The sequence below is a fragment of the Eucyclogobius newberryi genome, unplaced genomic scaffold, assembly GCF_026437365.1.
Source record: "Eucyclogobius newberryi isolate DKJ021-1_F unplaced genomic scaffold, fEucNew1.0.hap1 SCAF_7, whole genome shotgun sequence".
In the NCBI taxonomy this organism is placed as follows: Eukaryota; Metazoa; Chordata; class Actinopteri; order Gobiiformes; family Gobiidae; genus Eucyclogobius; species Eucyclogobius newberryi.
The window spans coordinates 4,167,775-4,307,774 of record NW_027316389.1 but is presented as its reverse complement, the minus strand read 5'-3'; the positions used below and the strand labels follow the sequence as shown (position 1 = coordinate 4,307,774).

The 140,000-nt window shown below is 48.1% G+C and overlaps 1 protein-coding gene across 1 annotated transcript; it reads left to right on the top strand.

The window, feature by feature from the left end:
* Positions 1-22,664: 22,664 nt before the first annotated feature.
* kitlga (kit ligand a) lies at positions 22,665-114,889 on the top strand. Its single transcript, XM_072435550.1, has 9 exons — positions 22,665-22,904; positions 80,125-80,235; positions 81,625-81,681; positions 81,922-82,074; positions 89,448-89,634; positions 110,760-110,813; positions 113,322-113,413; positions 113,810-113,919; positions 114,827-114,889. The coding sequence occupies exons 1-9, from the start codon at positions 22,890-22,892 to the stop codon at positions 114,852-114,854; spliced, it is 807 nt and encodes a 268-aa protein (XP_072291651.1). The 5' UTR covers positions 22,665-22,889; the 3' UTR covers positions 114,855-114,889.
* Positions 114,890-140,000: the final 25,111 nt, after the last annotated feature.

Below are 140,000 nucleotides of genomic sequence, written 5' to 3'. Positions count from 1 at the left end.
GTCATAATCATTATCATCATAATCATTACCATTATCATCATCATCATAGTCATCATCATCGTCATAGTCATCATTAGGCCCGAGCGCCACAAGCTGGCGAGAGGCCTATTAATCTCGTAAGGCCGTGCGAAGCACGGCTGCGAAAGTGCGCACGTAGTGCGCACGAAATCGAGCGCGAAGCGCTCGCCCACTTCCAAACACTCACTAACGCACTCCTCCACTCATGCACGCCCCGTGCATACTAATTAGTTGTAGGAAAATGGAACATTACCGTTGTAAACGGGCGAAGCCCGTGCAAAAGTTCGCACTAAACGAGCACTTTACATTGGGATGACGACCGCGAAGCGGTCGTCATCCCCATATAAAGCACTCATTTGCGCTAAGTAGCTCACGAATACGTTCCCCATCTCTTGCATGTTCCGTGCATATAAGCATGTAATGCAAAAATTGAACATTATTACTGTATAGAGGGCCAAAAACACAAAGTGGGCGGAGCCCACTCAAAATTATCGAAAGTACCCGTCAGTGACCAGGGACCCACACCATGAGGTAGGAAAGCGCGAGCGCTTTCCGAAAATGTATAGTTTATGATATTTGAAAAATGGGAAACATTGTTTTCGCATCGGAATATTATTCTTTCTTTCTTTCTTTCTTCTTCTTCTCGGGACCAACCCCCCTATTTTTCACCCAGTGAACATTGACGAAAAGTCACAAAAATTTGCACACCTCTAAAAATCGTGCCTCTCTACATTCTGGCTATTTCCCTTTTCTAAAATAAAAAAAATTGGCGCGTCAGCGCCACCAAATGTACCAAAAATGCATTGAGAGATGGGAAATGACCCAAAAAAAATCTGATCGTAGAATCATGAAATTTGGCGCAGAGGTAGATGGTGACAAGAGAAGTAAAAAATATTATTACGGCAACGCCGTCCCCCGAACCAAATGTCGGCCATATTGCTTCAAAAATGGCTAAACATGACTTCGGAGTTTTTCCAAACGTCGTACTTTTACGAACTCCTCCCAGGGCGTTGGCCCTAAAAAGCTGAAATTTGGTGAAAATGCTACTGAGGAGTGGGACATCAAAAGTTATCCAAATTACATTGATACCTCTCACGGTCTCTGTGCGGCGAAGCCGCAAACTGTAACTAAAATTTCAGAAATCTCCCATATTTAAAATTTCTGCCGTTTGCGCAGATAAAGTCCGAATTGCATCAAATTAGAATCAGTTGTTAAACTCTTTGCCCTAAACCTACTTGAAGTGAAATAAATTCATTTGGCGCCACAGCGCCCCCTACAGATTTTATATGGAGGTTAAATGTTTAGTTTTGCGAAATTATATGAAATTTGACACACAACTCAATTTTAGCATCCCCATCAAAAAAGTCAATGAGACCCATGTCATAATTGTTATGGCGTTGCCCAACGATGACCGAAACCTTTCATGTTATTCCAATGGGGAAATCGCCAGAACATGTTTACACTTTAGACTTTCACAAACTCCTCCCAGGGCGTCAGCCCTATTAACCTGAAATTTGGTGGGACTCATCTTCAGGGGTGGACCATCAAAAGTTATCCACATTTTCATTCAAAGAGTCACGGTGTCTGTGCGGCAAAGCCGCACATTTTGCCAAGAATTCAAAATAAAATAGCTTTTTGATGGTAAAACAAAGGGGAGAAGATGTGACAGCGTCACAGATTCAGCAGTAGGCGTAATAAAAGGACAATTGGGGCGCGTTAGCGCCCCCTCCTCTTGCGGCGTGGCGGCGGTGTGGCGGCGGCGTGGCGAGGGCCGATCATTGCCGCTTGCGGCTATATTTATCATTATCATCATAGTCATCATCATCATCGTCATAATCATTATCATCATAATCATTACCATTATCATCATCATCATAGTCATCATCATCATCATAGTCATCATCATCATAGTCATCATCATCGTCATCATCATCAACGTCATCATCATCATCGTCATAATCATTATCATCATAATCATTATCATTATCATCATCATCATAGTCATCATCATAATCATAGTCATTATCATCATAGTCATCATCATCGTCATCATCATCAACGTGATCATCATCATCGTCATAATAATTATCATCATAATCATTATCATCATCATCATAGTCATCATCATCATCATAGTCATCATCATCATAGTCATCATCATCGTCATCAACGTCATCATCATCATCGTCATAATCATTATCATCATAATCATTATCATCATCATCATAGTCATCATCATCATCGTCATAATCATTATCATCATAATTATTATCATCATCATCATAGTCATCATCATCATCATAGTCAACATCATCGTCATCATCATCAACGTCATCATCATCATCATCATCATCATCGTCATAATAATTATCATCATAATCATTATCATCATCATCATAGTCATCATCATCATCATAGTCATCATCATCGTCATGCTCATCATCATCATCATCATCACCATCATCGTCATCATTATCATCATCATTATCATCGTCATCATCATCAACGTCACTTTGTCATTATCATCATCATAGTCATCATCATCATCATCGTCATCATCATCAACGTCATCATCATCATCATCGTCATAATCATTATCATCATCGTCGTCATCATCATCGTCATCATCATCATCATCGTCATCATCACCATCATCGTCATCATCATCATAGTCATCATCGTCATCATCACCATCATCGTCATCATCACCATCATCGTCATCATCACCATCATCGTCATCATCATCACCATCATCATCATTCATCATCATCACCATCATCGTCATAATCATTATCATCATAATCATTATCATTATCATCATAGTCATCATAGTCATCATCATAATCATGGTCATTATCATCATAGTCATCATCATCGTCATCATCATCAACGTGATCATCATCATCGTCATAATAATTATCATCATAATCATTATCATCATCATCATAGTCATCATCATCATCATAGTCATCATCAACATAGTCATCATCATCGTCATCATCATCAACGTCATCATCATCATCGTCATAATCATTATCATCATAATCATTATCATTATCATCATCATCATAGTCATCATCATCAGCGTCATAGTCATCATCATTATCATTATCATCATCATCATAGTCATCATCATCATCGTCATAATCATTATCATCATAATTAATATCATCATCATCATAGTCATCATCATCATCATCGTCATCATCACCATCATCATCATTCATCATCATCACCATCATCGTCATAATCATTATCATCATAATCATTATCATTATCATCATCATCATAGTCATCATCATAATCATGGTCATTATCATCATAGTCATCATCATCGTCATCAACGTGATCATCATCATCGTCATAATAATTATCATCATAATCATTATCATTATCATCATCATCATAGTCATCATCATCATCATAGTCATCATCATCGTAGTCATCATCATCGTCATAATCATTATCATCATAATCATTATCATTATCATCATCATCATAGTCATCATCATCATCATCATCATCGTCATAGTCATCATCATCATCGTCATAATCATTATCATCATAATTATTATCATCATCATCATAGTCATCATCATCATCATCATCATCATCAAAGTAATCATCATCGTCATCAACGTCATCATCATCATCATCATCATCGTCATAATCATTATCATCATAATCATTATCATTATCATTATCATCATCATCATAGTCATCATCATCATCATAGTCATCATCATCGTCATGCTCATCATCATCACCATCATCGTCATCATTATCATCATCATCATTATCATCGTCATCATCATCAACGTCGTCATCGTCATTATCATCATCATCATCATAGTCATCATCGTCATCATCATCAACGTCATCATCATCATTATCATCGTCATAATCATTATCATCATCATCGTCATCATCATCGTCATCATCATCGTCATCATCATCATCGTCATCATCACCATCATCGTCATCATCATCATAGTCATCATCGTCATCATATCCATCATCGTCATCATCACCATCATCGTCATCATCATTATCATCATCATCATCATAGTCATCATCGTCATCATCATCATAGTCATCATCATCATCATCATCGTCATCATCATTATCATCATCATCATCATCGTCATCATCATCATAGTCATCATCATCATCCATCATCATTATCATCCATCATCATCATAGTCATCATCATCATCATCGTCATCATCATTATCATCATCATCATTATCATCATCATCATCGTCATTATCATCATCATCATTATCATCATCATCATAGTCATCATCATCATCATAGTCATCATCATCATCATAGTCATAATCATTATCATTATCATCATCATCATAGTCATCATCATAGTCATCATCATCATAGTCATCATCATCGTCATCATCATCAACGTCATCATCATCATCATCGTCATAATCATCATAATCATTATCATCATCATCATAGTCATCATCATCATCATAGTCATCATCATCGTCATGCTCATCATCATCACCATCATCGTCATCATTATCATCATCATTATCATCGTCATCATCATCAACGTCATCATCGTCATCATCGTTATCATCATCATAGTCATCATCATCATCATCGTCATCATCATTATCATCATCATCATCATAGTCATCATCGTCATCATCATCATAGTCATCATCATCATCATCCATCATCATTATCATCCATCATCATCATAGTCATCATCATCATCATCATCATCATTATCATCATCATCATTATCATCATCATCATCATCGTCATTATCATCATCATCATCGTCATTATCATCATCATCATAGTCATCATCATCATCATAGTCATCATCATCATCATAGTCATAATCATTATCATTATCATCATCATCATAGTCATAATCATCATAGTCATCATCATCATCATAGTCATCATCATCATCGTCATCATCATTATCATTATCATCATCATCATAGTCATCATCATCATCGTCATAATCATTATCATCATAATCATTATCATCATCATCATAGTCATCATCATCATCACAGTCATCATCATCATAATCATCATCATCGTCATCATCATCAACGTCATCATCTTCATAATCATTATCATCATAATCATTATCATCATCATCATAGTCATCATCATCATCATAGTCATCATCATCGTCATCATCATCGTCATGCTCATCATCATCATCATCACCATCATCGTCATCATTATCATCATCATCATTATCATCGTCATCATCATCAACATAATCATCGTCATCATCATTATCATCATCATAGTCATCATCATCATCATCATCATCGTCGTCATCATCATCAACGTCATCATCATCATCGTCATAATCATTATCATCATCATCGTCATCATCATCATCATCATCGTCATCATCACCATCATCGTCATCATCATCATAGTCATCATCGTCATCATCACCATCATCGTCATCATCACCATCATCGTCATCACCATCATCGTCATCATCACCGTCATCATCATCATCACCATCATCATCATTCATCATCATCACCATCATCGTCATCATCATCGTCACCATCATCGTCATCATCATTATCATCATCATCATCGTCATCATCATTCATCATCATCACCATCATCGTCATCATCGTCACCATCACTATCATCGTCATCATCATCATCATCATCATCAACCATCATCATTATCATCCATCATCATCATAGTCATCATCATCATCATCGTCATCATCATTATCATCATCATCATTATCATCATTATCATCATCATCATCATAGTCATCATAGTCATCATCGTCATCATCATCATAGTCATCATCATCATCATCATCCATCATCATTATCATCCATCATCATCATAGTCATCATCATCATCATCATCATCATAGTCATCATCGTCATCATCATCATAGTCATCATCATCATCATCATCATCCATCATCATTATCATCCATCATCATCATAGTCATCATCATCAACATCGTCATCATCATTATCATCATCATCATTATCATCATCATCATCATCGTCATTATCATCATCATCATAGTCATCATCATTCATCATCATCATAGTCATCATCATCATCATAGTCATAGTCATCATCATCATCATCCATCATCCATCATCATCATCATCATTACCATCCATCATCTTCATCCATCATCATCATTCATCATCATTCATCATCACCATCATTTCCCCATGTGTGGACAATAAAGGATTATCTTATCTTATCATCATCATCACCGTCATCATCAGCATCATAATCATCATCGTCATCATCATTATCATCGTCATCATCACCGTCATCGCCGTCATCCATCATCATCATTATCATCGTCATCATCATCATCATCTTCATCATCATCGTCATCATCACCGTCATCGCCGTCATCCATCATCATTCATCATCATCATCGTCATCATCATCGTCATCGTCATCATCACCGTCATCGCCGTCATCCATCATCATTCATCATCATCATTATCATCATCATCGTCATAATCATCGTCATCGTCATCATCGCCGTCATCCATCATCATTCATCATCATTCATCATCATCATCGTCATCGTCATCATTACCGTCATCGCCGTCATCCATCATCATTCATTATCATCGTCATCATCATCGTCATCATCAACGTCATCATCATCATCATCATCATCATCGTCATAATCATTATCATAATCATTATCATTATCATCATCATCATAGTCATCATCATCATCATAGTCATCATCATCGTCATGCTCATCATCATCATCATCACCATCATCGTCATCATTATCATCATCATTATCATCGTCATCATCATCAACGTCATCATCGTCATTATCATCATCATAGTCATCATCATCATCATCATCATCGTCATCATCATCAACGTCATCATCATCATCATTGTCATAATCATTATCATCATCATCGTCATCGTCATCATCATCATCGTCATCATCACCATCATCGTCATCATCATCATAGTCATCATCGTCATCATCACCATCATCGTCATCATCACCATCATCGTCATCATCATCGTCACCATCATCGTCATCATCATTATCATCATCATCATAGTCATCATCATCATCATCGTCATCATCATTCATCATCACCATCATCGTCACCATCATTGTCATCATCATCATCATCGTCATCATCATTATCATCATCATCATCATAGTCATCATCGTCATCATCATCATAGTCATCATCATCATCATCATCGTCATCATCATTATCATCATCATCATCATAGTCATCATCGTCATCATCATCATAGTCATCATCATCATCATCCATCATCATTATCATCCATCATCATCATAGTCATCATCATCATCATCATCGTCATCATCATTATCATCATCATCATTATCATCATCTTCATCATCATCATCGTCATTATCATCATCATCATCGTCATTATCATCATCATCATAGTCATCATCATCATCATCGTCATAGTCATAATCATTATCATTATCATCATCATCATCATCATAGTCATCATCATCATAGTCATCATCATCGTCATCATCATCAACAACGTCATCATCGTTATCATCATCATCGTCATAATCATTATCATCATAGTCATCATCATCATCATAGTCATCATCATCGTCATGCTCATCATCATCATCATCACCATCATCGTCATCATTATCATCATCATCATTATCATCGTCATCATCATCAACGTCATCATCGTCATCATCGTTATCATCATCATAGTCATCATCATCATCGTCATCATCATTATCATCATCATCATCATAGTCATCATCATCATCATCCATCATCATTATCATCCATCATCATCATAGTCATCATCATCATCATCATCATTATCATCATCATCGTCATTATCATCATCATCATCGTCATTATCATCATCATCATAGTCATCATCATCATCATAGTCATCATCATCATCATCGTCATAGTCATCATCATTATCATTATCATCATCATCATAGTCATCATCATCATCGTCATAATCATTATCATCATAATCATTATCATTATCATCATCATCATAGTCATCATCATCATCACAGTCATCATCATCATAGTCATCATCATCGTCATCATCATCAACGTCATCATCTTCATAATCATTATCATCATAATCATTATCATCATCATCATAGTCATCATCATCATAGTCATCATCATCATTGTCATCATCATCGTCATGCTCATCATCATCATCATCACCATCATCGTCATCATTATCATCATCATCATTATCATCGTCATCATCATCAACGTCATCATCGTCATTATCATTATCATCATCATAGTCATCATCATCATCGTCATCATCATCAACGTCATCATCATCATCGTCATAATCATTATCATCATCATCATAGTCATCATCGTCATCATCACCATCATCGTCATCATCACCATCATCGTCATCATCACCGTCATCATCATCATCACCATCATCATCATTCATCATCATCACCATCATCGTCATCATCATCGTCACCATCATCGTCATCATCATTATCATCATCATCATCATCATAGTCATCATCATCGTCATCATCATTCATCAACATCACCATCACCGTCATCATCGTCACCATCACTATCATCGTCATCATCATCATCATCATCATCATCGTCATCATCATTATCATCATCATCATAGTCATCATCGTCATCATCATCATAGTCATCATCATCATCATCATCCATCATCATTATCATCCATCATCATCATCGTCATCATCACCGTCATCATCATCATCACCATCATCATCATTCATCATCATCACCATCATCGTCATCATCATCGTCACCATCATCGACATCATCATTATCATCATCATCATCATCATAGTCATCATCATCGTCACCATCACTATCATCGTCATCATCATCATCATCATCATCATCATCATCATCGTCATCATCATTATCATCATCATCATCATAGTCATCATCGTCATCATCATCATAGTCATCATCATCATCATCATCATCCATCATCATTATCATCCATCATCATCATAGTCATCATCATCATCATCGTCATCATCATTATCATCATCATCATTATCATCATCATTATCATAGTCATCATCGTCATCATCATCATAGTCATCATCATCATCATCATCCATCATCATTATCATCCATCATCATCATAGTCATCATCATCATCATCGTCATCATCATCATCATCATAGTCATCATCGTCATCATCATCATAGTCATCATCATCATCATCCATCATCATTATCATCCATCAACATCATAGTCATCATCATCATCATCGTCATCATCATTATCATCATCATCATCATTATCATCATCATCATCATCGTCATTATCATCATCATCATCGTCATTATCATCATCATCATAGTCATCATCATCATCATAGTCATCACCATCATCATCATCACAGTCATAGTCATCATCATTCATCATCATCATAGTCATAGTCATCATCATCATCATCCATCATCCATCATTATCATCATTACCATCCATCATCTTCATCCATCATCATCATTCATCATCATTCATCATCACCATCATTTCCCCATGTGTGGACAATAAAGGATTATCTTATCTTATCATCATCATCACCGTCATCATCATCATCATAATCATCATCGTCATCATCATTATCATCGTCATCATCACCGTCATCGCCGTCATCCATCATCATCATTATCATCGTCATCATCATCATCTTCATCATCATCGTCATCATCACCGTCATCGCCGTCATCCATCATCATTCATCATCATCATCGTCATCATCATCGTCATCGTCATCATCACCGTCATCGCCGTCATCCATCATCATTCATCATCTTCATTATCATCATCATCGTCATCATCATCGTCATCGTCATCATCGCCGTCATCCATCATCATTCATCATCATTCATCATCATCGTCATCGTCATCATTACCGTCATCGCCGTCATCCATCATCATTCATTATCATCGTCATCATCATCGTCATCATCACCGTCATCGTCATTATCATCATCATCATTATCATCATCATCATCATCAAAATAATCGTTTTCTTAATTAAAGGCAAAGACAGTGTCATTATTAAATCAAAACGTCCAAAATAGGACAAGCCATTTCATATTTTCATCAATAATGGTCATATCGTACGGCCTTAATCAATAAGCAGATGGAGGCGGGCCTAACGCTGCAGTGGCCAATCAGAGGAGCGACAGTGCGAGTGGCGGCTCAGACTGAAGTTTACTGCAGGTTAATCATTGTGTTGTGGAAGTGAATGTAACCCAAGGACAAAAGACCCGTGGAAAGACTTAAGACACCAAAAAAGTCTAAAAAATACAATGTAATATTCAGAAGTAATGAGAGAGGCTGATGAAACGCACTGTCTACAGCCTCGTCAGGGTAACGGTTGTAGATGCACTTCAGTGTTGTCATGGTCACACAAACAAAGCCTTCTGACATTTTCGCCTCCTCGATCAAATGTTGACAAGTTTCTCTGCTTTAAAGTCTTGTTGTTGTTTATCTCGTTATATCGATGAAAGACGGTTCCAGAGAGACGATAATCCTGTGGCTCAAGATTTGAATTTAAATGAAAACATGTAAATGTTCATAGGAAATGAGCAAATGGAGAATGTCCCAGCATCCTTTGTCCTTAGACCCATCATCTGGAGCAGAAGAAGAGCCGTTCATCTGGAGCAGAAGAGGAGCCGTTCATCTGGAGCAGAAGAGGAGCCGTTCATCTGGTGCAGAATTGGAGCCTTTCATCTGGTGCAGAAGAGGAGCCATTCATCTGGTGCAGAAGAAGAGCCTTTCATCTGGTACAGAAGAGGAGCCGTTCATCTGGTACAGAAGAGGAGCCTTTCATCTGGTACAGAAGAGGAGCCGTTCATCTGCTCAGCATCAGGTTAATTTCTGTCACAGGTGGAACATGGAGCTGCTCAGAACGTCTCAGATGTTTGTTCTGCTCGTTCATGAGTCTGTGACGGCAATAAAAGCCGATAATGTGGTTATGAACTCATAAAAGAGGATTTGGCATTATTCTCCTCTTTATGACTTCAAAGGTGCTCTTTCCTCCACCTTCACCCCACCTCCACCCCCACCCCCACCTCCACCTTCACCCCCACCTCCACCCCCACCTCAATCCCTCCTTTCCTCCCTCCCTCCTTCCTCCCCTCCTCCCTCCTCCCCCCTCCCTCCCTTTAGTCTCTGTGAGTCAATCAAACCCTCTCATTATCAGCTCATGTTTGGTCAAACTCGCTTTACATTGTCCTTTTACTGTTGACCTTTATTTGACCAGGAAAGTCCCACTGGAATTTACAAGCTTTTCTTCAGCCTATTGTACATGTTTATAGTTTTATGGGGAACCGGATTAAACCTAAGCCGACACGGGGAGAACATGCAAACTCCACACAGAAAGGCCCCATAGACTGTCCGACCAGCTCGCCAGCCACATTCTCAATCACAAAGAAAGTGCATTTTATTCTTCACCGACACATTGAGGTGGACTCAATGAAAGCAGAATAAAATAAAGACATGAAAGTCTTTAACCCTCAAACTTCAGACACGACATGGACAGCTGTGTCCTGCAGAAGTTCTCTGACCACTCTGCCATCATCGGACTCATCACGGACGACGACGATGTGGAGGACAGAGGACAGGAGCAGGACTTTGTAGACAGGAGCAGGACTTTGTGGACAGGAGCAGGACTTTGTGGACAGGAGCAGGACTTTGTGGACAGGAGCAGGACTTTGTGGACAGGAGCAGGACTTTGTGGACTGGTGTCAGCGGAACCACCTCCTCATCAACACGGGGAAGACCAAGGAGATGGTGGTGGACTTCCACAGAGGCCACGCCCCCCTCACCAGTGAACATCCAGGGACGGGACAAGCCACACCCCCCTCACCAGAGAACATCCAGGGACGGGACAAGCCACACCCCCCTCACCAGAGAACATCCAGGGACGGGACAAGCCACGCCCCCCTCACCAGAGAACATCCAGGAACGGGACAGGCCACGCCCCCCTCACCAGAGAACATCCATGGACGGGACAAGCCACGCCCCCCTCACCAGAGAACATCCAGGGACAGGACAGGCCACGCCCCCCTCACCAGAGAACATCCATAGACGGGACAAGCCACGCCCCCCTCACCAGAAAACATCCATGGACGGGACAAGCCACGCCCCCCTCACCAGAGAACATCCATGGACGGGACAAGCCACGCCCCCCTCACCAGAGAACATCCAGGGACGGGACAGGCCACGCCCCCCTCACCAGAGAACATCCAGGGACGGGACAGGCCACGCCCCCCTCACCAGAGAACATCCAGGGACGGGACAAGCCACACCCCCCTCACCAGAGAACATCCAGGAACGGGACAGGCCACGCCCCCCTCACCAGAGAACATCCAGGGACGGGACAGGCCACGCCCCCCTCACCAGAGAACATCCAGGGACGGGACAGGCCACGCCCCCCTCACCAGAGAACATCTAGGGACGGGACAAGCCACGCCCCCCTCACCAGAGAACATCCAGGGTCGGGACAGGCCACGCCCCCCTCACCAGAGAACATCCAGGGACGGGACAGGCCACGCCCCCCTCACCAGAGAACATCCAGGGTCGGGACAGGCCACGCCCCCCTCACCAGAGAACATCCAGGGACGGGACAAGCCACACCCCCCTCACCAGAGAACATCCAGGGACGGGACAGGCCACGCCCCCCTCACCAGAGAACATCCAGGGACGGGACATTGAGAGAGTGACTCATACAAGGACCTGGTGTTCATCAACAGAAGCTGGACACAGCTCCGTCCTGGGCTGTCCTCTGGACTCTGTGCAGGAGGTGGGGGACAGAAGGGTCCTGGCTAAACTCACATCTATGCTGGGCCATGAGTGTCGCCCCCTGCAGGACACTCTGTCCCCTGCAGGACACTCTGTCCACTCTGGAGAGCAGCTTCAGTGACTGATCCACCCTCGCTGTGTGAAGGAAAGGTTTCGCAGGTGTTTCCTTCTGCTGCTGTCAGACTCTATAACAAACACTGTTAGTCCTGAACATGTGTCATTCAGCTTCATAATCATGTGCAATACTGTCATAATCATGTGCAATACTGTCATAATCATGTGCAATACTGCCATGTGCAATACTGTCATACCCATGTGCAATGCTGCCATGTGCAATACTGTCATGTGTAATACTGTGCAATACTGTAAGTAAGTAAGTAAATTTTATTTGTATAGCACCTTTCACAGACAGAGGTCACAAAGTGCTTCACAAAACACAGAATAAAACAATAAAAACACAAAAAACTTACAGTGAACAATACATATACAACAATATACAGTAAAAACAGTCCGTAAAACAACTGCATTTAAAAGGCCTGACTAAATAAAAAGGTTTTAAGCTGACCCTTAAAAGCAGTAACTGAGTCCAGTGACCGTAAGGAGAACGGAAGATCGTTCCAGAGTCTGGAACAGCCTGGAAGGATCGGTCTCCTCTGGTCCGAAAACGGGTGCGAGGAACCAACAACAGTTTCTGGTCCAAGGACCTTAGTGAGCGAGAGGGAGCGTACGGTTTAATCAGATCGCTGATGTACGATGGGACCTGACCATTTAAAGCTCTAAAAGTTAAAACAAGAATTTTGAACTGTATCCGGTAGGAGACCGGCTCCAGTGAAGGGCTTTAAGAATGGGTGAAATGTGGGCCCTTCTATTTGTGCGGGTCAAGATCCTCGCTGCAGAGTTCTGGACCAGCTGCAGACGAGAGAGTTCCTTCTTGTTAAGACAGGAAAACAAGCCATTACAGTAGTCTAAACGTGAAGACACAAATGCATGAATTATAAGTTCCAGGTCATTTTGAGACACCATTTTCCTGAGCTTAGAGATTTTCCTCAACTGAAAGAAACAGTTCCTCGTCAACAGCTTGGAGTGGTGCTCTAAAGACATGTCTTTGTCAAAGACAACGCCCAAGTTTCTAAGACTTGGTTTAGCAGTCTGACCTAAAACACCCAAGTACTGGTTTATCCCTGGAATAGCATCATCAGGGGCAATAATCAGAGTTTCTGTTTTGTCAGCATTTAGCTGCAAGGAGTTTTGACTCAGCCATTGTTTAATTTGCACTAAACAACTGACCAAGGAGTTCAGCTTCTGGATCTCAGAAGGTTTAAAAGAGCAATAGAGCTGAATATTGTCAGCGAACAGGTGGGAGGACACATCACTAAACTCTTTAATGATCATTCCCAGGGGAATTATATAAAGCAGAAATAGGACGGGACCCAAGACGGAGCCCTGAGGAACTCCACAAAACAGATCAGCTGAGTCAGACATTATTTGGTTTGCAGCAACACTAAAGCTCCGACCGGATAAATATGAGGAAAACCAATGAAGAACTGACCCCGATAGTCCAATCAGGTCCCTCAGTCTGTTCAACAGGATATGATGGTCGACAGTGTCAAAGGTCAACCGTGCAGACAGATCCAACAGAACTAAAACAGTGCAATTCCCAGAATCAGCAGACATCACAATGTCACTGGACACTTTCAACAATGCGGTTTCCGTAGAATGATGTTTGCGGAAACCAGATTGAAAAGAGTCGTGAATGTTTGACTGATCAAGGAAATCGGACAGTTGTTCAGAGCCCATCTTCTCAAGGATCTGGGACATGAACGGGAGCTTTGAAATGGGTCTGAAACTTTTGGGGTCTGTTGGGTCCAAGTTAGTTTCTTTCAGTAAAGGCTCAACTATGGCATGTTTAAATGGACCAGGAAACACACCAGTAGAAAGAGAGAGATTTACCATTTTGGTCCCCCAGGGGCCAATAACATCAAACACTTTGAGGAAGAGCCTGCAGGGAAGGACATCTGATGTACAAGAGGAGGGTTTCATCTTGGTCATAATCATGTGCAATACTGTCATAATCATGTGCAATACTGCCATGTGCAATACTGCCATACCCATGTGCAATGCTGCCATGTGCAACACTGTCATGTGTAATACTGTGCAATACTGTCATAATCATGTGCAATTTTGTCATCTGCAATACTGTCATGTGTAATACTGTGCAATACTGTCATAACCATGTGCAATGTTGTCATCTGCAATACTGTCATGTGCAATACTGTCATACTCATGTGCAATACTGTCATACTCATGTGTAATACTGTCATAATCATGTGCAATACTGCCATGTGCAATACTGCCATGTGCAATACTGCCATGTGCAATACTGTCATAATCATGTGCAATGTTGTCATGTGCAATACTGTCATTTGCAATACTGCCCAATACTGTCATAGTCATGTGCAATACTGTCATGTGCAATAATGTCATACTCATGTGCAATACTGTCATAATCATGTGCAATACTGTCAAGTGCAATACTGTCATACTCATGTGCAATACTGTCATACTCATGTGTAATACTGTCATAATCATGTGCAATACTGTCATGTGCAATACTGTCATACTCATGTGCAATACTGTCATAATCATGTGCAATACTGTGACATCATCCTGGTGCAATATTTTCTGTCCATATAACAGCTGTAAATAATAGTGTTATTGCTTATGTTTATAAAAAGTATAAGAGTTTTTTTTTCCTGAGTTTTTTTTAAAGAGTTTTTTTATCATTATACTTCTGTGCCTAATCTGTGTTGCAACCCTGGAATTTCCCCATTGTGGGACAAATAAAGGTTCTCTTATCTCATCTTCTTGGACACTCAGTTGCATCACAGTTAAAACCAGGTACTAGTGGGTCACGAGCTCCACAGTCTGACCACCGACTGTGACCGCTTCATACGACCATATCACATGGTATGGTATATGGTAGTTAAGTAGTAGTAGTAGTAGTGGTAGTATAGTTGCAGTAGTAGTAGTAGTAGTAGTGGTAGTATAGTTGCAGTAGCTGTAGTAGTAGTGGTAGTATAGTTGCAGTAGCTGTAGTAGTAGTGGTAGTATAGTTGCAGTAGCTGTAGTAGTAGTGGTAGTATAGTTGCAGTAGCTGTGGTAGTAGTAGTAGTATAGTTGCAGTAGCTGTAGTAGTAGTGGTAGTATAGTTGCAGTAGCTGTAGTAGTAGAAGTAGAAGTATAGTTGCAGTAGTAGTAGTAGTAGTAGTGGTAGTATAGTTGCAGTAGCTGTAGTAGTAGTAGTAGTAGTAGAAGTATAGTTGCAGTAGTAGTAGTAGTAGTAGTAGTAGTATAGTTGCAGTAGCTGTAGTAGTAGTGGTAGTATAGTTGCAGTAGCTGTAGTAGTAGTAATAGTAGTATAGTTGCAGTAGTAGTAGTAGAAGTAGTAGTAGTAGTATAGTTGCAGTAGTAGTAGTAGTAGTAGTAGTGTAATTGCAGTAGCTGTAGTAGTAGTATAGTTGCAGTAGCTGTAGTAGTAGTAGTAGTAGTAGTAGTAGTATAGTTGCAGTAGTAGTAGTAGTAATAGTAGTATAGTTGCAGTAGTAGTAGTAGTAGTAGTAGTAGTAGTAGTAGTAGTAGTAGTAGTATAGTTGCAGTAGTAGTAGTAGTAGTAGTAGTATAGTTGCAGTAGTAGTAGGTTGCAGTAGCTGTAGTGGTAGTATAGTTGCAGTAGCTGCAGTAGTATTGGTAGTATAGTTGCAGTAGCTGTAGTAGTAGTGGTAGTATAGTTGCAGTAGCTGTAGTAGTAGTGGTAGTATAGTTGCAGTAGCTGTAGTAGTAGTGGTAGTATAGTTGCAGTAGCTGTGGTAGTAGTAGTAGTATAGTTGCAGTAGCTGTAGTAGTAGTGGTAGTATAGTTGCAGTAGCTGTAGTAGTAGTAGTAGAAGTATAGTTGCAGTAGTAGTAGTAGTAGTAGTGGTAGTATAGTTGCAGTAGCTGTAGTAGTAGTAGTAGTAGAAGTATAGTTGCAGTAGTAGTAGTAGTAGTATAGTTGCAGTAGCTGTAGTAGTAGTGGTTGTATAGTTGCAGTAGCTGTAGTAGTAGTAATAGTAGTATAGTTGCAGTAGTAGTAGTAGTAGTAGTAGTAGTATAGTTGCAGTAGTAGTAGTAGTAGTAGTAGTAGTATAGTTGCAGTAGCTGTAGTAGTAGTATAGTTGCAGTAGCTGTAGTAGTAGTAGTAGTAGTAGTATAGTAGTAGTATAGTTGCAGTAACTGTAGTAGTAGTATAGTTGCAGTAGCTGTAGTACTAGTAGTAGTAGTAGTATAGTTGCAGTAGTAGTAGTAATAGTAGTATAGTTGCAGTAGTAGTAGTAGTAGTAGTAGTATAGTTACAGTAGTAGTAGTAGTATTAGTAGCAGCAGCAGCAGCAGTAGTAGTAGTAGTAGTAGCAGTAGTAGAAGTAGTAGTAGTAGTAGTAGTAGTAGCAGTAGTAGTAGTAGTAGTAGTAGTAGTAGTAGTAGTAGTAGTAGTAGTAGCAGCAGCAGCAGCAGGAGCAGCAGTAGTAGTAGTAGTAGTAGTAACGCTGCCAACGCTGCTAACGCTGCTAATGCTGCTAACGCTGCTAATGCTGGAAACGCTACCAACACTGCTAACACTGCTAACACTGCTAGCGCTGCTAATGCTGCTAATGCTGCCAACGCTGATAACGCTGCTAATGCTGGAAACGCTGCCAACGCTGCCAACACTGCTAACGCTGCTAGCGCTGCTAACGCTGCTAACGCTGCCAACGCAGCCAACGCTGCTAACGCTGCCAACGCTGCAAACGCTGTCAGTGGTGCTAACACTGCTAACGCTGCCAGCGCTGCCAACGCTGCCAACGCTGCAAACGCCTACAAAACTCTGGACGCCCAAAGTAAATCTGCTTGGACGTAAACTACTAAGTTATTTTTCCTCAAAATGTCAATATAGTAGTTTAATTATTCCCATTTTTACGATAGAAAACAGGTGCAAGAGCGCCCCCTAGTGTTTACATCACCAGCCGCCGCTGCTCTGCTCCAGCAGTGCGTATTGTTCTCGCTGCGACCACCACCAGCGTGTACGGCCGCAGTGAGAGCTGTGAGTTTGGGGGCCGCACAGGAGAAAAACCCTGCTGCATAAACCTTCAGCGTCTGCAGCGCGTCCACAGGAGCCACTCAGACAAAGCTCACACTTCGGGATTAGATGACTTTCTATTTTCTGCCACGCTTTGAACTCATTGGCCTCGCTTTGGCGTCGCACCAACTAAGGATCATCCCCCAGCGTCTGTCCTTCACCCGGGCACAGGTCTGGCAGCAGGATGGAGGAAGGAGGAGGTTTAAACAAGCGCTCTTTAGCTTCAGGTGTAGAGGGGGAGAGGAGGAGGAGGAGGAGGAGGAGGAAAGGAAGGAGGAGGAGGAGGAGGAGGAGAGAGGTACAGCCAGAGGCGCCCCAGGGCATGAACATGGAAGTGTGGCTGCTAATCTGTGCGCGTCCACCCGGTCGCACTGTCTCCGGTCAAACAAACAGGGTGAACAGAGAGGCGGGAGGTATAAATGGTTAAAATGCTATCGTAAGGCAAGGCAAGTTTATTTGTGGCCCTTCAACCACCACTCACTGGCAGCGGTTACATTTGGTAAATGGAGAACTGTCCCGGAGGTGTGAGGAGGTGTCCAGGAAGTGTCCAGGAGGTGTCCAGGAGGTGTCCACGAAGTGTCCAGGAAGTGTCCAGGAAGTGTCCAGGAAGTGTCCAGAAGGTGTCCAGGAAGTGTCCAGGAGGTGTGAGGAGGTGTCCAAGAGAATGCTGTCAGACGAGGTTTGGGAACGAGGTGTGAGGAGGGAGGAGTGACATCTTACAGCCTACATGCTACAGCCTACATGCTACAGCCTACATGCTACACGCTACATCCTACAGCCTACATGCTACATCCTACATCCTACAGCCTACATGCTACACCCTACATGCTACACCCTACATGCTACACGCTACATCCTACAGCCTACATCCTACATGCTACACGCTACATCCTACAGCCTACATGCTACACCCTACATGCTACACCCTACATGCTACACGCTACATCCTACAGCCTACATGCTACATCCTACATGCTACACGCTACATCCTACAGCCTACATGCTACAGCCTACATGCTACATCCTACATGCTACACGCTACATCCTACAGCCTACATGCTACATCCTACATGCTACACGCTACATCCTACAGCCTACATGCTACACCCTACATGCTACACCCTACATGCTACACGCTACATCCTACAGCCTACATGCTACATCCTACATGCTACACGCTACATCCTACAGCCTACATGCTACACCCTACATGCTACACCCTACATGCTACACGCTACATCCTACAGCCTACATGCTACATCCTACATGCTACACGCTACATCCTACAGCCTACATGCTACAGCCTACATGCTACATCCTACATGCTACACGCTACATCCTACAGCCTACATGCTACATCCTACATGCTACACGCTACATCCTACAGCCTACATGCTACACCCTACATGCTACAGCCTACATCCTACAGCCTACATGCTACACGCTACATCCTACAGCCTACATGCTACATCCTACATGCTACACGCTACATCCTACAGCCTACATGCTACAGCCTACATGCTACAGCCTACATGCTACACGCTACATCCTACAGCCTACATCCTACATCCTACAGCCTACATGCTACAGCCTACATGCTACACCCTACATGCTACAGCCTACATGCTACACGCTACATCTTACAGCCTACATTCTACAGGCTACCTCCTACAGACTACATGCTACAGCCTACATCCTACATGCTACACCCTACATCCTACAGCCTAAATGCTACACCCTACATGCTACAGCCTACATGCTACATACATGTTGATGATAAATGAAAGCGTTTGCACTAACTCTGTGGTGCAGTTTAAAGCGTTTTAAACCTTTATTTCTCATTTTCTCAAACTCTTTGGCTCGTTTCTGGTGTTGACGTTCAGTATTTGTCTAGTATAAAAGTGTCATAGACTCACATGGCTGTTTTACATCTTTGAATTGATAAAGTGTTTAATACTTAGATCATGGCAGTGTAAAGTTCTGCTTTGACAAAGCCATTTCTCAGGTGGAAACAGACGAGACTGATCATGAGGGGAAAGTGCTCAAACGACTCATTGGCAGATCACAAAATGGTTGATACATCTGAAAAATACATGACGTGAAGCAGGAAGCTCCGCAGCACTTTGTGGACTCTGCTGGCGCCAATCGATTGGTTTGTAATAAAACTATTGATTGATTCAAACAGCATCAAACCCTCGTTCTTCTGAGGCTGTCACATGTTACACCCACGATGCACTAGACTGTGTCAGCACAACAAAGCAAATCAACCCACATTAACCCGACATGGATTATGATGTGAAGCCTTTAAGGCATTAATGTGTAGCTCATATTAACGTTAATAAGAGCTACACATTTATTCACCTTAAAAAGTATGACAAGGACTTAGTCATGAACAGAAAGTGTATTAAGCATGATTCAGGATTCAATATTTAATCAAGGGATTATCTAAAACTGACCGAAAACAACTTCATACAAAAACATAAGCCATTTCAAAGAGGAGCGTTTAAGCCTGGTCTTAAATGAAGAGACTGTGTCGGCCTCTTTAACATGGACAGGAGCTAAACGCGCGACCTCCTGCTGTGCTAAAGGGCACTTCATTCACCCTATTTAGAACTCAAATTGCAAACATTTGTTGAAAATCTGCAATTGTTACTACTTTTATCATAGACGGCAGAGGGGAGGAGGACGAGGGGAGGAGGACGAGGGGAGGAGGACGAGAGGAGGAGGACAAGGGGAGGAGGACGAGAGGAGGAGGACGAGGGGAGGAGGACGAGGGGAGGAGGACGAGAGGAGGAGGACGAGGGGAGGAGGACGAGGGGAGGAGGACGAGAGGAGGAGGACGAGGGGAGGAGGACGAGAGGATGAGGACGAGAGGAGGAGGACGAGGGGAGGAGGACGAGAGGAGGAGGACGAGGGGAGGAGGACGAGAGGAGGAGGACGAGGGGTGGAGGACGAGGGGAGGAGGACGAGGGGAGGAGGACGAGGGGAGGAGGACGAGGGGTGGAGGACGAGAGGAGGAGGACGAGGGGAGGAGGACGAGGGGAGGAGGACGAGAGGAGGAGGACGAGAGGAGGAGGACGAGAGGAGGAGGACGAGGGGAGGAGGACGAGGGGAGGAGGACGAGAGGAGGAGGACGAGGGGAGGACGAGAGGAGGAGGACGAGAGGAGGAGGACATGGACTCAAGGTTAAAACAGTGTGAATATCGGTCTTTGTGTGGGATCTGCAGGTGTCGGCAAAATCCTGCTCCGCGTCACCAGAGGAAAGATGTGATTGTAGATTGTGTCCACGAGCGCGTCCAGTTCAGGGCTGTGTTCATCGCCGAGGCCTCGACGCCAACGAGAAACTGGGACTAACCTCAGAGTGTCACAAAATATGACCAAAGTAAAAGCTCTCCGTCTCAGTGAAGTCCGAGCGGTGATTTTCCAGACTTCCTCCTCTCGGCGTTTCTCTCCGTTTCAGCTCGACGCCCCTGAAGTCGCTCTGAAACAAACACCTTTACAACGCTACGCCCAACGTGTCTGAGGAGCTGCGTTCTCCTGCTTTTGGAGGCACGGCCGTCAATCTTACCATCTGTACCCTATATATGTGACTAAACCAGGTCTAAACCAGGACTAAAATCAGGACCAAATTTGAACTAAACCAGGACGACACCACCCTCACCGGGCTCATCTGGGACGGGGATGAGTCTGTCTACAGGAGGTGGAGCGGATGGTGCAGTGGTAACAACCTGGAGCTCAACGCCCAGAAGACACTGGAGATGATCGTGGACTTCAGGAGAGTCACAGCCCCTGGGACGAGCAGGTCGGATCACAGCCGACCCTTTTTAGTCACTCCCTTCAGGCAGGAGGCCACTCCCCTCAGGCAGGAGGCCACTCCCCTCCCCTTCAGGCAGGAGGCCACTCCCCTCAGGCAGGAGGCCACTCCCCTCATGCAGGAGGCTAAGGTCCATCCGGACCAGAACCTCCCGTCACTCACTGTCACTTCTTATTGCACAACATAACTTTATATTTTATGATGTACACATCAGGCCGTTTAGTGTTTAGTGTTTAGTGTTTAGTTGTTTGTGTTTGTGAATCACCAGGACAAGTTCCTGTGTCTGTGAATCTTGTTCATGACAAATGGAAATAAACCCTCTTCTGATTCTGACTTAATTAGAACTAAAGCAGGACTAAACTAGGACTAAACCAGGACTAAATTAGAACTAAACCAGGACTAAACCAGGACTAAATTAGAACTAAACCAGGACTAAACTAGGACTAAACCAGGACTATAGTCTGGTTTATTGTAAATTGCTGCTAATAACATTTCAAAAGTGGATGAAGTTGATTCAAACTCTCCAAACCCAAAGTGAACCAAACCTCCGCGCGTCCTGCCGCGCGTCCTGCCGCGCGTCCTGCCGCGCGTCCTGCCGCGCGTCCTGCCGCGCGTCCTGCCGCCTGCCCGCCCGCGCGTCACAGATGGGCGTCGCTCGGAGCTGGCGCCGCTTTTGACGCGCCGTATAAAGGCCCCACGCGCCCTGCCTGCGCGCACTCTTCCCCTCAGCACGACTGCACTGCGGAGGCGTGGATGTAACCGCCGTCTGACCAACAACAACACTGTCCAAAACACAAACCCGACGGGCTGTCCTCCTGCGCCAGCCCCGCCGCACGACCGCCGCCGCCGCCGCTGCCGCACGTCCCCGGGCCGCGTCATCGCCGCTTCCCCGCGGACGTTCTCCCGTCTCGGTCACGTTTGGATACTGACTTTTACGCATTGGATATGTGCACACAGGACGATGACAACCGCTTTTCTCATCGTAGAAGTAAAATAAAATAGGCTTTCCCTTTTCACTGGATTTACTCCTGTCGTTCCATATGAAGAAGCCAAAAGTGAGTAGCTTTTCCTTTGCTTTTCCACGTTTTCTTGAACTTTCACAGAAGTTCACGCACGTCACCGGTCACTTTCTGCACACAGAAACCAACAAACTCAGCTCAGAAAAGGTCGATTCTTTCTAGATCGGAGCGGTGTGAATTCATGGACAGTTCGGACAACCTGCCACAGCGCACTGACCGCTCCTCCCGGGGAAGAAGCGCTCTTATTCCCCGGGAATAAACGCTCTTATTCCCCGGGAATAAACGCTCTTCTTCCCCGGGAATAAACGCTCTTCTTCCCCGGGAATAAGCGCTCTTCTTCCCCGGGAATAAACGCTCTTATTCCCCGGGAATAAACGCTCTTCTTCCCCGGGAATAAACGCTCTTCTTCCCCGGGTTCTTACTTTCGTTGACTTAATCCCACTTTGAACGAGCTTTGCCACCTTTGATTTACGATGCCAGTTTTTGTATCTGTTTTTTTCGGTCACTTTGGTCACTTTGGGACGTCACCAAAAGCGCGCGACCCAATCACACGTTTACATTTGCTCCCAATCAATTAAGGCCACAATTAACGGCTCGTTTGCTCCCATCAGGCGCCTCAAACACAAGGCCGCACAATCTTATTCGACATAAATCATCTTTACGCATTCTATTGAACACAACGAGAAGCAATGAATGTGCCACTCAACAGCTTTAAATGTGCAATAGCTTAAATAAAAGTGCTTCTGACGCGTCGCGCGGATTAGAGCTTTCGTTGTGGCATTAGCCGCGGTATCGCTCCATCTCGGCGGATTGGCCCGCGGGGCAGATCGCGGCCGCGCGGAGAGAGCCCCCGGGGCCCCCGGGGCGGCTCAGGTTGTTCCACCGCCTCGTTCTTCCAACTATCCGACCAAACCACGTGAATGTCATTTTAAACATGTTCAAAGCGGATGGTGGATCAGATCATAATGAGTGAAAGTGAGAGCTGCGACTGGCTGATGGTTTTAGGAGTTCTGACAGTTTCTAAAGACATTATCAAGCAAATAAAAGTGGTCACGTGGTATTTTCATTACGAATGACGTGAATGAAATCGTTTTTTCTTTTTTCTCTTAAATTGATAACGCTCTTTGTGATATAAACCCCTGTGTGTGTTTTAGAGCCTGTTTAGAGCCTGTTTAGAGCCTGTTTAGAGCCTGTTTTAGTCCTGGTTAAGTCCTGGTTCACACCTGGTTTTAGTCCTGGTTCACACCTGGTTCACACCTGGTTTTATTCCTGGTTCAGACCTAAACTTCTTTTTGCCACGTCAAGAAATACAAAATCAATGAAATTCAGTTTGGTTACAGGTTAAAGTGAAGTTCTGTTCCACTTGATTGTCGCCGTGGGGAAACGCATCATCTGCCTCTGGTGTTGTCACAGCGATAACATTTCCAACTCTACCTCGATGTTACACAATAAGATTCCTTTACGTTTCTATGAGGCTCTGATGAAGCTCAAGATTCTCAAACTGTTCAGGAAATTCACATTTTGACGTGATTTTCGACACTTTTTTGACTCACTCTGGGTTAAACCTGTGAGGACCAGAGCAGCGCCTGGACACGTCTCCAGACCTTCCCTTGTGCTGGTCAGGACCTTCACTGGAGCTGTACAGGACCTTCACTGGAGCTGTACAGGACCTTCACTGGAGCTGGTCAGGACCTTCACTGGAGCTGGACAGGACCTTCACTGGAGCTGGGCAGGACCTTCACTGGAGCTGTACAGGACCTTCCCTTGTGCTGGTCAGGACCTTCACTGGAGCTGTACAGGACCTTCCCTTGTACTGGTCAGGACCTTCACTGGAGCTGTACAGGACCTTCACTGGAGCTGTACAGGACCTTCACTGGAGCTGGTCAGGACCTTCACTGGAGCTGTACATGACCTTCACTGGAGCTGGACAGGACCTTCACTGGAGCTGGACAGGACCTTCACTGGACCTGGACAGGACCTTCACTGGACCTGGTCAGGACCTTCACTGGAGCTGTACAGGACCTTCACTGGAGCTGTACAGGACCTTCACTGGAGCTGTACAGGACCTTTACTGGAGCTGGTCAGGACCTTCACTGGAGCTGGACAGGACCTTCACTGGAGCTGGACAGGACCTTCACTGGAGCTGGTCAGGACCTTCACTGGAGCTGTACAGGACCTTCACTGGAGCTGTACAGGACCTTCACTGGAGCTGGGCAGGACCTTCACTGGAGCTGTACAGGACCTTCCCTTGTACTGGTCAGGACCTTCACTGGAGCTGTACAGGACCTTCACTGGAGCTGTACAGGACCTTCACTGGAGCTGGGCAGGACCTTCACTGGAGCTGTACAGGACCTTCCCTTGTGCTGGTCAGGACCTTCACTGGAGCTGTACAGGACCTTCACTGGAGCTGGACAGGACCTTCACTGGAGCTGGACAGGACCTTCACTGGAGCTGGGCAGGACCTTCACTGGAGCTGTACAGGACCTTCACTGGAGCTGTACAGGACCTTCCCTTGTGCTGGTCAGGACCTTCACTGGAGCTGTACAGGACCTTCACTGGAGCTGTACAGGACCTTCACTGGAGCTGGTCAGGACCTTCACTGGAGCTGTACAGGACCTTCACTGGAGCTGGACAGGACCTTCACTGGAGCTGGACAGGACCTTCACTGGACCTGGACAGGACCTTCACTGGACCTGGTCAGGACCTTCACTGGAGCTGTACAGGACCTTCACTGGAGCTGGGCAGGACCTTCACTGGAGCTGTACAGGACCTTCACTGGAGCTGGTCAGGACCTTCACTGGAGCTGTACAGGACCTTCCCTTGTGCTGGTCAGGACCTTCACTGGAGCTGTACAGGACCTTCACTGGAGCTGGTCAGGACCTTCACTGGAGCTGTACAGGACCTTCACTGGAGCTGTACAGGACCTTCACTGGAGCTGTACAGGACCTTCACTTGAGCTGGTCAGGACCTTCACTGGAGCTGTACAAGACCTTCCCTTGTGCTGGTAAGGACCTTCACTGGAGCTGTACAGGACCTTCACTGGAGCTGGTCAGGACCTTCACTGGAGCTGGTCAGGACCTTCACTGGAGCTGGTCAGGACCTTCACTGGAGCTGGGCAGGACCTTCACTGGAGCTGGGCAGGACCTTCACTGGAGCTGGGCAGGACCTTCCCTTGTGCTGGTCAGGACCTTCACTGGAGCTGTACAGGACCTTAACTGGAGCTGGTCAGGACCTTCATTGGAGGACCTTCTGTGCATGTTCTGGATTGATGGAGGAACCAGGACTTTCTCTGACTCCTTCAGTCCGACTCATGACTCTAATCTTTGAAAATTGGGTTTGGAATTTTTATTGATCTGGATTAAAACAAGATTCAAACAGAACAAAAATAAGTTTGTAAGAAAACAGGTCTTAAACAAGTCTAAACCAGAACTGAACCAGGACTAGACCAGAACTATACCAGGTCTAAACCAGGACTAAACCAGGACTAATCCAGGACTAAACCAGGACTAAACCAGGACTAAACCAGGACTAAACCAGGACTAAACCGCCTGGATTTCGATTAATCTATTGATTTTGCCTTAAAATTTCAGAAATGTGTGTTTATCCTGGTTTGGATCCAGTTTTAAAGCAGTTAGTCCCGGGTTAATCCCATACTTAGTCCTGGGTTAGTCCCATACTTAGTCCTGGGTTAGTCTCATACTTGGTCCCGGGTCAGTCCCATACTTAGTCCTGGGTTAGTCCCATACTTAGTCCTGGGTTAGTCTCATACTTGGTCCCGGGTCAGTCCCATACTTAGTCCTGGGTTAGTCCCATACTTAGTCCCGGGTCAGTCCCATACTTAATCCTGGGTTATTCCCATACTTAGTCCTGGGTCAGTCCCATACTTAGTCCCGGGTCAGTCCCATACTTAGTCCCGGGTCAGTCCCATACTTAGTCCCGGGTCAGTCCCATACTTAGTCCTGAGTTAGTCCCATACTTAGTCCCGGGTCAGTCCCATACTTAGTCCTGGGTTAGTCCCATACTTAGTCCCGGGTCAGTCCCATACTTAGTCCCGGGTCAGTCCCATACTTAGTCCTTGGTCAGTCCCATACTTGGTCCTGGGTTAGTCCCATACTTAGTCCTGGGTTAGTCCCATATTTAGTCCTGGGTCAGTCCCATACTTAGTCCTGGATTAGTCCCATACTTAGTCCCGGGTCAGTCCCATACTTAGTCCCGGGTCAGTCCCATACTTAGTCCTGGGTTAGTCCCATACTTAGTCCCGGGTCAGTCCCATACTTAGTCCTGGGTTAGTCCCATACTTAGTCCTGGGTTATTCCCATACTTAGTCCTGGGTTAGTCCCATACTTAGTCCTGGGTCAGTCCCATACTTAGTCCTGGGTTAGTCCCATACTTAGTCCCGGGTCAGTCCCATACTTAGTCCTGGGTTAGTCCCATACTTAGTCCTGGGTTAGTCCCATACTTAGTCCTGGGTTAGTCCCATACTTAGTCCCGGGTCAGTCCCATACTTAGTCCCGGGTCAGTCCCATACTTAGTCCTGGGTTAGTCCCATACTTAGTCCTGGGTTAGTCCCATACTTAGTCCTGGGTTAGTCCCTTACTTAGTCCTGGTTTAGTCCCATACTTGGTCCTGGGTTAGTCCCATACTTAGTCCTGGGTTAGTCCCATACTTAGTCCTGGGTTATTCCCATACTTAGTCCTGGGTTAGTCCCATACTTAGTCCTGGGTTAGTCCCATACTTAGTCCTGGGTTAGTCCCATACTTAGTCCTGGGTTAGTCCCATACTTAGTCCTGGGTTATTCCCATACTTGGTCCTGGGTTAGTCCCATACTTAATCCTGGGTTAGTCCCATACTTAGTCCTGGGTTATTCCCATACTTAGTCCTGGGTTAGTCCCATACTTAGTCCTGGGTTAGTCCCATACTTAGTCCTGGGTCAGTCCCATACTTAGTCCTGGGTTAGTCCCATACTTAGTCCTGGGTTAGTCCCATACTTAGTCCCGGGTCAGTCCCATACTTAGTCCTGGGTTAGTCCCATACTTAGTCCTGGGTTAGTCCCATACTTAGTCCTGGGTTAGTCCCATACTTAGTCCTGGGTCAGTCCCATACTTAGTCCCGGGTCAGTCCCATACTTAGTCTTGGGTTAGTCCCATACTTAGTCCTGGGTTAGTCCCATACTTAGTCCTGGGTTATTCCCATACTTAGTCCTGGGTTAGTCCCATACTTAGTCCTGGGTTATTCCCATACTTAGTCCTGGGTTAGTCCCATACTTAGTCCTGGGTTAGTCCCATACTTAGTCCTGGGTCAGTCCCATACTTAGTCCCGGGTCAGTCCCATACTTAGTCCTGGGTTATTCCCATACTTAGTCCTGGGTTAGTCCCATACTTAGTCCTGGGTTAGTCCCATACTTAGTCCTGGGTCAGTCCCATACTTAGTCCCGGGTCAGTCCCATACTTAGTCCTGGGTTAGTCCCATACTTAGTCCTGGGTCAGTCCCATACTTAGTCCTGGGTCAGTCCCATACTTAGTCCCGGGTCAGTCCCATACTTAGTCCTGGGTTAGTCCCATACTTAGTCCTGGGTTAGTCCCATACTTAGTCCCGGGTCAGTCCCATACTTAGTCCTGGGTCAGTCCCATACTTAGTCCTGGGTCAGTCCCATACTTAGTCCTGGGTTAGTCCCATTCTTAGTCCTGGGTTAGTCCCATACTTAGTCCCGGGTCAGTCCCATACTTAGTCCTGGGTTAGTCCCATACTTAGTCCTGGGTTATTCCCATACTTAGTCCTGGGTTAGTCCCATACTTAGTCCTGGGTTAGTCCCATACTTAGTCCTGGGTTAGTCCCATACTTAGTCCTGGGTTAGTCCCATACTTAGTCCCGGGTCAGTCCCATACTTAGTCCTGGGTTAGTCCCATACTTAGTCCTGGGTTAGTCCCATACTTAGTCCCGGGTCAGTCCCATACTTAGTCTGCTTCAACCTCATTAAGTCCTCACGGAGCGCCAGGTTTTGCTCCACCTCAAGCCCTGGTCTAGTCCAGTCCTGGTCCTCCACTGAGCCCCGGTCCAGTCCTGGTCCTGGTCCTCATCTGAGCCCCGGTCCAGTCCTGGTCCTGGTCCTCCTCTGAGCCCCGGTCCAGTCCTGGTCCTGGTCCTGGTCCTCCACTGAGCCCCGGTCCAGTCCTGGTCCTGGTCCTGGTCCTCCTCTGAGCCCCGGTCCAGTCCTGGTCCTGGTCCTCCTCTGAGCCCCGGTCCAGTCCTGGTCCTGGTCCTGGTCCTCCTCTGAGCCCCGGTCCAGTCCTGGTCGTGGTCCTCCTCTGAGCCCCGGTCCAGTCCTGGTCCTGGTCCTGGTCCTCCTCTGAGCCCCGGTCCAGTCCTGGTCCTGGTCCTCCTCTGAGCCCCGGTCCAGTCCTGGTCCTGGTCCTGGTCCTCCTCTGTGCACACAAACATCACATCCTCAAGTGGCACGTCGCGCTGCAGTGACAGAGGCGGCCAGTAGGGGGTGTAGTTCAGCTGAATGCGGCGCCAGAAGAGGCAGAAACAGAGGGACGAGTGAGGGGGCCGAGTGAGGGGGCCGAGTGAGGGGGCCGAGTGAGGGGGCCGAGTGAGGGACCGAGGGAGGGGGCCGAGTGAGGGGGCCGAGTGAGGGACCGAGGGAGGGGCCAGAGTGAGGGGCCGAAGGAGGGGGTGAGGACTGAGTTTGTGTTTGAATGTGGATCAAAACGTCACATTTCGTTGGTGAATTTTCAGAAACATAAATTCAAAAAGTTTTCATTACGACTATTTTTATTTTAAGTTGTATTAATTGTTTGTTTATTTCTGCAAATGAGTGAAATGCACTAGGTGTATTTGTTTTGAAGGTACATCATCAACACATCTTGTCTGGGCTTGTAGTAGCAGTAACAGTTGCAGTGCGAGTACTTTCAAATGGAGTTACAGTAAAAGTACTTTTCAGTTGTGTTTTTGCTCTTATCTTGATCCTGTGCCGTTTGTTACTCCAGGCGCTTGTCCTAAACCCCGGGCCAACTTCACGTTCACCTTGGGCTCAGATTTTAGCACAAAACTTCAGATTTAGAGCGGGATAAGCCGGCGGACCCCGCCCGGCACGGTAATCTGGACGGGCCAGTGCGGCCTGAGGTCCAGCTCCAGGGACTGAAATCACAAGAGGATTAACCTGCTGTGTGTGACTGGAACGGGAAAGAGACAAAGAGATAACGTCTGGTCCTGGTTTGGTCCTGGTTTAGTCCTGGTTTTGCCTTGGTTTGGCCCTGGTTTGGCCCTGGTTTTGCTCTGGTTTGGCCCTGGTTTTGCCCTGGTTTGGACCTGGTTTGGGCCTGGTTTGGCCCTGGTTTGGCCCTGGTTTGGACCTGGTTTGGCCCTGGTTTGGACCTGGTTTGGCCCTGGTTTGGACCTGGTTTGGACCTGGTTTGGCCCTGGTTTGGACCTGGTTTGGACCTGGTTTGGACCTGGTTTGGTTGTAGTTCGAGCCTAGTTTAGTCCCGACACAGACTCAGTAGAGTATCGTGTGGTTGATAGATTTCTCTTGCTATCTTTTTGTCTATGCATTGATTTTGACTTTGTGTTTTTTGTGCAATACAAACAAACAATGTCGGTCTGGTTTGGGCTTGTTCTGGGTTAGTCCGGGTCTAATCCGAGTCTATTCCGGGTCTGGTTTGGGTCTAGTCCCAGTTTCGATGTGGTTTGTTTAAAAAGAACACGTTCCTGAGTTAAAGGGTTCCGCAGTGTGGCATTAAACACATCTGTCTTCAAATAACTCATTTACAGATTATTTAACTGCTCAAAAATAAGCACACTGCAGCTTTAACCTTGAGAATGAAACATATTACTTACAAGTTTTATCACATTATGCCTTTTCCCCAAACCTTTTTATTGACTTTTTCATATGTTACATTTGAATTCTTTATTAATCATCATAATTTAACATTTTGTTGATTGTAAAGGTCAATATTCATCTAAAATGACTCCGTAGCGAGCAGCGGACTTGCATTTAAGTGTATTTACCCTTGAAAAAAAAATTCTGTTGTTGTTTTGTTGTAATAAAACAAATCGAATAGCTGAAAAATTGAATTAAGTCGTATTCATCCAAATGTTTTGTTCTGTTCATATTTCAAGTCTCGTAGCATTTTTGTCAAGTTAGAAAATGCTTGTTTTTTGTGCTTGTTCCAATGGCAATCTTACTTTAAAGTCATCAAAATACACTCAAAACAAGAGAAATGCTACTTATTTCAAGTACGTATTTATCTTATTTCAGATGGATGATTGGATTTGATTCAAATTCTATAAAGATTAAACTGTTCAAAAAACATGTCATCAAATTCAACTGTATTATGTGTAAATAAACGGGGACGACCTGCTCCGAGTTTGACCTGAGTCACTTCCTCCTCGACGCCTCGGCCTGGCGCCTCGGCCTGGCCCCGCCCCTAAAGTCCACAGTCCAGTCGCGTCTCCAGAACCTGGCTGATCATTAATGACCGAAGGGAATTTACATATTTAGTTTTTAGCGTCTTGTTCCTTTTGGCTCACGTCCTCGTTCTGAGTTTGTCAAATCGTTTTGTTTGTTCGGTTTTGAGCAGGAAAAATGCCAGACAAATATTGAATTGTATTGCGCTGATTTGTTGAATTTCTTTCAGGATTTAGTCTTGAATTGAAAGGGGGTAAACTTTCTTTTCAATTTACAGTCGAGGCGGAAGGATATAAACGTGCAATAAAAGGGTATTTTTGCACTTTTATGGTTCATTCTACGGTCCATTTGTGTGAAACTTGAACTTGTTTGCATGGTCTCACTATGTCTGTGTAGAGTTTGCATATTCTTCCTGTGTCTATGTGGATTTAGCATGTTCTACCCATGTATGTGTGGAGTTTGCATGCTCTCACTGTGTTTGTGTGGAGAAATTGTATGTTCTCCCTGTGTCTGGGTGCAGTTTGCATCTTTTCCCTGTGTCTATGTGGAGTTTGCATGTTCTCCCTGCGTCTGGGTGCAGTTTGCATGTTCTCCCTGTGTCTGGGTGCAGTTTGCATGTTCTCCCTGTGTCTGGGTGCAGTTTGCATGTTCTCCCTGTGTCTGGGTGCAGTTTGCATTTTCTCCCTGTGTCTGGGTGCAGTTTGCATCTTCTCCCTGTGTCTGCGTGCAGTTTGCATGTTCTCCCTGTGTCTGGGTGCAGTTTGCATCTTCTCCCTGTGTCTGGGTGCAGTTTGCATCTTCTCCCTGTGTCTGGGTGCAGTTTGCATGTTCTCCCTGTGTCTGGGTGCAGTTTGCATCTTCTCGCTGTGTGTATGTGGAGTTTGCATCTTCTCCCTGTGTCTGGGTGCAGTTTGCATCTTCTCTCTGTGCGTATGTGGAGTTTGTATGTTCTCCCTGTGTCTGGGTGCAGTTTGCATCTTCTCCCTGCGTCTGGGTGCAGTTTGCATGTTCTCCCTGTGTGTATGTAGAGTTTGCATCTTCTCCCTGTGTCTGGGTGCAGTTTGCATCTTCTCCCTGTGTCTAGGTGCGGTTTGCATCTTCTCCCTGTGTCTGGGTGCGGTTTGCATGTTCTCCCTGTGTCTGGGTGCAGTTTGCATCTTCTCCCTGTGTCTGGGTGCGGTTTGCATGTTCTCCCTGTGTCTGGGTGCAGTTTGCATCTTCTCCCTGTGTCTGGGTGCAGTTTGCATCTTCTCCCTGTGTCTGGGTGCAGTTTGCATGTTCTCCCTGTCTTTTTATGGAGCTGTTCCACAGCCATTAAACTTATATTCAATAAGTTTAATTTCTAAAAATATCTTGAAAAAACATGTTTTTTTTCTCTCTTGAATGACATGTTTATGGATGGAAGCAGGAAAGTGACGTACTGTAGCTTTAACCTTTAATAATGCCATTTCAACTGTAAAGATGTGAACATGGAGACAATGAGCGTTATTATGATGTTCAACACAGATTATGTCTGAGAAGAAGCTCGTGTTCCTCAGATTCAGAGAAACGGGAGGCGCCTTCTGCCGCTTTCACACTCCATTCACAGGATCACAGCCTCCAGGACAGTCAGAGGGTTCAGTCCTGGTTTAGTCCTGGTTTAGTCCTGGTTTAGACCTGGTTTTATCCTGGTTTTATCCTGGTTTTATCCTGGTTTTATCCTGGTTTAGACCTGGCTTAGACCTGGTTTTATCCTGGTTTTATCCTGGTTTTATCCTGGTTTTATCCTGGTTTAGACCTGGTTTAGACCTGGTTTTATCCTGGTTTTATCCTGGTTTTATCCTGGTTTAGACCTGGTTTAGACCTGGTTTTATCCTGGTTTAGACCTGGTTTAGACCTGGTTTTATCCTGGTTTTATCCTGGTTTAGACCTGGTTTAGACCTGCTTTAGACCTGGTTTAGACCTGGTTTAGACCTGGTTTTATCCTAGTTTTATCCTGGTTAAGACCTGATTTAGAACTGGTTTATCCTGCTTTAGACCTGTTTTTGTCCTGGTTTAGACCTGGTTTAGACCTGGTTTAGACCTGGTTTTATCCTAGTTTTATCCTGGTTAAGACCTGATTTAGAACTGGTTTATCCTGCTTTAGACCTGTTTTTATCCTGCTTTAGACCTGTTTTTGTCCTGCTTTAGACCTGCTTTAGACCTGGTTTAGTCCTGGTTTAGACCTAGTTTTATCCTGGTTAAGACCTGATTTAGAACTGGTTTATCCTGCTTTAGACCTGGTTTTGTCCTTGTTTAAACCTGGTTCAGACCTGTTTTTTTCCTGGTTTAGACCTGGTTTAGACCTGGTTTTGTCCTGGTTTAGAACTACTCCGTGCCTGGTTTAGACCTGGTTGAGTCTTGCTTTAGTCCTGGTTTAGTTCCGGGTCGGTCCCAGTTCAGTCTTCTCTTGCTAAAAGTGTTTAAAATGTCCTTCACAAACAGATAAAACAGTCAAAACGCAGTCACGGTTTAAACAAACTCACGTTTGATCGAGTTCTGGATCTTCCAGTTTGCTTTGTTTTGATAAAACTGTGTGAACTTCAGGTGCAACGGGCTCAACGAAGCTTCAAAGGCGGAAGGAAGGAACCGTAATGAACCAGGAAGAACCTTTGTATTATCAGAGGAAGTGAAGCTTCATGTCTCAGGGTGAAGCTTCATGACTGAGAGTGAAGCATCAAGACTGAAGGTGAAGCTTCATGTCTCAGGGTGAAGCTTCATGACTGAGAGTGAAGCATCAAGACTGAAGGTGAAGCTTCATGACTGAGGGTGAAGCATCAAGACTGAAGGTGAAGCTTCATGTCTCAGGGTGAAGCTTCATGACTGAGAGTGAAGCATCAAGACTGAAGGTGAAGCTTCATGACTGAGGGTGAAGCATCAAGACTGAAGGTGAAGCTTCATGTCTCAGGGTGAAGCTTCATGACTGAGAGTGAAGCATCAAGACTGAAGGTGAAGCATCATGACTGAGGGTGAAGCATCAAGACTGAAGGTGAAGCTTCATGTCTCAGGGTGAAGCTTCATGACTGAGAGTGAAGCATCAAGACTGAAGGTGAAGCTTCATGACTGAGGGTGAAGCATCAAGACTGAAGGTGAAGCTTCGTGTCTCAGGGTGAAGCTTCATGACTGAGAGTGAAGCATCAAGACTGAAGGTGAAGCTTCATGACTGAGGGTGAAGCATCAAGACTGAAGGTGAAGCTTCATGTCTCAGGGTGAAGCTTCATGACTGAGGGTGAAGCTTCATGACTGAGGGTGAAGCATCAAGACTGAAGGTGAAGCATCATGACTGAGGGTGAAGCATCAAGACTGAGGGTGAAGCTTCATGACTGAGGGTGAAGCATCAAGACTGAAGGTGAAGCTTCATGTCTCAGGGTGAAGCTTCATGACTGAGAGTGAAGCATGAAGACTGAGGGTGAAGCTTCATGACTGAGGGTGAAGCATCAAGACTGAAGGTGAAGCTTCTTGTCTCAGGGTGAAGCTTCATGACTGAGGGTGAAGCATCAAGACTGAAGGTGAAGCTTCATGACTGAGGGTGAAGCATCAAGACTGAAGGTGAAGCTTCATGACTGAGGGTGAAGCATCAAGACTGAAGGTGAAGCTTCATGACTGAGGGTGAAGCATCAAGACTGAAGGTGAAGCTTCATGACTGAGGGTGAAGCATCAAGACTGAAGGTGAAGCATCAAGACTGAGGGTGAAGCTTCATGACTGAGGGTGAAGCTTCATGACTGAGGGTGAAGCATCAAGACTGAGGGTGAAGCTTCATGACTGAGGGTGAAGCATTAAGACTGAGGGTGAAGCTTCATGACTGAGGGTGAAGCATTAAGACTGAGGGTGAAGCTTCATGACTGAGGGTGAAGCATCAAGACTGAGGGTGAAGCTTCATGACTGAGGATGAAGCATCAAGACTGAAGGTGAAGCTTCATGACTGAGGGTGAAGCATCAAGACTGAGGGTGAAGCTTCATGACTGAGGGTGAAGCATCAAGACTGAGGGTGAAGCTTCATGACTGAGGGTGAAGCATCAAGACTGAGGGTGAAGCTTCATGACTGAGGGTGAAGCATCAAGACTGAGTGTGAAGCATCAAGACTGAGGGTGAAACTTCATGACTGAGGGTGAAGCATCAAGACTGAGGGTGAAGCATCAAGACTGAGGGTGAAGCTTCATGACTGAGGGTGAAGCATCAAGAATGAGGGTGAAGCATCAAGACTGAGGGTGAAGCATCAAGACTGAGGGTGAAGCTTCATGACTGAGGGTGAAGCATCAAGACTGAGGGTGAAGCATCAAGACTCAGGGTGAAGCTTCAAGACTCAAGGTGAAGCATCAAGACTGAGGGTGAAGCATCAAGACTCAGGGTGAAGCATCAAGACTGAGGGTGAAGCATCAAGACTCAGGTTGAAGCTTCAAGACTCAGGGTGAAGCTTCATGACTGAGGGTGAAGCATCAAGACTGAGGGTGAAGCATCAAGACTCAGGTTGAAGCTTCAAGACTCAGGGTGAAGCCTCAAGACTGAGGGTGAAGCATCAAGACTCAGGGTGAAGCTTCAAGACTCAGGGTGAAGCATCAAGACTGAGGGTGAAGCATCAAGACTCAGGGTGAAGCTTCAAGACTCAGGGTGAAGCATCAAGACTGAGGGTGAAGCATCAAGACTCAGGGTGAAGCTTCAAGACTCAAGGTGAAGCATCAAGACTGAGGGTGAAGCATCAAGACTCAGGGTGAAGCTTCAAGACTCAGGGTGAAGCATCAAGACTGAGGGTGAAGCATCAAGACTCAGGGTGAAGCATCAAGACTGAGGGTGAAGCATCAAGACTCAGGGTGAAGTCAGTGGGAAGTTCTCTTCTCCAGTGGGAGAAGAGAACGTGGCTCTTGACGCCGTGGCTCTCGACACCGTGGCTCTCGTCGCTGTGGCTCTTGTCGCCTCTTGTCGCCGTGGCTCTTGTCGCCGTGGCTCTTGTCGCCTCTCGTCGCCGTGGCTCTCGTCGCTGTGGCTCTCGTCGCCGTGGCTCTTGTCGCCTCTTGTCGCCGTGGCTCTTGTCGCCGTGGCTCTTGTCGCCGTGGCTCTTGACGCCGTGGCTCTCGTCGCCGTGGCTCTCGTTACCGTGGCTCTCGTCGCCGTGTCTCTCGTCGCCGTGGCTCTCGACGCCGTGGCTCTCGTCGCCGTGGCTCTTGTCGCCGTGGCTCTTGTCGCCGTGGCTCTTGTCGCCTCTTGTCGCCTGGCTCTCGTCGCCGTGGCTCTCGTCGCCGTGGCTCTTGTCGCCGTGGTGACGCCGTGGCTCTTGTCGCCGTGGCTCTTGTCGCCGTGGCTCTTGTCGCCGTGGCTCTTGACGCCATGGCTCTCGTCGCCGTGGCTCTCGTCGCCGTGTCTCTCGTCTCCGTGGCTCTAGACGCCGTGGCTCTCGTCGCCGTGGCTCTTGTCGCCGTGGCTCTTGTCGCCGTGGCTCTTGTCGCCTCTTGTCGCCGTGGCTCTCGTCGCCGTGGCTCTTGTCGCCGTGGCTCTTGTCGCCGTGGCTCTTGTCGCCTCTTGTCGCCGTGGCTCTTGTCGCCGTGGTGAGGCCGTGGCTCTATTCGCCGTGGCTCTCGTCGCCGTGGCTCTCGTCGCCGTGGCTCTTGTCGCCGTGGCTCTCGTCGCCGTGGCTCTCGTCGCCGTGGCTCTCGTCGCCGTGGCTCTCGTCGCCGCGGTGACGCTGTGGCTCTCGTCGCCGTGGCTCTCGTCGCCGTGGTGACGCTGTGGCTCTCGTCGCCTTGGCTCTCATCGCCGTGGCTCTCGTCGGCGTGGTGACGCCGTCGCTCTCGTCGCCGTAGTTCTCGTCGCCGCGGCTCTCGTCGCCGTGGTGACGCCGTGGCTCTCGACGCCGTGGCTCTCATCGCCGTGGCTCTCGTCGCCGTGGTGACGCTGTGGCTCTCATCGCCGTCGCTCTCGTCGCCGTGGCTCTCGTCGCCGTGGCTCTTGTCGCCGTGGTGACGCCGTGGTGACGCCGTGGTGACGCCGTGGCTCTCGTCGCCGTGGCTCTCGTCGCCGTGGCTCTCGTCGCCGTGGCTCTTGTCGCCGTGGTGACGCCGTGGCTCTTGTCGCCGTGGCTCTTGTCGCCGTGGCTCTTGTCGCCGTGGCTCTTGTCGCCTCTTGTCGCCGTGGCTCTTGTCGCCGTGGCTCTTGTCGCCTCTTGTCGCCGTGGCTCTCGTCGCTGTGGCTCTCGTCGCCGTGGCTCTTGTCGCCGTGGTGACGCCCTGGCTCTTGTCGCCGTGGCTCTTGTCGCCGTGGCTCTTGTCGCCGTGGCTCTTGACGCCGTGGCTCTTGTCGCCGTGGCTCTTGTGTCGCCGTGGCTCTTGTCGCCGTGGCTCTTGACGCCGTGGCTCTTGTCGCCGTGGCTCTTGTCGCCTCTTGTCGCCGTGGCTCTCGTCGCCGTGGCTCTCGTCGCCGTGGCTCTTGTCGCCGTGGTGACGCCGTGGCTCTTGTCGCCGTGACTCTTGTCGCCGTGGCTCTTGTCGCCTCTTGTCGCCGTGGCTCTCGTCGCCGTGGCTCTCGTCGCCGTGGCTCTTGTCGCCGTGGTGACGCCGTGGCTCTTGTCGCCGTGGCTCTTGTCGCCGTGGCTCTTGTCGCCTCCTGTCGCCGTGGCTCTCGTCGCCGTGGCTCTCGTCGCCGTGGCTCTTGTCGCCGTGGTGACGCCGTGGCTCTTGTCGCCGTGGCTCTTGTCGCCGTGGCTCTTGTCGCCGTGGCTCTTGACGCCGTGGCTCTCGTCGCCGTGGCTCTCGTCGCCGTGTCTCTCGTCTCCGTGGCTCTAGACGCCGTGGCTCTTGTCGCCGTGGCTCTCGTCGCCGTGGCTCTCGTCGCCGTGGCTCTTGTCGCCGTGGTGACGCCGTGGCTCTTGTCGCCGTGGCTCTTGTCGCCGTGGCTCTTGTCGCCGTGGCTCTTGACGCCGTGGCTCTCGTCGCCGTGGCTCTCGTCGCCGTGTCTCTCGTCTCCGTGGCTCTAGACGCCGTGGCTCTCGTCGCCGTGGCTCTTGTCGCCGTGGCTCTTGTTGCCGTGGCTCTCGTTGCCGTGGCTCTCGTCGCCGTGGTGACGCCGTGGCTCTTGTCGCCGTGGCTCTTGTCGCCGTGGCTCTTGTCGCCGTGGCTCTTGTAGCCTCTTGTCGCCGTGGCTCTTGTCGCCGTGGCTCTTGTCGCCTCTTGTCGCCGTGGCTCTCGTCGCCGTGGCTCTCGTCGCCGTGGCTCTTGTCGCCGTGGTGACGCCGTGGCTCTTGTCGCCGTGGCTCTTGTCGCCGTGGCTCTTGTCGCCGTGGCTCTTGTCGCCTCTTGTCGCCGTGGCTCTTGTCGCCGTGGCTCTTGTCGCCTCTTGTCGCCGTGGCTCTCGTCGCCGTGGCTCTCGTCGCCGTGGCTCTTGTCGCCGTGGTGACGCCGTGGCTCTTGTCGCCGTGGCTCTTGTCGCCGTGGCTCTTGTCGCCGTGGCTCTTGACGCCGTGGCTCTTGTCGCCGTGGCTCTTGTGTCGCCGTGGCTCTTGTCGCCTCTTGTCGCCGTGGCTCTCGTCGCCGTGGCTCTCGTCGCCGTGGCTCTTGTCGCCCTGGTGACGCCGTGGCTCTTGTCGCCGTGGCTCTTGTCGCCGTGGCTCTTGTCGCCTCTTGTCGCCGTGGCTCTTGTCGCCGTGGCTCTTGTCGCCTCTTGTCGCCGTGGCTCTCGTCGCCGTGGCTCTCGTCGCCGTGGCTCTTGTCGCCGTGGTGACGCCGTGGCTCTTGTCGCCGTGGCTCTTGTCGCCGTGGCTCTTGTCGCCGTGGCTCTCGTCGCCGTGGCTCTTGTCGCCTCTTGTCGCCGTGGCTCTTGTCGCCGTGGTGACGCCGTGGCTCTTGTCGCCGTGGCTCTTGTCGCCGTGGCTCTTGTCGCCGTGGCTCTTGTCGCCTCTTGTCGCCGTGGCTCTCGTCGCCGTGGCTCTCGTCGCCGTGGCTCTTGTCGCCGTGGTGACGCCGTGGCTCTTGTCGCCGTGGCTCTTGTCGCCGTGGCTCTTGTCGCCGTGGCTCTTGTCGCCTCTTGTCGCCGTGGCTCTTGTCGCCGTGGCTCTTGTCGCCTCTTGTCGCCGTGGCTCTCGTCGCTGTGGCTCTCGTCGCCCTGGCTCTTGTCGCCGTGGCTCTTGTCGCCGTGGCTCTTGTGTCGCCGTGGCTCTTGTCGCCGTGGCTCTTGACGCCGTGGCTCTTGTCGCCGTGGCTCTTGTGTCGCCGTGGCTCTTGTCGCCTCTTGTCGCCGTGGCTCTCGTCGCCGTGGCTCTCGTCGCCGTGGCTCTTGTCGCCGTGGTGACGCCGTGGCTCTTGTCGCCGTGGCTCTTGTGTCGCCGTGGCTCTTGTCGCCTCTTGTCGCCGTGGCTCTCGTCGCCGTGGCTCTCGTCGCCGTGGCTCTTGTCGCCGTGGTGACGCCGTGGCTCTTGTCGCCGTGACTCTTGTCGCCGTGGCTCTTGTCGCCTCTTGTCGCCGTGGCTCTCGTCGCCGTGGCTCTCGTCGCCGTGGCTCTTGTCGCCGTGGTGACGCCGTGGCTCTTGTCGCCGTGGCTCTTGTCGCCGTGGCTCTTGTCGCCTCTTGTCGCTGTGGCTCTCGTCGCCGTGGCTCTCGTCGCCGTGGCTCTTGTCGCCGTGGTGACGCCGTGGCTCTTGTCGCCGTGGCTCTTGTCGCCGTGGCTCTTGTCGCCGTGGCTCTTGACGCCGTGGCTCTCGTCGCCGTGGCTCTCGTCGCCGTGTCTCTCGTCTCCGTGGCTCTAGACGCCGTGGCTCTCGTCGCCGTGGCTCTTGTCGCCGTGGCTCTTGTCGCCGTGGCTCTCGTTGCCGTGGCTCTCGTCGCCGTGGTGACGCCGTGGCTCTTGTCGCCGTGGCTCTTGTCGCCGTGGCTCTTGTCGCCGTGGCTCTTGTCGCCTCTTGTCGCCGTGGCTCTTGTCGCCGTGGCTCTTGTCGCCTCTTGTCGCCGTGGCTCTCGTCGCCGTGGCTCTCGTCGCCGTGGCTCTTGTCGCCGTGGTGACGCCGTGGCTCTTGTCGCCGTGGCTCTTGTCGCCGTGGCTCTTGTCGCCGTGGCTCTTGTCGCCTCTTGTCGCCGTGGCTCTTGTCGCCGTGGCTCTTGTCGCCTCTTGTCGCCGTGGCTCTCGTCGCCGTGGCTCTCGTCGCCGTGGCTCTTGTCGCCGTGGTGACGCCGTGGCTCTTGTCGCCGTGGCTCTTGTCGCCGTGGCTCTTGTCGCCGTGGCTCTTGACGCCGTGGCTCTTGTCGCCGTGGCTCTTGTGTCGCCGTGGCTCTTGTCGCCTCTTGTCGCCGTGGCTCTCGTCGCCGTGGCTCTCGTCGCCGTGGCTCTCGTCGCCGTGGCTCTTGTCGCCGTGGTGACGCCGTGGCTCTTGTCGCCGTGGCTCTTGTCGCCGTGGCTCTTGTCGCCTCTTGTCGCCGTGGCTCTTGTCGCCGTGGCTCTTGTCGCCTCTTGTCGCCGTGGCTCTCGTCGCCGTGGCTCTCGTCGCCGTGGCTCTTGTCGCCGTGGTGACGCCGTGGCTCTTGTCGCCGTGGCTCTTGTCGCCGTGGCTCTTGTCGCCGTGGCTCTCGTCGCCGTGGCTCTTGTCGCCTCTTGTCGCCGTGGCTCTTGTCGCCGTGGTGACGCCGTGGCTCTTGTCGCCGTGGCTCTTGTCGCCGTGGCTCTTGTCGCCGTGGCTCTTGTCGCCGTGGCTCTTGTCGCCTCTTGTCGCCGTGGCTCTCGTCGCCGTGGCTCTCGTCGCCGTGGCTCTTGTCGCCGTGGTGACGCCGTGGCTCTTGTCGCCGTGGCTCTTGTCGCCGTGGCTCTCGTCGCCGTGGCTCTCGTCGCCGTGGCTCTTGTCGCCGTGGTGACGCCGTGGCTCTCGTCGCCGTGGCTCTCGTCGCCGTGTCTCTCGTCTCCGTGGCTCTAGACGCCGTGGCTCTCGTCGCCGTGGCTCTTGTCGCCGTGGCTCTTGTCGCCGTGGCTCTTGTCGCCGTGGCTCTTGTCGCCTCTTGTCGCCGTGGCTCTCGTCGCCGTGGCTCTTGTCGCCGTGGCTCTTGTCGCCTCTTGTCGCCGTGGCTCTTGTCGCCGTGGTGAGGCCGTGGCTCTATTCGCCGTGGCTCTCGTCGCCGTGGCTCTTGTCGCCGTGGCTCTCGTCGCCGTGGCTCTCGTCGCCGTGACTCTCGTCGCCGCGGTGACGCTGTGGCTCTCGTCGCCGTGGCTCTCGTCGCCGTTGTGACGCTGTGGCTCTCGTCGCCGTCGCTCTCGTCGCCGTAGTTCTCGTCGCCGTGGCTCTCGTCGCCGTGGTGACGCCGTGGCTCTCGACGCCGTGGCTCTCATCGCCGTGGCTCTCGTCGCCGTGGTGACGCTGTGGCTCTCATCGCCGTCGCTCTCGTCGCCGTGGCTCTCGTCGCCGTGGCTCTTGTCGCCGTGGTGACGCCGTGGTGACGCCGTGGTGACGCCGTGGTGACGCCGTGGCTCTCGTCGCCGTGGCTCTCATCGCCGTCGCTCTCGTCGCCGTGGCTCTCGTCGCCGTGGCTCTTGTCGCCGTGGTGACGCCGTGGTGACGCCGTGGTGACGCCGTGGCTCTCGTCGCCGTGGCTCTCGTCGCCGTGGCTCTTGTCGCCGTGGTGACGCCGTGGCTCTTGTCGCCGTGGCTCTTGTCGCCGTGGCTCTTGTCGCCGTGGCTCTTGTCGCCTCTTGTCGCCGTGGCTCTTGTCGCCGTGGCTCTTGTCGCCTCTTGTCGCCGTGGCTCTCGTCGCTGTGGCTCTCGTCGCCGTGGCTCTTGTCGCCGTGGTGACGCCCTGGCTCTTGTCGCCGTGGCTCTTGTCGCCGTGGCTCTTGTCGCCGTGGCTCTTGACGCCGTGGCTCTTGTCGCCGTGGCTCTTGTGTCGCCGTGGCTCTTGTCGCCGTGGCTCTTGACGCCGTGGCTCTTGTCGCCGTGGCTCTTGTGTCGCCGTGGCTCTTGTCGCCTCTTGTCGCCGTGGCTCTCGTCGCCGTGGCTCTCGTCGCCGTGGCTCTTGTCGCCGTGGTGACGCCGTGGCTCTTGTCGCCGTGGTGACGCCGTGGCTCTTGTCGCCGTGGCTCTTGTCGCCGTGGCTCTTGTCGCCTCTTGTCGCCGTGGCTCTTGTCGCCGTGGCTCTTGTCGCCTCTTGTCGCCGTGGCTCTCGTCGCCGTGGCTCTTGTCGCCGTGGTGACGCCGTGGCTCTTGTCGCCGTGGCTCTTGTCGCCGTGGCTCTTGTCGCCTCTTGTCGCCGTGGCTCTCGTCGCCGTGGCTCTCGTCGCCGTGGCTCTTGTCGCCGTGGTGACGCCGTGGCTCTTGTTGCCGTGGCTCTTGTCGCCGTGGCTCTTGTCGCCGTGGCTCTTGACGCCGTGGCTCTCGTCGCCGTGGCTCTCGTCGCCGTGTCTCTCGTCTCCGTGGCTCTAGACGCCGTGGCTCTCGTCGCCGTGGCTCTTGTCGCCGTGGCTCTCGTCGCTGTGGCTCTCGTCGCCGTGGCTCTTGTCGCCGTGGTGACGCCGTGGCTCTATTCGCCGTGGCTCTCGTCGCCGTGGCTCTCGTCGCCGTGGCTCTCGTCGCCGTGGCTCTTGTCGCCGTGGCTCTCGTCGCCGTGGCTCTCGTCGCCGTGGCTCTCGTCGCCGCGTTGACGCTGTGGCTCTCGTCGCCGTGGCTCTCGTCGCCGTGGTGACGCTGTGGCTCTCATCGCTGTGGCTCTCATCGCCGTGGCTCTCGTCGCCGTGGCTCTCGTCGCCGTGGCTCTTGTCGCCGTGGTGACGCCGTGGTGACGCCGTGGTGACGCCGTGGCTCTCGTCGCCGTGGCTCTTGTCGCCGTGGTGACGCCGTGGCTCTTGTCGCCGTGGCTCTTGTCGCCGTGGCTCTTGTCGCCTCTTGTCGCCGTGGCTCTTGTCGCCGTGGCTCTTGTCGCCTCTTGTCGCCGTGGCTCTCGTCGCTGTGGCTCTCGTCGCCGTGGCTCTTGTCGCCGTGGTGACGCCCTGGCTCTTGTCGCCGTGGCTCTTGTCGCCGTGGCTCTTGTCGCCGTGGCTCTTGACGCCGTGGCTCTTGTCGCCGTGGCTCTTGTGTCGCCGTGGCTCTTGTCGCCGTGGCTCTTGACGCCGTGGCTCTTGTCGCCGTGGCTCTTGTGTCGCCGTGGCTCTTGTCGCCTCTTGTCGCCGTGGCTCTCGTCGCCGTGGCTCTCGTCGCCGTGGCTCTTGTCGCCGTGGTGACGCCGTGGCTCTTGTCGCCGTGGCTCTTGTCGCCGTGGCTCTTGTCGCCTCTTGTCGCCGTGGCTCTTGTCGCCGTGGCTCTTGTCGCCTCTTGTCGCCGTGGCTCTCGTCGCCGTGGCTCTTGTCGCCGTGGTGACGCCGTGGCTCTTGTCGCCGTGGCTCTTGTCGCCGTGGCTCTTGTCGCCTCTTGTCGCCGTGGCTCTCGTCGCCGTGGCTCTCGTCGCCGTGGCTCTTGTCGCCGTGGTGACGCCGTGGCTCTTGTTGCCGTGGCTCTTGTCGCCGTGGCTCTTGTCGCCGTGGCTCTTGACGCCGTGGCTCTCGTCGCCGTGGCTCTCGTCGCCGTGTCTCTCGTCTCCGTGGCTCTAGACGCCGTGGCTCTCGTCGCCGTGGCTCTTGTCGCCGTGGCTCTCGTCGCTGTGGCTCTCGTCGCCGTGGCTCTTGTCGCCGTGGTGACGCCGTGGCTCTATTCGCCGTGGCTCTCGTCGCCGTGGCTCTCGTCGCCGTGGCTCTTGTCGCCGTGGCTCTTGTCGCCGTGGCTCTCGTCGCCGTGGCTCTCGTCGCCGTGGCTCTCGTCGCCGCGGTGACGCTGTGGCTCTCGTCGCCGTGGCTCTCGTCGCCGTGGTGACGCTGTGGCTCTCGTCGCCTTGGCTCTCATCGCCGTGGCTCTCGTCGGCGTGGTGACGCTGTGGCTCTCATCGCCGTCGCTCTCGTCGCCGTAGTTCTCGTCGCCGTGGCTCTCGTCGCCGTGGTGACGCCGTGGCTCTCGACGCCGTGGCTCTCGTCGCCGTGGCTCTCGTCGCCGTGGCTCTCGTCGCCGTGGTGATGCCGTGGTGACGCCGTGGTGACGCCGTGGCTCTCGACGCCGTGGCTCTCGTCGCCGTGGCTCTCGTCGCCGTAGCTCTCGACGCCGTGGCTCTCGTCGCCGTGGTTACCAAGTCCCATCAAACGCTCAGTGTCAGAGTCACTCTTCACTTTGGTGTTGGACTCTTGTGATTTCTCTTCAAACTCACGTCGACCTTTGGAACGATGGAAACGGCTCAAACTCGATCTGGACTTTTTCCCGTCGTTTTAATGAAAAACTTCTGTTTATTCTGAAATAAACAACCTCAAGGTTTCACTTCCAAAACTGTAAATAACTCCATTTTTATGTTTAAGTTCAAACCAGGACTAAACCAGTGCTAAACCAGGACTAAATCAGGTCTAAACCAGGACTAAACCAGGTCTAAACTGGGGCTAAACCAGGACTAAACCAGGTCTAAACCAGGACTAAACCAGGACTAAACCAGGACTAAACCAGGACTAAACCGGGACTAAACCAGGTCTAAACCGGGACTAAACCAGGACTAAACTGGGGCTAAATCAGGTCTAAACCAGGACTAAACCAGGACTAAACCAGGACTAAACCTGGACTAAACCAGGGCTAAACCAGGACTAAACCAGGACTAAACCAGGACTAAACCAGGACTAAACCAGGACTAAACCGGGACTAAACCAGGGCTAAACCAGGACTAAACCAGGGCTAAACCAGGACTAAATCAGGGCTGAACCAGATCCAAACCAGGACTAAATCAGGACTGGTTTGGTCTTGATTTAGTCCCTGGTTTAGACCCAGTGCTGATTCAGTTATTTTGGCCCTGATTCATCCCTTTTATGTCTTAAATAATGACCCTTTATTTAAACAGGTAAAAATCCACGAGATCGAGGCATTTTTTACAAGTTTGTCAAAGGAAACTCCCGACAGCAAACGAACCATGAAAACAACCACCCATTATAAGACATTTAAGAACCAACAAAGTGACTGACATACTCTTTGTTTAGCACCTGGTTTAGTCCTGGTTTAGTCCTGGTTTAGTCCTGGTTTAGTCCTGGTTTAGTCCTGGTTTAGTCCTGGTTTAGTCCTGGTTTAGTCCTGTTTTAGTCCTGGTTTAGACTTCAGCCTTGTTTAAAATGGGCTTGGACCAGACTAAGTCTTGCCTGTTTTCAAGTTAATCAAAGCGTTTCAACGATTCTCAGACCGTTTCCCCTGAAACCTCCAGATCAGAACAAATTCCGCTGGAACAATGTCTTTTCCTCTTAAACCGAATATTGAACGTGTCGATTAGAACGTCAGGATTTATTTCAGCCCATTCATCACCGCCGTGGTCGTCCAGGCTCATAAAACGCACGTGGACGATGAAGGTGCTGGAGCGTGACTCTTCCTCCGCTACAGGCTTTTTAAAACTCCAAACAGTATTTAAGCGAGACAGTCGACCAAAGACGTTCTTAATCGACCCAAGACGCGCTCCGTGCCTCGACTAAAGGGGCGAAAAGGTTCTGAAAACGATCAACTATCCACACGATCAAGGGCATGAAGGAAAATACAAGGATTCGTAGAGAAAAGGGGCGGACGATGCTGTTTTCTCGTCCCGATACAGGTGTCACGATGCTGTTTTCTCGTCCCGATACAGGTGTCACAATGCTGTTTTCTCGTCCCGATACAGGTGTCACGGTGCTGTTTTCTCGTCCCGATACAGGTGTCACGATGCTGTTTTCTCGTCCCGATACAGGTGTCACGAGGCTTGTCCCGATACAGGTGTCACGATGCTTGTCCCGATACAGGTGTCACGATCTTTGCATGGTTTGGCTTCAGAAGAACAAAAGCCAATGAAACGTTTCAGTAAATCACTATTTGTTGGTGTCTTTTGTCTCCAGCGAGAGTCCCAAACCTTGCAGTATTTTATGACGTACATTTGACGCAATAATAAAGCTTAAAATATGTGTTGTGTAGGTGATAATGGCCAGGGGACCACAGTTTGGACACCCCTGGTCTACAGTGTACGAGATGAATCAGTTTAAAGTTTATGCTTTACAAAGAGATTCCGGGATGAGTGTTTGTTTTCTTTTGACCTGGTTAATTAATATATCTAGTCAAAAGGAAACGTGTCCAAACGAGTTACAAACAAGGAAATTAGGGAGATAATGTTTAACCGTTTTGGTTGAACCGTTACAGTCACGGGAGTTTACAGAGTCTTTATGTAATCACAGAATGAAGAGTTTTGAAAAGTTCATGTTCCTGGGACTGAAAGATGAAACCCACTTGGGTTAGAATATAGTTCTACTTCCTGTATTACTTCCTGTTTGTGGATCCACAGATGGAAGCCTCAGTCCGTCTGTGGGAGGAGGACCTCTCCACAAACACACAGGGGGCGCTCTTCCTCTCTCACACACAGGGGGCGCTCTTCCTCTCACTCTCACACACACAGGGGGCGCTCTTCCTCTCTCACACACAGGGGGCGCTCTTCCTCTCACTCTCACACACACAGGGGGCGCTCTTCCTCTCACGGACACAGGGGGCGCTCTTCCTCTCACAGACACAGGGGGCGCTCTTCCTCACACACACACAGGGGGCGCTCTTCCTCACACAGACACAGGGGGCGCTCTTTCTCTCACACAGACACAGGGGGCGCTCTTCCTCTCACGGACACAGGGGGCGCTCTTCCACTCACACACACAGGGGGCGCTCTTCCTCACACACACACAGGGGGCGCTCTTCCTCTCACACACACAGGGGGCGCTCTTCCTCTCACACACACAGGGGGCGCTCTTCCTCTCACAGACACAGGGGGCGCTCTTCCTCTCACACACACAGGGGGCGCTCTTCCTCACACACACACAGGGGGCGCTCTTCCTCACACAGACATAGGGGGCGCTCTTTCTCTCACACACACAGGGGGTGCTCTTCCTCTCATGGACACAGGGGGCGCTCTTCCTCACACAGACACAGGGGGCGCTCTTCCTCACACAGACACAGGGGGCGCTCTTCCTCACACAGACACAGGGGGCGCTCTTCCTCACACAGACACAGGGGGCGCTCTTCCTCACACAGACACAGGGGGCGCTCTTCCTCACACAGACACAGGGGGCGCTCTTCCTCACACAGACACAGGGGGCGCTCTTCCTCACACAGACACAGGGGGCGCTCTTCCTCACACAGACACAGGGGGCGCTCTTCCTCACACCCACACAGGGGGCGCTCTTCCTCACACAGACACAGGGGGCGCTCTTCCTCACACAGACACAGGGGGCGCTCTTCCTCACACAGACACAGGGGGCGCTCTTCCTCACACAGACACAGGGGGCGCTCTTCCTCACACAGACACAGGGGGCCACGTGAGCCGCAAACAAACTGTTGTCATGAAGGTTGAGAATCTGATCTAATTATTCACTAATGTCAACAACACGTGTGAGTCTGATCTGTGTATCCACGATATAATGATATAATACAGCGTAAGTGTGTAGTCTATGATTACTGAACACTGTTATTATCCTCGCAGCGCTTTAGTGCGTTCGCCCCTGCAGACTTGCAGCAGCGAGCGGGCGGGTCAGGTTCAGAGCCGATCCTGGCGACTGGGGGAAATGATGTTGTACTTTATTAAACAAAATAGTGTAGGTGAAGGGGTCTTACGTAAGGACACAGACACATTCTCTCTAGTGAGGACTGACCTGGCCCCGTCCTGCACTCAGAAGCACACGAGAGTCCTGAGTGTGACCTGGAGCCTCTGGCTTCACAGGGACGGAGAGAGAAGAGATGAAGGGCCAGGGGCAGGGCCAGGGCCAGGGGCAGGGCCTGGGGCAGGGGCAGGGCCAGGGGGCAGGGCCTGGGGCAGGGCCTGGGGGCAGGGCCAGGGCCAGGGGCAGGGCCTGGGGGCGGCGGGGTGATTTTATTTAACTGAAAGTGAAATACAATGTGTCAGTGACAAAGCTAAAATAGAACATCTAAACTAGAACACAGGGAATCACTTGAAAGTTTACAGAGGTCGCCACACGTGCCGCGCCCTCTTTTAGCCGATCAGTCGACGCCCGCAGCCAGTTGTCACTCGACCTAAGCCCCACTGTTTTGTCTCGGCTGGCCTGGGAACGCCTCGGGATACCCCCGGAGGAGTGGGAGGAAGTGTCTGGGGAGGGGGAAGTCTGGGAGTCCCTGCTTGGACTGCTGCCCCCTGCGACCCCGCCCTGGATCAGGGACAAACAGGACTTCAGATTAGACCTGGCAGTACTGGAGTGGAACACAACATTTTAATGCAGATCCGAGTCAAAGCTCGAGCAGGAAGTCGATGTTTTGCAGCCCGACAGGAAGTTGTGTGTCCAATGAATCGACAAATCTGTGTCACGGATCGAGATAACGAGCTTTTCATGACGCAGCGAGCAGAAGAAAACATTTCAACTTGTGTGACTCTGACCAATGGTTTTGTGTGATTTCTTACACTGTTGGCCCCGCCTCACATCAAATACTGTCTGATTATGCTTCATTTACGACATTTTACTGTTCATTTAATCATTTTTTGAGCTTATTGTGTTTGTAGTTTTTCTTGGTTGCGATTGGTGGACAGGTTCTCAGGGTTTGGGGAATTTACAGCCCGAGATAAACGACGTTCCTGTGCACAGCGTTAAGAGTTATATAAGCAACAAAAACATGTTTATTTGTTAAAGTAATACAATGTTCTGTGAAAAAAGGTCAAATATTATGTTATTTGAGCCTTTGACCAATGGTTATTTGCCCCATTTCGTGAATTCACCCAGAGTTTGACGACCATTTTGTTCATTTCTTGAGGGTTCACAGTTGGAAACATTAAGAATGAGGAATATGTTTTTTCCCATTGAAATAACAGTCTGAACCGACCACACGCGCACACGTAAAGTACTGAACCCAGGCCGTTTTAACTCCTGTAAGATACGTCTGCGGTGCGTTCACTCGCCATTAAACCCCTCTCAGTGTCCTCCCTTTGTCCGCCGAATCAAAGAGCCACTGTCCGTTTGAATTGGCACCGTCCGGCTCAGTTCACGTCCCCTTGTCCTTCGTTAAAGTCCCAATTCAGAGCTTTTCTATTGAGTTACCTCCCCGAGTGTCCGCGACCTTTTCACAGGTGCTCGAAACTCCCGACGACCCACTGTCAAAGCGCTTGTTCCTCTTCTCCGTCCCTCTTTGCGATTGTTTGTTTGTCTTGGCCGTTCCTCTTCTCCGCGCGTCCGTAAAAAAGATGGCGGCGCCGGTCGAGGGTTCGTTGCACCGCCGAGGGTCGGGCTGGCAAACCTTCGAGACACTTTTGCGGCTGTTGTTCCCCGAAAAACAAGCCGCCGTGTGTTTGGTTTCAACCCTGAAAAGTGGGAATTTATGCCCAGCTCTGCCGTCCCCGGTCAGTGCGAGCCCTGTCGTCCCCGGAGACACCGTTTTGTCCAACCCAAACACCATTAGAGAAGCGGGATCAGAGGAGAGCTCGCCTGTGCGACCTTAACAACAAGCAGTGGTCTTATTTCTAAATGAGATGATGTGGGGTTTTTTTGGACAGCGACCGTGTCAAAACATGTGAGACGCTTTTCAAGTTTGAGTGAGTGGAAAGATTAGAAGAGGACGCGTGTGTCCTCTGCATTGGACATGTGTTTCGCTGCGTTTACGCTTGTTTCGTGAATCCTGTTGGCGAGCTCGTCTTCTCCGAGACTCACAAAACACTCAGTTTCAAATGTCTCAGCGTTGGGTGGTCTCCTGTATCGTTTTTTAAGCCCATAGATCTTCACCGGCTCGTTCTGAACAGTGTTGACTCAAAATAACCTTTGTTACAGCTGTTTACTCGCGTTAGAACGTCGGGACGAGGTAGCTTTTGTTTATTTCCCCGTGGTGATTTCCTCCGCTGCCTGTAGATGAAGCTCTAACTCAAAACGCCAGACTGATATGATGTCATGTGTGTTTTTTATGGACCTACAGTGTCTTTAAGTGTCTTTAAGTGTCTTTAATTGTCCCCAAGAGCATGTTTCAAGGATAATAACAACACAGATAATGCATATTCCTCTCAAAGCAGTCGACCAGATCCAGAATACTTGGCTAAGTCCTTCTCCAGATCTAAACGAGATCTTTGTTTTCAATTGTACTGTTTTGTACGCTAAATACGCACTGTATTTAGAGTGGAGAAGACGCAGCACAAACCTCTCATCTGCTTTGTAGTTGAACTGGGCAGTGGAAACATTGTTAGTGGTCAATTTAAATGATACAATTTGAGGAAAATAATCCGATTCAGAGACAAAATATTGGCAGATCTTCAGTCAGGTTTCTCTGGATTTCAAACAACCTGCCGCGAGAGATCAGTCGAACTCTGCTTCTCATTATTTCGATCCATAAAAAGTTCTGCAAAAAGCTGTCCCGTTACTGGGTAATTTACATTTCAATTGTTGTCTGGACTGCACGCTCTAAAACACGTGCAAAAAACACAAAAACAGTGGCATTATTGAATTAAATCATGATTGAATTATCTAGAAGCCGTCCGTCGCCAAAGTTCAACCTTTTTGTGGTTCATAATTTATTTAAAGAGTCTTTTCGCTCTACAAAACCACAATCACACGATCGAAGCCACGTGCGTTCTCAGAGGAGCTGTTTCTGGCCGTCTTCGTCCTCTCTCAACGTGCTTCACCGCAGAACGGAAACATCACGGTGGGATCTGCGTGTCGCGTGGTGCGGAACGCTCCGGGCGCCCTGTGCATCAGCGTTCTGTCTGATAAAGGGAGAAATATGGGTATTTTTCAATATGCCTTGCTCACAAGGAAGCAGATTATAGAGATAGATGTTCTGCTCGGGGTGAAAAGGCTGGTGACAGGCATTAGTGCTGAAATAATAATCGAAGAAGTGTGAAAATGAGGGCGTTTCGTTGACTTGTCAGGAGAACCAGATCCGAGCCAGGATCTGGGCCAGGATCTGGGCCAGGATCTGGGCCAGGATCTGGGCCAGGATCTGGGCCAGGATCAGGGCCAGGATCAGGGTCAGGAGGACTTCGCCCGAGGATTATCGTGCATGTTTTAACTCTGACATAAGCCCCCGATTGTCCAGAGATCGTGCATGGAACCTGAGAGAGCGTATCGGACAATCTTTGGATCCAAGCCGGTCAACGGTTTCGTCCTCTGTTGGTCTGGTTTAGCCGGTCAACGGTTTCGTCCTCTGTTGGTCTGGTTTAGCCCGTCAACGGTTTCGTCCTCTGTTGGTCTGGTTTAGCCCGTCAACGGTTTCGTCCTCTGTTGGTCTGGTTTAGCCCGTCAACGGTTTCGTCCTCTGTTGGTCTGGTTTAGCCCGTCAACGGTTTCGTCCTCTGTTGGTCTGGTTTAGCCCGTCTACGGTTTCGTCCTCTGTTGGTCTGGTTTAGCCCGTCAACGGTTTCGTCCTCTGTTGATCTGGTTTAGCCCGTCAACGGTTTCGTCCTCTGTTGATCTGGTTTAGGGTCTGGTTTAGGCTCCATATCTAATTGTAGAATTCACCTGTTGCGCATAAAGGTACACGTACGTCTTTGCGTTCTTAAAAACAAAGATCCTCGCCAGACCTCGGAGCCGTTCGTTCCGTTGCGTCTGGTCTTGTTGAAGGAAATGTCTGATTCCGTTTTGGCCGCCGCTCGCTCTTCCAAAGCAGGAGCGATGGATTGGATTTGACTAACGCTCTTGACAAACCGCGATCACACTCCAGGCTGCGGCGCCGTCACAAGACTCTGCATCCACGCACTTTGCTGACAACACCTCCGGCTCAAGGCTTTCCCTTGACTTTCCGAACCACAGCGATGCCTCTGAGCGTCGTCACGGTACCAACGTTTTTCTGTTTCAGTGCTGAGGAACGGGCTCGACACTGGAGATCATCAAAAGACATCATATTTTAAAGCAACTGGCTTCATACTGATGGATCTTCTCAAACTTTACCATCAATAAAGTCAAACTGGAATAGTTTGACTTTAGTTTTAGTGTCGATTTTCAATTTTACAACCCTTATACCTGTCGAAAAACATGGCAAATGTAAAAAATGTATGTTCTTTTGCTTTGCCCGAGGCTCATTTCATTGTACAGACTTTATAGTTCTTTCCATGTGGTGGTTCCATGTTCTCCCTGTGTCTGGCTTCGCTTCCTTTGGTTTTGCCGTTCGTCCTCTGTCGGTCTGGTTTAGCCCGGTTTAGTCCTATAGTCTTTGTTTTAGCCCTGACTCTGTTTCGTTCGACTCGATCCCGACGTTTCCTCGCACCACATGTTCAAACGTCGTTGCCGTTGACGATTGACCGGAGACATACAGCATTTCATCACTTCAGTGGCTTTCCCAAGACCGCGGGACCACATCTGTCTCCATAGCAACCCGGCCCCGCCCGTTATCCGCCTTCACATGGCTGAACACACGGACGCCAATCGCCCTCCGTCTAATGTCAGCTCTTTGTAACACGAACTGGCCCGAGACGTTTCAGCGGCACTTACCTCGTGTTAGCGCGGCGTCCAACCCGATCCAGTTTAGCGCCGCGCTAGTTTTTCTTCGCCGAAGGTAGTGAAAGACGTCGGGCGGCGCTCGTCCTGCTCGTGTTTATTTTTGCTTGTTCTTCGCGACGTGGAAACCGAAAACTGACAGTGGTTCAAGTTAAAATTCAGAGCAAAGCGAAAGGTTTGACGTTGTGATTTTCCCATGGCCTGTTTACCGTTTACCTCATTTGTACTTTCTTTTATTTTCTTTCTTTCTTTTTTTTAATGCGAAATGGTTCTCATCGGTCCAAATGAATTCCTTACTCATTCCCAGCATCGTAATTAATCACTGCGATGAATTTATACACGTGTTTTGCAACTTTCAGCGCGGGGTTTTGTCATCGCGCTAAAGCTAACAACAGCTAGCATGCAAACGGCGCACTTCCTGGTTCATAATGAAAACCAGACGGAGCACGGCGGTCTTATTTTGACAGTTAGAGCTGCTTTTACAACATATCTGCACCGTCGGTTCAACGATTTGTCTTTTATTGAACAATGTAGAAATAAATCACTCTTTTGTTGCTAACGCGCTGCGCCGCCGCGACTGCTCTTGTGATTTTGGGCTAAACACATTTTTCTACATCGAAACAACGACACTAGTAAAACACACGTTGCAGCAGTTTAATCCGTCAGACCTAATCATCGTTGGAGACGTTTGTGCAGTGTTTGTTTGGCTGCGTCGCCGTCGGAGACACAAACTGTTGTGTTGACGCGGCGGCTAATGGAGCTAAATGAGAGTGATTAGACGAGGCTCAAACACGCTCCGAGCACCAAGAGTTCAGAGTTCTTTCGTCTTCGTCCTCTCGCTTCCCTCACGGTTCACTCTGGAGAAAAGACCAGGTTCTGGTCTAGTCCGGGTTTAGATCTAGTTAAGTCCAGGTTTAGATCTAGTGCTAGTCATGGTTTAGATCTAGTTAAGTCCAGGTTTAGATCTAGTGCTAGTCATGGTTTAGATCTAGTTAAGTCCAGGTTTAGATCTAGTTAAGACCAGGTTTAGATCTAGTTAAGTCCAGGTTTAGATCTAGTTAAGTCCAGGTTTAGATCTAGTTAAGACCAGGTTTAGATCTAGTTAAGACCAGGTTTAGATCTAGTTAAGACCAGGTTTAGATCTAGTTAAGACTAGGTTTAGATCTAGTTAAGACCAGGTTTAGATCTAGTTAAGACTAGGTTTAGATCTAGTTAAGACCAGGTTTAGATCTAGTTAAGACCAGGTTTAGATCTAGTTAAGTCCAGGTTTTGCCATTGTCTTGTTCATCCCCATTTTCATTCAGTCTCCTCGATTTTTGAAAGACAAAGGATGTTTTGGACTGACTTGGTTTGGTCCTGGTTTAGTTCCTGTTTGGTTAAGTCCCCGTTGGGTTTAGTTCCTGTTGGTTTTAGTCCCTGTTGGGTCCATGTGTGCTTGTGTATGCCTATGCCTATGGTTCTCCTGGTTTGGTCCTGGTTAGGTCCTGGTTTGGTCCTGGTTTGGTCCTGGTTTGGTCCTGGTTTGGTTTGGACCAGGTTTGACCCATGTTTAGGTCCAATACTTGTGGAGGTCTTGGTTTAGTCCTGGTCTTGTTTCCATTTCTGGTCGAGTTCTGGTCAAGTTCAGGTCGAGTTCTGGGCGAGTTCTGGTCGAATTCTGGTCGAGTTCTGGTGGCTTTCTGGTCAAGTTCAGGTCGAGTTCTGGGCGAGTTCTGGTCGAGTTCTGGTCGAGTTCTGGTTCTGGCCTGTTTTTGTTCTACTTTAGACTTGGTTTAAATCTTTCCGACCTGAAACAGAGAACAAATGTCTAAATTAAAGAAACAACATGGTTTAGACCTGGTTTGGACCTGGTTTCCATAATGTTTAGGTCTACAGTTCTAGTCTTGGTTTAGTTCTGTTTTGGATCCACTCTCATTCAAACTCAAATCTCCCCAGACAAGATGTTTTTGGCCTATTTTTAGTCCCGGTTTACTCCTCACTTTAGTTTGAAATGAGTCTCAAACTCAATTGAGGAACTAATTTCCTTGCAAACCTGGTTCCAGTCCATGGTTCTAGTCCATGGTTCCAGTCCATGGCTCTGGTCCATGGTTCCGGTCCATGGTTCCATGGTTCCAGTCCATGGTTCCAGTCCATGGCTCCGGTCCATGGTTCCGTCTCTCCTTGGCGTTGCGCAGCTGGAGTTTGGTGGACAGGAAGCAGACGCTCTTGATCCTCTCACACAGTTTAAAGAGCGTTTGATAAATCACATTACACTTCCAGTTATGAGAGCACTCCAGAGGAGACTTTGTGCTGCAGAATCGCCCCCGTGACCTTCTGAGGGCGGTGAAGACATGTCAAGAGAGACGTTCCGTTCTGTTGACGTGTCCTGGAGCAAGGCACTCGATAAAGACACACCTTTGGTCCCGGTTTCATCTGTGGGACGCACGATTGGCGTCTTTCGGCCGTCGTTGCTCGTCTTTAGAACTCTCGTGTCTGAACCACAGTTGTGTCGGTGACAAAACGGTTTAGTTCTGGTTTAACCGTCTCATTCGGCTCATAAACCTCGTTCAATCCGAGCTCTTATTGATTATCTGGAACGGTGCGATCTGTTAAGGGCCGTTCAACCGCCCGGTTTAGTCCTGGTTCAAATCTATTCTAGACCTGATTATATCTTTGTTTAGTCTGGATTTAGCTCTTGATAAATGCTGCTTGGTCTTAGTTTAGTTCTAGTTTAGTTCTTGTCTTGTTGGTTTCAGTTCTAATAGGCCTCGTTAATTGTTGGACATGCATCAAATTGTTTAGACCTGGTTTAGTCCTGGTTTAGTCCTGGTTTAGACCTGGTTTAGACCTGGTTTAGTCCTAGTTTTGCCTTGGTTTAGTCCTGGTTTAGTCCTAGTTTTGCCTTGGTTTAGTCCTGGTTTAGTCCTGGTTTAGTCCTGGTTTAGTCCTGGTTTAGTCCTGGTTTAGTCCTGGTTTAGTCCTGGTTTAGTCCTGGTTTAGACCTGGTTTAGACCTGGTTTAGACCTACTTTACCCCGGCTCATGGACCTTTGATCCAGAGGAACTGGTTTTGGTCATAAATCTCGTCTGGAGCGACTCAAAATTCAACCAGACGCAAACATTTCAGGTTAAGCAAAAACATCTCCATGACGACCAACATGAGGGTTTGTCCTTGTTACACGGCGCTCTAGTTGATCTAGTCTGGATCTGGTTTGGATCTGGTTTCGACCTGGTCTGGATCTGGTTTGGATCTGATTTGGATCTGATTTGGATCTGATTTGGATCTGGTTTGGATCTGGTTTGGATCTGGTTTGGATCTGGTCTGGATCTGATTTGGATCTGATTTGGATCTGATTTGGATCTGGTTTGGATCTGGTTTGGATCTGGTCTGGATCTGGTCTGGATCTGGTCTGAACATTGGACTTTGTTTTGATGAATACAATGTAAGCTTTGGGTTTCTGTATTTGCATTTTTCTCCATATTTAAACTTTTTTTGAAGTGCTGGAAGTGATTTGCACATGAAGGAGACCGAACCCAGCGTTCTGTTCTTCCTCTCAGAGTTTTACATTTGGGCCGGTTTGGAGAGACTCTTGACTAAAGTGTGCTTGACATTAGAGCCAAACTCCACACCTGCTTGGGAGTCCATTGTTTTTTATTTAAGCTCTGACATTATTATAGCAGCTACTTTTATTTTGTGTTGAAAATTACAGCCTGTAGTTTAAATAAAGAGAGTTTTTGTCTTTGCGCTGTAGTTGTTCCTCAAATGATGAAGCAGAGGTCACGGACGCACATCTGATTCTGTCTTTGGAGGATTTGGATGAAGAATGTGTTATGCATACGCAGCCTCCATTAGAGCGACATAGAGTTTTAATGCCACGCTGTGGAACATTCCAGGCTGTGAAATCTAACAGAAACTGGACTAAATGGGACTCTCCCCTTAGATTTTACGTAAATTCTTACAAATGTAATTTTTCTTTGCTGGTCCTTGTCTTGTTGTATTTTTTTTTAAAACATCATTTTTATTATTTAAATGTTTATTTTATTTATTTATTTTATTTATTTTATTTATTTTATTTATTTTATTTATTTTATTTTATTTATTTTATTTTATTTTATTTATTTTATTTATTTTATTTATTTTATTTATTTTATTTATTTTATTTATTTCATTTATTTTATTTATTTTTGTTTATTTTATTTATTTTGTAGTTTTTAAAAAAAAAGATTTTTTCATTCATTCATTTTTATTTTTTGGGGGAAAAATGAATAAAACAAATACATATATAAAAAAGGAAGCGTTGAGCGAGAGGCAGTGGGAGAAAGAAGCGTTTCACCGCGACACAAATGTTTCAAATGGAGTTAATGGTGCGTAATGAGGACTAACGTCAAATATAAGTAATATAAGTCTAAACTCATTATTTTACTTGTACCTGACTATAATTGACGACCTTTCTGTAAATAATACTGACGAGTCTAAAATACTTGGTGGTGTTGAGCTGAAGCGTCCTTTATCTCCCCCTGTTGTTAGCAACCAGATTTAGTCCTGTTCTTGTCCTTGTTTAGTCCTGTTCTAGTCCAGGTTTAGTCCTGTTCTAGTCCAGGTTTAGTCCTGTTCTAGTCCTTGTTTAGTCCTGTTCTAGTCCTTGTTTAGTCCTGTTCTAGTCCAGGTTTAGTCCTGTTCTAGTCCAGATTTAGTCCTGTTCTAGTCCATGTTTAGTCCTGTTCTAGTCCAGGTTTAGTCCTGTTCTAGTCCTTGTTTAGTCCTGTTCTAGTCCAGGTTTAGTCCTGTTCTTGTCCTTGTTTAGTCCTGTTCTAGTCCAGGTTTAGTCCTGTTCTAGTCCTTGTTTAGTCCTGTTCTAGTCCATGTTTAGTCCTGTTCTAGTCCAGGTTTAGTCCTGTTCTAGTCCTTGTTTAGTCCTGTTCTAGTCCAGGTTTAGTCCTGTTCTAGTCCAGATTTAGTCCTGTTCTTGTCCTTGTTTAGTCCTGTTCTAGTCCAGGTTTAGTCCTGTTCTAGTCCTTGTTTAGTCCTGTTCTAGTCCAGGTTTAGTCCTGTTCTTGTCCTTGTTTAGTCCTGTTCTAGTCCATGTTTAGTCCTGTTCTAGTCCAGGTTTGGTCCAGGTTTAGTCCTGTTCCAATACCATTTTTGATGTGGTGAGTGTGAACAAAACCAGGTCTAAACCAGGGGTCTGTGGAGCTCTGTGTAGGTCTGTGGAGGTCTGTGGAGGTCTGTGGAGGTCTGTGGAGGTCTGTGGAGGTCTGTGGAGGTCTGTGGAGCTCTGTGGAGGTCTGTGGAGGTCTGTGGAGGTCTGTGTAGGTCTGTGGAGGTCTGTGGAGGTCTGTGTAGGTCTGTGTAGGTCTGTGGAGCTCTGTGGAGCTCTGTGTAGGTCTGTGGAGGTCTGTGGAGGTCTGTGGAGGTCTGTGGAGGTCTGTGTAGGTCTGTGTAGGTCTGTGGAGCTCTGTGGAGCTCTGTGTAGGTCTGTGGAGGTCTGTGTAGGTCTGTGGAGGACTGTGGAGCTCTGTGGAGGTCTGTGGAGGTCTGTGGAGGTCTGTGGAGGTCTGTGTAGGTCTGTGGAGGTCTGTGGAGGTCTGTGGAGGTCTGTGTAGGTCTGTGGAGGACTGTGGAGCTCTGTGGAGGTCTGTGTAGGTCTGTGGAGGTCTGTGGAGGTCTGTGGAGGTCTGTGGAGGTCTGTGGAGGTCTGTGTAGGTCTGTGGAGGTCTGTGGAGGTCTGTGGAGGTCTGTGGAGCTCTGTGGAGCTCTGTGGAGGTCTGTGGAGGTCTGTGGAGGTCTGTGTAGGTCTGTGGAGGTCTGTGGAGGTCTGTGTAGGTCTGTGTAGGTCTGTGGAGCTCTGTGGAGCTCTGTGTAGGTCTGTGGAGGTCTGTGGAGGTCTGTGGAGGTCTGTGGAGGTCTGTGTAGGTCTGTGGAGCTCTGTGGAGCTCTGTGTAGGTCTGTGGAGGTCTGTGTAGGTCTGTGGAGGACTGTGGAGCTCTGTGGAGGTCTGTGGAGGTCTGTGGAGGTCTGTGGAGGTCTGTGTAGGTCTGTGGAGGTCTGTGGAGGTCTGTGGAGGTCTGTGTAGGTCTGTGGAGGACTGTGGAGCTCTGTGGAGGTCTGTGTAGGTCTGTGGAGGTCTGTGGAGCTCTGTGGAGGTCTGTGGAGGTCTGTGGAGCTCTGTGTAGGTCTGTGGAGGACTGTGGAGGTCTGTGTAGGTCTGTGGAGGTCTGTGGAGGTCTGTGGAGGTCTGTGCAGGTCTGTGGAGGTCTGTGGAGGTCTGTGGAGGTCTGTGTAGGTCTGTGGAGGTCTGTGGAGGTCTGTGGAGGTCTGTGGAGCTCTGTGGAGGTCTGTGGAGGTCTGTGGAGGTCTGTGGAGGTCTGTGTAGGTCTGTGGAGCTCTGTGGAGCTCTGTGTAGGTCTGTGGAGGTCTGTGTAGGTCTGTGGAGGACTGTGGAGCTCTGTGGAGGTCTGTGTAGGTCTGTGGAGGTCTGTGGAGCTCTGTGGAGGTCTGTGGAGCTCTGTGGAGGTCTGTGGAGGTCTGTGGAGGTCTGTGTAGGTCTGTGGAGGTCTGTGGAGCTCTGTGGAGCTCTGTGGAGGTCTGTGGAGCTCTGTGGAGCTCTGTGGAGCTCTGTGGAGGTCTGTGGAGGTCTGTGGAGGTCTGTGTAGGTCTGTGGAGGTCTGTGGAGCTCTGTGGAGGTCTGTGGAGGTCTGTGTAGGTCTGTGGAGGTCTGTGGAGGACTGTGGAGCTCTGTGGAGGTCTGTGGAGCTCTGTGGAGGTCTGTGGAGGTCTGTGGAGGTCTGTGTAGGTCTGTGGAGGTCTGTGGAGGTCTGTGGAGGTCTGTGTAGGTCTGTGGAGGTCTGTGGAGGTCTGTGGAGCTCTGTGGAGCTCTGTGGAGCTCTGTGGAGGTCTGTGGAGGTCTGTGGAGGTCTGTGTAGGTCTGTGGAGGTCTGTGGAGCTCTGTGGAGGTCTGTGTAGGTCTGTGGAGCTCTGTGGAGGTCTGTGGAGCTCTGTGTAGGTCTGTGGAGCTCTGTGGAGCTCTGTGGAGCTCTGTGTAGGTCTGTGGAGCTCTGTGGAGCTCTGTGGAGGTCTGTGGAGCTCTGTGTAGGTCTGTGGAGGTCTGTGGAGCTCTGTGGAGGTCTGTGGAGCTCTGTGGAGGTCTGTGGAGCTATTTGGAGCTCCACAAGGTCAAATATGATTGGTGCTTTAGTTTGACACTTCCTGTTCCAGTCGACGCTCTCGTGTTTCAAAGGCGCGATGTCCATCTGACACTTGATCCTGATGAAGAACACGCGCTCGTCCTCCGTCTGAAGCGCTTTGAGGGCGTGGCAACGGGCGCGGCTGTCCGGGGAGCAGGCTGTCCGGAGAGCAGGCTGTCCGGAGAGCAGGCTGTCCGGAGAGCAGGCTCGTAAACGTTGTTTGCTTATTCCTCCAGTGTTCGCTTGTTCCTCCAGTGTTCGCTTGTTCCTTCAGCGTTTGTTTGTTCCTCCAGTGTTTGCTTTTTCCTCCAGCGTTTGCTTGTTCCTCCAGTGTTCGCTTGTTCCTCCAGTGTTCGCTTGTTCCTTCAGTGTTCCTTTGTTCCTCCAGTGTTCGCTTGTTCCTTCAGTGTTCCTTTGTTCCTCCAGTGTTTGCTTGTTCTTCCAGCGTTTGCTTGTTCCTCCAGTGTTCGCTTGTTCCTCCAGTGTTCGCTTGTTCCTTCAGTGTTCCTTTGTTCCTCCAGTGTTTGCTTGTCCCTCCAGCGTTTGCTTGTTCCTCCAGCGTTAGCTTGTTCCTCCAGTGTTTGCTTGTCCCTCCAGTGTTTGCTTTTTCCTCCAGTGTTCTCTCAGTGTTCGCTTGTTCCTCCAGTGTTTGCTTGTTCCTCCAGTGTTCTCTCAGTGTTCGCTTGTTCTTCCAGCGTTTGCTTGTTCCTCCAGCGCTTGCTTGTTCCTCCAGCGTTTGCTTGTTCTTCCAGTGTTCGCTTGTTCCTTCAGCGTTTGCTTGTTGCTCCAGCGTTTGCTTGTTCCTCCAGTGTTCTCCCAGTGTTTTCTTGTTCCTCCAACGTTTGCTTGTTCCTCCAGTTTTGGCTTGTTCCTCTGGCGTTTGCTTGTTCCTCCAGTGTTCTCTCAGTGTTTTCTTGTTCCTCCAACGTTTGCTTGTTCCTCCAGCGTTTGCTTGTTCCTCCAGTGTTTGCTTGTTCCTCCAGCGCTTGCTTGTTCCTCCAGCGTTTGCTTGTTCCTCCAGTGTTCGCTTGTTCCTTCAGCGTTTGCTTGTTGCTCCAGCGTTTGCTTGTTCCTCCAGTGTTCTCTCAGTGTTTGCTTGTTCCTCCAACGTTTGCTTGTTCCTCCAGTTTTGGCTTGTTCCTCTGGCGTTCGCTTGTTCCTCCAGTGTTTGCTTGTTCCTCCAGCGTTAGCTTGTTCCTCCAGTGTTTGCTTGTTCCTCCAGTGTTTGCTTATTCCTCCAGCGTTTGCTTGTTCCTCCAGTGTTTGCTTGTTCCTCCAGCGCTTGCTTGTTCCTCCAGCGTTTGCTTGTTCCTCCAGTGTTCGCTTGTTCCTTCAGCGTTTGCTTGTTGCTCCAGCGTTTGCTTGTTCCTCCAATGTTCTCTCAGTGTTTGCTTGTTCCTCCAACGTTTGCTTGTTCCTCCAGTTTTGGCTTGTTCCTCTGGCGTTTGCTTGTTCCTCCAGCGTTTGCTTGTTCCTCCAGTGTTTGCTTGTTCCTCCAGCGTTTGCTTGTTTCTCCAGTGTTTGCTTGTTCCTCCAGTGTTCGCTTGTTCCTCCAGTGTTTGCTTGTTCCTCCAGTGTTTGCTTGTCCCTCCAGCGTTTGCTTGTTCCTCCAGCGTTAGCTTGTTCCTCCAGTGTTTGCTTGTCCCTCCAGCGTTTGCTTGTTCCTCCAGCGTTAGCTTGTTCCTCCAGTGTTTGCTTGTCCCTCCAGTGTTTGCTTTTTCCTCCAGTGTTCTCTCAGTGTTGGCTTGTTCCTCCAGTGTTTGCTTGTTCCTCCAGTGTTCTCTCAGTGTTCGCTTGTTCTTCCAGCGTTTGCTTGTTCCTCCAGTGTTTGCTTGTTCCTCCAGTGTTTGCTTGTTCCTCCAGTGTTTGCTTGTTCCTCCAGTGTTTGCTTGTTCTTCCAGCGTTTGCTTGTTCCTCCAGTGTTCTCTCAGTGTTCGCTTGTTTTTCCAGCGTTTGCTTGTTCCCCCAGTGTTTGCTTGTTCCTCCAGTGTTAGCTTGTTCCTCCAGTGTTTGCTTGTCCCTCCAGTGTTAGCTTGTTCCTCCAGTGTTTGCTTGTCCCTCCAGTGTTTGCTTGTTCCTCCAGTGTTCTCTCAGTATTCGCTTGTTCTTCCAGCGTTTGCTTGTTCCTCCAGTGTTCGCTTGTCCCTCCAGTATTTGCTTGTTCCTCCAGTGTTCTCTCAGTGTTCGCTTGTTCTTCCAGCGTTTGCTTGTTCCTCCATTGTTCGCTTGTTCCTCCAGTGTTTGCTTGTTCTTCCAGCGTTTGCTTGTTCCTCCAGTGTTTGCTTGTTCCTCCAGCGTTTGCTTGTTCCTCCAGTGTTTGCTTGTTCCTCCAGTGTTCGCTTGTTCCTCCAGTGTTTGCTTGTTCCTCCAGTGTTTGCTTGTCCCTCCAGCGTTTGCTTGTTCCTCCAGCGTTAGCTTGTTCCTCCAGTGTTTGCTTGTTCCTCCAGTGTTCTCTCAGCGTTTGCTTGTCCCTCCAGCGTTTGCTTGTTCCTCCAGCGTTAGCTTGTTCCTCCAGTGTTTGCTTGTTCCTCCAGTGTTTGCTTGTCCCTCCAGCGTTTGCTTGTTCCTCCAGCGTTAGCTTGTTCCTCCAGTGTTTGCTTGCTCCTCCAGTGTTCTCTCAGCGTTTGCTTGTCCCTCCAGCGTTTGCTTGTTCCTCCAGCGTTAGCTTGTTCCTCCAGTGTTTGCTTTTTCCTCCAGTGTTCTCTCAGTGTTCGCTTGTTCCTCCAGTGTTTGCTTGTTCCTCCAGTGTTCTCTCAGTATTCGCTTGTTCTTCCAGCGTTTGCTTGTTCCTCCAGTGTTTGCTTGTTCCTCCAGTGTTTGCTTGTTCCTCCAGTGTTTGCTTGTTCCTCCAGTGTTTGCTTGTTCTTCCAGCGTTTGCTTGTTCCTCCAGTGTTCTCTCAGTGTTCGCTTGTTTTTCCAGCGTTTGCTTGTTCCCCCAGTGTTTGCTTGTTCCTCCAGTGTTAGCTTGTTCCTCCAGTGTTTGCTTGTCCCTCCAGTGTTTGCTTGTTCCTCCAGTGTTCTCTCAGTATTCGCTTGTTCTTCCAGCGTTTGCTTGTTCCTCCAGTGTTTGCTTGTTCCCCCAGTGTTTGCTTGTTCCTCCAGTGTTAGCTTGTTCCTCCAGTGTTTGCTTGTCCCTCCAGTGTTTGCTTGTTCCTCCAGTGTTCTCTCAGTATTCGCTTGTTCTTCCAGCGTTTGCTTGTTCCTCCAGTGTTCGCTTGTCCCTCCAGTATTTGCTTGTTCCTCCAGTGTTCTCTCAGTGTTCGCTTGTTCTTCCAGCGTTTGCTTGTTCCTCCATTGTTCGCTTGTTCCTCCAGCGTTTGCTTGTTCCTCCAGTGTTTGCTTGTTCCTCCAGCGTTTGCTTGTTCCTCCAGTGTTCGCTTGTTCCTCCAGCGTTTGCTTGTTCCTCCAGTGTTTGCTTGTTGCTCCAGCGTTTGCTTGTTATTCTCGCGCTCAGTGAGTGACATGTCTGTAAAATGTTTCAGAAAAGGGCAGAAATGTCACTTTGTTTGAACATTTACATCACTTTTTGTTTCTTTTTGCAGCATTTTTTACTATTTGAATTCTAAACTTTGAGATTTTAAATCAGATAAAATCGTCTTGATGGAGAATATTTACGAGTAAATAATTTCAAAAGTGAATAACTAAAGAATCAGACACACTTTTTTCTTTTTTGACATTTTGATTTAAGAATAAAGCAGTTTTTATTATTGTGTTTTCTCATGCGATTCGACTAAACCAGGTCTAAACCAGGTCTAAACCAGGTCTAAACCTGGACTAAACCAGGACTAAACCAGGTCTAAACCAGGTCTAAACCAGGTCTAAACCTGGACTAAACCAGGACTAAACCAGGTCTAAACCAGGTCTAAACCTGGACTAAACCAGGACTAAACCAGGTCTAAACCAGGTCTAAACCAGGTCTAAACCTGGACTAAACCAGGACTAAACCAGGTCTAAACCAGGTCTAAACCTGGACTAAACCAGGACTAAACCAGGTCTAAACCAGGTCTAAACCTGGACTAAACCAGGACTAAACCAGGTCTAAACCAGGTCTAAACCTGGACTAAACCAGGACTAAACCAGGTCTAAACCAGGTCTAAACCAGGACTAAACCAGGTCTAAACCAGGTCTAAACCAGGACTAAACCAGGTCTAAACCAGGACTAAACCAGGTCTAAACCAGGTCTAAACCTGGACTAAACCAGGACTAAACCAGGTCTAAACCAGGTCTAAACCAGGACTAAACCAGGACTAAACCAGGACTAAACCAGGTCTAAACCAGGTCTAAACCAGGACTAAACCAGATCTAAACCAGGTCTAAACCAGGACTAAACCAGGTCCAAACCAGGTCTAAACCAGGACTAAACCAGGACAAAACCAGGACTAAACCGAGGCTAAACCAGGACTAAACCGGGACTAAACCAGGTCTAAACCAGGTCTAAACCAGGACTAAACCAGGTCTAAACCAGGTCTAAACCAGGACTAAACCTGGACTAAACCAGGTCTAAACCAGGACTAAACCAGGTCTAAACCAGGACTAAACCAGGACTAAACCGAGGCTAAACCAGGACTAAACCAGGTCTAAACCAGGTCTAAACCAGGACTAAACCAGGACTAAACCAGGACAAAACCAGGACTAAACCAGGTCTAAACCAGGTCTAAACCAGGACAAAACCAGGTCCAAACCAGGACTAAACCAGGACTAAACCAGGACAAAACCAGGACTAAACTAGACAGTCTTTATGTTATTGTCCTGTAAACATGCTTGATTAAAAAGCATTTAACGGTTAAAACTGGACGGTTGCCGCGAGCATGGGAGGACATACATCACTCTATTGTACGTTATTCTCCTGAACGAGCCGAGGAGAGATTGACGAGCGCTCGTCTGTCAGCGGCTTCAGGAGGAAGCTGGGTCTGTGCCATCGCCTGTCACAGACGCCGCGGAATCTTTTACTTTCTCCGCGACTCACGTTCAGCAGCATCAACGTCACGCAACAGTTCAACAGTTCAACATGTTGTGCCTTTTTAACCACCTTTTGACAGTATAAACGGTCTTTCTGGATGATGGAGCTTGACAGGGATCACGCGCTTCCGAAAGTCAATTTTCCGTCGATTTTCTCCGCATGGATTCCAAAAAAAGATCAATATTAAATCTTTGACAGCTTGTTCGGAGCTAATGAACTGTATTTTGAGTTTTGCGTGTGTTTTTGAGACTGAAGCTGCTGAGCCTTTTTCTTTTTGAACTCTTGATGAAACACACACAGATGAGTGAGAAATGTACATTACGGGGCTTTTGTGTACATTTTATTTACAGCAGAGGTATTTATTTTGTATTACAGTGAGGTTTGAGCTGCTGAATGTCAACACCAAGATAACGCTAAGATAACGCTAAGATAACGCTAAGAAAACGCTACGATAACGCCAAGATAACGCTAAGAAAACGCTAAGATAACGCCAAGATAACGCCAAGATAACGCCAAGATAAAGCTAAGATAACGCAAAGATAACGCTAAGATAATGCCAAGATAATGCCAAGATAACACCAAGATAACGCTAAGATAACGCCAAGATAACGCTAAGATAACGCTAAGAAAACGCTAAGATAACGCCAAGATAACGCTAAGAAAACGCTAAGATAACGCCAAGATAACGCCAAGATAACACCAAGATAACGCTAAGATAACGCAAAGATAACGCTAAGATAATGCCAAGATAACGCCAAGATAACACCAAGATAACGCTAAGATAACGCCAAGATAACGCTAAGATAACGCTAAGAAAACGCTAAGATAACGCCAAGATAACGCTAAGAAAACGCTAAGATAACGCCAAGATAACGCCAAGATAACACCAAGATAACGCTAAGATAACGCAAAGATAACGCTAAGATAATGCCAAGATAACGCCAAGATAACACCAAGATAACGCTAAGATAACGCCAAGATAACGCTAAGATAATGCCAAGATAACGCCAAGATAACGCCAAGATAACGCTAAGATAACGCAAAGATAACGCTAAGATAATGCCAAGATAATGCCAAGATAACGCCAAGATAACGCCAAGATAACGCTAAGATAACGCCAAGATAACGCCAAGATAACGCTAAGATAACGCCAAGATAACGCTAAGATAATGCCAAGATAACGCCAAGATAACACCAAGATAACGCTAAGATAACGCAAAGATAACGCTAAGATAATGCCAAGATAACGCCAAGATAACACCAAGATAACGCTAAGATAACGCCAAGATAACGCTAAGATAATGCCAAGATAACGCTAAGATAATGCCAAGATAACGCCAAGATAACGCCAAGATAACGCTAAGATAACGCAAAGATAACGCTAAGATAATGCCAAGATAATGCCAAGATAACGCTAAGATAACGCTAAGAAAATGCTAAGATAACGCCAAGATAACGCTAAGATAATGCCAAGATAACGCCAAGATAACGCCAAGATAACGCCAAGATAATGCCAAGATAACGCCAAGATAACGCCAAGATAACGCTAAGATAATGCCAAGATAACGCCAAGATAACACCAAGATAACGCTAAGATAATGCCAAGATAACGCCAAGATAACGCAAAGATAACGCTAAGATAATGCCAAGATAACGCCAAGATAACGCAAAGATAACGCTAAGATAATGCCAAGATAACGCCAAGATAACGCCAAGATAACGCTAAGATAACGCAAAGATAACGCTAAGATAACGCTAAGATAATGCCAAGATAACGCCAAGATAACGCCAAGATAACGCTAAGATAATGCCAAGATAATGCTAAGATAATGCTAAGATAACGCAAAGATAACGCCAAACGGAAAGATAATGCAATTATAACGCCAAGATAACGCCAAGATAATGCCAAGATAACGCTAAGATAACGCAAAGATAACGCCAAACGGAAAGATAATGCAATTATAACGCCAAGATAACGCCAAGATAATGCCAAGATAACGCCAAGATAACGCTAAGATAACGCAACGATAACACCAAGATAACGCTAAGATAACGCAAAGATAACACCAAGATAATGCCAAGATAACGCTAAGATAACGCCAAGATAACGCCAAGATAACGCCAAGATAACGTTAAGATAACGCTAAGATAACGCAAAGATAACGCCAAGATAACGCTAAGATAAAGCCAAGATAATACCAAGATAACGCCAAGATAACGCCAAGATAACGCTAAGATAACGCAAAGATAACACCAAGATAACGCTAAGATAACGCAAAGATAACACCAAGATAACGCCAAGATAACGCCAAGATAACGCTAAGATAACGCCAAGATAACACTAAGATAATGCTCGCTGCAGAAAACGTTGCTTGTTCTGTCGATCTTGGACGTTCTCCAGAGCTTTTCCGACCCTCATCGAATGGGAAGTTTGAAATCTTGAATCCCTTCCTTTCCACAAAATGGCCTTGATTTAATAACGTTGTTCGTACAGTGCTTTGAGTCTGTGCCATTTTTCAATCGCTCTGGTTTATGTCATCGTAGGATATTTACTTCCTTTCATCGCCCGACCGATTCGCCGATTGGCTCTGTCCTGTACGAGATCCACTGCGTCTCAGAACAAACTCAGGCGGATAATCGAAAACAAACTCCTCTCACTTCAGATCGACAGAGTTTAGGGCATTCCCAGCCCAAGACTCAAGCTTTTACTGAATGAGAAAGAGCTGAAACTGGATTTCGCTGAAACTGGATTTTGCTGAAACTGGATTTCGCTGACTAAAGAATCATTACGGTCCTTTTTCTGCTTCGATCGCAGTTGATATTTGAAGTATTGATGCGTTGGACAGGTCAGTCAGGTGAGTCGTAATGAATGATGCTCTAAAACATCCATTAAACCAGAAAATAATGAGACTTTTCCTTCAAAGACAGGAGCCAAGTTGGGTAAAATAGGGGTCGCTGGGAGAGAAAGGTTGGGAAACACCCAACCTTAGTATTTTGCAGTATTTTTCTCACAATATTCAGACAATATTTTCACACAGCACAAAGTAAATGTCGGGTCTGAGGTTCAAGAGTCGCACAAAACAATAATGGACCATAAAATCAGACACAAAAGTGCAGAAATGTCACGTTTTACTCTTGTTTGGGAGATTACATTGTCTCCTTTGGGGCTCATTCTGATTTAAATATCATCAATTAGACACACTTTATTCGTCTTTGTCTGACTGTGCGTGTCCCTCATTGGCTCATCCGCCTGTCAATCACGTCCGCTTTTCGCCAGGATTGGTTTGCGTGACCTATGACGTCATTTAACAGACTAAAACGACTATTTCTGAAACGCACAAATGGGAAAAAACACATTTCCGACACAAACATTTCATAGATAGGAAACTTTTGTCATGACGTTGTGAGTCGTTTGTCGTGGCGAGCGTCTTTGACTTGTTGGCAGACGCAAACGTGGACATTTTGCACGAAACCACCAGCTCCGTCTTAAACGGACGGAATACGCCAACATCTGGATTTTGTCACAAGTTGGTGATGTTTCGAGGACTTTCGTCCATTCAAAAGCCGTAATGTTTTGAATTGCTGTGGCAACGGCGCTAGAAAGAACTCTCCAGTAATTACGATGCCCAAACGTTGAATCTCGATAATAATAATAATAATAACTTTTATTTATGTAGCGCTTTTCAGTGACCCAAAGACGCTGAACATAATAAAAAAAGGGGGGGGGGGGTATTTACAGACAGGGGGGACAACACGTACAGAACACATTAATATACAGATAAAATGAACAAGACAGAAGAAGTAGAGAGAAAATGATGGGGATGTAACAGGGGGTAGAAGTGTAGGCAATGGGGTAGAGGAGGCTAGGGGTAGGGGAGGTCATAGGCTTGGGTGAAGAGGTATGTTTTGAGGCGGGATTTGAATGTTGTGAGTGAGGGAGAGTGGCGGACAGGTTGGGGGAGGGAGTTCCAGAGTCGGGGTGCTGTTCGGGAGAATGCTCTGTCGCCAAAAGTTTTGAGTCGGGATGTTGGTGCAGTCAGGGTGAGAGAGGAGGAGGATCGGAGAGCTCGGGTGGGGCGGTGGGGGATGAGGAGGTCAGACAGGTAAGGGGGGGCAAGGTGGTGAAGAGCTTTGAAGGTGAGGAGGAGTATTTTAAAGTTTATGCGCTGCTTGATGGGGAGCCAGTGGAGAGAGCGGAGAACGGGAGTGATGTGATCACGGGACCGGGTGTGGGTGAGGAGGCGGGTGTGGGTGAGGAGGCGGGCAGCGGAGTTTTGGACCATTTGGAGTCTGTGGAGGGAATGGGAGGAGATGCCAGTGAGGAGGGAGTTGCAGTAGTCAAGGCGGGAGGAGATGAAGGCATGGATGAGGGATTCAGCAGCGGGGAGGGTGAGGCAGTGTCGGATTTTGGCGATGCGGCGGAGGTGGAAGTATGAGGTCTTGACAATGTGGCTGACATGGGGAGTGAAGGAGAGGGTGGGGTCCATGATGACACCGAGATTGCGTACCAGGGTAGAGGGGGTGATGGTCGAGGTGTCGATGCTGAGTGAAAAGGGACCAGTTTTATTGAGAGTGGATTTGGTGCCAATGAGGAGGAGCTCTGTTTTGTCACTGTTCAGTTTGAGGAAGTTGGGAGTGAGCCATGATTTTATTGTAGAGATGCAGGTTTGGATGTGGCTGAGGGGAGGGTTTTGGGTGGATTTGGTGGTGAGGTATATCTGGGTGTCGTCAGCGTAGCAGTGAAAGTCCAGGTTGAGTTGGCGGAGGATGTGACCAAGGGGGAAGATGTAGCAGATGAAGAGGAGGGGGCCGAGGACTGAGCCCTGGGGGACCCCCTACGTTACTGGGGAGAGGGTGGATGAGTGACCGGAGAGGGAAATGAACTCTTGCCTGTTGGTGAGGTAGGATGTGAGCCAGTCAAGTGCAGAGCCCTCAACACCCAGTTGGCGCAGCCTTTGTAGGAGGATGGAATGGTTTATAGTGTCAAAGGCTGCGCTGAGGTCTAGTAGTAACAGGATGTTGAGGGCCCCGGAGTCTGCAGAGGTGAGGAGATCGTTGAGTACTTTGACCAGGGCTGTTTCAGTGCTGTGAAGTGGGCGGAAGCCAGATTGGAGGGGTTCATAGAGGTTGTTTGACTGGAGGTGGGTGTGAAGTTGGGCGGCGACGATGCGTTCCAGCGTTTTTGAGAGGAACGGCAGGTTGGAGATGGGGCGGTAGTTGGAGAGGTTGGCGGAGTCTAGGGTGGGTTTTTTGAGGATGGGGGTGATGGAGGCCAGTTTGTAGATGGAAGGAACATGGCCGAGGGATAAAGACTGGTTGAAGAGGGTGGTGAGATGGGGGATGAGAGCAGGGAGGCAGGCCTTGGTTAGAGTCGTTGGGAGGGGGTCGAGAGAGCAGGTGGTGGTTTTGGAAGCGGTGATGAGGTCTATGATATGAGAGGAGTTAACAGAGGAGAAGGTGGTGAGGGGAGGGAAGGGTGGGTGGTCAGGGAGAGGGGGGGGGCAGGGGTGGGGGTGGTGATGGAGTTAATGGAGACGGCAGTCATGGAGCTGTTGATTTTGGAAATTTTGTCATTGAAGGCAAGGAGGAAAGAGTTGCAGAGGTCAGGGGAGGAGGGTGGAGTGATGTCCGGTGGCTGGAGCAGCTTGTTGACGGTGGAGAACAGGGTGCGAGGGCTCCGGTGGGAGCTGTTGATGAGGGTGGAGAGGTGAGAAGATTTGGCGGCTTGGAGAGCGTCACGGTAGGAGGAGATGTTTAATTTGAAAGCTTCGGCGTGGACGGTGAGGCGGGTTCTTTTGAGGAGTCGTTCGATATCCAAAGTTGAATCTCGATGCCCAAAAGTTTAATCTCGATGCCCAAACATTGAATCTCGATGGCCAAACGTTGAATCTCGATGGCCAAACGTTGAATCTCGATGTCCAAACGTTGAATCTCGATGGCCAAACGTTGAATCTCGATGCCCAAACGTTGAATCTCGATGGCCAAACGTTGAATCTCGATGGCCAAACGTTGAATCTCGATGCCCAAACGTTGAATCTCGATGGCCAAACGTTGAATCTCGATGCCCAAACGTTTAATCTCGATGCCCAAACGTTGAATCTCGATGCCCAAACGTTGAATCTCAATGCCCAAACGTTGAATCTCGATGCCCAAACGTTGAATCTCGATGCCCAAACGTTGAATCTCGATGCCCAAACGTTGAACAATGGCGCTTGTGTTCGTTGGCGCACGACAGAGACGACATTGGTCGTCGATTCAAAGCGAAGCAAAGTGGAAACAAAGTGAAACGTCGATTCCTTTTCCAACAAACATTTCTGCTTTTGCTTTTGAGCGTTGTGGCAAAATATTTGGCCCAGACACGTGTCCGCTCGATTTGCGGATATCAGATTAACCCTTCGGAGAAACACCTCGGCGTTCTGTATTTCACCCCCCCCCCCGTGACCGTGAGTAGTTTCTCCGGTCGAACTCAATCCAATTACAGCCCCGTCTCTGCCCGTGTGACCTGACTTCAACTGCCGTGACTTCGACTGCCGCGGCCCGATAACGTCGCCTGCGTTGGACGTGTTTGTGGCTTTTAAGCACGTTTTTAGCGCGTTTACTTTTGCCTCTCGTGGTGATGTAATGTATCTTCTGACATGGGGAATAGCTGTTACCGCGGCGTCTGCTCTGGTGCGTCTGCAGATGATTTATGTACTTAAAACAGCAACTTTTGATGTCACAAATCTAAGAAACTGTTTGTGCCTCACAAGCAGGAGAGGACCTCGTAAACAGGATTAATCAGTCAAGTTTTATTTGTACGGCAGTCGTACGAAACATAACTCAGAGCGATTTGAAACTATAAAAACAAATAAAAGCCAAAGTACAAAAACATCACAAAATAAAGAGTTTAATATCTGATCAAAATATATTAAAAATCTAAAAAAATGTCAAGTACACATCCAATTCCTTCAGACAGGAGGTGTGTCCATGTTTAGTCCTGACTCTGGCACCAGCAGGAGGCCGGTCCATGTTTAGTCCTGACTCTGGCACCAGCAGGAGGCCGGTCCATGTTTAGTCCTGACTCTGGCACCAGCAGGAGGCCGGTCCATGTTTAGTCCTGACTCTGGCACCAGCAGGAGGCCGGTCCATGTTTAGTCCTGACTCTGGCACCAGCAGGAGGCCGGTCCATGTTTAGTCCTGACTCTGGCACCAGCAGGAGGCCGCTCCATGTTTAGTCCTGACTCTGGCACCAGCAGGAGGCCGCTCCATGTTTAGTCCTGACTCTGGCACCAGCAGGAGGCCGGTCCATGTTTAGTCCTGACTCTGGCACCAGCAGGAGGCCAGTCCGTGGCTGTTAAAGTCCATTATTTCTCTCTTGTTTCTCTTGATTGAGACTCTGGACGTGACAAACACTTTCTCTTTCTTTCTCTCTGAACCCAAAACGATGACTTGTGTTTTGTCTGAGTTCCGCTGAAGGAAGTTCTTTGGCCTTCGCACTCGCTCCGTTGGATGTGATTCCAGCCGTGACAGAAGCGTGAACCAAGCCAAAGTCAACTCCTGCGGCGCTTTTGACCAGAACCTCAGAACAGACGTGTCCTTAAACGCTCCTCTGACCAAAACAAGCCATATTCTACCATTCTATCCATGACTTTATTCATCCAAGTGTCTCTAGTTGTCATTCATTTTACTAAACAGACTCTAAAACACGTATGAAATGTCAAAAACCATAAACAGAATCAGATTTTTTTCAGATATAATGGACTTCATTCCTAAACGTCCTCCCTCTAGAAGCCTTCAGCCTCTCACGCGTCCGTTTGACTTGCGGTCAGTACGTTTGTCATTTTAAAGGGTTTGTTCTCAGTAGGTCGAGAACCCGTGTGTACGTCTGCGCCGCCCTAATCCCGTCTAAAACCGTCCCGCGCATTAATCCGAACGTGTCACTGCCTGATCCGCCGCGGCTGAACGCGTTATTTTAGGTGAAAACTCCATCATTACGACTGCGACTGCCGTATTTTCCGAAGTATAAGTCGCACCGGCCAAAAAATGCATAATAATAATAACAAGAGATGAGAGAAGATGGTGAATAGGTGTACGTATGCTAACGCTAACACCTTCAGCTACATGACGTATGCTAACGTATTCTTCTTCGTCTGTGTCACTTCTAAACAACTCCACAAACTCCAGAGGAAGAGGAAATGATTCTTCTTCTGCGTCGCTTAGATCAGGGGTGTCAAACATCTGGCCCGCCAAACATTTTGAATTGATATTTACATTTCTATTTTGTTTTATTTTTTTGTTCATAGAACCGTAGTTACATCCGTAACCGTTGTTAGCGCTAAAACTACACGTCACACAATGCCGCTGGTGGCCGCCCCTCCCTCACTGCACTGTACAGTACCTCACTGCACTGTACAGTATGACCTCACTGCACTGTACAGTATGACCTCACTGCACTGTACAGTACCTCACTGCACTGTGCAGTATGACCTCACTGCACTGTACAGTACCTCACTGCACTGTACAGTACCTCACTGCACTGTACAGTAGGACCTCACTGCACTGTACAGTACCTCACTGCACTGTACAGTACCTCACTGCACTGTACAGTAGGACCTCACTGCACTGTGCAGTATGACCTCACTGCACTGTACAGTACCTCACTGCACTGTGCAGTATGACTTCACTGCACTGTACAGTAGGACCTCACTGCACTGTACAGTACCTCACTGCACTGTGCAGTATGACTTCACTGCACTGTACAGTAGGACCTCACTGCACTGTACAGTACCTCACTGCACTGTACAGTACCTCACTGCACTGTACAGTAGGACCTCACTGCACTGTACAGTACCTCACTGCACTGTGCAGTATGACTTCACTGCACTGTACAGTACCTCACTGCACTGTGCAGTATGACCTCACTGCACTGTACAGTACCTCACTGCACTGTGCAGTATGACCTCACTGCACTGTACAGTATGACCTCACTGCACTGTGCAGTATGACCTCACTGCACTGTACAGTATGACCTCACTGCACTGTACAGTATGACCTCACTGCACTGTACAGTATGACCTCACTGCATTGTACAGTATGACCTCACTGCACTGTACAGTATGACCTCACTGCACTGTACAGTGGTTAGGGTTTGGGTACACAAATACTGCTCTGAAGGATGAAGAGAATGAACAGGTTTTTGTTTTTTGAAATACAAAGACATTAAACAAAGCGCATGACCTAATAATCATGTTAATAAAAACACGAACCCTATGAAAAAACATAAATACATACTTTGTAAAGCACTTTGAATTGTGCTTTGTACGAATTGTGCTTTAACAATAAATGTGATTGATTGATTGATTGATTGATTGATTGATAAATAAGACAGCACGCCGTGTCCTGCATCGGAATCTCTTTTCTCGAAGGCCAAAGTGAAAGCGTCATAAACATTTCTATCAATAAATCATGACGGGAGATTAAAATGACATCTAAAAGTAACGACAGTGTTCATGAGATTCTCACAGTTTGTTTCGGTTCAGTTTTGGGGAGCGTTCCGAGCTGAGGGAGCAGCTTTAAGATCCCATATCATGCTATTTTTCCTGTTTTGTAGTCTATCCTACGGGTATTTGATCATAATAAGTGTTGTGCAACATCCATAACATAATAGTTATAAAATATCACCCATAACTTACACCCGCCCACAACCCCGGAAATGCAAACGGCTTAGTTTGAGATTCGTCACAGACTCAGTATCGATATGCGTATGGAGGTGGAATAGTACTTTTGATCATGTGTTTGTGCTGCTCCTCTGGAGGTGAGAAGGAGCTGGACCTGAAGCTGATGCAGAAGATGCTGCTGCAGCTGTTCAGACCATGAAACATGCAATACTTGACTAGAATGTGTTCTATATATTTCTATTTGGATCAGTTGAAGTTATTAGAGCAGAATGGATTTATGAATAAGTGCTTTGTGGATAAACATGACATTTCATAAATTTTCTTATCCAGAGTAAAATCATTACCCATTTGGGTAATTTTTAAGATCCTTTTTTCAAAAATGTTACGTATTTTTCAAAAAGGTTACGTATCGTACTGAGGGAATTGTATCAGAATATACAAGTATCGAGATATGCGTCGTATCGTGACCCCTGTATCGGGATATGTATCGTGACCCCTGTATTAGGATACGTATCGTATCGTGACCCCTGTATCGGGTTATGTATCGTACTGAGGGAATTGTATCAGAATATACAAGTATCGGGATACGCGTCCTATCGTGACCCCTGTATCGGGATACGTATCATGACCCCTGTATCAGGATACGTATCGTATCGTGACCCCTGTATCGGGTTATGTATCGTACTGAGGGAATTGTATCAGAATATACAAGTATCGGGATATGTATCGTATCGTGACCCCTGTATCGGGATATGTATCGTATCGTGACCCCTGTATCAGGATATGTATTGTGACCCCTGTATCGGGATATGTATCGTATCGTGACCCCTGTATCGGGATACGTATCGTATCGTGACCCCTATATCGGGATATTTATTGTATTGTGACCCCTGTATCGGGATACGTATCGTATCGTGACCCATGTATCGGGATATGTATCGCATCGTGACCCCTGTATTGGGATATGTATCGTATCGTGACCCCTGTATCGGGATACGTATCGTATCGTGACCCCTGTATCGGGATATGTATCGTATCGTGACCCATGTATCGGGATACGTATCGTATCGTGACCCCTGTATCTGGATATGTATCGTATCGTGACCCCTGTATCGGGATACGTATCGTATCGTGACCCCTGTATCTGGATACGCATCGTATCGTGACCCCTGTATCGGGATACGTATCGTATTGTGACCCCTGTATCGGGATACGTATCGTGACCCCTGTATCGGGATACGTATCGTATCGTGGCCCCTGTATCGGGTTATGTATCGTACTGAGGGAATTGTATCAGAATATAAAAGTATCAGGATACGTATCGTATCGTGACCCCTGTATCGGGATATGTATCGTGACCCCTGTATTGGGATACGTATCGTATCGTGACCCCTGTATCGGGATATGTATTGTATTGTGACCCCTGTATCGGGATACGTATCGTATCGTGACCCCTGTATCGGGATATGTATCGCATCGTGACCCCTGTATCGGGATACGTATCGTATCGTGACCCCCGTATCTGGATACGTATCGTATCGTGACCCCTGTATCTGGATACGTATCGTATCATGACCCCTGTATCGGGATACGTATCGTATCGTGGTCCCTGTATCGGGTTATGTATCGTACTGAGGGAATTGTATCAGAATATACAAGTATCAGGATACGTATCGTATCGTGACCCCTGTATCGGGATACGTATCGTACCGTGACCCCTGTATCAGGATACGTATTGTGACCCCTGTATCGGGATATGTATCGTGACCCCTGTATTGGGATACTTATCGTATCGTGACCCCTGTATCGGGATATGTATTGTATTGTGACCCCTGTATCGGGATACGTATCGTATCGTGACCCCTGTATCGGGATATGTATCGCATCGTGACCCCTGTATCGGGATACGTATCGTATCGTGACCCCTGTATCTGGATACGTATCGTATCGTGACCCCTGTATCTGGATACGTATCGTATCGTGACCCCTGTATCTGGATACGTATCGTATCGTGACCCCTGTATCGGGATACGTATCGTATCGTGACCCCTGTATCTGGATACGTATCGTATCGTGACCCCTGTATCTGGATACGTATCGTATCGTGACCCCTGTATCTGGATACGTATCGTATCGTGACACCTGTATCTGGATACGTATCGTGACCCCTGTATCTGGATACGTATCGTATCGTGACCCCTGTATCTGGATACGTATCGTATCGTGACCCCTGTATCTGAATACGTATCGTGACCCCTGTATCTGGATACGTATCGTGACCCCTGTATCTGGATACGTATCGTATCGTGACCCCTGTATCTGAATACGTATCGTGACCCCTGTATCTGGATACGTATCGTATCGTGACCCCTGTATCTGGATACATATCGTATCGTGACCCCTGTATCGGGATACGTATCGTATTGCGAGGGTCTTGGCGACACCCAGCCCCAGACCTCACTGCGGCTCAAACACTTTGAAGCACTTGTACAAAGCATTATCTGTAATTTGAGGTCTCACTCTGAGCGATCTGAGGCACGTCCAAACACTCCAGTTGTTGCTGTTTCAGAATCATAAAGAAGTGAATTTGTGTCAGAAATGTTCCGGCACAAACACTGCTCTGAAGGACGAAAGGAATGAACAGGATTTGTTTTGTTTTTTAAATATAAAAAGACATTAAACAAAGCACATGACCAGACAGCAAAAGCAAAAAAGAATAATCATAATAATCATATTAATAATACCGTATTTTCCGAACTATAAATTGCACCGGGGTACGACTTATACTTATACTTATACTTATACTTCTTTATTATGCATTTTTTGGCTGGTGCGACGCACCGTAGAATACGGGTAATAAAAACAGGAACACAAACAGCACATTGTATGAAAAATCATATGTAAAATTAAAGTGGACCTGCATCGGAATCTTTTTTTTTCGAAGGCCAAAGTGAAGCGTCGTAAACATTTGCGTCAATAAATCCTGGCAGGAGATTAAAACGACAATTAAAAGTAACGACAACGTTCATAAGATTCTCACACTTTATTTCCGTTCAGTTTTGGGAAGCGTTCCGAGCTGAGGGAGCAGCTTAACAGTACGCTCGCTTCACACATAATCTGGTCATAAATGTACAAAAAAGAGTCTGATACATCGTCATGTTCCGTTTTGACAGTGAAACTGGGAAAACACGGCAAAGAGTTTGGTGGAGCTGGGATCAAGTGAGATGGATTCAGTAAATTCTCTCTCCTAACGGCAGTCAAAGCAGTCAAAGGTCGACATTTGAAGACTTCTACACAGAGAATATTGAAGAATAAAGTGTATTGTTGATGAAAATTTGAAATTATTTATCGTGTTTTGACTTTTTGATCAATGAATGCCCCATGTCTTTGTTAGAAAAGAGTCTGTTTAGTCCAGAAAATGATGCAGTCATCAAACTTTGATCGTTATTATAGTCGGGAATAGTCGATAAATCGTCGCGGCCCTAAACATAAGATAATAATAAAAAGAGTTGTGGGAAACGTCTAAATAAAGTCCAGGCGTCAAATGGAATGAACTCCGTGTTCCGTGTTTCCTCTGAAGACTCGGAGTTTTGTCAGTTTTGTATTTTTAGCGCAAACAATTGTGAAGCAGCGTGGCTCCGATTGAGAGAGAACTGGAAAACAATTGAGGCTCTCGAGAAGCACGAGTGATGTTTGGCCGTTCTCACAAGCCTCTTTCATTCAGGATCGGGCGAAAATAAATGAATATTTGAAGAAGACGAGTTGCAGCTGGAGAGTCTCTGACGGCTTGTTCAAGTGTGATGTAAATACCACTGGGATTATTGAAGAGCTGTCGACGCTAAAGGCTAATTTACAAACTGAAATGGCTTGGAATAGAAAACAAATCCCCGATGAAAGGTTATTTAAGTACGCCACGTTCAAGTGTGCGTTTGCAAGTTATTTAAACATTCCATTTGACTTCATTTGGCCCAGTTCAGGCTCTCGTTGTGACTTCAGACGTTGGCGTGGCAACAGATCTAGTTTATCTCCTCTAGTTTAATTGGAGATGATTATTTTTGTAGTGTTTGTACCGTGGAACGAGCCCAGATTAAGAGTCCCAGTGTGGGCCAGTCCCAGTGTGGGCCAGTCCCAGTGTGGGCCAGTCCCAGTGTGGGCCAGTCCCAGTTTGGGCCAGTCCCAGTTTAGGCCAGTCCCAGTGTGGGCCAGTCCCAGTCTGGGCCCGTCCCAGTCTGGGCCAGTCCCTACTTGGCGCACGTTGGGCACGAGGGCGGTGGAGAAGGCGTCGACAGTAGAAATCTGAGCTGCTGTTGTGAAATCCCGTTCATTTCCGCGTGGAGCGTGAGCGCGTGATCCTAAACGGAACTTTACGGGACGGTCGGCGATTGATTTCGGACGCCTTTGCCACAGAAAAGGAATCGAATTTTAATTGAGCGCGTGATTTCAAAGCATCAATGATCAGTTAGTTCTTTTCAGTTCAGACTTTGGAGGAAGAACTGTTTAAAGGTCTGTATTTGAAATGACAATTGAGGTGACGAATGCAACTTTAGTGGACTAAGATCTGGACTCAGACCTGGACTCAGACCTGGACAAAGACCTGGACTCAGACCTGGACTCATACCTGGACTAAGACCTGGACTCAGACCTGGACTCAGACCTGGACAAAGACCTGGACTCAGACCTGGACTCATACCTGGACTAAGACCTGGACCCAGACCTGGACTCAGACCTGGACTAAGACCTGGACTAAGACCTGGACTAAGACCTGGACTAAGACCTGGACTAAGACCTGGACTTGAAAACCAGTGACTTGGGACTTATACTTGGAGTTTTGGGATATGAAACGACACTTTTCTTCAATACAATGTTTGTGTCTCTTCTCGTCAGCACCAAACTGAAACATGTCTCTGTTTGACAATGACTGTTCAAAAGGCCCCGCAGCCCCAGGGTTCATATGCTCTTGTAGTTCATGGGGCGACCACTAGAGGCGCGCCAGCGCCACAGGGTGCCTTATGACGTCCCTGCATTCTACCCCCTGTATTCTGTTCCCCCTGCATCACCGAGCGTCTTATGCTGTCACCGGCTCTGGGCAGGTGATACGACAGCAGCTACATTCCGCCTTTGTTCCTTTGATGCTGGGGCAGGGTATATAAGAAATCCGTATTGTATCTTGTCTTCTTCTTCTGTGTCTCCTTCTGAGCCTAAATAAAGCTACCAAAGCACTTCGTATCGTCTCGTCTTTCCCATCCCATTCCTGGCCTCCAATCGTGCTCTGACAGGCACTCGAGCAGTGACTTCTACAAACCCAGAACTAGCACCTCACGGTCCGCACTGTCCTGAGTCATCCTTCCTACAATGACTTTTGTAAGACTTGAGCCGTTCTCGACACTTGCAAAACGAGGACCTGGTTCCACTTCGAGTAGGGTGGATTCAATTGTAGAACATGTTTTTGAACAGTCAAAATGCAGATGCGTTCTTCTATCTTCTTAGCGTAGCTTTGGTCGCTGCATCCAATTCTCAGACATAACTTAACACCAAAGTTACACAGTTTTGAACCAACGACCCTCGAGTTTGCAGTAGCAGTCGCAGTATCAGTCATACTCACGGTTGCGGTTGTGTTCTCCTCAGAGTTGGATACGCCTCTGTGTCCAGTTACTGCTGTTTATCGTGTTCGGAGGACAAGCGCTCGAGTTCGACGGGAACCCGGTGACGGACGACATCCTGAAGCTCGCCGTTCTGGTCAGTACTGCAAACACGCACGTTATACCGAGGAGCAGTCGCAGTGGTGGTCGCGTTAGAAGGACTAGCAGTAGCTGAAGTAGCACGAGGAGTAGCAGCACCAGAAGTACTAGCATTAGAAGCAGGAGTTGTCGCGTTAGAAGGACTAGCATAGCTGAAGTAGCATGAGGAGTAGTAGCACCAGAAGTAGTAGTGGTCGCATTCGAAGGACTAGCAGTAGCTGAAGTAGCATTAGAAGGACTAGCATTAGCTGAAGTAGCATTAGAAGGACTAGCAGTAGCTAAAGTAGAACAAGGAGTAGTAGCATCAGAAGTAGGAGTTGTCGCATTAGAAGGACTAGCAGTAGTTGAAGTAGCATTAGAAGGACTAGCAGTAGCTGAAGTAGCATGAGGAGTAGTAGCATCAGAAGTAGGAGTCGTCGCATTAGAAGGACTAGCAGTAGCTGAAGTAGCATTAGAAGGACTAACAGTAGCTGAAGTAGCATTAGAAGGACTAGCAGTAGCTGAAGTAGCATGAGGAGTAGTAGCATTAGATGCATTAGTGGCGGTAGAAGTATGAAGCCTGGTGTCCACTGCGCAACTTTTGTCGTCTTATGAAGTCTTTTTGATACCGCGCTACAAGATGTGACGGGTTTAAAGTCGTACGACAGCGCGCCGTCACGTCAAAGTGTTCAAAGTTTGTAAGAAATGTGTGTGCGACGTAGCTTTTCTTCCTGTTACGTTGACTTCAGACTCAAAAATATTACGCTTGATACAAATCGCAGCTCGTCTTTGGTCGGGCGGAGGTTCAAAGTCCACCGTTTCAACCGTTTCTACCGTTTCTACCGTTTCTCTTCTACCGTTTCTACCGTTTCTACCGTTTCTACCGTTTCTACCATTTCAACCGTTTCTACCGTTTCAACTGTTTCAACCGTTTCTCTTCTACCGTTTCAACCGTTTCTACAGTTTCAACCGTTTCTCTTCTACCGTTTCAACCGTTTCTACCGTTTCAACCGTTTCTACCGTTTCAACCGTTTCAACCGTTTCAACCGTTTCTACCGTTTCTACCGTTCCTACCGTTCTACGACCCGCGACTTTGAGCCACGTCCCGAATCTTTTATATCGCGGATGGACAAAATCGCGCAGTGGACACCTTTCAGCCGGCCGCAGGGTCGCGAGTCCCAATCCGGCCCAGACAATGTCCCCCCCCCCGCGTGTCCCTCCTCGCTCTCATCCCCATTTCACGCCACGGTGTGCTGTTACAACAACTGAGACATCGAAGTAGTGGCTCGTCAGCAGTCGAATAACGATATTGCGAACACCTTCTGTCTGTCATTTTCTTGGTTTGATCATTCATGCATGACTACAGACAGTAAACGCTAATTAAGTTGTTTCCTGTTTTTGTTTGCAGAGACAGAATATTCCTAAAGATTACAAAATTCCAGTGTATTATATTCCAAGAGAAGAGGTAAGACTTGAATGAGCTGCAATCGAATCCCAACGGCAACGAGAACGCTTGACTGAAGACTGAAATGATCCAAGACACGTTGACTTTTCGTCGAAGCCGTTCACATTTCAGTCTTCTCTCAAACGCCGTTGCTCGTGGATGAGTTTCACGTGTGAACTTTGACCTCATCGCATGAGCACGAATGGCAACGCGGTTGGATGTACTGATCGTGGGGTCTGGTGGCGTGTGTGTGTGTTGCAGGGCGGCATGTGCTGGGTCAAACTCAACGTCTTCTACCTGGAGGAGAGTTTAAAAGGCCTCTCACACAAGTTTGGCAACATTTCATCCAACCGCAAAGACATTAGCATCATTATCGAAATGCTCCAAGGCTCGCGGATCAAGATGGGCCCGCTGGTAAGGACCACCCACTCCTCGCCGACGTCGCCGGCAATCGGGAAAACATCACAATTGCTTGACAAACTTGACAATTTTCTTAAAAAACACTTGTTATGTCTTCGTTTTTTACCTACTTCTTCCTGCTTTTCATTCAGGAGAAACGATATTTGTTTTTTTACTGTTGTTGGTGCCGTGACGGATTTGGACTCACGCATTCCTAGCATCCTGATTATTCACGGCGACGAGTTTAGATGGATAAAAACGCTTTATGATCAGAGGCAGACAGCGCACAGCGATCTCATTTTGACCATTAGAGCTGTTTGTTTTTTTTACTTAATTGCATAAAAACGTTGTACACTGTCCCGTAAACGTCGATAGCAACCGTCTGAAACCCGTGGGAAAGTGCATGTTCAAACTGTGAACTGGGCCTTCATTTATCAATTCTTTGTTTTTTAAATGTTCTGCAGTATTTCATTTGTTTTAAAGTTAAATAAGTTTAAGCTGCGTTGACACTTTCGCCACGTCACAAGTGAGAGTAAACCAGAGCTAAACCTGAATCTAAACCACACCCGAACTTAAAATGGGCTCAATTAGGACCAAAAAGGCTTAAACGGACTCTTAATGGGTCAAACGAGGTGACGTTTCTTCACTGTTGGGGGTAAAATGTTGAACCCTTTAAATTTTGAGCCTCAACGATGCATTTCAGGCATTTCAGGACTCGTTTTTTCTGCTTTGGGATTAAACTGGGGCTGAACCGAGACTAAACCAGGATTTAAACTGGCCTGGAACGCCTCTGCTGCGCCCTTCATCATTGTGCACGCCCGGTCTAACGTTACACCTGGCCCCGCCCTCCTGAGCCCTGATAGGCAGCTGTCGCCGCCCGCTCCATTGTGTCCGAACGTGTCCGCTAAATTATTCACAAAGCGCGCCGTGGACCATACGAGGAGCGGACACAGACCCCAAACGTAACGGTGAGAATCCCCCGGGCCTCCAGGCGTGTCCAGGGTCCTTTACAACCCTCTCAGGAAACTTAAGGCCTCTTGGGGTCTGGAAGTACAAGTCCCATAAAATGTCCATTTAAACTTGAAAGAAATATGAATTGAAGGTTTGTTAGAGGCTTTAACTAATGAGCGCATCGTTCTAAAGACACAAGCTGTTGTGTCTCGCGTCGCGCTCATCCCATAAGTCCTGTTTTAACGAGTCTCATAAACACACAAGCTGGAGATCTGGAGCTGTTTTAGGTCAATAAATCATCATAAACTCGTTTTGAACATTTCTGCCTCAAATCACCTTCTGTGTATCTACGTTAGCATTTCGGGGCGAGCTAGCTTTTGTTTATTTCCCAAAGGTAATTCCCTCTGCTGCCAGTAGATGGAGCGCTCAAACCAATCCTGATGAGAGAAAGAAAAGTGTGGTCTTCAGGACATAGGTCAGTGTAAGACATGATCTGGATAGGTCACAGAACAAGCCCTGGTTTTGTCCAATTTGATCCTGGTTTAGACCTGATGAGGACTTGGTTCTGACCAGGTCCAGACCAGGTTCAGACCAGGTTCAGACCAGGTCCAGACCAGATTCGGACCAGGTTCAGACCAGGTTCGGACCAGGTTCAGACCAGTTCCAGACCAGATTCGGACCAGACGTGGAGCGAGGAACACTAGAGCGCGTTTTGATGAAACTTGATCCGCTGCCCAAGAACAAAAGGCTCAGATGACACGGAGCTGTCCACGCGCCTGATCCAATCACCAACCATACTTTACTTTTACTACTACTACTACTACTACTACTACTACTACTACTACTGCTACTACTACTACTACTACTACTACTACTACTACTACTACTACTGCTACTACTACTACTACTACTACTACTACTACTGCTACTACTACTACTACTACTACTACTACTACTACTACTACTACTACTACTACTACTACTACTGCTACTACTACTACTACTACTACTACTACTACTACTACTGCTACTACTACTACTACTACTACTGCTACTACTACTACTACTACTGCTACTACTACTACTACTACTGCTACTACTACTACTACTACTACTACTACTACTACTACTACTACTACTACTGCTACTACTACTACTACTACTGCTACTACTACTGCTACTACTACTACCGCTACTACTACCACTACTGCTACTACTACTACTACTACTACTACTACTACTACTACTGCTACTACTACTACTACTACTACTACTACTACTACTACTACTACTACTACTGCTACTACTACTACTACTACTGCTACTACTACTACTACTACTACTACCGCTACTACTACCACTACTGCTACTACTACTGCTACTACTACTACTACTACTACTACTACTACTACTACTACTACTACCACACTACTGCTACTACTACCACTGCTACCACTACTGCTACTGCTGCTACTATTACTACTACTACTACTACTGCTACTACTACTACTACTACTGCTACTACTGCTACTACTACTACTACTACTACTACTACTGCTACTGCTACGACTACTACTACTACTATTACCACTACTACTACCGCTACTACTACCACTACTACTACTACTACTACTACTACTACTACTACCACTACTGCTACTACTACTACTACTACTACTACTACTGCTACTACTACTACTACTAATACTACTACTACTACTACTACTACCACTACCACTACCACTACCACTACCACTACCACTACCACTACCACTACCACTACTACTGCTACTGCTACTACTACTACTACTACTACTACTACTACTGCTACTACTACTACTACTGCTACTTCTATTACCACTACTACTACCGCTACTACTACCACTACTACTAATACTACCACTACTACTAATACTACTACTACTACTACTACTACTACTGCTACTACTGCTACTACTAAAACATGGACCGGCCTCCTGCTGGTGCCAGAGTCAGGACTAAACATGGACCGGCCTCCTGCTGGTGCAAAGTCGTTTAAGGTGAAGTTACAGATTGAACTCTGAATAACATATAGTGTTGTGTAATGAGCTCATGACTGTAACGAGGAGGCGGGGCTAATAACCGTGGATCTATTATATTATCTGTAATAAAGCGGCGAAACATCGTGGACGAATGAGAGCGGTTCACCACGGCGATGCAGCGGAGCCTCGGATGAACTCTCGCCATCCAGAGCTCACATTTTACACCATAAAACAGTTAACGTTGTATATTCAAGTTTAACGAGTTTCAAACGAGACCAAACCCGAGCGAACGGAACCGCGTCCTGAAACAGGACGATTCGCTCAACACCACTTTCCATCTGACGCACGTTGAGTCGGAATGTGGGACGTTTCAAAACTTTATTGATTGAAGAGAAATTACATATGTAGTGTTCATCTAGTGCAGAGAGAGTTCCTCCAGGCAGATGAAGAGCAGTTCATCTAGTGTAGAGTAAGTAAGTAAGTAAGTAAATTTTATTTGTATAGCACCTTTCACAGACAGAGGTCACAAAGTGCTTCACAAAACACAGAATAAAACAATAAAAACACAAACAACTTACAGTGAACAATACATATACAACAATATACAGTAAAAACAGTCCGTAAAACAAGTGCATTTAAAAGGCCTGACTAAATAAAAAGGTTTAAGCTGACCCTTAAAAGCAGTAACTGAGTCCAGTGACCGTAAGGAGAACGGAAGATCGTTCCAGAGTCTGGGGGCAACAGCCTGGAAGGATCTGTCTCCTCTGGTCCGAAAACGGGTGCGAGGAACCAGCAACAGTTTCTGGTCCAAGGACCTTAGTGAGCGAGAGGGAGTGTACGGTTTTATCAGATCGCTGATGTACGATGGGACCTGACCATTTAAAGCTCTAAAAGTTAAAACAAGAATTTTGAACTGTATCCGGTAGGAGACCGGCTCCAGTGAAGGGCTTTAAGAATGGGTGAAATGTGGGCCCTTCTATTTGTGCGGGTCAAGATCCTCGCTGCAGAGTTCTGGACCAGCTGCAGACGAGAGAGTTCCTTCTTGTTAAGACAGGAAAACAAGCCATTACAGTAGTCTAAACGTGAAGACACAAATGCATGAATTATAAGTTCCAGGTCATTTTGAGACACCATTTTCCTGAGCTTAGAGATTTTCCTCAACTGAAAGAAACAGTTCCTCGTCAACAGCTTGGAGTGGTGCTCTAAAGACATGTCTTTGTCAAAGACAACACCCAAGTTTCTAAGACTTGGTTTAGCAGTCTGACCTAAAACACCCAAGTACTGGTTTATCCCTGGAATAGCATCATCAGGGGCAATAATCAGAGTTTCTGTTTTGTCAGCATTTAGCTGCAAGGAGTTTTGACTCAGCCATTGTTTAATTTGCACTAAACAACTGACCAAGGAGTTCAGCTTCTGGATCTCAGAAGGTTTAAAAGAGCAATAGAGCTGAATATTGTCAGCGAACAGGTGGGAGGACACATCACTAAACTCTTTAATGATCATTCCCAGGGGAATTATATAAAGCAGAAATAGGACGGGACCCAAGACGGAGCCCTGAGGAACTCCACACAACAGATCAGCTGAGTCGGACATTATTTGGTTTGCAGCAACACTAAAGCTCCGACCGGATAAATATGAGGAAAACCATTGAAGAACTGACCCCGACAGTCCAATCAGGTCCCTCAGTCTGTTCAACAGGATATGATGGTCGACAGTGTCAAAGGTCAACCGTGCAGACAGATCCAACAGAACTAAAACAGTGCAATTCCCAGAATCAGCAGACATCACAATGTCACTGGACACTTTCAACAATGCGGTTTCCGTAGAATGATGTTTGCGGAAACCAGATTGAAAAGAGTCGTGAATGTTTGACTGATCAAGGAAATCGGACAGTTGTTCAGAGACCACCTTCTCTAGGATCTTGGACATGAACGGGAGCTTTGAAATGGGTCTGAAACTTTTGGGGTCTGTTGGGTCCAAGTTAGTTTCTTTCAGTAAAGGCTCAACTATGGCATGTTTAAATGGACCAGGAAACACACCAGTAGAAAGAGAGAGATTTACCATTTTGGTCCCCCAGGGGCCAATAACATCAAACACTTTGAGGAAGAGCCTGCAGGGAAGGGCATCTGATGTACAAGAGGAGGGTTTCATCTTGGTCACCAGAGCTGAGATGTCTTCTAGAGTGACAGGCTTAAAAGAAGACCAGTTTTGGGAAACAGGCTCCACAGAAACAGGTTTATCAGACAATGGGAGTGGGATTTGGTCTTTGATCATCTTGATCTTATCGATAAAGAACCTGAGGAATTCATTGCTGTCGGCTTTGCAGGAAACAGGAGTCACTGCAGCTGAAGGACAAACAATAGAATTTATAGTGTCAAACAACACTTTGGGGTTTTTCTTGTTGGATGTTATTAGCTGGCGGAAGTAATCAGATCTGGAACTTTCCATCATTTCATTGTAAGATGACACAAGCTCTCTGAGGTGTAACCTATGGACCTGAAGACTAGAGGTTTTCCACAGACGCTCAGTTTTCCGACATAGTCTCTTTAGGTTTAGGATATCTTCATTTATCCAAGGACAAGCTTTTTTCTGTGTTGACAGAGTGGATTTTACAGGTGCCACCTGATCTAAAATGGATAAACATTGGCTGTTAAAGGAATTAATTAAACTGTCCACATCAAGACAATTCATAAACAAATGAGGATCAAACATAGCAGAAAATTGGACGGCTGTATTTGCAGTGATAATGCTCCTCTGAGACCTGATGTTTGAGGCACAGGCTCAGGAGAAAAGTTCAATTCAAATAAAACACAGCTATGATCGCTCATATGGACATCCTCCACACAGAGGTTAGAAACACTCAGGCCAAGCGAAAACACCAGGTCTAAAGTGAAAACACCAGGTCTAAAGTGTGTCCCTTTTGGTGAGTGGGACCTGAAACATGCTGCTCAAAGTTAAATGTTTCGGTCAAGGTTAAAAGATCCTTTGCAAGGCATGATGAGCCATCGACCCAAATGTTAAAATCCCCAAGAATTAAAACATTTTCCAGCTTTATAATAGAAGATAAATAGTCACTAAAGTCCTTTAAAAAGTCAGCAGCAGGACCAGGGGGCCGGTAGACTAAAACACAGTAAAAAGGACTTGAAGAACCAACCTTAATCATCTGTGATTCAAAGGAAGTGAAAGTGTGTGAGTCGATGACTTTACACATGTAACGGTCCTGGGACACGACAGCCAGACCTCCTCCACGTCGACCAGGGCGAGGCATCGCAGAAACGGAGCAGCCAGCTGGGCAGAGTTCATTTAGATGAACTCTGCCCACCTGAGAGAGTTCCTCCAGGCAGATGAAGAGAAGTTCATCTAGAGTAGAGAGAGTTCCTCCAGGCAGATGAAGAGCAGTTCATCTAGTGTAGGGAGAGTTCCTCCAGGCAGATGAAGAGCAGTTCATCTAGTGTAGAGAGAGTTCTTCCAGGCAGATGAGGATAAGTTCATCTAGAGTAGAGAGAGTTCCTCCAGGCAGATGAAGAGAAGTTCATCTAGTGTAGAGAGAGTTCTTCCAGGCAGATGAAGAGAAGTTCATCTAGTGTAGAGAGAGTTCCTCCGGGCAGATGAGGAAAAGTTCATCTAGAGTAGAGAGAGTTCCTCCAGGCAGATGAAGAGCAGTTCATCTAGTGTAGAGAGAGTTCTTCCAGGCAGATGAGGAAAAGTTCATCTAGAGTAGAGAGAGTTCCTCCAGGCAGATGAAGAGAAGTTCATCTAGTGTAGAGAGAGTTCCTCCAGGCAGATGAAGAGCAGTTCATCTAGTGTAGAGAGAGTTCTTCCAGGCAGATGAAGAGAAGTTCATCTAGTGTAGAGAGAGTTCCTCCAGGCAGATGAAGAGCAGTTCATCTAGTGTAGAGAGAGTTCCTCCGGGCAGATGAAGAGCAGTTCATCTAGTGTAGAGAGAGTTCCTCCAGGCAGATGAAGAGCAGTTCATCTAGTGTAGAGAGAGTTCCTCCAGGCAGATGAGGAGAAGTTCATCTAGAGTAGAGAGAGTTCCTCCAGGCAGATGAAGAGAATTTCATCTAGTGTAGAGAGAGTTCCTCCAGGCAGATGAGGATAAGTTCATCTAGAGTAGAGAGAGTTCCCACAGGCAGATGAAGAGAAGTTCATCTAGTGTAGAGAGAGTTCCTCCAGGCAGATGAGAAGAAGTTCATCTAGTGTAGAGAGAGTTCCTCCAGGCTGATGAAGAGCAGTTCATCTAGTGTAGAGAGAGTTCCTCCAGGCAGATGAGGAGCAGATGGGGAGGTTCCTGGTTTACTGGTCAGGGTTGTGGGACGGCGTGGGGCCCCTGAGGCTCGTTCTTGGTGCTGTGTGTGTGAAAAGGCCTCACGGGACACTCTTTCTAACCCTGTGTGTTTCGTCCCGTCTGAACAGGACCCCATAATGTTCGACTTCCAGTGTCACTACCGAGAGGAGCGATGGGCCACGGCGCGATACTTCGACTTCGTCAAAGACTTCCTGACGGCGGCGCAGCTCAAAGAGTTCTTAGACGACTGTGAACCGCCGCCTTGCCCGACGACACAACTACCGACCACGAGCGCCGCGCAGCTAGAGTCGAGAGGCGAGTACAACAAATACTGCCACTACTACTGATACTACTACTGCCACTACTGCTACTACTGCTACTACTACTACTACTGCCACTACTACTACTACTACTACTACTGCTACTACTGCCACTACTGCTACTACTACTACTACTGCTACTACTGCTACTACTGCTACTACTACTACTACTGCCACTACAGCTACTACTACTACTACTGCTACTACTGCTACTACTGCTACTACTACTACTACTGCCACTACTGCTACTACTGCTACTACTGCTACTACTACTACTACTGCCACTACTACTACTACTACTACTGCTACTACTGCCACTACTGCTACTACTGCTACTACTACTACTACTGCTACTACTGCTACTACTGCTACTACTGCTACTACTATTACTACTGCCACTACTGCTACTACTACTACTACTGCTACTACTACTACAACTGCTACTACTACTACTACTACAACTACTGCTACTACTGCTACTACTGCTACTACTACTACTACTGCCACTACTGCTACTACTGCTACTACTACTACTACTGCCACTACTGCTACTACTGCTACTACTGCTACTACTGCCACTACTGCCACTACTACTACTACTACTGCTACTACTACTACAACTGCTACTACTACTACTACTACTACTACTACTGCTACTACTGCTACTACTGCTACTACTACTACTACTGCCACTACTGCTACTACTGCTACTACTGCTACTACTGCCACTACTGCCACTACTACTACATACTATGACAATGCCAGTACGTAGAATACAACCGACAACTTTACAATTTGGTATCAAAGTCTTGGTTCAATGTCTCGAATGTCGTATTTGAGGTGATTTCGTGAATGTCTGAGTGATCATTATTGTCCTGGCAGAATCTTTTTCGTTTTCACCCACCCCCTAGCCCCGCCTCCTGCTCAGTGCTGAGTCCCAGTTCTTCTCCGGGCCTCGGTTCTTTAATTGTTTCGATAAAGCGGTCAATAATATTGCATCGACGCTCGTTTTACAGCTCCACGATGATGCGTCGTGACAGTGAAGGTGGAGAACGAAATCCGTTCGACCGAAACGTTTGGTCAAGATTATAAATAAACCTTCTCGATTAAGGACTCACGGTGTAAAGCTGCAAGCGTTGGCCGCTTCCCTTCGCTCGAGCCGTTAACGGGGCAACAGTTTCCCCGTCTCAAGCCAAGAGCCGACTAATCCTGTCTGATTTCTTCACCGGGTTAAATCCCACTCGAGATCCACATTAAATAAACGGTGTGCGATCGACGCCAGACCTTCAATACTTGACCCTCACCCGGGTTTGCTCCGCGTTCACGACACAAATCCAGTTTTACCAGAGTTCCGAGCACTTTTTGTCACGGTTGGCCACGGCACCTTCGCGCTCTCTGGTGGCGCGATCGTGTATTACAAGTGGACATAACTGACGAGCTCGATCGTAAGTCTTCAAAACGCACTGGGTTCGCGACATAAAACCATTTTTACCAGAGTTCTGTGCACTTTTTGTCACAGTTGGCCCCCGCACCTTCGCGCTCTCTGGTGGCGCAATCGTGGGGGTGCACGGTGGCAAAGGCGGTTAGCGTTCTTGCCTCCCAAGAAGGAGATCATGGGTTCGATTCCCGGACTAGACCAACATCACATGACCTCTCTGGGTGGAGTCTGCATGTTCTCCCCGTCTTACCGTGGGTTCTCTCCGGGTTCTCCGGCTCCTCCCACCGTCCAAAGACATGTAAGTGTTAAAGGTTGAATGAACGATTTTTTTGGCACAAATCTAAGTCTTATTTCCTCGTGGACGGCCGATTAGTCCTGCCACGTATCAATCATAAAACGCACCTACCGCTCACCGGCAGCCGCGTGCGGATCGTCCCACGTTTCCGCGTGTCCAAGCGCATTGATCTATCATAATATAGTTCCCTCAGTGTACGGGGCAAAATGAAGACGGAGAAAGACAGTTCGAGCTGATTCAGAAGAAGACTGAAATCTACGGGAGACGAGAGATGCAATGCGATCTTTCGCGCTAATAAACAAACGCACGTGTGTGTTGTATCAGTCCACACGGGGGAGTGGCATGTGCACGGGGGAGTGGCATGTGCACGGGGGAGTGGCATGTGCACGGGGGAGTGGCACATGCCGTCCATTGCGCCATTAAGTAAAAATTGGCAACTCTAAATTGGCCCAATGGACATGTGTTTAAAATTTGCATATTCTGCTATAACTTCTGGTTCGTCCAATGTAAATGTCCTTAAATAAATAAATACAAAATAAACAAGTGGACGTAACGGACTAGCCCGATCGTAAGTCATAAGTCTTCAAAACGCACCTGGCTTCATGAACACAAAACCTCAATAAACACCACGATTTATAACTCCTCGGGACGTTTTTGTGCTATTGAGCAACACGAAACGTTCTTCTCGACTTTCTGAGGAACACCCCTGGAATCTGACTCTGTTGTTGCCGCCGTTCTTTCTGATGCTTTTCCCACTTGAGGAAAGAAAAGAAAAAAAAGGTTTCATATTTTTACTGGTCCTTGGCAAAACACGGCCGCCTCGTGCACTTTCATCACGCGCTTCAACGTTCTATAAAAGCTGTCACTCCTGATTTGCAGCTCTGGGAGCGCGGCTGGAATTCCTCACCGTTTAGTAATAGAAGAGTTTGGGCATTTTTGCGTCGAGGAGAAAGACATGGCAAGTGTTTGGTCAAAGGGAAAGTCAACAGAGTTAAAGGTCATGGCAGGAGAACGCTGCAGTGTGAGGAGAACGCTGCAGTGTGAGGAGAACGCTGCAGTGTGAGGAGAACGCTGCAGTGTGAGGAGAACGCTGCAGTGTGAGGAGAACGCTGCAGTGTGAGGAGAACGCTGCAGTGCGGGACACTTTTGGAAAACCATCCTCGGGGCCAGTGCTCTTGTTTTAAATGTCGTTTTTCCAGGCGGCGACGTGAACGCTCAAAAGGCAGAAACTCCGGACGGCCTGAGCGACAACAGCAATTAACATGAAAATACAGTCGCAAAACAAATCTAAAATATTCCACCTTCACCACATATTTACACACAAAAAAGACAAAAAAAACAACATCTAAAAAACAAATTAAAGGCGCAATGGACGATTTTTCGGCGATTTGAGTGGCACATGCCACTTCCCCGTGCACATGCCACTCCCCCGTGCACATGCCACTTCCCCGTGCACATGCCACTCCCCCGTGCACATGCCACTCCCCCGTGCACATGCCACTTCCCCGTGCACATGCCACTCCCCCGTGCACATGCCACTCCCCCGTGCACATGCCACTTCCCCGTGCACATGCCACTCCCCCGTGCACATGCCACTCCCCCGTGCACATGCCACTTCCCCGTGCACATGCCACTCCCCCGCTGCACATGCCACTCCCCCGTGCACATGCCACTCCCCCGTGCACATGCCACTCCCCGCTGCACATGCCACTCCCCCGTGCACATGCCACGTTTGTTTATTAGCGCAACGGATCACATCGCATCGCTCGTCTCCCGTAGATTTCCGTCCACTTCTGAGTCAGCTCGAACTGTCTTTCTCCGTCTTCATTTTGCCCCGTACACTGAGGGAACTATATTATGATAGATCAATGCGCTTAGGCACACGGAAACGTGGGCACGAACCGCACGCGGCTGCAGGTGAGCGATAGGTGCGTTTTATGATTGATACGTGGCAGGACTAATCGGCCGTCCATGCCACGAGGAAATAAGACTTAGATTTGTGCCAAAATCATTCATCATTCAACCTTTAAGTAACATTGATACATCACACATAAAAAATAAACAGAAAACACCAGTATTTCAATGTGATTTAGTAGGCCATATATTTCTTTAAAAAATTATTTTATTTATTTATGAAAACATGTATTATTATTATTTGTATTATTATTATTATTTCTTTATTAATATATATATATATATATATATATATATATATATATTTGTATAGATATGTATTATTATTATTTTTGTCATTATTATTTATTTACCTATTTTTTATTTTTTTTTTTAATTTATGTATTTTAAAAAAAATATATATATTTTTTTTTTTTCCCCCCGTCCGCTTAGACTTTGCTCATGAACTCGATGCCTTTGACGCTGCAGAATACCACCACCATAATTGTGATTTACTGTCGTTTATGAAGCCTGAGAATGACGGCTGCATTTGTTGCTATGGATACACTTCATCAGAGAACGTCCTGTAACGGAACACGTCATTGGCCAAAACGATCCATTGACTTGAACGAACCGCTGTTCAACGACTTCAAGAACAAACAGATTTTAGGATTCATACGGTGCCAAACGCAGTCACAAAGACATAAAGCAGAATAAAGCGCTTCAACATGGCGTTTCACGTCTGCAGATGCTCAGCGCAAATTAAGTTGTGCTTTAAAAACATTGTTCACCCGGAAACATCTTGAAAAGGTTTCTGTTTGTGTCTGGTCTTGTTTTGCAGCCGCTGGGACCGTTTTATTTGTCATAAAATCCCTTTAAATTCCTCCCAAAATTACAACACGAGTTTTTGAGGTTTTTTTACAATCTATGACACAAGCGTTTGACTTCAGGCGAACAACCGCAGAAGTCCATGTCATTTGTGAAGGAAATTAGGTTCAATTTGTGTTGTTTACGCACATAAAAGTGTTACACGTGTTTCATCATGTCACGTTTTATTAGATTGAGCGTCAAGTGTCATTTTATTGACATAATCGGTAACGCTCTGGCACAAAAGAGTGGGTTTGATATGTCTTGTCTTTGAGTGAACTGGATCTTACAGAAAATTGCCGCTGGTTAAAGTCAAAACTTAGAATTAAATATCAGCAAAAAAACAGCACTGAAAATGACGTAACTTTTCTGCTTTTCTGTTTTGGTGATTTTTTATCAGGAATATTTACGCAATATTACTTTTTTTTCCTGTTACAAACCTAGAACAACCTAAATATTCACAGATTAAAAGCACGTTTCACGAGTCTCACAGCGGGTTTTTGCCGTTCCCGGGTAAAGCTAACAAACATTAGCATGCTAACGGCGCACTTCCTGCTTCTCGGAGCATAAAACGCTTCATATTTAGACCTGAGCACACACTTTTGCCGCACATCTGTGCCAGGACTAAACCCATTTGACTTTAATACGCAGACATGTTCTGTTTTTAACGCCACCCTCTTTGAAAACGGCGGCGGCGCAGGCGCGTTTTCTCGACTACCTGCAATTTGCCGCCTCCTCCGCGTCCAGAACTGTTTTATTAGCCCCGAAACGTCAGCCCCGCCCGCCCGGAATAAAGTATGTTTGCTCTCCCAATTTAACGCTTATTTTAACCCCGGGCTCGTTCCCCCCGGCGACTGCCAACTCTCCCGCCCTCGCCGATCCCACCCAAGCGCCTGTTTGCTGGGCTCATTACCGAAGCGCTGGGCGTTTGATGCCGCGGGCCACATCTGAATCCAGTTTGGGGTTAATTGGGCCCAGGCCTCGCGCTGCAGATACAATCAGCTGGAGCAGAGCGAGAATGTGGTCGTCTAGGCGCTTTCGAAAATGGACGATTGACGGAGAGATGACGGAGGGATGACGGAGACAGACAGGAGAGAGGGATGGAGGTGGAGAGATGACGGAGAGAGATGGAGGTGGAGAGAGACAGGAGAGAGATGGAGGTGGAGAGAGACAGGAGAGAGAGATGGAGAGAGAGATGGAGGTGGAGAGAGACAGGAGAGAGAGATGGAGGTTGAGAGAGACAGGAGAGAGAGATGGAGAGAGAGATGGAGGTGGAGAGAGACAGAAGAGAGAGATGGAGAGAGAGAGAGACAGGAGAGAGAGATGGAGGTTGAGAGAGACAGGAGAGAGAGATGGAGAGAGAGATGGAGGTGGAGAGAGACAGAAGAGAGAGATGGAGGTGGAGAGAGAGGTGGCGAGCGAGAGAAGAGAGAGAGATGACGTCCTGGACTCTACTGTCTCGGAACATGTTTTATACCTAATTTAAAACCTCCACTGCACAAAAAAAGGACTGAAATAAAAGGATTTTGTTCTGGTTTAGGCCTTTTCACAGCAGAATTCATCTCAACCTCAATGTTCCACCGCACGATCTGGACAAACGGTCTCGTTGTCTCTTTTTAACGTCGTTCCTCCATCACAAACGTACCTGGAGTCGTCGTTAGCTTCGCTCACGCTCGCGTCCCGCTACACGAGCTCGTGACGTCGCATTCAGATAACGAGCTTTTCCGTGACGCGACAAAAACATTCGAACTCGTGCGACTCTGAGCAGTTGTCTTGTGTGAGCTTTTCGTGCACCACTTTTGACGCGTTTTATGCTTCGTTTTCAGACATCCCGTTGTTTATTTAGTCATGTAGCAGCGGGTTTCTCTGGTTTTTGGACGCCGCAGACCGAGAGAAACGACTTTTTCCGTGCTCAGTGGATCGGTTTATCCTCATCTGGCGCACGCTTTCGCCCACAAAAACAGCTGGAGTTGCGTTTAGCGTCACCCAAACTCGTTTCGTTGATCCCGTTTACGAGCTCCTCTTCTTTGCGCTTTTCAAGTCCATAAATCGACTCGTTCGGAGCGTTTCAGGCTCAAATCGCCTTCGTTTACAACCGTGCGCTTACGTTGGCGCGTCGGGGCAAGCTAGCTTTTGCTTATCCCCGCACGGCAATGCCCTCTGCTGCCAGTAGATGGAGCGCTAACGCCAAATCCTGCTGAGGGAACGACTACATGTGGTGCTTTTCCATTCGTACGTTATTTTGAGGTCTAAAAGACGAGACGAGAGGAGTTTGAAGGAGAAACGGGCAGAATGTTTGTCGTTTTGGGCATGTTCAGGTTCAACTCCTGATTTAACCGTTTTCTGTGCTAATTAACCAATAATTCACGGTATTTTTAACGGCTAAACTTCGGCTCGTCGATGTCGTCGTGTAGAGACAGTTTGTGAATCCTTCTCTTTCTTTGTGGATTTATCTTCCGTCCTGGTTTAGTCCTGGTTTAGTCCTGGTTTAGTCCTGGTTTAGACCTGGTTTAGACCTGGTTTAGTCCTGGTTTAGTCCTGGTTTAGTCCTGGTTTAGTCCTGGTTTAGTCCTGGTTTAGACCTGGTATAGACCTGGTTTAGTCCTGGTTTAGTCCTGGTTTAGTCCTGGTTTAGTCCTGGTTTAATCCTGGTTTAGTCCTTGTTTAGTCCAGGTTTAGACCTGGTTTGGTCCTAGTTTAGTGCTAGTTTAGTCCTGGTTTAGACCTGGTTTAGTTCTGGTTTATTCCTAGTTTAGCCCTGATTTAGCCCTGGTTTAGACCAGGTTTAGTCCTAGTTTAATCCTGGTTTAGTCCTGGTTTAGACTTGGTTTAGTCCTTGTTTCGGCTTGGTTTTGTTCTGGTTTCGGCTTGGCTTAGTCCTGGCTAAGCCCTGGTTTAGTCCTGGTTTAGCCCTGGTTTAGTCCTGGTTTAGTCCTGGTTTAGTCCTGGTTTAGTCCTGGTTCAGCCCTGGTTTAGTCCTGGTTTAGTCCTGGTTTAGTCCTGGTTTAGTCCAGGTTTAGACCTGGTTTAGCCCTGGTTTAGTCCTGGTTTAGTCCTGGTTTAGTCCTGGTTTAGTCCTGGTTTGGACCTGGTTTAGTCCTGGTTTAGCCCTGGTTTAGTCCTGGTTTAGTCCTGGTTTAGACCTGGTTTAGTCCTGGTTTAGTCCTGGTTTGGACCTGGTTTAGTCCTGGTTTAGTCCTGGTTTAGTCCTGGTTTAGTCCTGGTTTAGACCTGGTTTAGTCCTGGTTTAGTCCTGGTTTAGTCCTGGTTTGGACCTGGTTTAGTCCTGGTTTAGTCCTGGTTTAGTCCTGGTTTAGTCCTGGTTTAGTCCTGGTTTAGACCTGGTTTAGACCTGGTTTAGTTCTGGTTTTCTTCTGGTTTTGTCCTGGTTTAGCCCTGGTTTAGCCCTGGTTTAGTCCTGGTTTAGTCCAGGTTTAGACCTGGTTTAGCCCTGGTTTAGTCCTGGTTTAGTCCTGGTTTAGTCCTGGTTTAGTCCTGGTTTAGTCCTGGTTTAGACCTGGTTTAGACCTGGTTTAGTCCTGGTTTAGTCCTGGTTTAGTCCTGGTTTAGTCCTGGTTTAGACCTGGTTTGGACCTGGTTTAGTCCTGGTTTAGCCCTGGTTTAGTCCTGGTTTAATCCTGGTTTAGTCCTGGTTTATTCCAGGTTTAGACCTGGTTTAGACCTGGTTTAGTCCTGGTTTAGCCCTGGTTTACTCCTGGTTTAGTCCTGGTTTAGTCCTGGTTTTGTCCTGGTTTAATCCTGGTTTAGTCCTGGTTTAGTCCAGGTTTAGACCTGGTTTGGTCCTAGTTTAGTGCTAGTTTAGTCCTGGTTTAGACCTGGTTTAGTTCTGGTTTATTCCTAGTTTAGCCCTGATTTAGCCCTGGTTTAGACCAGGTTTAGTCCTAGTTTAATCCTGGTTTAGTCCTGGTTTAGACTTGGTTTAGTCCTTGTTTCGGCTTGGTTTTGTTCTGGTTTAGTCCTGGTTTAGTCCTGGTTTAGTCCTGGTTTAGTCCTGGTTTAGACTTGGTTTAGTCCTGGTTTAGACCTGGTTTAGTCCTGGTTTAGTCTTGGTTTAGTCCTGGTTTCGGCTTGGTTTAGTCCTGGCTAAGCCCTGGTTTAGTCCTGGTTTAGCCCTGGTTTAGCCCTGGTTTAGTCCTGGTTTAGTCCTGGTTTAGTCCTGGTTCAGCCCTGGTTTAGTCCTGGTTTAGTCCTGGTTCAGCCCTGGTTTAGTCCTGGTTTAGTCCTGGTTTAGTCCTGGTTTAGTCCAGGTTTAGACCTGGTTTAGCCCTGGTTTAGTCCTGGTTTAGTCCTGGTTTAGTCCTGGTTTAGTCCTGGTTTAGTCCTGGTTTAGTCCTGGTTTGGACCTGGTTTAGTCCTGGTTTAGCCCTGGTTTAGTCCTGGTTTAGTCCTGGTTTAGACCTGGTTTAGTCCTGGTTTAGTCCTGGTTTGGACCTGGTTTAGTCCTGGTTTAGTCCTGGTTTAGTCCTGGTTTAGTCCTGGTTTAGACCTGGTTTAGTCCTGGTTTAGTCCTGGTTTAGTCCTGGTTTGGACCTGGTTTAGTCCTGGTTTAGTCCTGGTTTAGTCCTGGTTTAGTCCTGGTTTAGTCCTGGTTTAGACCTGGTTTAGACCTGGTTTAGTTCTGGTTTTCTTCTGGTTTTGTCCTGGTTTAGCCCTGGTTTAGCCCTGGTTTAGTCCTGGTTTAGTCCAGGTTTAGACCTGGTTTAGCCCTGGTTTAGTCCTGGTTTAGTCCTGGTTTAGTCCTGGTTTAGTCCTGGTTTAGTCCTGGTTTAGACCTGGTTTAGACCTGGTTTAGTCCTGGTTTAGTCCTGGTTTAGTCCTGGTTTAGTCCTGGTTTAGACCTGGTTTGGACCTGGTTTAGTCCTGGTTTAGCCCTGGTTTAGTCCTGGTTTAATCCTGGTTTAGTCCTGGTTTAGTCCAGGTTTAGACCTGGTTTAGACCTGGTTTAGTCCTGGTTTAGCCCTGGTTTACTCCTGGTTTAGTCCTGGTTTAGTCCTGGTTTTGTCCTGGTTTAATCCTGGTTTAGTCCTGGTTTAGTCCAGGTTTAGACCTGGTTTGGTCCTAGTTTAGTGCTAGTTTAGTCCTGGTTTAGACCTGGTTTAGTTCTGGTTTATTCCTAGTTTAGCCCTGATTTAGCCCTGGTTTAGACCAGGTTTAGTCCTAGTTTAATCCTGGTTTAGTCCTGGTTTAGACTTGGTTTAGTCCTTGTTTCGGCTTGGTTTTGTTCTGGTTTAGTCCTGGTTTAGTCCTGGTTTAGTCCTGGTTTAGTCCTGGTTTAGACTTGGTTTAGTCCTGGTTTAGACCTGGTTTAGTCCTGGTTTAGTCTTGGTTTAGTCCTGGTTTCGGCTTGGTTTAGTCCTGGCTAAGCCCTGGTTTAGTCCTGGTTTAGCCCTGGTTTAGCCCTGGTTTAGTCCTGGTTTAGTCCTGGTTTAGTCCTGGTTCAGCCCTGGTTTAGTCCTGGTTTAGTCCTGGTTTAGTCCTGGTTTAGTCCTGGTTTTGTTCTGGTTTAGTCCTGGTTTTGTTCTGGTTTTGTTCTGGTTTTGTTCTGGTTTAGACCTGGTTTAGACCTGGTTTAGTTCTGGTTTTCTTCTGGTTTTGTCCTGGTTTAGCCCTGGTTTAGCCCTGGTTTAGTCCTGGTTTAGTCCAGGTTTAGACCTGGTTTAGCCCTGGTTTAGTCCTGGTTTAGTCCTGGTTTAGTCCTGGTTTAGTCCTGGTTTGGACCTGGTTTAGTCCTGGTTTAGCCCTGGTTTAGTCCTGGTTTAGTCCTGGTTTAGACCTGGTTTAGTCCTGGTTTAGTCCTGGTTTGGACCTGGTTTAGTCCTGGTTTAGTCCTGGTTTAGTCCTGGTTTAGTCCTGGTTTAGACTTGGTTTAGTCCTGGTTTAGTCCTGGTTTAGTCCTGGTTTGGACCTGGTTTAGTCCTGGTTTGGACCTGGTTTAGTCCTGGTTTAGTCCTGGTTTAGTCCTGGTTTAGTCCTGGTTCAGTCCTGGTTTAGACCTGGTTTAGTCCTGGTTTAGTCCTGGTTTAGACCTGGTTTAGACCTGGTTTAGTTCTGGTTTTCTTCTGGTTTTGTCCTGGTTTAGCCCTGGTTTAGCCCTGGTTTAGTCCTGGTTTAGACCTGGTTTAGCCCTGGTTTAGTCCTGGTTTAGCCCTGGTTTAGTCCTGGTTTAGACCTGGTTTAGCCCTGGTTTAGTCCTGGTTTAGACCTGGTTTAGCCCTGGTTTAGTCCTGGTTTAGACCTGGTTTAGTCCTGGTTTAGTCCTGGTTTAGACCTGGTTTAGTCCTGGTTTAGTCCTGGTTTGGACCTGGTTTAGTCCTGGTTTAGTCCTGGTTTAGTCCTGGTTTAGACCTGGTTTAGCCCTGGTTTAGTCCTGGTTTAGCCCTGGTTTAGTCCTGGTTTAGACCTGGTTTAGTCCTGGTTTAGTCTTGGTTTAGTCCTGGTTTCGGCTTGGTTTAGTCCTGGCTAAGCCCTGGTTTAGTCCTGGTTTAGCCCTGGTTTAGCCCTGGTTTAGTCCTGGTTTAGTCCTGGTTTAGTCCTGGTTCAGCCCTGGTTTAGTCCTGGTTTAGTCCTGGTTTAGTCCTGGTTTAGTCCTGGTTTTGTTCTGGTTTAGTCCTGGTTTTGTTCTGGTTTTGTTCTGGTTTTGTTCTGGTTTAGACCTGGTTTAGACCTGGTTTAGTTCTGGTTTTCTTCTGGTTTTGTCCTGGTTTAGCCCTGGTTTAGCCCTGGTTTAGTCCTGGTTTAGTCCAGGTTTAGACCTGGTTTAGCCCTGGTTTAGTCCTGGTTTAGTCCTGGTTTAGTCCTGGTTTAGTCCTGGTTTGGACCTGGTTTAGTCCTGGTTTAGCCCTGGTTTAGTCCTGGTTTAGTCCTGGTTTAGACCTGGTTTAGTCCTGGTTTAGTCCTGGTTTGGACCTGGTTTAGTCCTGGTTTAGTCCTGGTTTAGTCCTGGTTTAGTCCTGGTTTAGACTTGGTTTAGTCCTGGTTTAGTCCTGGTTTAGTCCTGGTTTGGACCTGGTTTAGTCCTGGTTTGGACCTGGTTTAGTCCTGGTTTAGTCCTGGTTTAGTCCTGGTTTAGTCCTGGTTCAGTCCTGGTTTAGACCTGGTTTTGTCCTGGTTTAGCCCTGGTTTAGCCCTGGTTTAGTCCTGGTTTAGACCTGGTTTAGCCCTGGTTTAGTCCTGGTTTAGCCCTGGTTTAGTCCTGGTTTAGACCTGGTTTAGCCCTGGTTTAGTCCTGGTTTAGACCTGGTTTAGCCCTGGTTTAGTCCTGGTTTAGACCTGGTTTAGTCCTGGTTTAGTCCTGGTTTAGACCTGGTTTAGTCCTGGTTTAGTCCTGGTTTGGACCTGGTTTAGTCCTGGTTTAGTCCTGGTTTAGTCCTGGTTTAGACCTGGTTTAGCCCTGGTTTAGTCCTGGTTTAGCCCTGGTTTAGTCCTGGTTTAGACCTGGTTTAGCCCTGGTTTAGTCCTGGTTTAGACCTGGTTTAGTCCTGGTTTAGTCCTGGTTTAGACCTGGTTTAGTCCTGGTTTAGTCCTGGTTTGGACCTGGTTTAGTCCTGGTTTAGTCCTGGTTTGGACCTGGTTTAGTCCTGGTTTAGTCCTGGTTTGGACCTGGTTTAGCCCTGGTTTAGCCCTGGTTTAGACCTGGTTTAGTCCTGGTTTAGTCCTGGTTTGGACCTGGTTTAGTCCTGGTTTAGTCCTGGTTTGGACCTGGTTTAGTCCTGGTTTGGACCTGGTTTAGTCCTGGTTTGGACCTGGTTTAGTCCTGGTTTGGACCTGGTTTAGTCCTGGTTTGGACCTGGTTTAGCCCTGGTTTAGTCCTGGTTTAGTCCTGGTTTGGACCTGGTTTAGTCCTGGTTTAGTCCTGGTTTGGACCTGGTTTAGTCCTGGTTTGGACCTGGTTTAGTCCTGGTTTGGACCTGGTTTAGTCCTGGTTTGGACCTGGTTTAGTCCTGGTTTGGACCTGGTTTAGTCCTTGTTTAGTTCTGGTTTTCTTCTGGTTTTGTCCTGGTTTAGCCCTGGTTTAGCGCTGGTTTAGTCCTGGTTTAGACCTGGTTTAGCCCTGGTTTAGTCCTGGTTTAGCCCTGGTTTAGTCCTGGTTTAGACCTGGTTTAGCCCTGGTTTAGTCCTGGTTTAGACCTGGTTTAGCCCTGGTTTAGTCCTGGTTTAGACCTGGTTTAGTCCTGGTTTAGTCCTGGTTTAGACCTGGTTTAGTCCTGGTTTAGTCCTGGTTTGGACCTGGTTTAGTCCTGGTTTAGTCCTGGTTTAGTCCTGGTTTAGACCTGGTTTAGCCCTGGTTTAGTCCTGGTTTAGCCCTGGTTTAGTCCTGGTTTAGACCTGGTTTAGCCCTGGTTTAGTCCTGGTTTAGACCTGGTTTAGTCCTGGTTTAGTCCTGGTTTAGACCTGGTTTAGTCCTGGTTTAGTCCTGGTTTGGACCTGGTTTAGTCCTGGTTTAGTCCTGGTTTGGACCTGGTTTAGTCCTGGTTTAGTCCTGGTTTGGACCTGGTTTAGCCCTGGTTTAGCCCTGGTTTAGACCTGGTTTAGTCCTGGTTTAGTCCTGGTTTGGACCTGGTTTAGTCCTGGTTTAGTCCTGGTTTGGACCTGGTTTAGTCCTGGTTTGGACCTGGTTTAGTCCTGGTTTGGACCTGGTTTAGTCCTGGTTTGGACCTGGTTTAGTCCTGGTTTGGACCTGGTTTAGCCCTGGTTTAGCCCTGGTTTAGACCTGGTTTAGTCCTGGTTTAGTCCTGGTTTGGACCTGGTTTAGTCCTGGTTTAGTCCTGGTTTGGACCTGGTTTAGTCCTGGTTTGGACCTGGTTTAGTCCTGGTTTGGACCTGGTTTAGTCCTGGTTTGGACCTGGTTTAGCCCTGGTTTAGTCCTGGTTTAGTCCTGGTTTGGACCTGGTTTAGTCCTGGTTTAGTCCTGGTTTGGACCTGGTTTAGTCCTGGTTTGGACCTGGTTTAGTCCTGGTTTGGACCTGGTTTAGTCCTGGTTTGGACCTGGTTTAGTCCTGGTTTGGACCTGGTTTAGTCCTGGTTTGGACCTGGTTTAGTCCTTGTTTAGTTCTGGTTTTCTTCTGGTTTTGTCCTGGTTTAGCCCTGGTTTAGCCCTGGTTTAGTCCTGGTTTAGACCTGGTTTAGCCCTGGTTTAGTCCTGGTTTAGACCTGGTTTAGTCCTGGTTTAGTCCTGGTTTAGACCTGGTTTAGTCCTGGTTTAGTCCTGGTTTGGACCTGGTTTAGTCCTGGTTTAGTCCTGGTTCTGACCTGGTTTAGTCCTGGTTTAGTCCTGGTTTGGACCTGGTTTAGCCCTGGTTTAGCCCTGGTTTAGACCTGGTTTAGTCCTGGTTTAGTCCTGGTTTGGACCTGGTTTAGTCCTGGTTTAGTCCTGGTTTGGACCTGGTTTAGTCCTGGTTTGGACCTGGTTTAGTCCTGGTTTGGACCTGGTTTAGTCCTGGTTTGGACCTGGTTTAGTCCTGGTTTAGTCCTGGTTTAGTCCTGGTTTAGTCCTGGTTTAGTCCTGGTTTTGTTCTGGTTTAGTCCTGGTTTTGTTCTGGTTTTGTTCTGGTTTTGTTCTGGTTTAGACCTGGTTTAGACCTGGTTTAGTTCTGGTTTTCTTCTGGTTTTGTCCTGGTTTAGCCCTGGTTTAGCCCTGGTTTAGTCCTGGTTTAGTCCAGGTTTAGACCTGGTTTAGCCCTGGTTTAGTCCTGGTTTAGTCCTGGTTTAGTCCTGGTTTAGTCCTGGTTTGGACCTGGTTTAGTCCTGGTTTAGCCCTGGTTTAGTCCTGGTTTAGTCCTGGTTTAGACCTGGTTTAGTCCTGGTTTAGTCCTGGTTTGGACCTGGTTTAGTCCTGGTTTAGTCCTGGTTTAGTCCTGGTTTAGTCCTGGTTTAGACTTGGTTTAGTCCTGGTTTAGTCCTGGTTTAGTCCTGGTTTGGACCTGGTTTAGTCCTGGTTTGGACCTGGTTTAGTCCTGGTTTAGTCCTGGTTTAGTCCTGGTTCAGTCCTGGTTTAGACCTGGTTTAGTCCTGGTTTAGTCCTGGTTTAGACCTGGTTTAGACCTGGTTTAGTTCTGGTTTTCTTCTGGTTTTGTCCTGGTTTAGCCCTGGTTTAGCCCTGGTTTAGTCCTGGTTTAGACCTGGTTTAGCCCTGGTTTAGTCCTGGTTTAGCCCTGGTTTAGTCCTGGTTTAGACCTGGTTTAGCCCTGGTTTAGTCCTGGTTTAGACCTGGTTTAGCCCTGGTTTAGTCCTGGTTTAGACCTGGTTTAGTCCTGGTTTAGTCCTGGTTTAGACCTGGTTTAGTCCTGGTTTAGTCCTGGTTTGGACCTGGTTTAGTCCTGGTTTAGTCCTGGTTTAGACCTGGTTTAGCCCTGGTTTAGTCCTGGTTTAGCCCTGGTTTAGTCCTGGTTTAGACCTGGTTTAGCCCTGGTTTAGTCCTGGTTTAGACCTGGTTTAGTCCTGGTTTAGTCCTGGTTTAGACCTGGTTTAGTCCTGGTTTAGTCCTGGTTTGGACCTGGTTTAGTCCTGGTTTAGTCCTGGTTTGGACCTGGTTTAGTCCTGGTTTAGTCCTGGTTTGGACCTGGTTTAGCCCTGGTTTAGCCCTGGTTTAGACCTGGTTTAGTCCTGGTTTAGTCCTGGTTTGGACCTGGTTTAGTCCTGGTTTAGTCCTGGTTTGGACCTGGTTTAGTCCTGGTTTGGACCTGGTTTAGTCCTGGTTTGGACCTGGTTTAGTCCTGGTTTGGACCTGGTTTAGTCCTGGTTTGGACCTGGTTTAGCCCTGGTTTAGTCCTGGTTTAGTCCTGGTTTGGACCTGGTTTAGTCCTGGTTTAGTCCTGGTTTGGACCTGGTTTAGTCCTGGTTTGGACCTGGTTTAGTCCTGGTTTGGACCTGGTTTAGTCCTGGTTTGGACCTGGTTTAGTCCTGGTTTGGACCTGCTTTAGCCCTGGTTTAGTCCTGGTTTAGTCCTGGTTTGGACCTGGTTTAGTCCTGGTTTAGTCCTGGTTTGGACCTGGTTTAGTCCTGGTTTGGACCTGGTTTAGTCCTGGTTTAGTCCTGGTTTAGTCCTGGTTTAGTCCTTGTTTGTGAAGCCTTCTCGTTCTTGGAGCTTCTTTGACACTTTTACTCTTGACGTGTCGTCACATGGAAAGTTCCTGGAACACTCGGGACCCTCGGCAGAAAACGCGGCAATAACACTCGGCGAACAAACGACGAGGCGATTTACGTGCGGTTTTGTTCCATCAGATATCTCCCGTTTTGTTGTGGCGCCGGTTTGTTTTCCTGGAAAGTTGTGCCACATTCTGGCGTCCGGCCTCAGAGGTTCAGGAGGCGCTGGTTCTGGTCCTCTCTGCGGGACGTCCCGTCTGAGAGCAGCAAATCACACGCTCCAAACACGAAGAGAAACTCCAGGAAGAACTGTGGGAAACCTCAGGAATTCAGAAAACATTAGCACGTATTTACCAAAGGTCTAAACCAGGTCTAAACCAGGGCTAAACCAGGACTAAACCAGGTCCAAACCAAGACTAAACCAGGACTAAACCAGGTCCAAACCAGGACTAAACCAGGACTAAACCAGGGCTAAAGCAGGTCTAAACCAGGACTAAACCAGGGCTAAAGCAGGTCTAAACCAGGACTAAACCAGGGCTAAAGCAGGTCTAAAGCAGGTCTAAACCAGGGCTGAAGCAGGTCTAAACCAGGGCTAAAGCAGGTCTAAACCAGGGCTAAACCAGGGCTAAAGCAGGTCTAAACCAGGGCTAAACCAGATCTAAACCAGGTCTAAACCAGGACTAAACCAGGACTAAACCAGGACTAAACCAGGACTAAACAAGATCTAAACCAGGACTAAAGCAGGGCTGAACCAGGAATAAAACAGGACTAAACTAGGACTAAACCACGTCCAAACCAGGGCTAAACCAGGGCTAAACCAGGACTAAACCAGGACTAAACCAGGACTAAACCAGGTCTAAACCAGGACTAAACCAGGTCTAAAGCAGGACTAAATCAGGTCTAAACAAGGTCTAAACCAGGGCTAAACAAGGCCTAAACAAGGTCTAAACCAGGGCTAAACCAGGTCCAAACCAGGACTAAAGCAGGGCTAAACCAGGAATAAAACAGGACTAAACTAGGACTAAACCAGGTCTAAACCAGGGCTAAACCAGGACTAAACCAGGTCTAAACCAGGACTAAACCAGGACTAAACCAGGACTAAACCAGGACTAAACCAGGACCAAACCAGGACTAAACCAGGGCTAAACCAGGACTAAACCAGGACTAAACCAGGACTAAACCAGGACTAAACCAGGTCTAAACCAGGACTAAACCAGGACTAAACCAGGACTAAACCAGGACTAAACCAGGACCAAACCAGGACTAAACCAGGACTAAACCAAGTCTAAACCATGAATAAACCAGGTCTAAACCAGGACTAAACCAGGACTAAACCAGGACTAAACCAGGACTAAACCAGGACCAAACCAGGACTACACCAGGACCATACCAGGACTAAACCAAGTCTAAACCAGGAATAAACCAGGTCTAAACCAGGTCTAAACCAGGAGTAAACCAGGACTAAACCAGGACTAAACCAGGACTAAACCAGGGCTAAACCATGAATAAACCAGGTCTAAACCAGGACTAAACCAGGACTAAACCAGGACTAAACCAGGACCAAACCAGGGCTAAACCAGGACTAAACCAGGTCTAAACCAGGTCTAAACCAGGACTAAACCAGGACTAAACCAGGACTAAACCAGGTCTAAAGCAGGACTAAATCAGGTCTAAACAAGGTCTAAACCAGGGCTAAACAAGGCCTAAACAAGGTCTAAACCAGGGCTAAACCAGGTCCAAACCAGGACTAAAGCAGGGCTAAACCAGGAATAAAACAGGACTAAACTAGGACTAAACCAGGTCTAAACCAGGGCTAAACCAGGACTAAACCAGGTCTAAACCAGGACTAAACCAGGACTAAACCAGGACTAAACCAGGACTAAACCAGGACCAAACCAGGACTAAACCAGGGCTAAACCAGGACTAAACCAGGACTAAACCAGGACTAAACCAGGACTAAACCAGGTCTAAACCAGGACTAAACCAGGACTAAACCAGGACTAAACCAGGACTAAACCAGGACCAAACCAGGACTAAACCAGGACTAAACCAAGTCTAAACCATGAATAAACCAGGTCTAAACCAGGACTAAACCAGGACTAAACCAGGACTAAACCAGGACTAAACCAGGACCAAACCAGGACTACACCAGGACCATACCAGGACTAAACCAAGTCTAAACCAGGAATAAACCAGGTCTAAACCAGGTCTAAACCAGGAGTAAACCAGGACTAAACCAGGACTAAACCAGGACTAAACCAAGTCTAAACCATGAATAAACCAGGTCTAAACCAGGACTAAACCAGGACTAAACCAGGACTAAACCAGGACCAAACCAGGGCTAAACCAGGACTAAACCAGGTCTAAACCAGGTCTAAACCAGGACTAAACGAAGACTAAACAAGGACTAAACCAGGACCAAATCAGGGCTAAACAAGGACTAAACCAGGACCTCGACAGAAGAAATAAATATGTTGAACTCACAAGTTGTAAAGAAAACAAGATAAACAAAAGTGATTTATTTTTCCAGTGCGTCAGATCCACATCTGTCCAAACACTTTTCTGTCTTTGACTGAAGTCACCTGGACGCAGGGTGTCCTGAGGACCATCGTCCACCTCCACCTCTCTCTCTTGTCTCTCTCCACCTCCACCTCTCTCTCTTGTCTCTCTCCACCTCCATCTCTCTCCACCTCCATCTCTCTCCACCTCCATCTCTCTCCACCTCCATCTCTCTCTCCATCTCTTGCTTCTTCTCCCTGTGGCGAGAGGAGGTTGGGGACTTCCCTCCCACTTTAACCTTCTCTTTCTGAGTCATTGGTCGAGCGGTTCAACTGTAATGTTTGTCAAGGCCCTGGTTTAGTCCTGGTTTAGACCTGGTTTAGTCCTGGTTTAGACTTGGTTTAGACCTGGTTTAGTCCTGGTTTAGACCTGGTTTAGACCTGGTTTAGTCCTGGTTTAGACCTGGTTTAGTCCTGGTTTAGACCTGGTTTAGACCTGGTTTAGTCCTGGTTTAGACCTGGTTTAGTCCTGGTTTAGACCTGGTTTAGACCTGGTTTAGTCCTGGTTTAGACCTGGTTTAGTCCTGGTTTAGACCTGGTTTAGTCCTGGTTTAGTCCTGGTTTAGACCTGGTTTAGTCCTGGTTTAGACCTGGTTTAGTCCTGGTTTAGACCTGGTTTAGTCCTGGTTTAGTCCTGGTTTAGACCTGGTTTAGTCCTGATTTAGTCCTGGTTTAGACCTGGTTTAGTCCTGGTTTAGACCTGGTTTAGACCTGGTTTAGTCCTGGTTTAGACCTGGTTTAGTCCTGGTTTAGTCCTGGTTTAGTCCTGATTTAGTCCTGGTTTAGTCCTGGTTTAGTCCTAGTTTAGTCCTGATTTAGTCCTGGTTTAGTCCTGGTTTAGTCATGGTTTAGTCCTGGTTTAGACCTGGTTTAGTCCTGGTTTAACCCTGGTTTAGACCTGGTTTAGTCCTGGTTTAACCCTGGTTTAGACCTGGTTTAATCCTGGTTTTGTCCTGGTTTAGCCCTGGTTTAGTCCTGGTTTAGTCCTAGTTTAGTCCTGATTTAGTCCTGGTTTAGTCATGGTTTAGTCCTGGTTTAGACCTGGTTTAGACCTGGTTTAGTCCTGGTTTAACCCTGGTTTAGACCTGGTTTAATCCTGGTTTAGTCCTGGTTTAGACCTGGTTTAGTCCTGGTTTAGTCCTGGTTTGGTCCTGGTTTAGTCCTGGTTTAGTCCTGGTTTAGTCCTGGTTTAGTCCTGGTTTAGTCCTGGTTTAGACCTGGTTTAGTCCTGGTTTGGTCCTGGTTTAGTCCTGGTTTAGTCCTGGTTTGGTCCTGGTTTGGTCCTGGTTTAGTCCTGGTTTGGTCCTGGTTTGGTCCTGGTTTAGTCCTGGTTTAGTCCTGGTTTGGTCCTGGTTTAGTCCTGGTTTAGTCCTGGTTTAGTCCTGGTTTAGTCCTGGTTTAGTCCTGGTTTAGACCTGGTTTAGTCCTGGTTTGGTCCTGGTTTAGTCCTGGTTTAGTCCTGGTTTGGTCCTGGTTTGGTCCTGGTTTAGTCCTGGTTTAGTCCTGGTTTAGACCTGGTTTAGTCCTGGTTTGGTCCTGGTTTAGTCCTGGTTTAGTCCTGGTTTGGTCCTGGTTTAGTCCTGGTTTGGTTCTGGTTTAGTCCTGGTTTAGTCCTGGTTTGGTCCTGGTTTAGTCCTGGTTTAGTCCTGGTTTAGTCCTGGTTTGGTCCTGGTTTAGTCCTGGTTTAGTCCTGGTTTAGTCCTGGTTTAGTCTTGCTCTGGCTCTGGTAAAGTTCAGTTGTGCCGCCGGCATTGAAACTGACAAGACAACATTCTTCAGCTGACACCAAAGAGAGTAAAAGAGTAAAAGAGGGAGAGAGTAAAAGAGGGAGAAAGTAAAAGAGGGAGAGAGTAAAAGAGTAAAAGAGGGAGAGAGTAAAAGAGGGAGAAAGTAAAAGAGGGAGAGAGTAAAAGAGTAAAAGAAGGAGAGAGTAAAAGAAGGAGAGAGTAAAAGAGGGAGAGAGTAAAAGAAGGAGAGAGTAAAAGAGGGAGAGAGTAAAAGAAGGAGAGAGTAAAAGAGTAAAAGAAGGAGAGAGTAAAGAGTAAAAGAGGGAGAGATTAAAAGAGGGAGAGAGTAAAAGAAGGAGAGAGTAAAAGAGTAAAAGAAGGAGAGAGTAAAGAGTAAAAGAGGGAGAGATTAAAAGAGGGAGAGAGTAAAAGAGGGAGAGAGTAAAAGAGTAAAAGAAGGAGAGAGTAAAGAGTAAAAGAAGGAGAGAGTAAATGAGGGAGAGAGTAAAAGAGGGAGAGATTAAAAGAGGGAGAGAGTAAAAGAAGGAGAGAGTAAAAGAGTAAAAGAAGGAGAGAGTAAAAGAGGGAGGGATTAAAAGAGTAAAAGAAGGAGAGAGTAAAAGAGGGAGGGATTAAAAGAGGGAGAGAGTAAAAGAGGGAGAGAGTAAAAGGAGAGAGTAAAAGAGTAAAAGAAGGAAAGAGTAAAAGAGGTAGAGAGTAAAAGAAGGAGAGAGTAAAAGGAGAGAGTAAAAGAGTAAAAGAAGGAGAGAGTAAAAGAGGGAGAGATTAAAAGAGTAAAAGAAGGAGAGAGTAAAAGAGGGAGGGATTAAAAGAGGGAGAGAGTAAAAGAGGGAGAGAGTAAAAGGAGAGAGTAAAAGAGTAAAAGAAGGAGAGAGTAAAAGAGGGAGAGAGTAAAAGAGGGAGAGAGTAAAAGAGTAAAAGAGGGAGAGTGTAAAAGAGGGAGAGAGTAAAAGAGGGAGAGAGTAAAAGGAGAGAGTAAAAGAGTAAAAGAAGGAGAGAGTAAAAGAGGTAGAGAGTAAAAGAAGGAGAGAGTAAAAGGAGAGAGTAAAAGAGTAAAAGAAGGAGAGAGTAAAAGAGGGAGAGAGTAAAAGAGGGAGAGAGTAAAAGAGTAAAAGAGGGAGAGTGTAAAAGAGGGAGAGAGTAAAAGTGTAAAAGAAGGAGAGAGTAAAAGTCCACTGTCCTAACATCGTGTCCTCTGTGTCCTCTTGGTGTCTCCAGGTCCCACAGAGTCCGTGAGTGAAGTGTGTCCGCCCCAGAGGAACTGCCAGCCTCGTAAGTCTCCCCATTCTTCAAACACCAGATAAAATCGACCTAGCGGCAAATCCTGAGGCCGAAGGCGCCAAACGACCACTTTGATGCCAAAACGTTCACCGCAATTTTCTCCGCTCAAAGTTTGACAAATGGATCCGTCGGCGATGAAGGAAGCGATAATGAGACAAATGATGAACGAGGCAGAGTTCAACACGTTTCACACGGTTTCGAAACCGTGAACAAAATACGATGGTCTTCGTGGAACGTCTTCTCTTCTCGAGGATCATTTGAATTAAGAAATAATCAAAAAATCACTATTTTAATCGGTTAAAACGACCAAAACGACTTAGAACGGCCTCTTATCTCGTCTTGACCTGTTTAAATCTCGACACTTGGGATTCTTTTCACTCTTTACGCACTTCCAAATCGCTTTGAGGCAGCGACCGTCGCTCGAGCTGAAACCGCACGTGTCGTTCTCGGGTTTGATGAAAGCGCGTCGCCGTGGTTACGCCGCGAGGCTCAGGGCCCGGGCTCGTCTGAACCTGCCAAATTAGTTTACTCCAGTCCACCTGGAGAAGCTCCGGAACTCACTCGCTCCGGGAGCTGGACGTGTCCTGCGGTCAAGAACATCGAGGTCTGACGTTCACTGACGGTCACTGACGGTCTCTGACGGTCTCTGACTGTCACTGACGGTCACTGATTGTCACTGATTGTCACTGATGGTCACTGATGGTCACTGATGGTCACAGACGGTCTCTGACGGTCTCTGACAGTCACTGACGGTCTCTGACGGTCACTGACGGTCACTGACGGTCACTGACGGTCTCTGACGGTCTCTGACGGTCTCTGACGGTCACTGACGGTCTCTGACGGTCACTGACGGTCACTGATGGTCACTGACGGTCGATGGTCTCTGACGGCCTCTGACGGTCTCTGACGGTCTCTGACGGTCTCTGACGGTCTCTGACAGTCACTGACGGTCTCTGACGGTCACTGACGGTCACTGACGGTCACTGACGGTCTCTGACGGTCTCTGACGGTCTCTGGCGGTCTCTGACGGTCTCTGACGGTCACTGACGGTCTCTGACGGTCACTGACAGTCACTGACGGTCTCTGACGGTCACTGACGGTCACTGACGGTCTCTGACGGTCTCTGACTGTCACTGACGGTCACTGATTGTCACTGATTGTCACTGATGGTCACTGATGGTCACTGATGGTCACAGACGGTCTCTGACGGTCTCTGACAGTCACTGACGGTCTCTGACGGTCACTGACGGTCACTGACGGTCACTGACGGTCTCTGACGGTCTCTGACGGTCTCTGACGGTCACTGACGGTCTCTGACGGTCACTGACGGTCACTGATGGTCACTGACGGTCGATGGTCTCTGACGGCCTCTGACGGTCACTTACGGTCGCTGACGGTCGCTGACGGTCGCTGACGGTCGCTGACGGTCGCTGACGGTCGATGGTCACTGACGGTCTCTGACGGTCACTGACGGTCTCTGACGGTCTCTGACGGTCTCTGACGGTCTCTGACAGTCTCTGACGGTCACTGACGGTCTCTGACGGTCTCTGACAGTCTCTGACGGTCACTGACGGTCTCTGACGGTCTCTGACGGTCTCTGACGGTCACTGACGGTCTCTGACGGTCTCTGATGGTCACTGACGGTCACTGACGGTCACTGACGGTCACTGATGGTCACTGACGGTCTCTGACGGTCACTGACAGTCTCTGACGGTCACTGACGGTCACTGACGGTCACTGACGGTCTCTGACGGTCACTGACGGTCATTGACGGTCTCTGACGGTCTCTGACGGTCACTGACGGTCTCTGACGGTCTCTGGCGGTCTCTGACGGTCACTGACGGTCACTGACGGTCGATGGTCTCTGACGGCCTCTGACGGTCACTTACGGTCGCTGACGGTCGATGGTCACTGACGGTCACTGATGGTCACTGACGGTCTCTGACGGTCTCTGACGGTCGATGGTCACTGACTGTCACTGACGGTCACTGATGGTCACTGACGGTCTCTGACGGTCACTGACGGTCTCTGACGGTCTCTGACGGTCGATGGTCACTGACTGTCACTGACGGTCACTGACGGTCTCTGACGGTCTCTGACGGTCGATGGTCACTGACTGTCACTGACGGTCACTGATGGTCACTGACGGTCTCTGACGGTCTCTGACGGTCACTGATGGTCACTGACGTTCACTGACGGTCACTGACGGTCACTGACGGTCACTGACGGTCACTGACGGTCACTGATTGTCACTGATTGTCACTGATGGTCACTGATGGTCACTGATGGTCACAGACGGTCTCTGACGGTCTCTGACAGTCTCTGACGGTCACTGACGGTCACTGACGGTCTCTGACGGTCACTGATGGTCACTGATGGTCACAGACGGTCTCTGACAGTCACTGATGGTCACTGATTGTCACTGACGGTCACTGATGGTCACTGACGTCACTGGCATTGTTGCATGTTCTAACTGTGTTGCCGTTGGTTCTGTTTCAGAAAAGCGGATTCTGTCTGAAGTCCTGGAGCGCAGCCTCCTGTCGCTGCTCTTCATCCCTCTGTTAGCCATCATCTTCCTCCTCGTCTGGAAGGTAGCTCCGCCTTTTCTCCGCCTGCTTTATGCCGTAGCCACTTTTACGGGTCGTCGCGGTCCAAAAGTGTCTGGGTCCAAAGTCTGGCCCCTGAGAGGTTCTGGGGCTCCAGGTGGACTTTAGCTCAAGGGGAGGAGCTTAACATTACGGCTAGATGATTGGACGAGAGAGAACGCAGACTCAGGCCAAAACAAGACGGGAAAAAAGCAGAAAGAAACACAAAATAATCATTTGTGACTTGATCTTGTGCTAAAGCGCCCTAGCATCAAATGTAGCCGTTACTCGAGAGTCTGCGAAGCGTTACGTTTGTGCGTCAAACTCGTCAATGTGCGATGTGCGTCAGAACAATCGGATACAAGAATATGTCTAAATCTGTTGACGGCGTTTTTGTTTCAGTTGCGATCTCGGAGGAGCAGCGAGGACCTGGAGCAGGCTCAGGCTGAAGAGGAGCACTTCACCGGAGCAGAAGCCAGCGCGCCGCCGCTAGACGCCGACCTATCTGAAAAGTAAGAGCCGGGCGGGGTCCACACGGGTCACGGGCGGGGTCGGACCTGGGTCACCGCGCGGGGGGTCGGACCTGGGTTGGACCTGGGTCACCGCGCGGGGGGTCGGACCTGGGTCACCGCGCGGGGGGTCGGACCTGGGTCACCGCGCGGGGGGTCGGACCTGGGTCACCGCGCGGGGGGTCGGACCTGGGTCGGACCTGGGTCACCGCGCGGGGGGTCGGTCACCGCGCGGGGGGTCGGACCTGGGTCACCGCGGGGCGCACGGACTCAGTTGGACTATGGGAAACAACAAACGAGACCAGCAAAAAATTAGAGCCACATGAGCAAAGGTCGTGAAGTAGGCGTGGCTGTTGATTGCCCTGGTGTGGAGAGGCCTCGGCCAATCAGGAACAGAGACGTCGAGGGGGCCTCCAATGACAAGGCCCAGAGCAGCCATGTTGGGAAGGGAATGAGGCTAGCGGCTAACTTATGCTAACGTCCCAAGTTGCCCAGTCAAAGTCCAATATTTATAGTAATTGAGTCATCTTTATCCCCCCAATTCAAGACGCGATTACTCCCCTACCCCCCAGACACACCCGCTACCCCCCAGACACACCCACTACCCCCCAGTCACGCCCACTACCCCCCAGACACGCCCACCACTTGCTTGAGTCATCTTCCCTCTTCACTCGCCAGCTTTTTACACACTTCATTTCAGCGCGCGCGCACACACACACAGAGGAAAGTAGACGATGTCGCTGTGTCCCGGGCAGCGTCTGCGATGTCGCCGTGTCCCGGGCAGCGTCTGCGATGTCGCCGTGTCCCGGGCGGCGTCTGCGATGTCGCCGTGTCCCGGGCGGCGTCTGCGATGTCGCTGTGTCCCTGTCTCCATCTTGCGCCTCACTCTCTCTCCTCTCGTCCTCCACAGGAACCAGCTCAATGCCGTGACGGTGTGAAGCTCCTCGCCGTCTGCCGCAGTAAACTGGTACGCTTCATCTGTCGCCACGACAACCAACGTCTTTATGCCTCAAATGTAACACCAAAACTAGTGTGAAAAATAAAGTTATTCACAATTATTGACCAAAAAAATGTATTCACTTTAATTCACATTGTCGTTCCTCCAGCTTCAGTTTAGACCAGGGGTGGGCAAACTAATCAAATAATAGATTCAATTTTCTGCCTATATTTGACAGAAAAGTGATATTTGGGCCGGCCTCTGCTACTGGCCTGGACTCCAATACGGCCCTCGGAGGAAAATAACTGCCCACCCCTGTTTTAGAATGATAATCAGAATAATTAGAATAATCATAATAATTGTAATAAGCACATTTATTTACACAAACACACAAACCAACAAACAAACACGCAAACAAACACACAAACACACACACAAACCAACAAACACAAACACAAACAAACACACAAACACACAAACACACACACAAACCAACAAACACAAACACAAACAAACACACAAACACACAAACACACAAACACACAAACCAACACAAACACAGAACATTTGGACTGAAACTCGAGTATTATGAGCAGGTTCTGACCTTAAATCTCCAGCACAGGCCAATATTTACTTTGGACTGAACAAGTGCTAAAGGAAAGACACAACTCTTTATTTTACCACTTGAGCACAAAGTGTGTGATTCCACTGCTGTTCTGGACAAAAACACGACTGAAACAACACGTTTACATTTCACATGAAGAGCCGCGTCAAAAGCTCCACAAATCCCAAAATAATCAACACTAAAACTAACATAATAGATACACTTACGCTAACTCTGCGGCTCAGCTAGAGTTAGCTTCAGAGTTCCCTTCAGAGTTAGTTTCAGAGTTAGCTTCAGAGTTAGCTTCAGAGTTCCCTTCAGAGTTAGCTTCAGAGTTAGCTTCAGACTTCCCTTCAGAGTTAGCTTCAGAGTTAGCTTCAGCGTTCCCTTCAGACTTCCCTTCAGAGTTCCCTTCAGAGTTAGCTTCAGAGTTAGCTTCAGCGTTCCCTTCAGACTTCCCTTCAGAGTTCCCTTCAGTTTGCTTCAGGGTTTGCTTCAGAGTTCGCTTCAGAGTTCGCTTCAGAGTTCGCTTCAGAGTTCGCTTCAGAGTTCGCTTCAGAGTTAGCTTCAGAGTTTGCTTCAGAGTTTGCTTCAGAGTTAGCTTCAGGGTTCGCTTCAGAGTTAGCTTAAGAGTTCGCTTCAGAGTTCGCTTCAGAGTTCGCTTCAGAGTTAGATTCAGAGTTAGCTTCAGAGTTAGATTCAGAGTTAGATTCAGAGTTAGCTTCAGAGTTAGCTTCAGAGTTAGCTGCTTTCCTGAAGACCACATGGAAACAAGAAAGAAAAGTACTTTACAGTCTATTATTGTGTAAAAAAAAGAAAAAAGTGTGTATTTTTGTTCTATTTTTATCATTGTGTATCAAAATCGTCCGCTCTAAATCGTTTTTCTGACTCTGTTTCCCCCTCAGGGCCGCGCGCTTTTCTCGCATCGGCGTCGGAGTCGACTCGCGGGGGCCCGGATCCACACGACGGCGCGAAGTTTCCAGAGGCTTCCGAACCCCGGGAGGACTTTGTTTTCCCCCTTTGCGTCGGTGCGGCTCGCTCCCGACCGTTTGAAAAGCTCCCACCGACACCCGCCCTCAAGCTTTGTGCCCGTTTCACCGAGCGACGGAAAAAAAAAAACAATCTCCCGAAAACATTGGCGTGGATATATTTTCTGCCTTTCTGTCCGAGACTGCGTTACAAACACCCGGAACTGAACCCGACGAACGGCGACGAACGCGAGAACGCGAGAGATTATACCCTTTACAAACTGTTAACTTTACAAAATGGCTCCAGGACTCAAAATGGCTTCTTCCCCTTCAGGACACAAAATGGCTTCTTCCCCTTCAGGACACAAAATGGCTTCTCCTTCAGGACACAAAATGGCTTCTCCTTCAGGACACAAAATGGCTTCTCCTTCAGGACACAAAATGGCTTCACCTTGCTACAAACCGGCCTTGTTTTCGACATCAGAAAGTAACTTTTAACCCATTGAAATCAGGCCGACTCTTCACTACCTCCGCTTTCCACCGCTTTTCCCCCCGCACTAAATATTCCTGGTTTTGTTTTAATTTTGTCGGGATTCTCTCAAACTTTCCGTCCCAGTTTTGTTTGGGTCGTGCGATGTATTTATTTATTAATGACGACGTACAAAAGAAAGAAAAGAGAGTTGTCATTTTTAAGAGCATCTTCTTCTTCTTTACGGTCACAGTTACAGTTGTACACGAACACGGCGCGAGAGCTTTTAAAATGATGAAATGTTGTTGTTGTTTTTTTTGTTTTAAATGTTTATGAATGGGTTTCGATAGTTTGACCAAAGTATGCTGCTTTTATGATCATTATTCATAGACTGTTCACCACGTGGAGCTGCCGGGTTCAAGTCATTTACAAGGTTTTTCACAGAGATACAGAACCAATCGTACAATTAATCTATGTTCCACTGTAGAACCTCAGTGGAACCTCCGTGGAACCTCAGTGGAACCTCCGTGGAACCTCCGTGGAACCTCAGTGGAACCTCAGTGGAACCTCCGTGGAACCTCAGTGGAACCTCAGTGGAACCTCAGTAGAACCTCAGAAGTGACAATTCAACATGCGGTTGAGGAAAAGCTAATTAAAATCTTGCTAATTTGATAAGTAGTTAGTCCTGGTTTTATTGGGAACTGGAGCGATCTTCGAGACAAAAATTGCAAAAATAATATAAAAATTGAGGAACTCCAAGTTTAGCAAATTATTTGAAGGGCACATTTCACCCATAAAACGTTAAACTTACTTATCTTGTACCTTTGTTTTGGCGTCTCGTGTCCCAGAACTCAAAACGTACCGAAAAACCAACACATGGCGTTCCGTCCTTTGGCTTTATCGACTGGCGGCAGGATGGAAATTAGCTAGCCAATAAGCAACGAGGCCCGGCGTGCGACCACAAAGTGAGGAACGCGATTCGAGGCCCGAAACGCTCCGAAACGAGGCAATGATTCGCGAACGGGACAAACAGCCGAGGAAACGTCCAGAGTTGATACCGAGGCTCAGAAGAGACGAGCTCGTGAACAGGAGCGCGAATGAACCGCTCGACCACCGGGGGCAGCACAGTGAGAACAGGAGCGCGAATGAACCGCTCGACCACCGGGGGCGCAAATGAACCGCTCGACCACCGGGGGCAGCACAATGGGAACAGGAGCGTGAATGAACCGCTCGACCACCGGGGGCAGCACAGTGAGAACAGGAGCGCGAATGAACCGCTCGACCATCGGGGGCGCAAATGAACCGCTCGACCACCGGGGGCAGCACAATGGGAACAGGAGCGTGAATGAACCGCTCGACCACCGGGGGCAGCACAGTGACCGCGCAAATCCTCTTCCAGACCCGGTGTCACGTGCGCGGTGTTGAAGTTTAGAGGGTCAAATTGGGTTTTAGACATATTCACGGGGGGGAAACGACTTCTCGAACTCCTTCAAATCAGGAAAGAATCACTTCCCCAGGTACATTTAAAGATGCGGTAGAGTAAGTCATCGTACGAATGGCTATATTTACAAAGTTATTGACTTCCTGTGCTTCTGTTTAGTCCTCCCGGAAAGAGCGCCGTGAAAAACCTGCCAAGACTTGAACCACGACTTTGTGCAAACTGTCCTCAACATGCCTTTTTCTCCTCTTCTTTTTGTACTCGTGCGGATGGCAAAGCTGTTTATTGTCATTTGGAAACTACAATGTAAAGAAAAAAATGTATGGAAAAAAAGAAGAAAAAAAAAGAGAGAGTATAAAACCAAATAGCATTAAATAAATAAATAAATCATATATAGTTATTTTTCAATTAAGTGACTGCTTATTTATGGCGTGTTCGAAAAGGGTTCCATTGTTTTCAGCCGTTTCCCGGGCAACGGGTCTCAGTGTTTCACTCCAGACGAGCTGAGGTGTGAGTGAGCGCTGGAAGGAGGGAGGAGGCGGGGGAGGAGGAGGAAGAGGAGGAGGAAGAGGGAAGAGGGGGAGGAAGAGGGGGAGGAAGAGGAGGAGGAAGAAGAGGAGCAGGAGGAGGAGGAAGAGGAGAAGGAAGATGAGGAGGAAGAGGAGGAGCAGGAGGAGGAAGAGGAAGAAGAGGAGGAGGAAAAGGAGGAGGAAGAGGCGGAGAAAGAGGGGGAGGAAGAGGAGGAGGAGGGGGAGGAGGAGGAGGAGGAAGAGGGGGAGAAGTCAGAGGAGGAGGAGGAGGAGGGTAGGAGGAAGAAGAGGAAGAGAAGGAGGAGGAAGAGGAGGAGAAGAAGGCGGAGGAGGAAGGGAAGGAGAAAGAGGAGGAGGAGGAGAAAGAGGAGGAAGAAGAGGAGGATGAGGAAGAGGAGGAAGTGGAGGAGAAGTAAGAGGAGGAAATGGGGAGGAAGAGGAGGATGAGGAGGAGAAAGAGAAGGAGGAGTAAGAGAAGGAGGAGGAGGAGTAAGAGAAGTAGGAGGAGGAAGAGGAGGAGAAGGAGACCAGGCCGAGATCTTCTGTGTAGAACACACAGTGCTAAAGTTTAATGCCAGAACATGACAAACAAATCCAACATGAATCATCACCTGAATCAACTTTTGGGTGATATTTTCTGATTTCAGGTTGAATTGTGAAGATCTTTGACTCATTAAAATACCACAGTCCAGAGAAAGTAACGACGTCGAGTCATATTTATGTATTTGGAACATTCCTCTCGTATTTGTCATTTAAAAGTATTTATTACCGGCACGTGATTGGACGGCGTGACGAGTCGCAACTTCCCGTGGTCCAGCCTCAGGCACATTCACTGTGGACGGAGACAAAGGGGCCGTTCTGCTGCGCCGCGCCCGAGCGACGAGGTCAGGCCTGGGACGGACTGCACTGACATGTCCAGGTAATCCAACTACAGTGTGTGCAATCCAACTGCAGTGTGTGCAATCCAACTACAGCGTGTGCAATCCAGCTACAGTATGTGCAATCCAACTACAGCGTGTGCAATCCAGCTACAGTATGTGCAATCCAACTACAGCGTGTGCAATCCAACTACAGTGTGTGCAATCCAACTGCAGTGTGTGCAATCCAACTACAGCGTGTGCAATCCAACTGCAGTGTGTGCAATCCAACTACAGCGTGTGCAATCCAGCTACAGTATGTGTAATCCAACTACAGCGTGTGCAATCCAACTGCAGTGTGTGCAATCCAGCTACAGTATGTGTAATCCAACTACAGCGTGTGCAATCCAACTGCAGTGTGTGCAATCCAACTACAGTATGTGTAATCCAACTACAGCGTGTGCAATCCAGCTACAGTATGTGCAATCCAACTACAGCGTGTGCAATCCAGCTACAGTATGTGCAATCCAACTACAGCGTGTGCAATCCAACTACAGTATGTGCAATCCAACTACAGCGTGTGCAATCCAACTACAGCGTGTGCAATCCAACTACAGTATGTGCAATCCAACTACAGCTTGTGCAATCCAACTACAGTATGTGCAATCCAACTACAGCGTGTGCAATCCAACTACAGTATGTGCAATCCAACTACAGCGTGTGCAATCCAGCTACAGTATGTGTAATCCAACTACAGCGTGTGCAATCCAACTGCAGTGTGTGCAATCCAACTACAGTATGTGTAATCCAACTACAGTGTGTGCAATCCAACTATAGTTTGTGCAATCCTACTACAGTATGTGCAATCCAGCTACAGAATGTGCAATCCAACTACAGTGTGTGCAATCCAACTACAGTATGTGCAATCCAACTACAGTATGTGTAATCCAACTACAGTGTGTGCAATCCAACTACAGTGTGTGCAATCCAACTACAGTGTGTGCAATCCAACTACAGTATGTGCAATCCAACTACAGTGTGTGCAATCCAACTACAGTGTGTGCAATCCAACTACAGAATGTGCAATCCAACTATAGTTTGTGCAATCCAACTACAGTATGTGCAATCCAACTACAGTATGTGTAATCCAGCTACAGTATGTGCAATCCAACTACAGTATGTGCAATCCAACTACAGTGTGTGCAATCCAACTATAGTATGTGCAATCCAACTACAGTATGTGCAATCCAACTATAGTTTGTGCAATCCTACTACAGTATGTGCAATCCAGCTACAGAAAGTGCAATCCAACTACAGTATGTGTAATCCAGCTACAGTATGTGCAATCCAACTACAGTATGTGCAATCCAACTACAGTGTGTGCAATCCAACTACAGTATGTGCAATCCAACTACAGTGTGTGCAATCCAACTAGAGTATGTGCAATCCAGCTACAGAATGTGCAATCCAACTAAGGTATGTGCAATCCAACTAAGGTATGTGCAATCCAACTTAATACGACTAAGTCATATGAGATTAAACAATTAGAGAGCAAAGACATGACATAATGAGGTCTTAAAAAGTCATGAATGTCCCTCCAGTTCTCTGTAGTTTTCTCCTGTCGCAGCCTTTTCCTGTGGGTCGTATTCAGCCCACGTGCCTCAGACCTTCAGAGTTAGCTTCAGAGTTAGCTTCAGAGTTAGCTTCAGAGTTAGCTTCAGGGTTAGCTTCAGAGTTAGCTTCAGAGTTAGCTTCAGAGTTAGCTTCAGTGTTAGCTTCAGAGTTAGATTCAGAGTTAGCTTCAGAGTTAGCTTCAGAGTTAGCTTCAGAGTTAGCTTCAGAGTTAGCTTCAGAGTTAAGAATGGGCTCATTTAGAAAGAGTAAAGTGGAACATGTGAATGTTGTAGCGATAGAAAATCGCGTGTGTTTTTTTACTCATATTCTCAAAAATTACTTAATTTTTTATCATTAAATGTTACATTATTGTGTTTTTGAAACAGTCAGTACTTGGAAATAAGCTTGAACTCGATTTACTTCATTTGAGCTGCGCTTTTTACAATCTTGTGAAAACCACTTCAGGAAACGTCAAAATACAAGATTTTATTGTCTTGGAAAACAGGTCTTTAGAGCATCAAACACTGCAAAGTTCTGATGGAAATCCAATCAAGGTGGTGAAGCTCCTGAGGGCCACGGCTCTGGGGCTCTGGTCACACGGCTGTGTGTGTGTGTGTGTGTGTGTGTTGTGTACATTCCTCTCAACTATCTACAGTAGGATCTTTGCTCAGGTCATAATAGCTGTGCTGCCGTTGCCTTTGGCTCCGGGAGGGAAATTAAATCCAGATCTGTTGATGGAGCAACTCTTCTCACTCAGATAAGATCGCCCCGGCAAACAATCCCAAACACGCATATTCAAATCTCATTTTAAAGCGTTGCCGCGGCGATTGTGACACTTTAAAGGTGTCGTTGTGACAGACTCTGATCTCGCTCAAGTCGCAGTTGAAACTGTTTCTCAGAATGTGTTTTTGAGCCCAACAATAAAACCATTAAACAAAACATATTCTTATTATTATTATTACGTTTAAAGCTGTGTCTCTCCTACTGCCACAGCTGCCCTGGGGCAAAGTGACATTCCGACACACCAGGTCCGGATACACCTTCTCATTCAGGGTTTTTCCCGTTCTGTTTGACACTTTACAGCGCCGCAGAGCCATGGCCCAACACACACACACACACACACACATACACACACACACACGTACACACACACACACACACACACACACACATACACAACACACACACATACACACACACACACACACATACACAACACACACACATACACACACACACACATACACACACACACACACACACACACACATACACAACACACACACATACACACACACACACGTACACACACACACACACACACACACACACACACATACACAACACACACACATACACACACACACACACACATACACAACACACACACATACACACACACACACATACACACACACACACACACACACACACACACATACACAACACACACACATACACACACACACACACATACACACACACACACACATACATACACACACACACACACACACACACACACACATACACACACACACACACACACATACACACACACACACACATACACACACACACACACACACACACACATACACACACACACACACACACACATACACAACACACTAAACACTGGAGATTGAACACGTCTTCACTGGTTCTCTTTGGGACCAGGGTCTGTCTGAAGTGAACCGTCCCGGGCCGTTTCTTACATCCAAAGTGGTCCGGCTCTCTTCTGTCTGAAGCCGACACCGTCAGGGACTGTCAGGGACTGTCAGGGACTTCACCCGTCACCGCGACGACAACGGAATCATCAAATCTGTGATTGACAGGAATCATTTGTGGGTAAAACTACCGTCAAGATCACGGTTAAAAAGTGCTGTCAATCTTAGGATGAGATCGTGGCTTTGTTTGTCCCCAGTTTGACCATAATTGTAAAGTTTGTATTTGTACTTCTTGGTTCGACACTAACTTCCTGGTTCGACACTAACTTCCTTGTTCAACACTAACTTCCTGGTTCGACACGAACGCGCACGTTGGTGTTCAGCTCCTAAAAAGTCTGCATTAAAGTTGAACAACAACGTTGAATTAAACAAGAGGGATTACGCAGGCTCAAGACGGCAAAAAGCAGATTGAAATATAATGATTTCCGGCGCTGACATGACCTCGTGCCGTACAGACTGACGTGTTGCGCCCACAGACTCTCACTCAGCAACGATGGTCCTTATTTCCTCCTCATCGGCCAATTAGTTCCTGGTTCAGTCAAAGTTTGTCCCACTTTCATGTGAAGCGCCTTTGTTCACAACATCGTTACCTCAGAAACATACCTCAAGCCGTTTTAGTGTACGTTTAGGTAATCGTGGACCTCTCCTGGGCACACACAGCCCCGCCCTCTGCAGGACACGCCCCTCCCTCCTGCAGAACACAGCCCCGCCCTCTGCAGGACACGCCCCTCCCTCCTGCAGAACACAGCCCCGCCCTCTGCAGGACACGCCCCTCCCTCCTGCAGAACACAGCCCCGCCCTCTGCAGGACACGCCCCTCCCTCCTGCAGAACACAGCCCCGCCCTCTGCAGCCCATGCCCCTCCCTCCTGCAGAACACAGCCCCGCCCTCTGCAGCCCATGCCCCTCCCTCCTGCAGAACACAGCCCCGCCCTCTGCAGGACACGCCCCTCCCTCCTGCAGAACACAGCCCCGCCCTCTGCAGCCCATGCCCCTCCATCCTGCAGAACACAGCCCCGCCCTCTGCAGCCCATGCCCCTCCCTCCTGCAGAACACAGCCCCGCCCTCTGCAGCCCATGCCCCTCCCTCCTGCAGAACAGAACTGTACAAGCACAACACCCAGTTATTTACGCTACTTTGCTTTTCTGCTACTTATTGAAAATCCACCCAGGCAGAAAGTACAATATTTGGACTCCCTGAGCGTATTTTCACGCTTCACAGAGACAAAGCAACTCTGTGGAAATGACAGGTGTGGAAATGACAGGTGGACAGGAGTCAGAGAGGCATGTGGAGTTCATCTACATGCTGATGTCTACAGTCTGTACTGAACAGTTTGTTAGCTCCACTCACTCACAGAGCTAACGCTTCAATCTGGAACATTCCCAATGTCTTATAAAACTGCAGTCACAAAGCCTCTCCTAAAGAAAAGCAGGGGTCAGGGGTCAGGGGTTAGGGGGAGTGGCAGTATTGAGTCATGACCGGCCCATCACCAATCTGACATTTTGGGTCAAAGTCCTTGAAAAGGTTTTTTACACAGATTTACTCTTAATAAACGACTCATTAGATGTTTGTCAGGTTTTAGAGCTCATCACACTGAGACTGCTGTTGTCATGGAGACTGAGACTGCTGTTGTCATGGTGACTGAGACTGCTGTTGTCATGGTGACTGAGACTGCTGTTGTCATGGTGACTGAGACTGCTGTTGTCATGGAGACTGAGACTGCTGTTGTCATGGTGACTGAGACTGCTGTTGTCATGGAGACTGAGACTGCTGTTGTCATGGTGACTGAGACTGCTGTTGTCATGGAGACTGAGACTGCTGTTGTCATGGTGACTGAGACTGCTGTTGTCATGGTGACTGAGACTGCTGTTGTCATGGTGACTGAGACTGCTGTTGTCATGGAGACTGAGACTGCTGTTGTCATGGAGACTGAGACTGCTGTTGTCATGGTGACTGAGACTGCTGTTGTCATGGTGACTGAGACTGCTGTTGTCATGGTGACTGTTGTCATGGTGACTGAGACTGCTGTTGTCATGGTGACTGAGACTGCTGTTGTCATGGTGACTGAGACTGCTGTTGTCATGGTGACTGTTGTCATGGTGACTGAGACTGCTGTTGTCATGGTGACTGAGACTGCTGTTGTCATGGAGACTGTTGTCATGGTGATTGAGACTGCTGTTGTCATGGTGACTGAGACTGCTGTTGTCATGGAGACTGTTGTCATGGTGATTGAGACTGCTGTTGTCATGGTGACTGAGACTGCTGTTGTCATGGTGACTGAGACTGCTGTTGTCATGGTGACAAATGACATCCTCCTGAACACTGACACGGGCAAAGCCTCAGTCTTAATTCTGTTGGATCTGATGCTGCTTTTGACATTGTCCATCATGGGACCCTCTTACAGAGACTAGAGGACAGGGTGGGACCCTCTTACAGAGGACAGGGTGGGACCCTCTTACAGAGACTAGAGGACAGGGTGGGACCCTCTTACAGAGGACTGGGTGGGACCCTCTTACAGAGACTAGAGGACAGGGTGGGACCCTCTTACAGAGGACAGGGTGGGACCCTCTTACAGAGACTAGAGGACAGGGTGGGACCCTCTTACAGAGGACAGGGTGGGACCCTCTTAGAGAGACTAGAGGACAGGGTGGGACCCTCTTACAAAGGACAGGGTGGGACCCTCTTACAGAGACTAGAGGACAGGGTGGGACCCTCTTACAGAGGACAGGGTGGGACCCTCTTACAGAGACTAGAGGACAGGGTGGGACCCTCTTACAGAGGACAGGGTGGGACCCTCTTACAGAGACTAGAGGACAGGGTGGGACCCTCTTACAGAGGACTGGGTGGGACCCTCTTACAGAGACTAGAGGACAGGGTGGGACCCTCTTACAGAGACTAGAGGACAGGGTGGGACCCTCTTACAGAGGACAGGGTGGGACCCTCTTACAGAGACTAGAGGACAGGGTGGGACCCTCTTACAGAGGACAGGGTGGGACCCTCTTACAGAGACTAGAGGACAGGGTGGGACCCTCTTACAGAGACTAGAGGACTGGGTGGGACCCTCTTACAGAGACTAGAGGACAGGGTGGGACCCTCTTACAGAGGACAGGGTGGGACCCTCTTACAGAGACTAGAGGACAGGGTGGGACCCTCTTACAGAGGACAGGGTGGGACCCTCTTACAGAGACTAGAGGACAGGGTGGGACCCTCTTACAGAGGACAGGGTGGGACCCTCTTACAGAGACTAGAGGACAGGGTGGGACCCTCTTACAGAGGACTGGGTGGGACCCTCTTACAGAGACTAGAGGACAGGGTGGGACCCTCTTACAGAGGACAGGGTGGGACCCTCTTACAGAGACTAGAGGACAGGGTGGGACCCTCTTACAGAGGACAGGGTGGGACCCTCTTAGAGAGACTAGAGGACAGGGTGGGACCCTCTTACAGAGGACAGGGTGGGACCCTCTTACAGAGACTAGAGGACAGGGTGGGACCCTCTTACAGAGGACAGGGTGGGACCCTCTTACAGAGACTAGAGGACAGGGTGGGACCCTCTTACAGAGGACAGGGTGGGACCCTCTTACAGAGACTAGAGGACAGGGTGGGACCCTCTTACAGAGGACAGGGTGGGACCCTCTTACAGAGACTAGAGGACAGGGTGGGACCCTCTTACAGAGGACAGGGTGGGACCCTCTTACAGAGACTAGAGGACTGGGTGGGACCCTCTTACAGAGGACTGGGTGGGACCCTCTTACAGAGACTAGAGGACAGGGTGGGACACTCTTACAGAGACTAGAGGACTGGGTGGGCATCACTGGCCCCGCCCTAAACTGGTGAAGGTCCTATCTGGAAGACAGGAAGTACTTGTGTCTCAGACCACATGACCCTGACCTGTGGGGGGCCCCAAGGGTCAGTCCTTGGACCCCTTCTGTTCACCCTCTACATGCTGCCGTTAGGTCACATGACACGCAGTGAAAATGTGTTTAATCACATTTATGCAGACGAGTCAGATCTATGTTTCACTGTCACAGGTGAATATGGACCATTCACTCTGTCACTGCATCCAACAGATCAGTGTGTGGACCGGCCTCCTGCTGGTGCCAGAGGGCCTCCTGCTGGTGCCAGAGTCAGTGTGTGGACCGGCCTCCTGCTGGTGCCAGAGGGCCTCCTGCTGGTGCCAGAGGGCCTCCAGCTGGTGCCAGAGGGCCTTCTGCTGGTGCCAGAGGGCCTCCTGCTGGTGCCAGAGGGCCTTCTGCTGGTGCCAGAGGGCCTCCTGCTGGTGCCAGAGTCAGTGTGTGGACCGGCCTCCTGCTGGTGCCAGAGGGCCTCCTGCTGGTGCCTGAGTGCCTCCTGCTGGTACTAGAGGGCCTCCTGCTGGTGCCAGAGGGCCTCCTGCTGGTGCCAGAGGGCCTCCTGCTGGTGCCAGAGGGCCTTCTGCTGGTGCCAGAGGGCCTCCTGCTGGTGCCAGAGGGCCTCCAGCTGGTGCCAGAGGGCCTTCTGCTGGTGCCAGAGGGCCTCCTGCTGGTGCCAGAGGGCCTTCTGCTGGTGCCAGAGGGCCTCCTGCTGGTGCCAGAGTCAGTGTGTGGACCGGCCTCCTGCTGGTGCCAGAGGGCCTCCTGCTGGTGCCTGAGTGCCTCCTGCTGGTGCTAGAGGGCCTCCTGCTGGTGCCAGAGGGCCTCCTGCTGGTGCCAGAGGGCCTTCTGCTGGTGCCAGAGGGCCTCCTGCTGGTGCCAGAGTGCCTCCTGCTGGTGCTAGAGGGCCTCCTGCTGGTGCCAGAGGGCCTCCTGCTGGTGCCAGAGGGCCTTCTGCTGGTGCCAGAGGGCCTCCTGCTGGTGCCAGAGGGCCTCCTGCTGGTGCCAGAGGGCCTTCTGCTGGTGCCAGAGGGCCTCCTGCTGGTGCCAGAGGGCCTCCTGCTGGTGCCAGAATCAGTGTGTGGAGGCAAAACACTTTTCTCCAGCTGAACTCAGACAAGACAAACAAACAGAAGTATAGTAATAGTGCGTCACCTCCAGAGTCTCGCTCTAAAATATCGTGTCTAACCCAGACTCTCCATTTGACTGTAACGACCTGCTCACTGGTCTCTCCAAACGAGCTGTAAATAGCTGCAGTTCATCCAGATTAAGCCTGGATGAACTGCACAAAACTTGTTTTTCACTGCATTCTATGATTTGACGTCGAGTCGATGTCAGACGCGCAGCAAAGGCTTTTATAACATCAAATCCGCATAATTATGTTGAATCATATTTGTCTTGGTGACTCCACAGCGGCCGAACGATGGTTCCCGTGTGTTTGAAGAAGGCCACCACTTTTTATATTAAACGGGAATAATTTAAACGGACAGAGAAAACATGGAACTTTGTGCCAGTTTGTGTTCCATGTGGACAGGCCCAACTATGACTCATCAAACAGGTCCAAACATCTGCAGTTCACATTTGTACATCGTTATTGAGCAAACAATAGAATACAGCTCGATGTTAATCTATGGTTTATAATGTCAACATGCAAGTCAACATCTGCTCTCAGTTACTCAAAGCTCTTAATGTTATTCTTTTATATGACTTTATAGCGTCGTGGGCGTGGCCTTCTTCCACACAGTCGACTCTTCATCCAGGAAGTGTTTCCCCTTTATGTCATTGTGATGCGTCTTTAGATCAAAGTCATGAGAAAATGAAATCTGTGTTAAAACGGGGTCTTTCTGGTTCAAGCTGTGGCATGTGAGCAGGAGACGGGCCCACCAAGACTACCAAGACCACCAAGACCACCAAGACTACCAAGACCACCAAGACCACCAAGACTACCAAGACCACCAAGACCACCAAGACTACCAAGACCACCAGGACCACCAAGACTACCAAGACCACCAAGACCACCAAGACCACCAAGACCACCAAGACCACCAAGACTACCAAGACCACCAAGACCACCAAGACCACCAAGACTACCAAGAACACCAAGACCACCAAGACCACCAAGACTACCAAGACTACCAAGACCACCAAGACCACCAAGACCACCAAGACCACCAAGACCACCAAGACCACCAAGACCACCAAGACTACCAAGACCACCAAGACCACCAAGACTACCAAGACCACCAAGACCACCAAGACTACCAAGACCACCAAGACCACCAAGACCACCAAGACCACCAAGACCACCAAGACTACCAAGACCACCAAGACCACCAAGACCACCAAGACCACCAAGACCACCAAGACTACCAAGACCACCAAGACCACCAAGACCACCAAGACCACCAAGACCACCAAGACCACCAAGACCACCAAGACCACCAAGACTACCAAGACCACCAAGACCACCAAGACTACCAAGACCACCAAGACCACCAAGACCACCAAGACCACCAAGACCACCAAGACCACCAAGACCACCAAGACTACCAAGACCACCAAGACTACCAAGACCACCAAGACCACCAAGACCACCAAGACCACCAAGACCACCAAGACCACCAAGACCACCAAGACCACCAAGACTACCAAGACCACCAAGACTACCAAGACCACCAAGACCACCAAGACCACCAAGACCACCAAGACTACCAAGACCACCAAGACCACCAAGACCACCAAGACCAACAAGACTACCAAGACCACCAAGACTACCAAGACCACCAAGACCACCAAGACCACCAAGACCACCAAGACCACCAAGACCACCAAGACCACCAAGACTACCAAGACCACCAAGACCACCAAGACCACCAAGACTACCAAGACCTGAAAACCTACAGATTAAAATAGAGCACTTTCTCCGACCCAATCTCTCTCTCTCTCTGTCCCCCTCTCTCTCTTGTCTCCTTCTCTCTCCCTCCCTCTCCCTCTTTTCTCTCCCTCTCTCTGTCTTCTCTCTCTCCCTCTCTCCCTCTCTCTCTTCCTCCCTCTCCCTCTCTTCTCTCCCTCTCTCTCTTCTCTCTCTCTCTCTCTGTGTGGGAATCAGCACAGCTCGTCAGTCACAGGTCGGGTGCTCCACTCCTTGTCTAATGGGCCACACCGGGGCTGCGCCGGGCTCCCGTGGGTGTCACCCGAGCTCTAATACTCCTGTGAAAGGCCCACGCCGACGCCTCTCAATGCAGAGAGAGAGAGAGAGGAGAGAGAGAGCTGTCTACCAATGCAAACAGAGAGAGAGAGAGAGAGAGAGAGGAGAGAGATGAGAGAGAGATGTCTCCCAATGCAAAGAGAGAGAGAGAGGAGAGAGATGTCTCCTAATGCAGAGAGAGGGGGAGAGAGATGTCTCCTAATGCAGAGAGAGAGAGGGGGAGAGAGATGTCTCCTAATGCAGAGAGAGAGAAAGAGAGAGATGTCTCCTAATGCAGAGAGAGAGAGAGGAGAGAGATGTCTCCTAATGCAGAGAGAGAGAGAGGGGAGAGAGATGTCTCCTAATGCAGAGAGAGAGAGAGAGAGAGAGAGAGATGTCTCCTAATGCAGAGAGAGAGAGAGACGTCTCCTAATGCAGAGAGAGAGAGGAGAGAGATGTCTCCTAATGCAGAGAGAGAGAGGGGGAGAGAGATGTTTCCTAATGCAGAGAGAGAGAGAGACGTCTCCTAATGCAGAGAGAGAGAGGAGAGAGATGTCTCCTAATGCAGAGAGAGAGGGGGAGAGAGATGTCTCCTAATGCAGAGAGAGAGAAAGAGAGAGATGTCTCCTAATGCAGAGAGAGAGAGAGAGAGGAGAGAGATGTCTCCTAATGCAGAGAGAGAGAAAGAAGAGATGTCTCCTAATGCAGAGAGAGAGTGATGTCTCCTAATGCAGAGAGAGAGAGAGGAGAGAGATGTCTCCTAATGCAGAGAGAGAGAGAGGGGAGAGAGATGTCTCCTAATGCAGAGAGAGAGAGAGGGGAGAGAGATGTCTCCTAATGCGGAGAGAGAGAGGGGAGAGAGATGTCTCCTAATGCAGAGAGAGAGGGAGAGAGATGTCTCCTAATGCAGAGAGAGAGAGAGAGACGTCTCCTAATGCAGAGAGAGAGAGGAGAGAGATGTCTCCTAATGCAGAGAGAGAGAGAGAGATGTCTCCTAATGCAGAGAGAGGGGAGAGAGATGTCTTCTAATGCAGAGAGAGAGAAAGAGAGAGATGTCTCCTAATGCAGAGAGAGAGAAAGAGAGAGATGTCTTCTAATGCAGAGAGAGAGAGACGTCTCCTAATGCAGAGAGAGAGAGAGAGAGAGGTGTCTCCTAATGCAGAGATAGAGAGAGGAGAGAGATGTCTCCTAATGCAGAGAGAGAGAGGAGAGATATGTCTCCTAATGCAGAGAGAGAGAGAGTTGAGATATGTCTCCTAATGCAGAGAGAGAGAGAGGAGAGAGATGTCTCCTAATGCAGTGAGAGAGAGAGAGAGATGTCTCCTAATGCAGTGAGAGAGAGAGAGAGAGAGAGAGATGTCTCCTAATGCAGAGATAGAGAGAGGAGAGAGATGTCTCCTAATGCAGAGAGAGAGAGAGGAGAGATATGTCTCCTAATGCAGAGAGAGAGAGAGGAGAGATATGTCTCCTAATGCAGAGAGAGAGAAGAGAGATGTCTCCTAATGCAGTGAGAGAGAGAGAGAGATGTCTCCTAATGCAGAGAGACAGAGGGGAGAGAGATGTCTCCTAATGCAGAGAGAGAGAAAGAGAGAGATGTCTCCTAATGCAGAGAGAGAGAGAGAGGAGAGAGATGTCTCCTAATGCAGAGAGAGAGAGACGTCTCCTAATGCAGAGAGAGAGAGAGGAGAGAGATGTCTCCTAATGCAGTGAGAGAGAGAGAGAGAGAGATGTCTCCTAATGCAGAGAGAGAGAGGAGAGAGATGTCTCCTAATGCAGAGAGAGAGAGAGGAGAGATATGTCTCCTAATGCAGAGAGAGAGAGAGAGAGGGGAGAGAGATGTCTCCTAATGCAGAGAGAGAGAGGAGAGATGTCTCCTAATGCAGAGAGAGAGAGAGAGAGTGGAGAGAGATGTCTCCTAATGCAGAGAGAGAGAGAGGAGAGAGATGTCTCCTAATGCAGAGAGAGAGAGAGAGAGATGTCTCCTAATGCAGAGAGAGAGAGAGAGAGAGAGATGTCTCCTAATGTAGAGAGAGAGAGATGTCTCCTAATGCAGAGAGAGGAGAGAGATGTCTCCTAATGCAGAGAGAGGAGAGAGATGTCTCCTAATGCAGAGAGAGAGAGAGAGGGGAGAGAGATGTCTCCTAATGCAGAGAGAGAGAGAGAGAGAGGAGAGAGATGTCTCCTAATGCAGAGAGAGAGAGACGTCTCCTAATGCAGAGAGAGAGAGGACAGAGACGTCTCCTAATGCAGTGAGAGAGAGAGAGAGAGATGTCTCCTAATGCAGAGAGCGAGAGAGGAGAGAGATGTCTCCTAATGCAGAGAGAGAGAGGACAGAGATGTCTCCTAATGCAGAGAGAGAGAGGACAGAGATGTCTCCTAATGCAGTGAGAGAGAGAGAGAGAGAGATGTCTCCTAATGCAGAGAGAGAGAGGAGAGAGATGTCTCCTAATGCAGAGAGAGAGAGAGGAGAGATATGTCTCCTAATGCAGAGAGAGAGAGAGAGAGGGGAGAGAGATGTCTCCTAATGCAGAGAGAGAGAGGAGAGATGTCTCCTAATGCAGAGAGAGAGAGAGAGAGTGGAGAGAGATGTCTCCTAATGCAGAGAGAGAGAGAGGAGAGAGATGTCTCCTAATGCAGAGAGAGAGAGAGAGAGATGTCTCCTAATGCAGAGAGAGAGAGAGAGAGAGAGATGTCTCCTAATGTAGAGAGAGAGAGAGATGTCTCCTAATGCAGAGAGAGGAGAGAGATGTCTCCTAATGCAGAGAGAGGAGAGAGATGTCTCCTAATGCAGAGAGAGAGAGAGAGAGGGGAGAAAGATGTCTCCTAATGCAGAGAGAGAGAGAGAGAGAGGAGAGAGATGTCTCCTAATGCAGAGAGAGAGAGACGTCTCCTAATGCAGAGAGAGAGAGGACAGAGACGTCTCCTAATGCAGTGAGAGAGAGAGAGAGAGATGTCTCCTAATGCAGAGAGCGAGAGAGGAGAGAGATGTCTCCTAATGCAGAGAGAGAGAGGACAGAGATGTCTCCTAATGCAGAGAGAGAGAGGACAGAGATGTCTCCTAATGCAGTGAGAGAGAGAGAGAGAGAGAGAGAGAGATGTCTCCTAATGCAGAGAGAGAGAGAGATGTCTCCTAATGCAGAGAGAGGGAGAGGAGAGAGACGTCTCCTAATGCAGAGAGAGAGAGAGAAGAGAGACGTCTCCTAATGCAGAGAGAGAGAGAGGGGGAGAGAGATGTCTCCTAATGCAGAGAGAGAGAGAGAGAGAGAGGTCTCCTAATGCAGAGAGAGAGAGGAGAGAGATGTCTCCAAATGCAGAGAGAGAGAGGGGGAGGGAGATGTCTCCTAATGCAGAGAGAGAGAGAGAGGAGAGAGATGTCTCCTAATGCAGAGAGAGAGAAAGAAGAGATGTCTCCTAATGCAGAGAGAGAGAGATGTCTCCTAATGCAGAGAGAGAGAGAGGAGAGAGATGTCTCCTAATGCAGAGAGAGAGAGGGGAGAGAGATGTCTCCTAATGCAGAGAGAGAGGGAGAGAGATGTCTCCTAATGCAGAGAGAGAGAGAGAGACGTCTCCTAATGCAGAGAGAGAAAGGAGAGAGATGTCTCCTAATGCAGAGAGAGAGAGAGGGGAGAGAGATGTCTCCTAATGCAGAGAGAGAGAGAGCGAGAGGGGAGAGAGATGTCTCCTAATGCAGAGAGAGAGAAAGAGAGAGATGTCTCCTAATGCAGAGAGAGAGAAAGAGAGAGATGTCTTCTAATGCAGAGAGAGAGAAACGTCTCCTAATGCAGAGAGAGAGAGAGGAGAGAGATGTCTCCTAATGCAGAGATAGAGAGAGGAGAGAGATGTCTCCTAATGCAGAGAGAGGAGAGATATGTCTCCTAATGCAAAGAGAGAGAGAGGAGAGATATGTCTCCTAATGCAGAGAGAGAGAGAGGAGAGAGATGTCTCCTAATGCAAAGAGAGAGAGAGGAGAGAGATATGTCTCCTAATGCAGAGAGAGAGAGAGAGAGAGAGATGTCTCCTAATGCAGAGAGAGAGAGGGGAGAGATATGTCTCCTAATGCAGAGAGAGAGAAAGAGAGAGATGTCTCCTAATGCAGAGAGAGAGAGACGTCTCCTAATGCAGAGAGAGAGAGAGGAGAGAGATGTCTCCTAATGCAGAGAGAGAGAGAGGAGAGAGATGTCTCCTAATGCAGAGAGAGAGAGAGGAGAGATATGTCTCCTAATGCAGAGAGAGAGAGAGAGGAGAGAGATGTCTCCTAATGCAGAGAGAGAGAGAGAGAGGGGAGAGAGATGTCTCCTAATGCAGAGAGAGAGAGAGAGAGAGAGAGGGGAGAGAGATGTCTCCTAATGCAGAGAGAGAGAGAGGAGAGAGAGATGTCTCCTAATGCAGAGAGAGAGAGGGGAGAGAGATGTCTCCTAATGCAGAGAGAGAGGGAGAGAGATGTCTCCTAATGCAGAGAGAGAGAAAGAGAGAGATGTCTCCTAATGCAGAGAGAGAGAAAGAGAGAGATGTCTTCTAATGCAGAGAGAGAGAGACGTCTCCTAATGCAGAGAGCGAGAGAGGAGAGAGATGTCTCCTAATGCAGAGAGAGGAGAGATATGTCTCCTAATGCAGAGAGAGAGAGAGGAGAGATATGTCTCCTAATGCAGTGAGAGAGAGAGAGAGATGTCTCCTAATGCAGAGAGAGAGAGGGGAGAGAGATGTCTCCTAATGCAGAGAGAGAGAAAGAGAGAGATGTCTCCTAATGCAGAGAGAGAGAGACCTCTCCTAATGCAGAGAGAGAGAGAGGAGAGAGATGTCTCCTAATGCAGAGAGAGAGAGAGGAGAGAGATGTCTCCTAATGCAGAGAGAGATAGACCTCTCCTAATGCAGAGAGAGAGAGAGGAGAGAGATGTCTCCTAATGCAGAGAGAGAGAGAGAGGAGAGAGATGTCTCCTAATGCAGAGAGAGAGAGAGAGGAGAGAGATGTCTCCTAATGCAGAGAGAGAGAGAGAGAGGGGAGAGAGATGTCTCCTGATGCAGAGAGAGAGAGAGAGAGAGGAGAGAGATGTCTCCTAATGCAGAGAGAGGAGAGAGATGTCTCCTAATGTAGATAGAGAGAGAGAGGGGAGAGAGATGTCTCCTAATGCAGAGAGAGAGAGGACAGAGACGTCTCCTAATGCAGTGAGAGAGAGAGAGAGATGTCTCCTAATGCAGAGAGCGAGAGAGGAGAGAGATGTCTCCTAATGCAGAGAGAGAGAGAGGAGAGAGATGTCTCCTAATGCAGAGAGAGAGAGAGGAGAGAGATGTCTCCTAATGCAGAGAGAGAGAGGACAGAGACGTCTCCTAATGCAGTGAGAGAGAGAGAGAGAGATGTCTCCTAATGCAGAGAGCGAGAGAGGAGAGAGATGTCTCCTAATGCAGAGAGAGAGAGGACAGAGATGTCTCCTAATGCAGAGAGAGAGAGGACAGAGATGTCTCCTAATGCAGTGAGAGAGAGAGAGAGAGAGATGTCTCCTAATGCAGAGAGAGAGAGGAGAGAGATGTCTCCTAATGCAGAGAGAGAGAGAGGAGAGATATGTCTCCTAATGCAGAGAGAGAGAGAGAGAGGGGAGAGAGATGTCTCCTAATGCAGAGAGAGAGAGGAGAGATGTCTCCTAATGCAGAGAGAGAGAGAGAGTGGAGAGAGATGTCTCCTAATGCAGAGAGAGAGAGAGGAGAGAGATGTCTCCTAATGCAGAGAGAGAGAGAGAGAGATGTCTCCTAATGCAGAGAGAGAGAGAGAGAGATGTCTCCTAATGTAGAGAGAGAGAGAGATGTCTCCTAATGCAGAGAGAGGAGAGAGATGTCTCCTAATGCAGAGAGAGGAGAGAGATGTCTCCTAATGCAGAGAGAGAGAGAGAGGGGAGAGAGATGTCTCCTAATGCAGAGAGAGAGAGGAGAGAGATGTCTCCTAATGCAGAGAGAGAGAGACGTCTCCTAATGCAGAGAGAGAGAGGACAGAGACGTCTCCTAATGCAGTGAGAGAGAGAGAGAGAGATGTCTCCTAATGCAGAGAGCGAGAGAGGAGAGAGATGTCTCCTAATGCAGAGAGAGAGAGGACAGAGATGTCTCCTAATGCAGAGAGAGAGAGGACAGAGATGTCTCCTAATGCAGTGAGAGAGAGAGAGAGAGAGAGAGAGAGAAATGTCTCCTAATGCAGAGAGAGAGAGAGATGTCTCCTAATGCAGAGAGAGGGAGAGGAGAGAGACGTCTCCTAATGCAGAGAGAGAGAGAGAAGAGAGACGTCTCCTAATGCAGAGAGAGAGAGAGGGGGAGAGAGATGTCTCCTAATGCAGAGAGAGAGAGAGAGAGGTCTCCTAATGCAGAGAGAGAGAGGAGAGAGATGTCTCCTAATGCAGAGAGAGAGAGGGGGAGGGAGATGTCTCCTAATGCAGAGAGAGAGAGAGAGGAGAGAGATGTCTCCTAATGCAGAGAGAGAGAAAGAAGAGATGTCTCCTAATGCAGAGAGAGAGAGATGTCTCCTAATGCAGAGAGAGAGAGAGGAGAGAGATGTCTCCTAATGCAGAGAGAGAGAGGGGAGAGAGATGTCTCCTAATGCAGAGAGAGAGGGAGAGAGATGTCTCCTAATGCAGAGAGAGAGAGAGAGACGTCTCCTAATGCAGAGAGAGAGAGGAGAGAGATGTCTCCTAATGCAGAGAGAGAGAGAGGGGAGAGAGATGTCTCCTAATGCAGAGAGAGAGAAAGAGAGAGATGTCTCCTAATGCAGAGAGAGAGAAAGAGAGAGATGTCTTCTAATGCAGAGAGAGAGAGACGTCTCCTAATGCAGAGAGAGAGAGAGGAGAGAGATGTCTCCTAATGCAGAGATAGAGAGAGGAGAGAGATGTCTCCTAATGCAGAGAGAGGAGAGATATGTCTCCTAATGCAAAGAGAGAGAGAGGAGAGATATGTCTCCTAATGCAGAGAGAGAGAGAGGAGAGAGATGTCTCCTAATGCAAAGAGAGAGAGAGGAGAGAGATATGTCTCCTAATGCAGAGAGAGAGAGAGAGAGAGAGATGTCTCCTAATGCAGAGAGAGAGAGGGGAGAGATATGTCTCCTAATGCAGAGAGAGAGAAAGAGAGAGATGTCTCCTAATGCAGAGAGAGAGAGACGTCTCCTAATGCAGAGAGAGAGAGAGGAGAGAGATGTCTCCTAATGCAGAGAGAGAGAGAGGAGAGAGATGTCTCCTAATGCAGAGAGAGAGAGAGGAGAGATATGTCTCCTAATGCAGAGAGAGAGAGAGAGGAGAGAGATGTCTCCTAATGCAGAGAGAGAGAGAGAGAGGGGAGAGAGATGTCTCCTAATGCAGAGAGAGAGAGAGAGAGAGGGGAGAGAGATGTCTCCTAATGCAGAGAGAGAGAGAGGAGAGAGAGATGTCTCCTAATGCAGAGAGAGAGAGGGGAGAGAGATGTCTCCTAATGCAGAGAGAGAGGGAGAGAGATGTCTCCTAATGCAGAGAGAGAGAAAGAGAGAGATGTCTCCTAATGCAGAGAGAGAGAAAGAGAGAGATGTCTTCTAATGCAGAGAGAGAGAGACGTCTCCTAATGCAGAGAGCGAGAGAGGAGAGAGATGTCTCCTAATGCAGAGAGAGGAGAGATATGTCTCCTAATGCAGAGAGAGAGAGAGGAGAGATATGTCTCCTAATGCAGTGAGAGAGAGAGAGAGATGTCTCCTAATGCAGAGAGAGAGAGGGGAGAGAGATGTCTCCTAATGCAGAGAGAGAGAAAGAGAGAGATGTCTCCTAATGCAGAGAGAGAGAGACCTCTCCTAATGCAGAGAGAGAGAGAGGAGAGAGATGTCTCCTAATGCAGAGAGAGAGAGAGGAGAGAGATGTCTCCTAATGCAGAGAGAGAGAGACCTCTCCTAATGCAGAGAGAGAGAGAGGAGAGAGATGTCTCCTAATGCAGAGAGAGAGAGAGAGGAGAGAGATGTCTCCTAATGCAGAGAGAGAGAGAGAGGAGAGAGATGTCTCCTAATGCAGAGAGAGAGAGAGAGAGGGGAGAGAGATGTCTCCTAATACAGAGAGAGGAGAGAGATGTCTCCTAATGTAGATAGAGAGAGAGAGGGGAGAGAGATGTCTCCTAATGCAGAGAGAGAGAGGACAGAGACGTCTCCTAATGCAGTGAGAGAGAGAGAGAGATGTCTCCTAATGCAGAGAGCGAGAGAGGAGAGAGATGTCTCCTAATGCAGAGAGCGAGAGAGGAGAGAGATGTCTCCTAATGCAGAGAGAGAGAGAGGAGAGAGATGTCTCCTAATGCAGAGAGAGAGAGAGGAGAGAGATGTCTCCTAATGCAGAGAGCGAGAGAGGAGAGAGATGTCTCCTAATGCAGTGAGAGAGAGAGAGAGAGAGAGAGAGATGTCTCCTAATGCAGAGAGAGAGAGAGGAGAGAGATGTCTCCTAATGCAGTGAGAGAGAGAGAGAGAGAGAGATGTCTCCTAATGCAGAGAGAGAGAGGAGAGAGATGTCTCCTAATGCAGAGAAAGAGAGATCCATTTGAGTCTCACCCCTCTGTCCAGATCTGGACCTGAGTCCATGGTCTCTTCAGCTGGAGGACTTTATGATGTACTTGTTGCGTTGCCGGGGGAAACCAGACACAGAAAGACGCTCAGCCCGTCCTCCGTCTCCTTTGTCCGTCTGATCTAACGTGTCCATCATGAGTCTGTGAGGGTCGAGTCACAGGGTCAGAGCGAGCGTCCAGAAACAGCAAAGAGACTCCTCTCCTCTTCCTCTCCCCGTGGACGATGAGGACGATGTGGACGATGAGGACGATGTGAACGATGAGGACGATGTGGACGATGAGGACGATGTGGACGATGAGGACGATGTGAACGATGAGGACGATGTGGACGATGAGGACGATGTGAACGATGAGGACGATGTGAATGATGAGGACGATGTGGACGATGTGGACGATGTGGACGATGAGGACGATGTAGACGATGTGGACGATGTGGACGATGAGGACGATGTGAACGATGAGGACGATGTGAACGATGAGGACGATGTGGACGATGTGGACGATGTGGACGATGAGGACGATGTGGACGATGTGGACGATGAGGACGATGTGGACGATGAGGACGATGTGGACGATGTGAACGATGAGGACGATGTGGACGATGAGGACGATGTGGACGATGTGGACGATGAGGACGATGTGGACGATGAGGACGATGGGAACGATGAGGACGATGTGGACGATGTGGACGATATGAACGATGAGGACGATGTGAACGATGAGGACGATGTGGACGATGAGGACGATGTGGACGATGTGGACGATGAGGACGATGTGGACGATGAGGACGATGTGAACGATGTGGACGATGAGGACGATGTGGACGATGTGGACGATGTGAACGATGAGGACGATGTGGACGATGAGGACGATGTGGACGATGAGGACGATGTGGACGATGTAGACGATGAGGACGATGTGGACGATGAGGACGATGTGAACGATGTGGACGATGAGGACGATTTGGACGATGAGGACGATGTGGACGATGTGAACGATGTGGACGATGTGGACGATGAGGACGATGAGGACGATGTGGACGATGTGGACGATGTGGACGATGAGGACGATGTGGACGATGAGGACGATGTGGACGATGAGGACGATGTGGACTATGTGGACGATGAGGACGATGTGGACGATGTGGACGATGAGGACGATGTGGACGATGAGGACGATGTGGACGATGTGAACCATGTGGACGATGAGGAGGATGTGGACGATGTGGACGATGAGGACGATGAGGACGATGTGGACGATGTGGACGATGAGGACGATGAGGACGATGTGGACGATGAGGACGATGAGGACGATGTGGACGATGAGGACGATGTGGACGGTGAGGACGATGAGGACGATGTGGACG

Bases quoted from the DNA above. Each gene is read 5' to 3' on its own strand.
- kitlga (XM_072435550.1), top strand. The intron at 81,682-81,921 runs GTAAGACTTGAA...TGTGTGTTGCAG, and splicing joins ATTATATTCCAAGAGAAGAG to GGCGGCATGTGCTGGGTCAA. The intron at 110,814-113,321 runs GTAAGTCTCCCC...GTTCTGTTTCAG, and splicing joins CCAGAGGAACTGCCAGCCTC to AAAAGCGGATTCTGTCTGAA.